Raw genomic sequence first — 113,331 nt, 5'->3', positions numbered from 1 at the left:
CCAGTTCACAAAACTCTCGGTCACAAAATGGTTTATCGCTGTGGGAACGCTGGCTTCTAAACACCACTGACAAGTAATTGAGTATTTCTAGTTGGGGGATAATCTCCTCTAGCTCCACAGATGTTTACGCCTCCCCCAATATGCTGATTAGCTCTCTGTAAACTAGTTAAAAGGTCTGCCAAGGGAGAAGGGATTCAGAATTGACATGGCAACCCACCTGAGCAGTCAGAACTTTCTGCTGCTGTGACTTGTGATAAGAATTCTCCGGCCGATGCTTGTAATAAACTGCCAGTGTTTGACATCAGAACTCCTGCTCATCCCGTGTCTCTCTGAGTCCTGACTCTCCATTGCTACAGAAGTTTCCCTTACAAAATCTACTGAGATTATCTATAACTAACTTCAGTAAAATAAGAAATATTAGGAGAGTGCAAATAAAGAAACTGAGAGACCATATCAAATTAAAATAACTGACAGTTTGGACTGATAGTGGACTAATTATATCTCCTCAGTGAAACACCGTTTTCCCATCCATCTGAATACAATTCAAAATATCCTCAGAAAAGGGACTCATCTCCATATTTTTTCCCAATGACAATACAAGATGTAAGAATTCAGCTTTCCATGGTCAGAACTGTATTATGCACTTCACTCTGCAAGAGAGATGGAAAGAATAACGCAATTGTCATGCCGTATTAATTTAAAGCAAATATAATCGCAATAAGTGTCTCACAAAAAGGCTGATAAGGATCTTCCTCTGAAGTGTGCGCATTATTACATTTGGTCATTGCCCTAAAATATATATAATTGCTTTAAAATATTTGCAAATGAAGACTGTACTGTACTGTAGCTAGCAGCAGCAAGTTCGGCAGCATTAAAAGTAATAGCTTGCATTTATAATGTACAGCAAACCAAAGCACAAGAGCGGCGCTCAAAAGAGAAAGGACAAGAGAGAGTGTATGTCCGTGCGTGTGTAAGTGCATCAGCGTGCGCTTATGTTTTGGGGCGATGGGGGGGCCCGAAAACAAAATTTGCACCGGGGCCAATCACAACCTTGTTACGCCACTGGTTGTACAAGATTAATATTATGATCAACGGGTAAGAAAGAAATGCTTTAAAATAAGAAGTAAGGTAACAGCCTCAAGACCCCAGAGATAGAACAGCAAAGGACGTATGAAATAACCCCTAGACTATAAAAAAAAAGGGTGAGGAGTTGAGGGAGAATATCTTCCTCTTGAACTTTCTTTCAGTCAGACAAGTGCAGCTTGGGCCATTGCCTGCGGTAGAGAGGGTTAACAATGGAGACAAAAACTGGTCAATGAAGCATAAAAACTGTAGAGAAAAGGCCTGCAGCTCTGAAGCCTGATGCATCTTAACTACCGCATACATAAAAACTATAGCCAACTGCAACAAACTATAAACATAGTAAATACTTGACAACAGTGGAATCTGGAAAATGCAAAAGCTTCAGTTGTTCTTATTCACTTCAGTAGGTGGCAGTGAAATACTGACAATTTGTACACGTTTCACTTCTCATCAGTTTTTCCTTCAGAGGCTTACAGCAGACGCTGGGTGGTCCTCTGACACCAACAAGTGGTTTGAGGTTCAGACATAATGCTTGGTATTGCACTAAAAGGAGAGAAAAAACATGTTAACTTACATGGATGAAAGTTGAGTTGAGAAACTAAAAACAAGCATCTGGTTTTCTTAGCATCTTATTGCTGAATTTTCTTGGTCAACTATTATAGTAAGTTCCTCATTTATAACATGTTGCATTTCATTTGCACCTGTCCCAATAGTCCTAACTGAGATAAACACTACGTGGCTTCGTTACAGGACTTCTTCAGAAAATCAGGCCAGAAGTAGACTCAAGGAATTTAGGATGTCTCAGCTCCTGTTTTCCTCATGCCAAAGATTCACAGTATGCTCAGCATCAGTATACACCTCTTAAAGTCTTGGCATACATAGTGAGGTAAACTGACAGCAGATCCAGGACCTGAGCAGCCGATGTTGTTATAGCTTAAAATGCACCACATGCCATTCTGTAATTCAGCCAACTTAGACACGAGTTGTTTGTCGTCTTGCTCTCGAATGCATAGTTAAAATGGTTGAGGAAGTTATGCAATTTCCTACAGTTGTCATCATACCTTATTCAATCTTGTTTAAAAAAAAACAAGAGTCATTCTTCCCCACCATTGTACACACAATGGGATGTGGAGCGTGATATTTTAATTTCAAGGCCGACATCATGTTAGTCTTTTTTTGTTCTGCCTGCTGAGTCTGGCCTTCATTTCAGGAAATGTGATCAAGAATCTCCCTTCTTTAAGGCATCATAGAAAGAGGACTCCTACTTGTGTACTCACATGAACTAACTTTTTATTTGTCTGTCCTTATTCTGTTGCTTAAGGGAGAAAATGAAAAAAAGGACTGCAGATTTAGATGTGTAGTTTCAAACTTAAAACGATATTTTCCTACAGGGCATTTAGTAAAACACAAAGGGGCCATTTTCTGTCTTAGAACAAGCCGTTTCCACAGTGCTGCCAAAAGGCAAATGTGGACAAAGGTATCAGTGATTCAAGAGTATACTAATGTATAAGATGAGGCTTAGTTTAAATGTCACATGTACACTTATCCAGGCAAACATTCAACAAGATATGCACAGAATTTTCATACCATTGTAATTCAGTTAGTAGTACGCCTTTTAATTTGCCATTATTACATTTCAATAAGAAGTTTTCGAGCTAGGTGTTTAGAAAGTAAACAAAATAGGAAAACTTTAAATGCAAAACAACAGTTTTATTTGCGATACACAGGATTTCTTCTTCTGCTGTGCTCATTGCCTGCCAGGCACATCAACACTTGGGGGCAGGCTGGCACCAGAATACCATGAATGTGCATCATGAGGTGGGTAAGAGGAGATTATAACTGAGCCCACCTGGACTGAGGTAGGCCGCGCGATTGTCCAGAGTTCACTTGTGTTCAGCCGTTTTAATTTAAAACATAAACAGAAGCCTACCCCAAGCTGAAAAAGGCATGTTCTCACAGCAAGCAATGAGGACCAAGCAGAAAAGTACCAGCACAACACATCCGCATACAATCAAAATGGAATTTTCTTTACGGAAGCAGAAACATTTGGGAGTGAACAATAGCATTCATCTTGGTTTTAAGGTCAACTGTTTGGCATCTATCCATGAACAGAATGTGTGCTCTGACAGCAGGTGTTTAATGTTGGACACATCACATATTGAGAACGAAGAGATGAAACAGTTCTGAACTCAAATAAGGCTACGATTATACAAGCATGAGTTGTAGTTCAACACGTATTATTTTGTAAAGCCAAAAAAAGTTTTATGTTGTCATCCAAATATAACAATAATAATAAGGCAACCCATTAGAAGTTGGCACTAGTGGAACTCCCTGAAACACTTTTAATTGGCGTGGTCTGGTCAACCGCTCCTGGTCGAACTCCGACACTTTCAGGATTAAAACAAACCCGATATTTGGGCGAATGTCTGCTTTAAATGTTTACGCAAAGATTTTGGTTACATCAAATAATATTGAATCTACGTCTTTAAAGCTGAACATTGTACGAACTTTCAATGTCTTAACCATTCTTGAGATGCTAAATTGTTTTCCAAATGAAAACCATGCCATGAACACACTACATTTAGAAAACACAGAAAAGAGTAACCGCACTAATGAGATTGAACAGTGTCACTGGGGAGGTGACTAGGTCTTGGCTAGACTGTTGATTGAATGGTTGCAGGTTTTATTCAGGAAGAATATGAAGAATTGGACAAAAAGCTGGAAGGCAGCAAAACAACTGAAAGTGCAACAAGTTGAGGACATGATATCTGGAGAGAGGATTGCTCTGGTTGGATGTACAGGTGAAGTAACCGTGGCGAGAGGGGTGATGGAATGAGAGAGATTAACAGAGGAACAGAAAAGAAGTGTATGGACAGTGAGAGGGAGGAGGGTGTGTTCAGCTCATCAGTAGAATACCACACTAGACTTTCCTCCGGGGGGGTTGAGGACCCGGTTGTGAGAGCGAGGCTTCGGTCCCAGGTGGGGCTCGTGGTTCTTCTCCTTAACAGACTCTTTCGATTCTTTAGCAGGTAAGGAAGGGGAAGGGGAAGAGGAGGAGGAGGAGGAAGAGGAAGTTGGGGCCTGGGGTTCAGGTGGCGGGGGGGCAGAGACAGGAGCAGGCTCTTCCTTCATTGGCACCGGAGCGGGGGGGGGCGCTGCCTCCTTCACTTCAGGTGGGCTGACCTTGGCTTCTGGGACTAGCAGAGGGAAAGAACGTGTCTTAGAGAAATGCCAGAACAGAATAATATCCTGAGTAGAAGCGGCTATTTCCTCCTGGAATACATAACAGGAAGCACATCTTTCCAGAGTCTCGCTGGAATCAGTTGGTATTGATTCTAACGTATAACCTGTGGGTGCTAACTTTAGAATAAACATTACATTAACCAAAGAATAAGACATGGCTATGTGACGTAGTTTCTCTGATATGCATAAGAAGATCATTTCAGCAAGGGTGCCTTCAAACCTACAATGAGTAGGATGACTCCATGTAAGACAACAATAATAAAAACATGGACACATTTTCTTTATGTAACTCACCTGGAGATGATTCAGGTTCAGGTACCACACTTAGATTGTCCTGAAAAATCAAATATTTTTTTTCAATTAAATAAATTAGTAAAGCTAAAGCTGGGCATCAAATTCTATATAGCTGTGCTACTTCCATGAGTCCTCCCTAAGCCTCCTTTACAAGATAACCCATGTACAATAAGGTGGACTCTTTTCCAGGGCATGATAAAACACCTCGGCATGTGTTTCCAGATATTAGCGCCAACAGCTGTATGGAAACAGCATCAACAGGAAACAGGTCAATTAGATGACACCTAGAAGAAGCTGCTTGGAATTTATTTGTGTCAATGCTGAGATTGTCGCAGTCGACTCTGCAGTCTAAGCTCACAAAACACTGGCTGCACAGACACTATGGGCCAGTGGAGAAGACTTGTACACTTATGTGTGTGACACCAACAAAGAATACATTTTTAGTTGGGGTGAAATATCTGGTAAACTAGTCTGCAACTTAAAAGGAATACAGTAGAAAAAACAAGTAATAGTGGCATTTCAAATGAGGAGCATGGCCTACCTTTGGTTTGTTAGGGTGGCCTCGGTTCTGGCCAGATGGACTCTCTGCCGCACCGAATATGTTGCTGCTCTGTCCACCAGGAGGATGCTTCTGTTGCCGAGCCGGAGGGTCGGGGTCACCAAATATTCCGCTGCTCTTCCCACCTACATTAAATATGACCAAGATAAGTGTCAAGTTCTGCAGCAGTGACAGCATGACACTCCACCCTGCATTTGGTGTAGTGCGTGGCAGAATGTACTCTATGATAAACAGCACAGGACGTATACATATTTTTGCCATCTGAATTTAGCTTTTTCAAAACCAGTCACCTTCAGTATCAATCAATGTATGCATGAGAACAAATTATAGTGTCTTACACTTACGGAGGCAGTAATTCACTGACCATTTAAGGGATGCTTAGGCCAGCCACACTTAAAATAAGCAGATAAGGCAGTCACTGTGACTCAGCAGTCCCTGTCTGGAAACCATTTCTAACAAGAGACTGGACTGAAAACATACTTTCGTTTACCAGATACTCCAGAAAATCTGGAGGTGGATTACTTCCAGGCACAGAGAACAGTGAGAGTGTTTATACTGGAATTATCACATCATAGTAACAGCTTTCACACCCCGGACACATTGATGGATGTTATGACTGGACCTCCTCTGCAGATATATTAGCCCCGACAGGCTGGTCTTACCTGGAGGATAGGAGCGTCTAGATACACTCTGGGACTCCTCTGGGGGAGCAAACACTTTAGAGGCCGTCTTATTAGGTCTCCTCGGAGATGGGGTGTCTTCTTCATAGCCACCGAAGAGGTTACTGGAGCCGCCACCAGGAGGCTGCAACACCCTGCAGGATATTACAGATTATACTGTCACTTATAACGATCCTATCCCTTATTTGTACATCACAGATTCATTTATATCAATTACCCTGCAAAAGCATGACCTGGCCAAAGACAAATAGAAGAGATGGAATAGTTGTGACTCAGTAAATTAATCTTACTAAATAATAACATATTTGTCAGATGATGTTGCACATTCCAACATTTCATAGCGGTTCATGTTTACCGATTACTGTTGAAAACATTTGGGCATTTTTGCAATCTGACACACAAAGAGGACCAGTAGAAAACAGTAAGTAACTCGGCTATAATATGTTACAGTACATAGGACAGCTTGGGCCCACGCAGTCAAATGACAGGGAGTGGCGCCATACGTCTGAAACTCTAGTGTGTAGGAATTGATGCTCTACTTTCCCCGTTATTAAAAGCCAAAACATTAGTGAACTGGACTGTTAAGCTGAGGCGAAACAAGAACTGACGCATTCAAGTAAGTAAGAGGAAACGGAGTCTCCTCTGGAACAATGTGGCCACACAACGCCGTTGTTGGCGAGTACAAAGAAGATCAGTCTGAAGAGGCTTTACACTTCCGCAGGCGCAGCAGGCAGGCAACGCCTGGCCGGTTAGCTTAGAAGCTAACGCTTGACTGTGTGCTAACGCAAGCTAACAAAAACCAAGCTAACTCTTAATGAGCACCAACACACATGTTTGTCTTACATAAATATCACATGCCTGACGTCAAGAACAATTGAATAAGCCAAAAATGTGATTTTCCCAGACCCACACCGTTAACCTACATTCGGATGTTAGCTGACCTAGCCTAAGCTCCAAATAAAACATTGTCGGCCAGTTACACGACTATTATATTCACCTTGAACTGTTTTTTGCAGACAACCCTTGAAACATGTTGGTCGAAGTCATAGTTGTTTTGTTTTGAGCCTTCTAGTTTCCAAATACTTCTTCGTCAGTTTGCCAACTGGACGACTTCTCCCTGTCTGCGAGTCCCCAACCAAATTCCGGAGTGAAGCATTTCAGTCGGCCCAGCTGTGACGTAGAGGAATATGATTGGTCAGCTGCCAATCTGCTGAGTGCTGTGGTGCGCTCGTTTCATGTCCCCTGGTACCCCGACAGCAAAGGTGGGCTTTTGAGTAGTGTTTTGAAACTAAAATGTTCTTGGCAACCACATTACTGAAGCGGTTGAATTATGATGAGTGATATTTCATTCATAGTAAAAGATTAACGGCAAATTCCGACCTGCTTGTCGGTCACAGAGCGATTAAACAGGCACAACCGTGTAAACACTCCATATAGCACGCTTGTTTTGTGACATTAGGGCGCCTGATCTGAACAATGGCAGCGTGAAATGATTCTGACTAATTTGACAAAATGACAGTGCATATATCATTGAATTAATGTGATTTGTGTGACGTAAGATGGTGCTTTGTATTTATAACCATGTTAAGATGGCTTTACCGGGTGACTTTCGGTGTACGCCAGGGTGAATTGCAAGTGCATCATCTGAGTTTCGCCTATGGCTTTGATCCTCAAAATGTCAATCACTTTCTGGGTGGAACATCTTTTCACTGTGCTGAATATTTACTCTGCGGGGATCTAATGTCGTTTAAATTACGCTTTGCTTTTGAAAAGGGATTCAATCATTAAATTGTCAAAATGCCTTTAGATTTAAAAACACATTCTTGAGACATGACAGGAAGAGAGTGGCGATTGGTCCATTGCGGAGTTTCTCTCAGTCACAATTGGCTGAGCAGTCTGTCAATCAAATGCTAACCGTCGTCCTCGTGTATCTCTGACCAATCACAGCATTTGTTTTTGAGTTGTAGTGGGCGTGTCTAAACGCGTGTGCAAGTAGAACCGCAGGAACTGTCATCGGCAACAAGCTGGACCAGCTGGACGGCTGCCGTTAGCTAGCAATGCTAGCCTTTTTCTTGACTAATAACACCATCGACAGGCTTCAACTTCAGGTAATTCCATAACCTTTATAAGTATTATATTTTTAACAAACTGTTCGAGCTCCTACGCATAGTAAGCATTATGTTACAAGCATGTTTTGCAGCGTTAGGGCTTGTTGGGCTGCCACAGCGTTAGCGTTAGCTATCCAACAACAGCAGCCATGCTAGGTACCACGTTATGAATGGAGGAAACTTTTGTATGCATGTTATATAGCTTATAACGCCGATGTAAACGGAAACTGTTTGTATAGAAACGTGTCATTTTTTAACTTTTTTCACCGTGCACTCGTGTAGTTGTCGACCTTTTAGTATAACACCAGAGCAGAGGACTGTAAACACCAGGCTGATGAATCTAACTTTGAAGATGCAATATGTAATGAAACTGTTAAATAAGTACAATGCTGTAAGATTTGGGATCAACCTGAACCTATGTTGAAACCATACTTTGAGATGAAGTATAAACTAAAACCGTTGCATTCAATTGTAGTTGTGAGATTCCAATGAGCTCAAGTAAAAACGAACTTAGTTCAGGACCCTCTCTGCTGTCAGATCTGTTATATCTTGTGGGTGATATAAATTGAGATTTTGCTTTTAGGTGACACAAAACAGGAATTTAAAAAGCTGTGTAGGAATGTAGGAAAGGGGATGCCCCCAGTCATTTTCATACAGAAACTTCTCATATCATCAATTCATATTTCTTTCTGCAGCTTTCTCTTGCTGCAACCCTCTGCCTTCACATACTCCCGACTATTCAGAAATGTATAGATTGATGGTCTCCATTCGAGGAAACCCAATATTACAAATCCTGTCATGTTCACACATTATAACAAAATAAGACAATGCAATACACTAGGTATTGATGGGCAACTGTCACAACAAGCCCGTCCTGCCTCGACATAGGATAAAGTACATGCATAAGGCGTTACTAACCTTAGCAAATATAGGGTTGACACAAAGCCTTACATTTTCAATATGTATATACAATTAAATAGTTTTGCAGACATGATTTCAGGCGATGGTGACGTAGTGTCAAGCAAAGTCCACTTGCGCACAGGTTAATACAGCTATCTATGCGTACCAATCTCTTCTATCACATGCTACAGTACATTCTTCTTCAATGTACGCTTTAAATGCATGTTTTTTGCCAGTGGTTTTCTAATTTGACTTCTTGTTGAAAAGAAAATTGAGAAATGTTGTTACTGATGGAAAACAGTTGAACTGCGCAGAGAGTTCAGTTCAGTCGAAGCAGGAGCAAGGAGAGGGCAGAAAGCGTAGAGATCGCTCTCGGTTTTATTATGCTAAATTTGATCAGCATTTTCCAATCTAACCGGTCGGACTCATGGTGAAGAGAAAGAAGACGTCGCCTACTAGCGAAGACCACGACAATGGGTAAAATTCTGTCTAAAATAAACACTTTATTTAGAGGTCGAATGCACGGAGGGGTTTCGTTGTCGTTTCTGCAGGGCGCTAAACTGAAAAGCGCTCGCATTTGAATTTAGTTGAAATTCAACCTGAAATATTGTCCATTTGAGCCGAGAGACACTCGGTAAAACACCACAGGCAGTTACTAAACTGCTTTAATTGTTGAATATAATTTATAAGAAGACGTTTAATGCATATATTTGGTGTTGTTTTGTCGGGACTGGAGAGGGGATTTGAAACAAACAGCGGCGGCCATGTTGAGAGACAGTAAACGTCGTCTTTAGAAGTTAATTTTGCACACTGCTTTGCTCTTAATGTAACCATTTTTCACTGATTGTGTTCTGGCAGAATGACACTGGGCTCCAGGGAGGGGATCGGTGTCGATGGGAGGAGGAATCCGTCCAGAAAGCCCGAAGGTTGCGACGAGGAGGAGAGCGGAGAGCAGGCGAGCGAGGAGCGCAGTACAAAGGGAGACGACGGAGAGGAGATCCTTAATCCATCAGCCCCGGCTCTCAGCCCCGGTCCAGCTCCGGTGCTGCCCGCCTCTCCACCGAACCGAGCCGGGCTTGGCTGTACCCAGCAGTCCCAGACCTCAGCGGATCCCACCCCTCCTTGTCACGACCAGCATCATTTTCTCCGATCAAGCGTCCGACCTCCGAGCAAACGCATCCGGAAAGATTCAATCGGCTCCACCATCAATGGACACGGCGGGGCAAAATCCAAAGGTACTTAATTTGTCCAGCTCTGGGGGAAAAGTGTTTAAAGGTGGGATTAGCAGCGGGGGTCTGCCCTTTGCTGTCACTGTTTGTTTATTAGTATCAGTGATGGCTAAAGTGATGTTTTTGTTGCTGTGTGTAAACTCCCTCAGCCACAGCCTGGGTTGAACTCTGGGTAGATATTTTTAGGCTGCTTCTACCCGAGTTGCAATTCCATCCTGTGAAACATTGCTGTGAAAATGAGGAACATGAAGGGTCACAACTTAAGTTTTGATTAAGATCTGACTACTCTCAGTTACAATTCTTTTAGAAACCTGACATTATGGCTTTAGAAACCAGGGCTTTTATGACTTCATTATCAAGTGAGTGAAGAACAAACAAGCAAATACTTCAGTCTTTCTGCAGGGGAATTAAAGCAGGGCAGGAGAGAAGCATTATTGTAGAGTATTGTTATATATAGACAGTTGCTCAAACTTTTATTTTATTTTAAGCAAAATGAGAAAAGAGCAGTATCAATGTATTACACATTTTTTTTAACAATGCCTGAGTCATGTCATGTTAGCAAATCTTTGACGCTGAATTAAAAATTGAAAATAACATTACTTGAGGCCCCCAGGCTTAACTGCCTCTTAAACACACCAAAGGATTTGGCTGGTTGATTAGTGATCACAAATCATGAGAAACACTTACGCACAGTTTATCAGTGGGGTGTGGCATGTCCCTTATGTTACAGACTTACAGCTAGATGGATGTTGAAAATCTGACAACTGAAAACCTGTTTTTTTAGTGCAACCACACCAAATAAAAACCAGCTTCTTCGTTACTAGAAGATTTCGTTTTTGTTTCCCAGACTTGAGAGGAATTATTACAGCCTTGTTCCAGTGTGTATTGTTATGTTGCTCTGTATTGACAGCACGCAGTATTTCTTTCTTAAATATGGCAAACAGTAATTGAACTCGTATCAGAGAACATTTGAGTCGGTGTGCCCTGACAGATGGATTTCCTTTTTTGTTGTTGTTGTTGTTGGAAAGAGAAGCACACTGTGATGGTTTCATCAAATGTATATTTAGAGTGATGACCAGTTTACTAAGAAAGCCCTACTTATTTTTGACATGATGCTATATAGGTGCATATCTATTTTAAGAGAGACACTTTTAGGATAGTGTGTATGACCCTGACACCGATTTGTATCACCCCGTTTTGGGATGTATGTCTCAAAATAGTCCAGTGCTGCAAAGCAACTGACTTTGTGTTAGGGCTGCACGATATATCGTGTCATGGCGATAATCGCGTTATGCGCATGCGCGATATTGACATCGCAGGACGTGCGATTTTTTTAAATTAATTTTATTTAAAAAATATATATACATTTTTTTGTTTTGGATGTGCAAGATTAAGTAGGCAAATGAACTGAAACACGTCATGTTACAATTATTTTGCTGCTTGCTACAAAAGGAAAACTCGCGCGGCTCTCATGTCAGGGGTACTTGAGTGAGTGACATGCAGGCTCTGCATGCACAGCAAACCACTAATCACAATCATTCTTGATCAGATCACAGCAGGATAACCGAGCTAGCTCAGCTTGTTGCTCTGATAACTTAAGATCCAGAAGCCCGTGATTAAAATCCTTCATCCGGTTAAATATTGTTTAAAAAAAAACAATTGTATAGCATTAAAGTTCAAGAAAGGATGGTTTGCAGACAATAAAAACTGCCTTTTCTTCAATTCCTGTATTTTTCAGGGGAAGAAAATATCGCAATGTCAGTTTTTTCCAATATCGTGCAGCCCCACTTTGTGTTAATGCCTCTGGCGTTGTGCTGTGAGCTGGGGTTAACTCTGGGGCCGTCAGGAGTTGGTTTTGGACCTGTGTCCTGTGGACCTGGCTGTAGGGACTGATTGTTTTTCCTGCCTCCTTGCCAGAGCTGAACGCCAGAAGGGGGAGCTCTTTGTGTGAATCTGTTTTAACATCTCCCAGACCACAAAATAGTTTGCATTTTTCTTTCCTTGCCATGCAAAACATTTCACGAAATTGACGAAATTCTTACATCTTTTATTGTGATATAGAAGTTGTGGTTTTTTTTCTCTGAATGCTTCACGACTGATTTATGTGTTGGCTCCCGTCTCTGCGTAACACAGGGGCGGAGAACGGCTCTTCCTCCCAGGGGGCAGTGGGACAGTCGGGGCCTGTGGCCGGCTCCACAGGGGGAGTGTCGAAAGCCTCCAAGGGCCAAGGGTCTGCTGAGAAGGAGGAGCAGGCTGGCAATCAGAAGAGGGCCAGGCGGCAGTGGGAGTCCTGGAGCACAGAGGACAAAAACAGCTTTTTTGAGGGACTCTATGAGGTAAAGGGCTGAACCAAAACATTGTCACAGAACAAAAATGGGTACTAACTTAAAGTGCAGAGAGATTACTGACCTCTTAACTACTCTTCTCTCCAGCATGGGAAGGATTTTGAGGCTATCCAGAACAACATCGCAATGAAATACAAGAAAAGAGGCAAGCCAGCCAACATGGTGAAGAACAAGGAGCAGGTTCGACACTTTTACTACCGGACCTGGCACAAGATCTCCAAACACATCGACTTTGCAACTGGTGAGCAGCTCTTTATCTGTTTCACTCAAAAGAAAAGTGGGACCTGTGAAAGTTGAAGGGTAGAACATCTTCTTTAGAGTTGTCGCTCCACCTATAACCTTTTTTAATGATATTAAGATAAGATGGACCTTTATTAATCCCCGTGGGGAAATTCAGTAGTTTAACAGCAACAGGGTAAGATGGAAAAACAGGACAGCACAGATTCACACAGATGAATACAATTAAGGATTAAATCAAAGATACAAATTCAAAATTGTAAATAACACACAATTTATATCAACTTGTCTTTATTAATATGATATTTCAGTTAGAAAAGTTAACATGGTAATGTGTGTGTCCATGGGCTTTAGATTATATTAGTTACTCCGTGTGTAATGACGGGAAGACTTATTTTTAGTCATATATTTAAAGTGGACCTATCATGCTATGTTTGAAAAATATATTGTAGGGCCATACCTATACAAAACATGTCTGTGAAGTTTTTTTTTCAAAATACCAAACAGATCACCCATTGTAGCCATGCCTCATGCTGCTCAAACCACTCTTTTGAAGCCCTGTTAGAGAAACGCAGATTTTGGGTCCTTAGCTTGAAAAAAAGAAATAAGAGGAGGCGGAGCTAATGCCTGATCAGAATTCTACCGGAGAAAAGTTAAATTCGGTTGTGATAAAACGCCATCCTGTTTAAACCACGTTAAGGATTATTTCTGAAATAGTATGGAGCTCAAATGCTTTTTCTCTTGCGGGTTTATCACAAGGTGAGTTCTTTTTTTATTTCCTGCTTTTTAAACATGTGCTCTTCAGTACAGGTTAGCTCTGAGTGTTAGCGAGGCTTGCTAATGTAAACAAAGACGTCCAAAACACGTCAAGCATTGTTTCTGATAGCAACTCTCTGTGGGTCCGCCGCCGAATTGACGTCAGTTCGGATGGAATCTGTATCCGCTTGTTGTACCCCCGTTTTTAAAAGATTTGGGTACGGAAGAAAAGAAAGAGGGTATTATTTTCTGACGCTGCGTGAGTTCCCCGACGCACCGGGGACACATGTATGTATAAAAGACATCACAAAGTGCATTTTGCATGATAGGTCCCCTTTTAATATATTCCAGGTAAAAAAAAAAGCTTTTTATTCAGTTGTTTCATAATTCCCACATTGATATTTTGTTGTCCAAAAAGATACTTGAAAAAAACATTCTCAGATAAACTGGAGCCCCTGTTGTGTTAACTTCCTTCTTTCCTTCTCAGCGTACTCCAGAGTGCTGAAGAAATCCTCCCAAGAACTGTACGGCCTCATCTGCTACGCCGAGCTCCGCAAAAAAGTTGGAGGGTGTAAGTGAATGCTTTACTAACATGAATCCAAAGTTGTTTTGTGCGCCTGTGTTTGTCAGCTGCTACAGTAGATTGGTACATCAGGGATGTGATTAAGCGCCGCACCCTCCCGGTCACGGGGGACAGCTGCTCCTGTGAGGCCGTGTCGTAAACAGCTCTGTGTTTTGTCTTTGACAGTGATGGACGATAAGAACGTGGCAAAGCTGAACGAATTAATCCAGCAAGGGTAAGTGGGTAGTCAAATTAGAAAAACATGCATTTCCACACACTCATTTTTTAATGTTAAAAAACAAGGCTGTGTTTTCATGCACATATCCGGGACTGTCACGTATGTAGTTTTTCATTCAAAGTACTATATCACATCTGCAAAGACAAGTTCTCACCCTCAGTCACAGTGTCATGTGTCAAATACAAGTCATTTGCATTAACAGCAGGAACACTTGTAATATCAGACTACTATTATTGCTGACTCATACATAAAAGACCATTTTTTTTGTTTACACATTGTTTGATTTTGTATATTGTACCTGCTGTGCTGTACTAATGTTATTAATGGTCAGTTAGCTTATTCTGTAGTGCATGTGATCCATAAAAGCTATCCTCACTCACTGCTGTCCTCTCTCTTCCATCAGGGCCACCACGGTGCGCTCCAAAGGGAGGAACTTACGAATCAAAGCGCCGATGTGCCGAGCCCTGAAGAAACTCTGTGACCCAGACGGTGAGCATGTGACACCCACCACACTCTATACATACTAAGTAAACAAACATCAGTGCGGAATAAAATAAAAACCATGGTGATGGTGAGACGTAGGGTTTGTGGGGGCGTTTTTTTTTTAGCAATAACAAATGCAAAGCGTGGGTTACTGGCGTTTCCATGGTAACTCTGTGGCAGCAAAGTGAAGAGGAGAGGCAGGATGGAGATGATGGAGCTCACTGGTCCAACTGACTGGCATGCGCCCCTCACCTAACGTACAGAAAACATATGCTTTAACCAAGGAGGAGATATTAAAACCCCAACACTTGCATCTGCCATGTTTCCCATTTGTATTCATGTTTACCTTCGGTGCTGGATCACTGTTTTGCATACAATCTTGGCCATGAGGTCTCGTCCTGTTGTGTTCTGTTTCCTCTTCTGTTCCACTGAGTTTGGCTACTGTATTGTAGTTGCATGCTAGCATGAAAGTTTACAAGATAATTCAACCCTTTTTATCAAATTATATAAACTGCACTCTCATCTCTGTATTGTACTGTTCAAGTCGTGCTTTAGGCTCGGTATTTCTTGAATAACGTTAAGTTCCTTATACGATCTCTCTACCTAGGCATCAGCCCTTGTCTGCAGTAAATACCATAATGGCTTTGCTTCCTTGTGAGTGTTCCTCATTGACACTGTGTCTTTGTGTCCCTGCAGGAGTTAGCGATGAGGAGGACCAGAAGCCGGTGCGTCTCCCCCTGAAGGTGGCAGTGGAGCTCCAGCCGCGCAGTAACCACTCCTGGGCTCGCGTTCAGACCCTCGCCCACAACCCCCGCCTCAGGTCAGCCATGTTGTTAACTAATGTCTGAGAGGAGTTATTATCTACAAACACAATCACAATTTCCTTACTAATTATTAGGGATGCTCCGATCGCCAATTTTGGGGCCGATCCGATCGAGCCAGACTGGTGAAGCCATTTTGGCGAGCTTGTTTTGCCGCGCACTGAGAAAAGTGTCATGTATTTTACGTCATTACGGCATTTTTATAGAGCACCGATCGATCGGCAGAGAGTGAGTATCGGCCGGTATCGATCGGCGGCCTGATCGGAGCATCCCTAATAATGATCTTACAAGCAGAACGTTAAATGTAATTATTTTGTACAGCAAGAAAATCCTTTCAGGAACGTTTAGTCAACTTTTCTTTGTTATTGTCAAGGTATAACAATGTGTCAAGCAGAAACAGTTTTCGAAAGTCTCTCCTCGACACTGAGTGTCTTCAGAGTGCTCTGACACTTGAGTAAAATCGATTTTAATGTAAGAAAATACATTTTCACAATCATTTGCCATTGTTCAGTTAACGCCTTTAAGGCAGATGAATGCCAGTTTTTAGATGTTGGCATTGCATGGATCAAGCAACGAGCAGCACATGACTACACGAGATTGACCAAAACAACAATTTAAAACTTTATATAAGTATAAGTATGCTTTGGAAAATGGTCCAAATAATTCCTAATAATAAATGTATAGTGTCTTTCTTTTATTGTCCAGATTAAAGGTCATATGAATGATATCTATGAGAATAAATGTGGTCTGGGACATAAAAGGTCTTAATATATTATGAGCATTACAACTCCATTACTCGGCAGTGATATCCAGCACCACAGCAGCTTGTAAACTAACAATTATCTATTTTGTATTTTCTCAAACGCAGGATGGTGGTGGAGCTCCACAGGAAAGTCTCCAGCCTCATAGAGTATCTGAAACAGAAGTGGACGTATCACGACCAGCGGATCGTATCCTTTCAAAACATCAGTTTGTTTGCACCCTCGTACAGAAGTATCGATTGCATATGTGTTTTTTTTTTAAAAGATAGTTTTGTCCATCAGTGATGTCTGAGTCCTTGACCCCGACGCTTCAGCTCAAGAGTCTGATGGAGAGGGAGGCTCTGGAGGGCGGCCAGTCCGGCGCAGCCTCTCCCGGTAAATCCCAGCCGGAAGAGCTCTTCCTCTACCCGGCTGAGAGCAGCACTCTGACCACGCTGCCCGGTGTGGCTCGCGTGGTCCACTCCAAGGCCTCCTGCACAGTACACTGGCTGGAAAGTGGCAAGACCCGGCCGAACGCCAAGGAGCTGCCGGCTGCTCAGATTCTGGGTATTCACACGGCCCAACCACTTCGGACTGGTGCTAAATCTGGGCGGGGAAGCGGTGTCGCTGCTGGATCGGGTGATGGTCGACGAACTGAGCCTCTTAACCCAGAGCCTTCACAAGACTGTTCTCCAAAAGTAGAGGAGAAGACTATGACTGCCTCCTCGCAGCAGACTGTGGCTCAAAGGGAAGAGGGGGTGTGGGAAGGGGGACACTCTACTGGTGTGGAGGCTGGTAGTGGTTTAGCAGGGACTAAAAGCATGTGACAAGTTGTGTAGCGGTACAGAAGGTTCATTGGGTCAGTGCGAAGAAGAGCCGATGACCTGCACGTCTTCCCCAGAAGCTAACCAGACGCCCCCGGGAAAGAATCCGTGCTCGGAAGAGGGAATGTTGCAGGGATCCAAAGAGCGAGCTGTGGAGCAGATCAGAGGCGAGGGCTGGAGCGCCCGCGACGCAGAGAACGTGACTCTGGCCGAGCTCTACCTGATGTTCGGGAAGCCTGGCAAGCTGCAGCTGGAGTACGAGTGGCAGCCCATCGGCGCTCCTTTCAGCAACCAGGAAAACGGACAAGCTTCGGGTCAGCTGAAGCCCAACAGGACGCAGCGGGTCCTGCGCTGCCTGCTCAAACTGGTCGCAACTGAGGTCAATCCTAAACCATTGGTAGGGATTCAGTGTTACTTCTTACAGTACCTATGGTGGTTGCTCACACTTCTGAGTGTCTTAATTATCTTTGCAGACTTTTTAAATGAGGAGTTTTACAGTCAAACATGGACTTTGATTTAATGCATCACAGTGGCATGAAAGACAAATGCAACTTTAAATAATAATTGTTTTATATTGGTTTTTGAATTATTATTTTTGTATACACAAACTTGCATTGCCAATTAAATTAATCCACAAAAAGTCCTTTCAAGATAGATAAAGGGTAAACTCAATTAAATGTAAGACGTGACATATTCTGTAACGTTGTATTTGCACAGTGTGAATTTTGTCATTGTAAACTTGTAAACTATGCTCTGTGCCGCCCTTAAACTTTACTGAACAAATAACATAACATTTGAAATGTCAATAATGTCATTTCTCCTCCAGGCTCCAGAGCTCTGCCCCACATCTCCTCTGAAGAACCATCAGGAGGAGCAGAACCAGGCCCAAACACCCCCAGGGAAGGGTCCCCTAGCAGGGGTACGCAGCCCCAGCTTCGGCCGCCAGCCGCCCTCTCTCCGAGGGGCCCGGCTGCACCTGCCAAACGCTGGAGTCTCAGGTACTCTTCACATAACTAAAGCTACGGCTCCAGGCTCTCACTGTGCATTCAGTGTAGCCGATTACCCATAAAGACACAACACAGCAGCTCCATATAGACTACAGTGAAAGATGTATCATATCGGCTTTGTTTCTTCAACACTGTAAGTGCTGATACAACTGATGAGGTGACTTAACTGAAAATGTGTGTTTGTGCTGTTGTTGAAGTAATTATTATGGAGTTGCTCTAATGTTTCTTTTATAATATTACTCACTGGATGTTGTTCAGTGGCTTAATACATTACTATTCAACCCAGTCTCACGGCATTTCGTGTTATAGTCACGAAATTAATCTATTGATTCGTGTTCACCAACACGATTTCCAAAACACTTTCTTGTCACACAGAACGATTTTAAAAGCAATTTTTAAATAATAACAAATTAGAAGGAAAAAGATATTAAAAAAAATACAGATTTCAGTATTCTGACACAGAACGATTTTTAGAAGCATTGTATTTATATTGGTAGTATGTTTCAGGCCTGCACCAAATAACAAATTAGAAGGAACAAAAGATTTAAAGAAATACAGATTTCAGTATTCTGAGGCTCTGAGCCCCATTTCTTTTCATTTCATTTCATTTCAAACCTTTATTTATACAGATAAAATCCCATTGAGATCATTGATCTCTTTTCCAAGGGAGACCTGTTCAAGTAGTTCCACATGAAACATAAAAACATGAACAGAACAACAAAAGGACATCATACAGCATCATTTACATAATTATCCACATAAACAGGTACCAATGGCTTCCGATTGAGTAGCATCCAACCGAGCTTTAAAAACATTTAGTGGCACCAGATTGTTCAGTTTCCATTTAATTTGCAGACTATTCCAAGACAGAGGAGCTGCACATCTAAAAGCTGTCTTCCCTAAGACAGTCCTAGCAGTTGGCACATTTAATAAAACCACAGCATTCGATCTCAGGCAGTAGCCACTTACAATTCTCCGAGAGATCAGAGATCAGATGTAGGATGGAAGTTTCCCTAACATGGCTTTGTATATAAAAATGTACCAGTGACTGAGCCTCCGTACAGTTAGTGAAGGCAAACCAGCCCTTGCATACAGGGTACAGTGATGGGTTAATGCTTTACAGTTTGTCACAAATCTTAGTGCGCTGTGATACGCAGCATCTAACTTGACCAGGCAATGGGCAGGTGCATTCATATAGACCAGATCCCCATAGTCCAGCACAGGTTTAGTGACAATGACGTTTGAATGAGAGAGAATTAGACGAAGTGTAAACAAAACCAGCCTTTTCCTGGCCTCAAGCGAGAAACAGGACTTGTTGCTGTAGAAGAAACCTAGCTTAACCCTCAGTTTTTTTAGCAGGTTATTGACATGAAGTTTTTCATTTTTCCATGTGGACGGCAAAAAAACTCCGACATTATACAATTTAAAATAAAAGGGTTAGGCTTAGGGTAAGATATTGAGTAAGAACATGTTTTTATGAACCACACAGCTTCCAGTCTTCCAAGACCCGACGTGGTGCAGGCACGAAACATACTACCAATAGAAATACATTGCGTTCTGTGTGACACGAAAAAAATGCGGAAATCGTGTTGGTGAACACGAATCAATAGATTAAATTAATTTTCGTGACTATAACATGAAATGCCGTGAGACTGGGTTGTATTATTTTATATTTAACCTCCTCAAATGACACATTTTACCTTCTCCTCTTCTCAAGGTGGACGCAACCTCCCCCGCTCTCTGCTGGGGTCGACAGCAGGCAGCGAGGCAGAAAGCGGCGTGTTTGCAGTTCCCACCACGCTGCCCCCCAACAGCTCACGGCACAACAGAATGTTCTCCCCCAACAAGGAGGCCGAGCTCGCCCTCAAACAGCAGCTCGACTCTATCAGTGTAAGGAGAAAGTCAGCATTAAAAGACTACATCGTCCATGTCTCATGCACGGATGTTAAAATTCTTCGTGTTTTTGTTACAGATGCAGTCAGATATTTTCCTTTCAAGACAAAGAAAACCTCGAAACAGGCAACTTCGGAAACCACTTGTAGTTCAGGTAAGAGGGAAACGGGTGAATTTATAACGTTTAAAAAAACAATGAAACTGGGTCAACTCGTTTTTTATCACAGTGGTTATAGCATATGCCTAAAAACCACAACATCCCAGGTTGATTCCAGCCTTGTACTTATGTTCGAAGTTATATCACTCACTTTTTTTATATATATATATATTTTCATCTATCAGATAAAGTTGAAAAAGACATAAAGTTTGATAAAATCGCAGTACACACAGCAAACCTTATGCCTTTTAAAACAAAAATGCATCAGTGTGAATCTAGCCAACGTTTTGCAGGCTTTTTAAATCAACCCTAAGAGATCATGGCAAAACGTTTTAAATGTTTGTGCGAGAAATAACCTCAAAATATCCATGAACAGCAGGCGATGGTGGGGTTTGGATTGGGAATCTGCTCATGTATGGAATAAGGAAATGTTTGTACCAGTAAAATGTCCTATAATGCTTCTCTGTGCTGCGTTAAACTGTGCATGTAGTTCAGTTGCTTCTCTCTCTTCCACAGCGAACACTCCTACCCCGAACTACTGGAGACACTCCTCAGCACGTCTGCTCCTTCTCCATCCTCTCCAACTCCTCTGCCACAGGTACTCTTCACACATCACGACACTACAGTACAATTTCCTGTCAGCAAAAGTAAACAGTTCATTCAAAGTAGGACCTAAAACAGGCTTAATTATGTATACATGTTAATAATACACTTGGCTAGTGTTCTCTTTGTACTAACTAAATGTCATTTGTCTTTTTCAACAACAACCCTGCTAATCTCTTGTTCTCTCACTTCCTGTTTCTTCCCTCAGGAACTGGATCTTTCCGGCCAATCCACACTCGCCTGGCTCCTTCCTCCCGCCCCCTCCAGTCCAAAGCCTCCCCGTCAGCGTCCAGCTCAGCAGGCGCCAGCCAGCTCTCCAGTACGTCCTGCTCTCATTTTACATATCTGTTTCTCTCTTGTTAGTGTTAAACTAAATGCGTGATGTAGTTAGAGTTATGTTATATTGTTGACATTTGAGCATTAGTTTACCTCCTCTTGTTATCCTTCATCCTCCAGTAAGAAAACTGTATTAGTCATAGAAATGTTTTGTCTTATTACTCCTTTTAATTGTCTTTTTTATTTGACAAAATGGCTCATTTACTTCTCAGGAAGCCTACACAAACAAAAGATAACAAAAATAAAACCTCTTAAAGTGACTTTAAAATGTCTGACCTTAAAAAATAAAAGTAACCGCCTAGATTACAAGACAGTCAGGATTTTAAAGTTTGGATAAACAAAGCGCTATCTCATAATCAAAGTTACGTTTGTTGTACACCACCAAAAATGATCTTTTGAAATGATTTTCTTTCTTTGTCAAATCAAGCTTTTGTAAAACTATTTACAGTTATTTAAATGTAAGACACTGATCCCTGAATTCTCTGGATTTGTATACAAAATAGAGATTCAGTTTCAAAGCATATAAACAATTCTTAACTCCCTCATGATCCCACAGAGCCAATATGGTTTTGAACAAATACTCTTTGAAAGATGTTCACTTTTCCTGCTTTCCATTTTTATACTGTGCTGTTGCTAAGGTTGAATTTTTTGCAACCGTCATTACATGATCAGCTACTGTTAATACTCATCATGGATCTACTGATGTGGCAGATCCCTGGTATAACTCTTAATTCTCTTTCAGGTGCCATTGACCTGGCAGCCAAGTCGGCAGGTATCATCCCCGGCAGTCCCTGCAGAGAGCCGGATTCTCTCACTGCTCATACCGCGCTGCTCAACTCCACATCCTCTGTTGATGCCGAACCTGGACCTCAACTCCTCCAGCACAATGTCCCAGAGGTCAGCAACACACGCTAACACACACACACTGATACAGCCTGGGAGCGTTCCTTCACTGTGTGTCTTCACATACCTTCCTCTTTGGTCTTATGTCTCCTCCTCACCTTCATATCTATGCTTTGTTGCACATATCTCAGTAGTTATTAGGGATGGATATTTTAAAGTGCACCTATCATGCTATTTTTAGGTAATAGCATAGGTCTCAGATATATTAAAAACATGTCTATGAAGTGTTTTGCTCAAAATACCAAACGGATGACCCATTCTAGCCATGCCTCATATCCCTCTATTTCACTTCCTGTTTCAAAAGTGCTGATTTTGGGTATAAAGCTTAAAAAAAAAAAAAATAGATTAAAAGAAAAAAGGAGGGGGCTGAGCTCATGCGGGGCCCGGCAGCTTCTGTCTAAACTAAATACTGCCGTGATGAAACGCCATATCATAGATGATCAAGGATTATTTCTGAAACAGTCTGGAGCTCAAAGGCTTTCTCTCTTGCCGGTTATACCACAAGGTGAGTTCCTTTTTAGTTCCTGCTACTTCACACACATGCTCTCCAGTACAGGTTAGCTCTGAGTGTTAGCGATGCTAATGTAAACACCGACCATATCACGTCCAAAACAGTCGGGCATTGTTTCTGATAGCAACGTTTCTGATAGGGCCGTGGGTGTAAATCCAGCCTACCTTTCCGATATTACGTCATATCGGACGCAAATCTGGATGAGCTCCGTTGTAGCCCAGTTTTTCGAGATTTGGGTACGGAGGAAAAGAGAGAGGGTTTTATTTTCTGACGCTGCGTGAGTTCCCAGACATAAACAGAAATAAGTATAAATTAAAGAGACAACAGGGAAGAGTCATGTTATTGCATCCAAGCCTGGCCAGCTGGGTAGAAAACACAAGCACATGAAAACAGGCAGCTGAAAAACGAATCTTTTCAAGAAATAAAACCTTAGAAAATCGAATAAACTGTCTTTTCTTTTCACAGAATGGTCATCTCTCACCTTCCCCCAGAGCGAGCGGGGGTGCGGACTCTCTCCTCGCTCCCCCCAGCGTGGCCTCGCTGCTGGACATCTCTCTCCCCGGCCCCCCTGAAGAGACTCCTGGAGAATCTCACACACACATCAGCGACTCCCTCATCGAGCTCGCCATCAACTCGGCCCACTACGGTGCAGGTGTGTTTCCACATTACATTTGATTTGGCTCACACGGTTATCCAAAGTGACTTTAATAAGTGCATTTAACCATCCAAACTCAAAACAAGCAATACTCCTGCAAGTCCATACGTTTGTAATGAGCCAAACCATTTTAAGTGCTACTGCATTGGCTCCAAACCATTCAAAGTGATTCGTACAGAAGTGAGAATTGTTTTTTCCGAGACGCTTGGCTTGTTTGACATTGTGTGCGTAATCTAATGGCTGTTTGCCTGTTCTGCTGCAGGCGAGGAGGCCGGCCTCTCTCCCGCTAAGCTGAGCAACAACGACGGCTCCAAACTGTTGTCGTCGTCCCCCTCCGTCAGCCCGTCCAGAGGCTGGATCCCATCGCCCAGCCACGACCCCCAGTGGTACCCCAGCGACTCGTCTGACTCCACGCTGGGATGCCTCCTCTGTGAGTCTCTCTCTCTCTCAAATGAAGACAAACCTTAGCCTATGCTTTACAGATCTTCTTTGTTTCCTGTCCAAAGCGATGATACTACAGATTAAACTTTAAGCCTTGGACCGAAAAGCTGAACATTAAGAACCCTACAGAGTGCAACTGCCTTTGTGTTAATATAAATTCGACTAAACCGCTCTATAATAAGCGTATTAACCTCTTAAAGTATATGAATTTTGGGGGCAAAAGCTTTGTAGTCTTGCCGTTTTAATGTGGTATGAAACTCAATCCTTTTTATAAATTCTTGAGTAGCAAAGGAACACAACGTATGAGATATAATAGAGCATGGAAATTGCCATTATTATAATCTTGAGTGTACCAGCATGTAGATGATAAACACCACTTCTATGTGGCCTATTATCTCCCCCTGAACATCGCCTGTTTACTAACCCGTAGAGAAAAAGGGGTTGGAATTGTAAGAGGTTTATTTGGGATACATTTTGTCTGGTATAAAAAAAGTCCACGACTGAAAACACATGTTCTAACTGTGTGGCTGTTAAACAATAGATGCTAGCTTTAATATCAGACACATCACTAAAAAACAAGTTACGCAGTACCCTTCACAAAGAACACTTTGTGCCTTCCCACTTTCATTCTCTTATTAATGCACAATCACAGCGCCCTAGTGATAGACTTCCTCTTGCAGCGACATCCCATAAAGCTGACTTTGTTTCCTGTGTCCCGGTCCTTCACTCTGTCTCTCCTCCTCGCAGCCAGCATGGTCTCTCCTGATAAGGGCAAGCGGACCACCCTCACCCCCTCCGGCCCCTCCAGCGGCACGGCTCTGCTCGGACCCAGCCTCCTGGACTGCAACTCCCACGATTCCTTTCAGTCCCGTGGCCTTCCAGATGTGGCAGAAGTGAGTTGAGCCCATTCTCATTAAAAGGAACAAAAAGGTCTAAACGCCAGTGGTGTCAGTGTTCTGACCGCGTGCAAGTAACATCTACTCCATAGTGATAGGATGAAGTTTAGCATTTGTCTGCTTTCAATCACATGCACAAAGCATCATCATTTTGAGAAAAAGGCCTTCAAAGTTTCCTCTTCTCTGGAATCCATCTGATTGATTATTAGCAAATTATCAATATACTACGGAGGGAAGATATTTTCGTTTGGATTACTGGTCTGAGGGAAGCTCGCGTGCGTGCGTGTGTGTGTGATTTTGCGTTTGTGTGTATTGTGTTTGTTTCCCGGGGAAAATACTCACGAGAAACACCGGCTGTTGTTATGCCTGCTGTGACGTCAAGTTACTCCGTTCTCCGCTTGTAATTATGCCGAAGCTTCAAAGCTGTATTTATCATCTGAATTTGCAGAAACAAGTTTAATATTCTGAAAGCCAAGACTTTGTTTATTTCAAATCAAACAAAACACCCGAACCCCGAAAAACTATTTTTTTACGCAAATCCACGTTTATTTTGAAATGAGCCGTTGCGACTTCCGACTGATTTCGATAGAGCGGGTCACACATATCATAGGTCTCAGATATATACAAAACATGTCTCTGAAGTGTTTGGCTGAAATACCAAACGGATCATTGGAGCATCCCGAAAACCCCTCTGTTTCAAAGGTGCTGATTCTGTGTCTGTAGCTTCAAATGCTAATGAGCGGCTGTTCAGACTGCAGTACATTGAACTCTCTGGTTCCCCACAGATGGACTCTCAGCTGGCCTGTATGATGAGTGAGAGCAGCGTGGACTACATCGCCCGCTTCAACGACCTGGCTCAGGAGCTGGCTGTGACGGAGCCCCCCCACCCTGAGGAGACCAGGCTCCAACGACCCTCGGCCGTCTGGAGGACATGAGTCCGCGCCGTTAAGACTGAGAAAAGATGGCTGTGGAGAAAGAAAGACGCCCCCCCTCTCCCAAAGCTTCCTCCCTGCCCTGTTTGTAAAAGTGCAATAATAACAGTGAGCCTTGAGCGTTGTTCGACAGCGAGTTTGAAACTTGTTGGCTCCACTGAACTGTTCTTTAAGTTGAGATGCCCTTTAATAAGAAACACTTTAGTAAAAAAACAAACAAATGCGTTTACAAAACACAACCTCATGTACAGGAAAATACTATGCCATATCTGAACAAAATCTTTTCACTGATCTTTTATGTGACGTCTCTTCTTGCTCTCTGTGTGACTTCTACGCTCGCAAATGAGCCCCCCCAAAAATACAGGTCAGACCCCAGCTGCTGGAGGGCGACTTTTACGTTAATGGCATTGAGAGAAAAGTAGAAAAAGGTAAATACTTTTTATTTGGTCATCGGGTTGCAAAGGTAGAGCATAACACAGCAGGTGCAGGAAAGTCAAATCATTTGATACGGCCCTGTTTCACATGCTCGGGTTGTATTGTTTGCATTGAAGGAACACATCCTGCCATGCGTGTTTGGAATCAGGTTTCTTACGATCAAATGTCCCGTGTAAAAAAAAAACCGGCAGCTTTTCTTTTGGAGGATCCTCTCCAGCAGCCATTCCATTTCATATTTCTTGAGATGATAAAATTGACTGCTAAGGGCTTCAGGTTGGTTTGTTGTCGCTTAAAACGTGGAAGAAGCGAGTCGAGATGTTTCACCCATAATGTGACTTACCACGCTTTCATTTTCAACTCTTCCAGTCAGAAGTAACTTGTAGAAATCAAACACTAAAGCCATAGTTGACACAACGTTGTGTTGTCATTCTTTAATCAAAAGTAAAGTCTTCTGATTGGTTGTGCTGAGACGATAACTCCCCATTAAGTGCTAATACTGATGCTAACAAAACACACTATGGCTAACGTCTCACCATTACATACACACACAGTTTCAGACTTCTTGCATCCAGATTTGTTGCATCCACATTTCGATTAACCAGCATCCTCTTTATGCAGTATTGGACATTTTGTCTCATCAACACGAGGGTAAATTGTAGGAGAGCTCTTGTTGTCATTCCACATCTTAAATGTTTGTCTCCTCCATGCACCTTCAGGGCTTTGACTCTACGATGAAAAAACCCTTGTGCTGTTTATTCGTTTGTGAAAAAAGGCTTCATCTTCTCACACTAGATACAACGAAGATGATTCTTAATAAGGAATAAACAGCAGGTTTGTTTTTTGTGATCGAAGGATTTATTTGTACAAATGTCGATTCCAGTATTCACTGCGCTTCTGTAACATAACGTAAATTATCATTTGGATTATTTATTATAAACATTTCAGAATTCTCTTTGTTTAACTTAATATTAAGAAGACATCTAAAAAGGAAAAACCTGTTTTAAAGTTTTCAGTTTGTAAAAAAGTGTTTTTATTCTGCTTATAAAGAGTTATAAAAACCTGCTTTCTTTTGGTTTTCATTGTGTGTACGTTGCATTGAAACTTATTTTCCTACACACTTTTTAAAGAATTGTAAGCCTACGTCACAGTACAGGCAAACAAATACAGTTATGAAACCTGAAAATGAGAATAATTTAGCTTCTTTCATTATTTTAACACAAATACCATCCATCCATCTTCTCCCGCTTATCCGTGGTCGGGTCGCGGGGGTAGCAGTTCCAGCAGAGAGCCCCAAACTTTCTTTTCCCTGGCCACATCAACCAGCTCTGACTGGGGGATCCCAAGGTGCTCCCAGGCCAGCGAAGAGATATAATCCCTCCACCTGGTCCTAGGTCTACCCCTTGGTCTCTTCCCAGCTGGACGTGCCTGGGACACCTCCCTAGGGAGGCGCCCAGGTGGCATCCTAACTAGGTGCCCGAACCACCTCAACTGGCTCCTTTCGACGCGAAGGAGGAGCGGCTAAACTCCGAGTCCCTCCCGGATGACCGAACTTCTCATCTTATCCCGAAGGGAGACACCAGCCACCCTGCGGAGAAAACCCATCTCGGCCGCAAATACACTGCACAGAAACAGAGAGGATGTGCTGCTACTCACGTGACTCAAAGTATTACATCATAGCTGAAAAAACACGTTGACCATAACAGCAAATCAAACCGACCATAAAAAAAGCTATTTCTTTCCTCCGGTCAGCGATAAGCAGTATTTCCTTCCCCTGTAGGTATTAAAACAACTTTGTTTAGATAATCATTTACAGTGGTGGTAAAGCTTACCCAGAAACAAGGTGTGCTTCCTTTGTGATATCTATGCAGCTGCTGTGAGTAGATCATCTGCCAAAACAGCTCAAACACTTTGATCAAATCCAGTATTTTAGTAGATTAGGTTCTCTCCTAAACTGGTTTCTGCTGATGAGATGGAAAGCAGTTAAAAGAAATGTTACAACATAATTCTCATCTGTTCTCTTTATTTAGTTTACAGGTGGCTTGTAATGCTGATGTTGAGTTGGACACAGAAACAATTGAAAAAGTAGTCATTCTCGGACACTGACAGTATTTTCCCCCATACCAGACAGAATTACACATTAAACCGTTTTGGTCCTCAAATAGATCAGTTAAAGCATTATGGAAAAACAGCATGGCAACCCGACTACGTCTTTCCTGCAAAGCTCTGAGTCGTGACAGGACGAGTGTTACTTTGAAACTGAGTTGGTGTCTTCATGTCTGAAACAGCTGAATAACAAACCCTGCTTACTTGATCAATCACAAATGTAGGGACCAGATAGTGACTTAGCAGTTTTTATTATCATTAATTATTGACAGAGCACTTATTTGTAATTGGTTATCACTTCCTGAAATTGTCAACTGGGTGTGGTTTAATGGTATTTAGTTCACCCGCTGTATGCTGGGGTTTTCTGTTGCTATCGTTTGTTAAACTTTCTTTAATAAAACATTAACTCAGCACGCACTGTCACAGCAACAACCTCTTAGTGACTTCATTAAGTGGGAGTTTAGTTGTTACAATATATGGAAGTCCAAACAACACAAAAACACTGATTCAACATACAAGCTTCTTCTGTTTTGTTTGTGTCACAGAGAGCTGCCTGTATTCACACCTTCATGTAAAGCAGTCATTCATGTTTTTGTCCATGTGCCTCCAACATGTCCCGTGTGGTGAGCGCTCCACTTCCTCTCCTCCATCACTCCCTTTAGGTCCACTCTCCTCCATCACTCCCTTTAGGTGGTGAGCGCTCCACTTCCTCTCCTCCATCACTCCCTTTAGGTCCACTTCCTCTCCTCCATCACTCCCTTTAGGTCCACTCTCCTCCATCACTCCCTTTAGGTGGTGAGCGCTCCACTTCCTCTCCTCCATCACTCCCTTTAGGTCCACTTCCTCTCCTCCATCACTCCCTTTAGGTGGTGAGCGCTCCACTTCCTCTCCTCCATCTCTCCCTTTAGGTGGTGAGCGCTCCACTTCCTCTCCTCCATCACTCCCTTTAGGTCCACTTCCTCTCCTCCATCACTCCCTTTAGGTCCACTTCCTCTCCTCCATCACTCCCTTTAGGTGGTGAGCGCTCCACTTCTTCTCCTCCATCTCTCCCTTTTGGTGGTGAGCGCTCCACTTCCTCTCCTCCATCACTCCCTTTAGGTGGTGAGCGCTCCACTTCCTCTCCTCCATCACTCCCTTTAGGTGGTGAGCGCTCCACTTCCTCTCCTCCATCACTCCCTTTAGGTCCACTTCCTCTCCTCCATTACTCCCTTTAGGTGGTGAGCGCTCCACTTCCTCTCCTCCATCACTCCCTTTAGGTGGTGAGCGCTCCACTTCCTCTCCTCCATCACTCCCTTTAGGTGGTGAGCGCTCCACTTCCTCTCCTCCTTCACTCGTCTTTAGGTTTCTGTTCCTTGCGAGCGCGAGAGGACATGAGTTTGAAGAAGAGTGCGGGCCACAGAGTGCGGAGGTAGAGGGCCAGACTAGGCAGAGGACCGGCCAGAACAACGTCTTTGCTCCTCTGACGGACCGCTCTCAGAACCGCCCGGGCCACATCCAGGGGGTCCCGACCAGATGCTGTGGTTTTATCCAAAACTGTGTTGCACAAACAAGAAGCATGTCAATGACAGGAGTCATTAGGACGCCTAGTAAAGAAAATAGTTCATTTAATTTGGTGGGACTTATCATTTTATATTCCATTTTAAATAGTTTTGTATTTATTAATGTCTTATTATGGAGTTTGTTGTAGTGGAGTTATAGGATTCGGTCACTGCGGTCAGCTTCTCACGGATAGGATTCCTACATCTTTATCGTAAAAAGGTAGCCATGTTTTGAAGTAGTGGCATCCTCCTTCCAAAAACAACTTGGACAGGGTGACTAAAACCAGTAAAAATACTAAATAAAGCCATTTAAAAAAACTGTTTGACTGCTGCGAACATCTGCTCAGCTTTTCTCTCAGATCACTTAAGATCCAGAAATCTGAAAATCCTTTATATGGTTAAAAAATATATAGTTAAAAACATGCAAGTTCTATAAAAAGTATCAGAAAAATGTGGCTTAAAACTGGATAAAAGGCGATTTATGATAGTTTAGATAAAATAACAACAACACAAATTGTGCACAGCGAGAGCGACGCCATTACAGGCCACCAAACGAAACAGGACGTTTTCTTGAATAAAAATCACTGATATCTCTGGGTCTGAAAATTGTTGTACGTAGAATTTTCAATTTGGAAATGTTACATATTATACCATTGTGTCTACACATTTCTCCCACTGATTGATCATTTCTTTAGCGCTTCACTGCCTCACCTCCATACTTGGATCCGTCTCCTGTGACGGCGTTGAGGGACAGGCTGGTCCGGATGTACCCGGGACTGATCACCGTCACTGGGATCCCGTAGCGCTCGATCTCGGCCCGTAGGCAGTCGAAGTAAGCCTGGGTGGCGTGCTTAGAGGCCGCGTCTGACCACAAACAGGAGTCCTGCGTCATTTACAGTCAACCAGATGGAAACATCATTCGGGTTTTCGTTTGATTTACATAAAACGAGTAAAGAAAACTTACATGCAGATCTGTAAGGAATGGCCATCTTGCCCTGGAGGCTGCTAATGACGACGATGTGGCCGCTGCGCCTCTGAACCATGGAGGGCAGGAGCGCTGTGGAGGGAGGAAAGAAGAAGGCGAGGAGCTGAGAAAATTAGGATAAGAGCGCTTCCTCCCCTCAGAAATCTGCTTTAGCTTGGATATGTGTAAGCCATTTCTCTCCTTATTCTGGTTTAAGGTCCTTTAAATAACCTCTCAATGGTTTGGCTCCATTATGTTTTCTCTAACCCCATAAACAACATCAAACTCTTACTGGCTTCCAAAAGTGCTCCTCACTCACCTTGAGTTAGAGCGATGGGCCCAAAGTAGTTTGTTTCCATCACATCCCGCTGAACAGAGAGATTAGTATCCAGTATGTTGCCGCGGTAACTGATTCCAGCATTATTGATGAGGACGTCCACGTGTCCGTAACATTTCAGGATCTCCTCTGCAGCTCTGTCCACTGTGTCCGTGTCAGCCAGGTCAAAGGTCACACTGCAGGGGGTGTAGGTCTGGTGGTGGAACAAACAGAACAGTTAGCTTTATCTGCACCAGGATTCAAAACATGTTAAGACTTACGTTATGTATATTGTTGAGTTGTGAACTTACATTATACCAAATCTAATCCAACTAAGATAAATTAGAGCCCCCAATATGCTTTTTCTCCTTTCCGGGGAAGAGTGTTACATAGGTTTTTGTGCATGTAAATGCTTTATTTTAAAGGCAAAATACAAATACGAACCTGAAAATGTGCATAATAGGGGCATTTAACATTTCTGAGAGACAATGGTAAAAAACATTATAAAGTTATTGTGTGATATATTGGTATTGGAGACATCGGGCAGGGAACTCTGGTGAGATAAATAGACCATCAGTGGCTTTGATGGCCTGAGAACCCGATGCCATTAGATCTGTGGTTATGTCTGACTACGTGTCTGTGTTTGTGTGCCGACCTGACGCTGTGATCTTGTTGAACTGTCGGTGAGCTCCTGGATCACCTGCTGCAGGCGGCCTGCATCTCGTCCGCACAGCACCAGACGGGCACCTGCTGCGTGAAACACCCGGGCACACTCTATAACACAAAACACACTTGTTTATTATAGCGAAAATCAAATCAGGGAATTGAAGCACATGCACCACATCACTGAAACACATCACTTAACAGTCATCAACTGCTGCACATCAAATACTAGCAATGCACGTGTGACCTAAAGTGAAGAAAGAAAATGAGCAGGAGGCCGACCTTTCCCCAGTCCAGAGCTGCCCCCGGTGATGACCACCACAGCGTCCTGCAGAGCAGTGCCGGGTCTGAGGCGCACGAGGATCCGATAGAGCAGCAAGAGTCCGGCACTAGCTAAAAGCATCTGAAACACACCTCCTCCCATGATGCGCTCCATGACCGAAACTCAGCCTGTCGACACAAGATTAATAAATACAGTTAGGAAGAGTTTGAATATTGTTAATTGCAATATTAAACCATTTAAATCCAATGCTCTTCTACAACGATGTCACCCAACCAAAGTCTGTTTAAAACAAACATGTTCAGACGATATATCTGTGCGCCATCAATAATAATAAATAACAGTACAGTACTGTAAGCTCTGAAGACCCTTTGCCAAAATAATTGTGAATGTTTGATCATCTGAGGCATTCAATGAAATCCTTACCACCTGTCCTGTCTCCATAGCACAACTCAAACAACCAGCATGGCAACAGTGACAAGTACAATGTAATGATTACTCACACGCACGCACGCACACACACAAGCGCCAACATGTTTTGAGTATCAGGAGGATTATTTATTTTAAAACCAGGAGAGTGAAAAAGTTAAAATATAATGGATTTGTATTTAGTCCCCTTTACCATAGGCTACAATAATAATGGCAAGATAAGCATATTATTCTGTAATTTCCTACAAAGGATACTCATAAGCCACATAAGAAAAGTAAGCAATTGAAATCCCTGCACATCCTCAAATCATGTTTGTTTATAAACAAGTCATTTAACGAGCAAGTAAAGTAAAATGGGACACAGTGAAAAACAGTATGCATACTGTGAATATCTTTCCTGTGTCTGCTTTACAGTGTCTTCTGTTCTGTGTATGCCCTTGCATCTTTACATATTCCTGATAAAGCATCCGACATAACTTGAACTTCATACAGGCTCAGGAGAAATAGGAGTTGTTTGAAATGTCAAGTTTACTGCACAATTAAGCACATTTAGGAGTGCCTACCTGGTTTAACAAAAGTGGTGATAAGGTCTTATTCCACCTTTCACAGGAGAACACAATATAAGAGAGTTAAGATGTTAAAACCCTAGCTAAAATATAACAAAACACAATGAGCACAGCATAAATTGCATAGCCAGGCTTCTCATGTGTAACTCAGAAGTAACTGCGGTCGCAAATGCTAACGCTAGCTAGCTTCCATATCTTTGATACGTCCTTAAATCAAACACTAGTTTTCGTGTTTGGTCTAAACTCACTTGCTGCTTGTCTGCACGAACACCACAGGAGTCGGAAATAAAAGCAGTTCCGGGCAGGAACACGATAATGGACGGACCAGGGGACCGGAGGGAGATTATTGAAGGACTACCGGCCGCGCTAGGAGTTGTGGGAGTTGAAGTTCAATAACCAAGTAGGCTGAAGGAGCAAACACACATGGGCTTAAGTTGCCATTTCTGTGTCAAAAAACAATTATTCGTCCAGGCTTGACTTTATGCAGAATATCAGCTGCTAAATTAATATCAAGAGCTTTATTTTTGTATTTATCTAACAATATACTTTCATTATAACATTTGGTTTTACATAATGGCTGTGCTGTTTCGACAGCAGAACGTTAAAGTGGTTTTATTTTTCATTTTTGTGTGAGATACTAGCCTCCATCACTGCAAACAATCTGCATGTGTCAATAGATTTCTCTAGTATTGCATTTACAGGAACTCAGATTTTTTTCTTGGGAGAATAAGTAAAAAGTGGCTATTTGTATTTTCTGATGACTGGAGCATTCTTATTCCAGCAGACCAAGCATCGCTACCTTAAAATGGTTGACAAACAGCCTCACGTAGCAGCCGGTCAGCTGACAGATAATTAGACTGCTCTGGCTGCAAATCAGTAAGATAATGAGTCTGTCAGGCCGTCCTCTGAGCACTCCTCTGCCTCAGATCTGCCCGTCCCATACAGGTATATGTATGGTGGGAGGAAATTACATTAGTGTGTGCGTAAATGTTGTTTTTTTTCAATTGCACAATTTACCTTTACTATCTTCTCCAAGTTAAAACCAATAGTCTTTGTTCTACACTTTACAAATGTAGGAAGAAACTATCACTTTTTGCAACAGTTGTACGCCCCCTTTACTGGTTTAAAAAAGAAAAAGCAGATGAGCATCATGAAGTAAACTCTTTAATACCTTTTCACTATCCTTTTAAACCAGTGTGATAGATGTAATAGATTCACTGTTGACGTCTGAAATTGTCCACAGACTGATGTTAGACTGATAGAAATCACAGCTGTCTGTTTGCATCACAATACTTACTGAAACACCACCCATTTTCAAACCTTGAAGCAGGGTTTACAATTTATTTAATACATTTCTTGACGGACCTTTAACGTATTTACACAAAATTTAGGAAATTCTTTATGAACAAGTTGTATTTTGCTCAAGTCCTGCTGGCAAAGTCAACAACCCTCATCCTGCTGTCCGTTCAATCAGTGACCCCGACAACAATACTGTCACTCTTGGTATTCCAATTATTCACATTTAAATTTCACTTTATTGTTCAATTGTTGCACGTCTCTTCTTTTATCGGACCTCATGATGCACTTAGTCCATATTTGTATCTCTTCATGGGACCCCAAATTAAAACGTCTAATCTAAACAGCAACTCATAACAAGCATTGGCTAACATGTACAAGAAAGTATGAATTTATAATTGGCTGTCTTTAGTGTCAAATATATTTAATTTCAATTATGAAGGTTTGGCCTAATGTCAATGTAATATACATTAATAAAAGTATGTGGGAAGTGTGGTAAGTATTTATGTAGTGATTCTAAAGAGGACATTGAGCCACATAAGATCTTTCTTACACTCTTTTAAACAAGAAAATCTACATGAACAAGACACAATCTCAAATAAGTTGCAGTTATTTGCTCTTCTCTGGACAATGTTGAGAATCCATTTAATGAAAATAAAAAAGTAAAATAAAATACAGAACAGTTAGTTTGAAATAACCTAATGTTTAATGAAAGAGTGGTGTACTGATCAGCAGGAAAGGGGTACAGTTAAACTACAAGGGAAAGAGCTTGGTACTCAAAACATGTCGGTCCTTTTCAACTGCAAAACAATTCAATCCGGAGGAACTGCTGCCGTACCCTTGTGCACTTGCTTGTGAGTCAAGGATAGCAGGTCGAGGGCGCAGGGAAGGATGCACAAGGGTACTAAGGAGATAAGTGTGCTGCTGTTGTCACATAGAAGAAAATAAAACGCAAGGAGAAAACTATTCCTTCTAGTTTTAACTATATCCCTCTGATCAAAGTTCAAAATGGAAGCACCCACCATGTGTGATCGGGACTTCCACTTTCCTTACATCTGGGGTTGGATAGGTTTTTTTTTTTGTTTTTTTTCCTGTTGCTTCTTAAACCCTGTTCAGAGTGCGCTCATACCGCATAGAGTTCATAGATCTTCTTGGCGCAGTACGCCAGGGCGGCCAGTGCTATCGTGTTATGGAGTCTCTTTCTGTGGACGTCATCCCTGCGTACCAAAACCACGGGCGTCGAGGAGGTGAGCGTATGCAGGGGCAGCCGCGAGAGTTTTTGGCTGTCGTATTCCACCTGGTACTTGCAGCAGGGGTCAAATTGCCATGAGATGCCGTAGAGGGCAGAACAGGCCACACTGAGGGCGCCGGCGGGCAACGCCACGTAGCGCGTGTATTCAATGGGCAGGGAAAGTGGCGTCATGAGGCAAGCAGTGCCTGACAACACGGCCGTCTTGTGCAGGCAGTTACCCACGGTAATCCAACGGGCCGTTTCATCTCCGATGCGCGTGGGCTCAATGACAATGTATTTATACTGGGCCTCCAGTGCCTGCTCCAGCTCGTACTCAAACTGGTCCTGCGCATTCTCCCCGTTGTAGATCTCGTGCACAATGTAGCATTCTGTCGCTGCCATCACTCCCCTGTTCAGAAATAGAAAACAGGCAAAGAACAATGAGAGAAATGTTAAAAGGCTTGCAGTGTCAAGGTCGGTTGACACTGACGGACTATATATTTACACCAATCTGGCGACATTTCATGGACCTGTGAATGTTTTTGTCTTGAATTGCTACAACCAACATCCCCAGCTGGTTATTGTACCCAAATTGTTTTTCGATTGAAACCCCTATCATGTGTGTATATTAGGGCTGCACGGTATTGAAAAAAACTGACATCGCGATTTCCCCCCCCCCCCCGCCGTATATATTGCGTTTTTTTTAACCTGTTAAACCCCAAAGTCCCGGCGGGTACTTTACTTTTTTTTTTCACGAGAGTGTCTCAGGGGATCATAATATTTAAGAACCTATTAATGTGTTGTACCAGATTAACGGAAATAATCTCAGCTAACTGACGATACAAACCATTTTTACCAAAACAAAACACAAGTCTCATAAGAAGCATCTAAATGACGCTAACGGACTTTGGCACAGAACTCAAGATAAAAGTACCCTTATTATTACTTATCGTAGCTGCATTTACAAGATATCTGATTAAAGCTGAGGTTCCACAGATTATTTAGGTATATAGTATCATCACAGTGATCTGAACTCGGACAGGGGAAGCAAACACAGACATCACAACACGTACCTTTACGTAGCTTCTAGGGGAGATGTCTCACCGTAGCTGTCAATCTGATCAAAAGACGTGTTCAATGGCATTAAAACGAGAAAGAAAAAACGCGGCTGAATCGGTTAATCCATAGGTTTTTAACGTCTCTGTATAAAAAAATGATTTAATTTATAATCCATTTTTATGTAAATATCGCAGAGCAAAAGTTAGCTGCTAATGGTAGCCACCAGAGTGGCTGCTGCTTCCGGTCTTGGCTATGCGGCAGTCCAGCGCAGTCTAACACACACACATTACCAAATAAGGAGTGGGAGTGACGTGTAGCCAAAACCGGAAGCTGCTGGCTACCATTAGCAGCTAACTGTTGTGCTCCGATTTTTACATAAAAATGGAATTATGGATTATAAACAATTGCTTCAAAGCCACAGATACATTATCAACCTATGGATCAACAGATTCAGCCGAATTTTTTCTTTCTCGTTTTAATGCCATTGAACACGTCTTTTGATCAGATTGAAAGCTACGGTGAGACGATCTCCCGTAAAAGGTATGTGTTGTGATGTCTGGGTTTGCTTCCCCTGTTGCGAGATTTGATCCCTTAGATACTATACTTAAATAATCTGTGGAGTCTCAGCTTTAAATCGGATATATTGTATGTGCAGTTTCGATAAGTAATAAGGGTATCTTTATTTTGAATTCTGTGCTAAAGTGCGGCAGCATTTTTTTTTTATGAATAAAACCGCACGTCCCTGCGGTGTGAATACCGCACATGCGCATACCGCGGTTATCGCCATGACACGGTATATCGTTCAGCCCTAGTGTGTATATATATATATATATAAATATAAATATATATAAATAAGACATACCAATAAATATAACATTTGTTTTTGTAAACTATATAGTTTCAACATGGCACTCGTGCTGTCTTTTTGAACATCTGTGTTTGATTGATTGTTAATGTGTTGCTATCAATCATTACTCCCTGGTACACACTGTACCAACCACGCAACTATTACGTTACAAACTATTTCCATGACTGATAAATGAATAGCTTCTAGTTAAAATGGTACCAGCTTAAGTAAAAGACGACCTTTCAATTATAATAAAGTGTGAGAGTGTAAGATTGGGAATACAACATTAGAAAGCATATTTAAAATTGTATTCTTGAATGTATCCTACATTGGTTGTAATTCCACATTTTATTTGGATATCTATTATTTCAACTTGGGATAAATTAGTAATTCTTCCATATTGTTTAACATTCATTCATAAACATTTAAAAATGGTGAAATGGTCATCACAAGTGTTCATAGCTGAAGTCATGTAATGTAATGTCATGTCAATGACACACAAAACACAGCCGTTGTAACAAACAACTTTTTAGATCTTTATCTAAACTAATTTCCATCTGCTTTATTTGTCGACTGATTGTGTTTACAGTGTAGTGTTTCCAGGTGTTTCTAAATTATGTGATGTGTGGATCAGTGTTAACAATGCAAGGCCTTTCAGTGCATGATGAGAGCAAACAAACCTAAAAGACTTAAAAGAGACACCAGGCTTAGCGGACATTAGCTAACGAATAATTAATTTAACATCGACAGTGCAAGGGACATTATGTACCTGTCTATCAATTGGATAACATAAGCTAACTTGCATGCATGGTGAAAAGTTGGAAGCAGCTAAGATGAGGTGCGTTTCACTTTTTAAAACATGTCGACAAACACAGTGGACCAAACTCTGAACCCAATCACAAATGTTTAGCATTTAGCCAGCCGAGGCACACAACACCACCTCAAACACCCGCAGACGGTTAAACGCAACTTTTCCCACGATGAATCGGCTGCTGTGAAATAACCAAAACATCACATGATCTGCTAGTTTGTTTCCTCGCTAACATTAAGCTAGCTGTACACGTTAGCCTGCTAGCGTTAGCTAACCCTGGAACAAAATTCTGACTTGTCGTGTTGGCGTTTCACTTTAAGCGCCAAACCATATGCATGGTCGGGGTCTGTTGAATGGCAACATCGACAAAACTATGTATTATATTAAAACAATTTCGTTTAATAGCTAAGATGTGGAGTAACTGACCTCTCCCTGCTTATTGGGACACCGCGCCTCCTTCCCAGCGACGCCATGTTGGAGATACAGCCGTGATTGCAGTTGACGTATGAGTGCGCGAAGCCTTCTGGGTAATGAAGTGTATGAATGCAGCCGACGCATCACTTTGAACCTATTGCGGACTACAACTCCCATGTAGAGATACCTGCCTTGACGTATTTTATAATAGCACAGAAGTTTGAAAGGTCAGACCTTATTCCAAATAATTCTAACACAAAGATAGCTGATGTATGTTGGTATAAGACATAATAATTAATTAGGTATTACAAATAAATCTAAATAACAAATGGGAGTTCAATATTTTAATTAATAATTGTGTAAGAGTGCATGCTTTGGTTACATCCTACTTTATACATTCACATCTAATTTTGTGAATGGTTTTTGATGACTTCTCCTCACCTATCCATGCTTTACCGCTCTGTCTGTGTCTGTCCTGCTGCTGTAATCTGAAGCGCTTTGCATTTAACAACTATAATGGCAACGTTGTGGAATGTGAGATCAGCTGAACCCAAATGCTGCTCCTGTGAAAACTATGTCACAGGTGTAAGATACACACGATTGTATAACAAATCAATACAAATCCAACCAATATAGATGATATATATTTAATATCTGCACCACCAACATTTCTCACAACAGATGGAGGCTACAGGGAGACACTTGCACGTCTATGTTGGTATGTAAATGATCTATCAATTAACATGTTCATTATTCATCCTTGCATCTGTATACATCCTATTAAACAATCAAAACAATTCAAATAATTAATGTTGCTATAGCATGGAAACTTGGTTACATTACATGTTTTTAGACGCTACAAAGCGACTTACATACTCAATACTGTGGGAAATCCCCACAGTTTTAGTGTGCTGACTGTAGTGGGGTTTGAACGTGCTCCCGAACACCAACGCACTATTCCATGTGCCACAGCCTCCCAGTTAGACTTAAAGGTTTGTTGAAAGATCAGATATAGTTCCTGATTAGAATTTTTTTCTTTTTGTAAAGGTAATAATCAGGCAAAGCTTATTATTTTACACTGGTGCACTTAGCATTTTATAAGAAAAAAATGGGCCAAGACGTTTAATCCTCAAAGTTAGATATTGATGCCTACCTAGACCTAGGATTTTTGTTAGTCACAAACTATTCAAATGTACATATTCAGTTCAGACACACTGGAATCAGCTTGTTTGATAACACGGTTTTGGATTATAAAATATTATGTCCCCCTGAGGTCTTAAACCACCATCAATGACATGACCTCCGTGTTTCCAATAGATATGATTGCACACTTCCATCACATTCACTCTCACTGATAACAATTGTCAATTCAACAGGATTTTGGACATCAAGAGTTTTTACATGTTTGTCTTGTGAGTTTTTGATGGGTTAACATTACAGAGCCACCACATTTAACTGAGAGCATTTCTTTCGGGTCTTTTGAGTAAACAGGAGATTTTTTGTATTGATGAGAGTGTGTATACCAGCCAGGTTTGTAGTTTAACTGCTGTGATTTCAAACAGGGGATTAGGCAGCAGATTTATTTCCATCTCACCCATTTGTAAAGTGCTTGCCCTTGCATTGTTAAAAGCACACTATGGCCCTTTCTCACTTCTCTTATTTTTCATTTCCTCGCTCCTCGGTCTCTGTCTCACCGGAGAGGCTTCTCAATACTCAAATTTCCCCTCCTCGACTCCTCGGTCCTCCGGTAGTGACCCGGAAATGAATTTCAGCGCGCCATTTTGAAGGACGTCTCATTTCTCTAAATGCACACGAGGACCGAGGATCGAGCATCGAGGAGGCTCTCTGGAGGAGCTATAACTGAGGATACACTGGCCCTTTCTCATTTCTCGAACTCCCCTCCTCGACTCCCCTCCTCGACTCCTATCCTCGATACTTAGTCCCGCCCACAGGAGATGCGAGCGGAGGAGCCGAGGAGGGGAACCGAGGAGAGAGGAGGGGAAGCAGCAGGCGGTTAGAGAAATGAGAACTCCTCTCCTCTGAGCGGTCATTTTAAAGAGACGTCCATTAATGATGACAGAAGGCACAGCAGCCCTCTGTCTGATGGACAGATGTGTTCATGATGACTTATATATTTACTTTGATTCATTAACAGTGCGGTATAATGAGACAATAACAGGCTACAGATGCGGACACGCACACACACATATATATGTATATATTTATATAAATATATACAATTTCAGAATCAAACAGAGCACTCATAATAACGTAACACTATCAGAGACTGGATATATCCCCCCCCCCCTCTCCCCTCTGGTCGCTACAATGAGGGAAATAAATTACGGGCCAAAAGTTGTATTTACAAGTATTACAAGTAAGCAGAGGACACCAAACCAACTGAGACCTGTCTGTCCGCTGCATCTATGCACACACTGTACCACGCACACCTACACCACACACACACACGCACATACAGCTCCTAAAACAGGCAGCCGTTGTGTATTTTATTGTGAAGCACTAAATGGTTTTAGAAAAATATCGACTCTTTGTGTGTAGATATCTACTAAACTACAGCAAATACAGAGAGTAATGTAGGCCTGTTCTACTGAGTGATATACATTCTACACACTGCTCTGCTTTCTGCACGGACCTCACAGCTGTTCTCACTGTAAACATCGCGTCGCGATGAAAGCAGTTAATAAAATAATATCCAGGGGAAGCATGCAGAGCTGTCATTGGCTGAGATAAGTCCGGCCGTGCGTCACGACTCTTTGAAACATCTCTGTTGCCGGAAATGCATCCACGAAGCAGCCGTGGAGGACCGTGGAGGACCCATAAGTGTATCCTCGGTTATAGCTCCTCCAGAGAGCCTCCTCGACGCTCGGTCCTCGGTCCTCGAAGTGCATTTAGAGAAATGAGATGTCCTTCAACATGGCGCGCTAAAATTCATTTCCGGGTCACTACCGGAGGACCGAGGAGTCGAGGAGGGGGATTTGATGAAATGAGAAAGGGCCACTGATGGTTCCTCCACGGCTCCTCCGCGGATGCATTTCCGGAAACGGTGGAGGCGTGACGCACGGCCGGACTTATCTCAGCCAATGACAGCTCTGCATGCATCCCCTGGATATTATTTTAGAAACTGCTTTCATCGCGTCTTAATATTTCCAGAGAGAACAGCTGTAAGGTCCGTGCAGAAAGCAGAGCAGTGTGTGGAATATATATCACTCAGTATAACAGGCCTATATCTCTTTATTTGCTTTAGTTTAGTAGATATCTACAAACAAAGACTCGATATTTTTCTAAAACCATTTAGTGCTTCACATAATAAAATCAGGGTTGCCAACTCTCACGCATCTGGCGTACGTGTGACACACGCTTTCACTCTCAATCTCACGCTCTCACTCTGCCCAAACTATTCTCACGCCAAAACAAGCAATCACAGACAGCAGTTAGTAAGATTGATTTCAGTAGTCACTTGTTTGGAAATACCGAAGACTAGAAACGGTTTTGAAAACTTTTGTCAGGTAGTGATCGTCTTCTCAATAGAACATCTTTGATAATGTCTTCTGGCCAATCAGAATCAAGATAACGGCGTGGTGTTGTTGCAGGAAGTCCCGACGGAGAATACTTTTGCTGTAGTACATCTCTATACATCGATACAACATTACGTGTTGATAGAAATCAACACGTAATGAAATAAGACCCCACGGTGTGATGATTGATAGGTGTGTGGGCTGTCTTTCATTTTGACACACAGAACAATGGGGGCTATCCACATCCACCCTTATCCACAATGTAACTTAATTCACAGCCTCTTCCCTCTTCTCTCTGTGAGGAGCAGCAGGTTCAGCTTTCAGAACAAAGTAACACAAAACTAAAATGGCATTCATTTTTTTTAAATGTGTAGTAATAGATTTATTTATTTTTCTTCTCAAGAGAGTACCAGAATGTGTATTTTATGTTAGTATTTCAAAAAACTCTTTCACTTGTGGGGAGATTGCAGGATTGGCTCCAGGTCGCCCTTTTTATTTACTTCAAGACAAATGTGCCTTTTTATTTCATACAGTTCAATTGGATTGAGACGGAAATAATCTAAACCTCACGCGTGGCGTTTCACTGTCAAGGGGGGCGATATAGCGTGTATGTAATTACATTGCAAATACTGATTTGAGCCCCACCACTGTATGGGTTAGCCCTACCGTAGATTACCCAACACAAATACTCTGGAGCCGCAACTGCCGACCCGTATTGCGCATGCGCAGATCTAAAATCCAGTAGAAATTATAAAAAAGTAAAAGTCTGCTGCTTATTGTTCTACTAGGCCAAAATAGAGTCAAAGAGTATATGAGAGTGAGTGTGTTAATTAATATATTTGGCAGTTTGGAGTAAGTCTGTAGATTTGTTTGTGTCTGTGTTTCACGTAGGCCTCTCACGATAATTAATTTTGTTGGATACATTTTCCTGGAAATTATTGCGATAAACGATAATATTGTCGGCACCGTTGTATGACCATTTTAGACCACTGACATAAAGATAATATATAATAATAATTCAAGTACATCCTTTCAAACTGCTAGTCACATCCTCATGTAAATGGCAATTTATCGAGTTCATTTTTATTTATCAAACCATAAGTCAATTAATTGCTTATCGCCACAGGCAGACAATAAAACAGTGGAAACAAACATGTGTTTGACTTTCATTAGTGAATGAAACGTTATACTAAATCTAAAAGAGTTGAGGAAGGCAAAATTGGAAAAGAAATAACATAAAACAGATCCAAAGAATATCAAAAAGATGTTGAAATTTAAAAGTCATCATGTTTGAGCCTCAATGAAGCCATCATTGCTTCTGTCCAAACTATCATGGAGAAAGACACTTGGGTCGGCCATCTTTTAGCGCTGCTCACATCCAGTGCGTCCAAAGGAGGACAGGAAATCTCCAACATAGGATTTAAATCTGCTCTCAGGACAGGCCCTAATCTTGCTTTCAGTCAGTGATGCATCCTGAATGATGTTCGAGCTCACAGGCTTCAGCTTTGGATAGTTTATTTGCGTATGTCTTTATTGACCTGCTGATTCACTTCCTGTTTTATGGCCAGTGTGTCACCGACCCATTAACTCAACGTTCATCTTTCAGACATCTTTTCCTTGAGATCCATCATGTTTAACAATACCTGGAAGGTCTGTGGTTGTATGTTAGCTTGTAACGCGGAAAGCATGATGCCACAGAGTATTCATTTATCCCCTCACAGTCTCTTTTTCCGTGTGTTCCCCCGTCGGAGCCATCTAGGGTCATTGATAGATATGTTCAAAGTACTGAGGCTGCGGATTCTCTTTGACGTATTTCTGAATGTACCAGCAGGTCAGGTGGGCTTTCAGATCCTCCTCCACCACAAAGTCCATGGCTGCCTGTCATCACAGAAACATCAAATCACATCTTCACACGCATTTAATAAGAGAGCATTTCACATGGACACTTCCATCATTAATTAAAAAACACAAGTCATTATTGATTCAATAAAACGTTTTGAGGTGTGCTATCCAGATTTAAGGTACACGGTTGATCACTAGTTAAGTCAATAAAATAAGATACTTTTCTGCATTTTATAATAAAAAGTGTTATCCCAGAGCTCATCACTAGTGTAATCTGGGTTCAACGACATTCAATTTAATCCAAGCTATAGATCATTGTTGAATTGACATCAAGTAAGCATAGCAGGATGTTCAGAGCTGCGGCCATTTTTATACATTACGTTGGCAGTGCAAAGAACTGTTATTAATGAAGCGGGCTAACTTTTTCTGTTTCTACGGACAATGCACGATGCTGAGTGCCATTGCAACAAAAAAGGTTGCAGAGACAATACATTTCAAAACACATTATTTGTATTTTAAATGATGATCAAATTGATATGGTGTAAAGATTCCCAATTTGGCTCCGTCTTCTCTTTAAGATGAAGATAAATAAAAAAAACTGTCTTAATGAGTTTTACCTTAGCCAGATGCTTGGCTATGCCTCTCCCTCTGTAAGCGTCTGGAACTTCAGTGTGCTGCAGGTCCACCGTCTTCTTCCCAACGTATTCATACAGAAGGACCGCACGATCATGAGATCCTGAGGGCAGACAGAGGCCATAGCAACAAGGTTTGTTTAGTTTTTTTCTCCACCCAACCATCTACAGCTTATTAACAGCAGCAACATCCCCACCTTTCTTCAAGGGAATACTGATAAAACATACAAGTTCAATAGGTTACTTGAAATGCAAAATCCAGTTTTTGTGTCCCCTCTGTGTCAAGAGATTCGGAAAGTTTCAGGAAAAAATATTCTCTCTCTCTTTTTGTCCTTTATAGAATAGAATCGGAGGGATGAAACCCTCTTTAATGGTCACACATGCAGAGCACGTGTACAGCACACACAGTGAAATGTGTTCTCTGCTTTTAACCCATCCTAGTACCAGGAGTCTAGTACTAGGAGCAGTGGGCAGCTATTGTACAGCGCCATGGGAGCAATGGGAGTGGAGGGGGGAGGGGGTTGTCCGGTGCCTTGCTCAAGGGCACCACAGCAGGGCAGGAGGAGAACTGGGACAGTCCAAGTAGCAGTCCACACTCTATACTTTAGGTCTGGTACGGGACTTGAACCGGCGACCCTACAGCTCCCAGTCCAAGCTAGGGCTGCACGATATTGAAAAAAACTGACATTGCGATATTTTTTTGCCCTGCGATATATATTGCGTTTTTTTTAACTATATTTAACCGGATGAAGGATTTTAGTCGCGGACGTCTGGATCTTAACTGGTTGACTCATCATACCTTAAGTCATGATCTAACATGTCATGATAATGCATGTTGCTTACCCTCAAATAAGGGGGTTCATCTGTGAATGAAGAAGAGAAGAACCTTTTTGTATCCAAAATAGTTCCAGATGGCAGATGTTGCTTTTCTTTTTGGAAGTAAATCTTCATTCTCGCTGGTATTGTCCTCCTGTGCCTCGCAATTTTTTTTACTGGTGTTTTGATGGCCTGCAAACTAGCGGGGCGGGGCCTGCTGTGATCTGATCAAGAATTATTGTGATTGGTGGTTTGCTGTGCATGCAGAACCTGCATGTCACTCACTGAAGTACCCCTGACATGAGAGCCGCACAAGTTTTCCTTTTGTAACAAGCAGCAAAATAATTGTAACATGACGTGTTTGAGTTAATTTACCTACTTAATATCGCACGTCCCTGCGATGTGAATATCGCGGTTATCGCCATGACACGATATATCGTTCAGCCCTAGTCCAAGCCTCTACTGACTGAACCACTGACAGACGTACAAAAACATGTCTGAAAAGGGTCTCATCAGATTTGGCCACTTTGTGATGTCACAATGTTTTTTTGGATTACGTGCAACCATAGCCAATAACCAACCGAGATCTTTGATATATTGTTGAAAAATAGTATAATAGGGGACCTTTAAGGGCAAACTTAATTACAGCCTCAATGATATGTCAGTCTGCAGAAAAGATAATTGCCGATCTCACATTTCATCCAAAAATGGCCATCTCACACAGGAGATGTGTGAGATTTTATTTATTTATATTAAACTCAATATATTTGTGTTATGGTCTTAAAAAGGAAGACATGAATAGCCTTCACTTTGTATCATAGAAACCTGGATGGACATCGTTTTACTACTTACTGAAATGTTATAGACCAAACAATTAATTCACAAGTCTATAACATATTCATAACATATTGATTTAAAAAAGTATTGCCAGTTGTAGCCCAAAAACACAATACAAAGATATTGCCCAAAGGCTAAGTTATTGATCAAGTTGCAGTAGCAGTGTTTAATTTACATATAATACTGCAACATGGCTGCTCAATAATACAAGGCATGAGTAATTTCCCTCAGTGGTCACTCAATCAAAACAAGAGGGTCCCTTGTTTAATCCCATGTAATGTGGAGCCCGTCATTTAAAAATGGGAGAAGAAAGAGATGTGATAAAGACCTCTATTGAGGGAACAATAGCTTTTGCCTTTTGCTGTAAACACATCTTAATTAATAAATGATCAAAAACGATTTTAATTAAACAATAATTGAAACTGACCTTGGAATATACACATTGATACGGTTATAAACACCTGTTTTCAGCTTGTAAAATTGGAAGTTGGTTTTGTTAAGGTCGAGGAGAGGAACTAGGTTGTTATACTTGAATTTCCTTTTTAGTAATGCTTTAATTGTCTGTTTATATGACAGGATTGTCTATACAACTGTCTTCAGTGGGTGTGGATGCTTGTTGCATATTTGCTTTCAGGATGGAACAAACAAAAATATTTCCGAAAAACAAGCAGGTGAAGTTACAAGTGAAGGAAGTCAGCAGCTTTGACTAAGAAGAAGCACAGTAGTCTGTTCAGTCCTTACAATACATGATATCTGTGACATCGCAACTATGTGAAAATAACAACGGCTCTGTGTCTGAAGTGACAGCTTGAGACGTCAATAAGAAAACGACGACGATGTTGGCAGCAAGAAAAGAACAACAGCAGCGCTAGCATTAGCCTGTTAGCATGCTACTGTTTACATGTTGAACATAGCCTACTCACCGTTTAGTCGGATAACAAACTGCCGGCGCTTCTTATCGTGCTCCACCTGGATCTGAGAGCTGTTTGCGTCGAAGACATTTCCCTGTGCTGCATGTGCTGCCTGTGCCATGGTTTACCTCTACAGTTCACTGCTGTGCTACTCTGCAGCGATGCTAAACAGAAATGGCTTCATGAAATGATGAACGGTCAAAGCAAAACACCTCATCCAACGAAATCAGCTGTGAGGCCACGTGATGACCGTCAGCCTATCAGCGCCCGTGTTTTCAGACGGGGAAAGAACAGCGCACACAAATAAAAGGTATCCTATTTGAATTAGGACCAACAAATGTATTGGATTGCAAATAACCACTGTAGATACTTAAAAAACAAAACACATTGTTCAATGGCAGGACTTATTAACTAGTTGGATTTTGAACATGCAGAATATTCCATTGATGAAAGTATTTGAATAACTTTGATATAATGGTGAAAAAATGTGTTTCTTGCAGTTTAATGTTAAATGACAGAAATTTGCTCTTTTTCACAGAGTGGGGTCAGTGCACATAGAAGCCTATAGATGGCAGCACATCGCTATCTTTAACTTCAAAGGTCACCTTTGGTCACCTGGAGGTCAGTCTACATGCTTTGTTTGCTTACTATCATCACTTGTTGTGGGTTTACTGGGTCATAAAATGCGGAATTCTAAGCAATGTTTTTCCCAGTCTGGTCCTATTCGTTAAATATAAGGTATTTTATGCCAAACAACCCGCTTCTTATATATTGTGGATTTACACAAATAGATCTGCAGACACACATGAGCTATATTAGGGTTTATGTCAGGGGGGTTTAGTCATGTGAAGTAGTTATAGTCTGAGGTAATGCATCTCAATTTACATGATGTTACCAAGTTTTACTCATGGCTACATTTTAAAACACTACAGCAGCAGTCATAAGGCCCTGTTGTCACACAGGAACCATCCACCTCTTGTTTGCCCTGGATGTCTGGATACTAGGGGTGTAACGGTTCACAAACATTTCGGTTCGGTACGTTTTCGGTACAGCAGAAAAAATCATCACAAAACATAACATATTTTTTTTAAATTATTATTAAACTGTGAATAATGTATTCACTCAAATAAATACAAAATATAATAAAATAAACATTAAGGTGCAGCATTTCGATGAACTGAAATAATCTGTATTTGAACTTTACTGTACTAGCACTCACAAAACATAAACTATTAGTTTTTGGGTTTTTAATTATTATTAAACTATGAATATTCACTCAAATAAATATAAAATAAAATAAACATTAAGGTGCAGCTTTTCGATGAACTGAAATAATCTGTATTTGAACTGTACTGTACTAGTACCTAAGCAGCCAGTTAGACATAATGACTTGCTTGTCATTGTATTTTCATGTTTTTTTTAAAGAAAAATGTACTTGTCCACATTGCTTGCCGAAAGGGCAGATCTGCTGGCACTAGCAATGTCTCCTGCTGTGGAGAACACACCCTCTCGCTAGGGACAGAGCTAGTAGCAGATACAGCCAGGTAGCGCTTTGCTAACATGGCAACATAAGGATATTTGCCGTTTGTAATAGCTTTGGCTCGGTCTGAAGTTTTTGCGAGTGGTGGAAGCTTAAATGCTAGTGCGAGTTGGGTTTGCACTTCAGTCTTTTGGTACCGGTGATATTCACGTTCGGGTGATGCCTTTTCAAATTACTCTGAATGCTGCGACGCAGCACCTGAGATTACTTCCAAGAAGTTGTTCACGTTCTCAATTTTTTTTACGTTTAACGTTATATTCGTTCGGTACACGTGTACCGAACCGAAGGGCCCGTACCGAATAATTTCGGTACGGGTATGTGTACCGTTACACCCCTACTGGATACGGTTCAGTAAAGTTTGGTTGCACTTAAAAAAGCAGAAGAATAACAAATAAATACATCCTCTTCAGTCATGTGTTTTTGTTTATGTATAATAAGGACAAGTCCTACTGTACCACTAAAAATGGAAAAGATTGATACAGGATATTGTCTGTAGTATCAGTAAAAGTATTATTTAATGTTCATCGCTGTGTCCCATTATGACCAAAAATTGACAATTTTGACACTTGTTTTAACATTTGAAAGCTATTTTTGCCATAATTACTGTTTACATTGTAACATCAATAAAAGTGCAAAATTGCATTATACAGGTTATCTATGTTGCTAGCAAGTGACGATATAGTTGCCACAGCTAGCTTAAATTATTCAGTATTTTCTCCCTAGCTCTATAATTGTTTTCCTTTGTCAGTGAAGATGATACAAAATGAACCAAGGCATATTTTAAATGAATTGTACATTTCAAACACTACTGCTAATTGCAACATATAAATCAGTTCTAACCCTACACACATTCCACCACTGTACACAGTTATACATTTATGCATTTAATTGTATTATGCTGACACATTTACAACAGGAACATGGAGAAAGTTCACTCCGTCTGGATATGTTGTTGTCAAAAAATCTCAGGAGGGGATGTTGAATTACTTCTCCACACATGCCGCTCGGTGATGCAGGAATATGCAATGGCCATTGAAGGAAACTGTGAATGGAGCTTCATCAATTCATTGTTCATGACTGATGAAAGGTTCATTACAGGCATCGTTCCCAGGCTGTTGCCGCCGGCGTGGATGAGGTAAACCATTGATCCTGTGCCAAACCATTGAACTTTGACGTCAAGTCCAAAATTCTCATCGAAGTTCTCATAGGCTGCAACTTCTCCTCTTTGAACGTAACCAGATCCAATGATCCATATCAGACATGTTTGTTTCGCAGTTAGGTGTGAGATTTCTGAAGGATCTTCATCACGACACTGCGGATGCTGGTCACAAATATTCCATTCCCCTTCTTGCTGAAGTTCACTCCGTCTGGGAGATATATGTTCTTGTCAGAAAATCTCAGGAGGGGATGTTGAATTACTTCACCACCATGGTTGCCAACAGCCTTTTGCATAAATGTGTTGACACACTTCCTGTCATAGTTGACCTTCCCTGGAGGTCCATTTCTCCACACTTGCCGCTCGGTGATGCAGGAATATGCAATGGCCATTGAAGGAAACTGTGAATGGAGCTTCATCAATTCATTGTTCATGACTGATGCAAGGTTCATTGCAGGCATTGTTCCCAGGCTGTTGCCGCCGGCGTGGATGACCAAAATGTCAGGGGGTCTCTGAGACTTTGACAACTCTGCCTGAAAGCGGGGTAGGACTCCCTTCCAGAGCATGCCTCCTGTGCCAAACCATTGAACTTTGACGTCAAGTCCAAAATTCTCACCGAAGTTCTCATAGGCTGCAACTTCTCCTCTTTGAACGTAACCAGATCCAATGATCCATATAAGAGTTTTTCCGTTCCTGTCGACCCCCTGGTTCAGAGATGTCTGCTCGGTCACAGTAGAAGCACCGTCTTTAGAGGTGCTTGGTAGCATGGTAGTGTCTTTCTCCTGTGTAATTACGATACTCTTCGACCCCTTTATTTCTGGGGGAGAGATCTGTGGGCTGTGTTTGCTGCCCCATGCCATTTGACCAGAAGTACCTTTGGCCACAGGTGTGGCTTCCCAGATCATCTTTTCTGGAGATGGGAGCTTTGGGATTGTTGTGCTGCCCCATGCCATTTGACCAGAAGTACCTTTGGCCACAGGTGTGGCTTCCCAGATCATCTTTTCTGGAGATGGGAGCTTTGGGATTGTTGTGCTGCCCCATGCCATTTGACCAGAAGTACCTTTAGCCACAGGTGTGGCTTCCCAGATCATCTTTTCTGGAGATGGGAGCTTTGGGATTGTTGTGCTGCCCCATGCCATTTGACCAGAAGTACCTTTGGCCACAGGTGTGGCTCCCCAGATCATCTTTTCTGGAGATGGGAGCTTTGGGATTGTCATGCTGCCCCATGCCATTTGACCAGAAGTACCTTTGGCCACAGGTGTGGCTCCCCATATCATCTTTTCTGGAGATGGGAGCTTTGGGATTGTTGTGCTGCCCCATGCCATTTGACCAGAAGTACCTTTGGCCACAGGTGTGGCTTCCCAGATCATCTTTTCTGGAGATGGGAGCTTTGGGATTGTTGTGCTGCCCCATGCCATTTGACCAGAAGTACCTTTGGCCACAGGTGTGGCTCCCCAGATCATCTTTTCTGGAGATGGGAGCTTTGGGATTGTTGTGCTGCCCCATGCCATTTGACCAGAAGTACCTTTGGCCACAGGTGTGGCTCCCCAGATCATCTTTTCTGGAGATGGGAGCTTTGGGATTGTTGTGCTGCCCCATGCCATTTGACCAGAAGTACCTTTGGCCACAGGTGTGGCTTCCCAGATCATCTTTTCTGGAGATGGGAGCTTTGGGATTGTTGTGCTGCCCCATGCCATTTGACCAGAAGTACCTTTGGCCACAGGTGTGGCTTCCCAGATCATCTTTTCTGGAGATGGGAGCTTTGGGATTGTTGTGCTGCCCCATGCCATTTGACCAGAAGTACCTTTAGCCACAGGTGTGGCTTCCCAGATCATCTTTTCTGGAGATGGGAGCTTTGGGATTGTTGTGCTGCCCCATGCCATTTGACCAGAAGTACCTTTGGCCACAGGTGTGGCTCCCCAGATCATCTTTTCTGGAGATGGGAGCTTTGGGATTGTCATGCTGCCCCATGCCATTTGACCAGAAGTACCTTTGGCCACAGGTGTGGCTTCCCAGATCATCTTTTCTGGAGATGGGAGCTTTGGGATTGTTGTGCTGCCCCATGCCATTTGACCAGAAGTACCTTTGGCCACAGGTGTGGCTCCCCAGATCATCTTTTCTGGAGATGGGAGCTTTGGGATTGTTGTGCTGCCCCATGCCATTTGACCAGAAGTACCTTTGGCCACAGGTGTGGCTCCCCAGATCATCTTTTCTGGAGATGGGAGCTTTGGGATTGTTGTGCTGCCCCATGCCATTTGACCAGAAGTACCTTTGGCCACAGGTGTGGCTTCCCAGATCATCTTTTCTGGAGATGGGAGCTTTGGGATTGTTGTGCTGCCCCATGCCATTTGACCAGAAGTACCTTTGGCCACAGGTGTGGCTTCCCAGATCATCTTTTCTGGAGATGGGAGCTTTGGGATTGTTGTGCTGCCCCATGCTATTTGACCAGAAGTACCTTTGGCCACAGGTGTGGCTCCCCAGATCATCTTTTCTGGAGATGGGAGCTTTGGGATTGTTGTGCTGCCCCATGCCATTTGACCAGAAGTACCTTTGGCCACAGGTGTGGCTCCCCAGATCATCTTTTCTGGAGATGGGAGCTTTGGGATTGTTGTGCTGCCCCATGCCATTTGACCAGAAGTACCTTTGGCCACAGGTGTGGCTCCCCAGATCATCTTTTCTGGAGATGAGATCTTTGACACTGTCGTGCTGCCACCGGAAATTTGGCTGCCATTTGATATGCTACCAATGGGCTTATTTACCAACAGAGGTGCATCTTCACAGATCCTTCTCATATTCTTCCCTGATGAGGATGTCTTTGGGTTTCTTTTCCGAGCCTTTGAATATCGCCTTTTTGGCATTGGTTTATCTTCCCAGATCCTCCTCTTTTTTCTCTCTGGGGAAGTGAAATCTCCAAATCCTCTAGTGCCTTCTGGAATTTCACAAAAACGCCTTTTCACTGAAGGTCCACCTCCACAAGTTCTCCTCTTCTTCCTTACAGGGGAAGGGCATTCTCCGCATCTGTTTCTACCATAGACCCTCTTTCTTTTCATCTGAGGTCGGATTAGAGTGATGCTTGAAGTATTCTCAACCAGTTTCAATGGTTTTTGTGGACTTTTAGCCCCAGGAGAATATCTGGTTTTTGAGGATGGCTGCTGTGTGGATCTCAGACTTTGTGGAGGACAGAAGTCCATCTGATGGCTCGTTGTAACGAAAAGATGCTGCAACACCTGGCTGGGTGTTATTCTCTGAATAGGATCCAGTTGCAGCATCTGCTTGACCAGCACCACAAAGTTCTCCAGATCAGCCTTATCTCTCATGGCATGTGCTTTTGAGGCATGACTGTCTTGTTTCGGCTGGACTTTCTTCAGATCATCCAGGGAGCTGAACTTGCCGTCAATCATTGACATGCCTCCATACTCATGTGGTGTCATGAGTGTCCACTTATTTGGACGAGTGTTCAGGTAAAACTGTCTTGTTTTGAGTCCAGCATTGAGGAGGTGCCCTGGCATCTCACCCTGAGTCTGTGTTATCTTGGAGATCATGTCATATTCACAGCTCCCGGGGTACAGCGGAGAGCCCAGGAAGAGCTCAACAGCAATGCAGCCCAGAGACCACATGTCTATGGGCTCGTCACAGAGGAGTCCCAGAATGGCCTCTGGAGCCATGTACCACTTGTGCTGCATTGATGGGACCTGCTCTGCTTTTGTGGCATCGCAGGCGGAGCCGAAGTCGATAAGTTTGACCTTTAATGGCTGCCGTACGTGATCCACTAGCATAATATTCTCTGGTCTGACATCTGTGTGAGTGATCCCTAAGCCTTTCAGGACTTTCAGAGCTGTTGCCACCTGATGTACAATAGGCCGGATGTCTTTCAGGTGTAGAGACAAGGTCTTTCTCGTATCCACAAACTCCTTCAGATTCATATCCAGAAGCTCAAACTCTTGACAGAGATGGTCTTTGTAGAGGAATGAGGTGTCCCACCTTACAAAGTTCCCCACATCAGAGTCAAAGCTCCTGAGCTTCTGCAGGATGCCATGCTCTTTTTCTGTCTGTGTCTTTGTTATCCTCACAGCCACCGTTTCATTGGTGGCGTACTTGACACACTTGGTGACTTTTGCAAAGGCTCCTTGTCCAATTAAGTCCAGAACAAGGTAGTCTGAAAACTTGGAGGACAGCTTTGCTCCTCTGATGACCTGGAGGTCGCTGTCAAAAGAGGCAGCCATGTTGTAACAGAAAACCTGTTGCCTGTAGATCAGGTCAGTAATGTTTTTTTTCAAAAAAATTGAAATAAGACAGTGACAAATTAAAACAGCCAGTCTTGACAAGAAACTGAGTTCAACTGACTGACTGATATATGAAGATTGGCCTATTCTTAGGTGTTCTAGAGTCCTAGAATGTCTCTGTTTGACATTCCATGGAACTCTGGGTGGAATGAGTGGAATGCAGTATTACAATAATAAGAAATGTCATACACGTATATTCTTTTTTAATTTTTTATAAAAAACTAATAAATATATATATATGGTGTATTTATATAACCTTAATGGGCTTTTGCAGTTTTTCTTGTTTGTCAAGATCACTAAAAATTAAGCGAGGTAATCCTGTTAAACTGTTGGCCTAATCCTGCCAAACTCTAATAGAGTTTGTCAACTGTGTATGGGATTATGTGCGTGTTTCTTCAGGACACTATTGTATAGACCTCCTTGTGATTTGATTTCTCTGGACTTTGCCTTAGTGAGAGGAAGCACATCTCACTGCAGATGGATATTTGCACCAGCCAGAAGTTTATACGTTTATCTTTAAAAAGTCTATACAAGGGTTTTTTCACCTTACTGCTTAAAAATGATGTCCAGGGCGCCAAGGTGAGTCAGCATTGTTCCTGTTTATATATGAATGTTAAGGCATCATTGCTAAACATGTTCATTTTGACACTGAAGGCCATATCATTATAATAAAAAACATGCTTGCATTGTCCCATGTGGCAGCAGAAATAATAATGAGCAACATCATGACAGAAGAAAGAGTGGGCATGTTCATTCTGGTCTATATGTGATCATTTTATTTAGCTTATTCTCTACTTCTTCATACAAAAATACATGTTAAAATGTTGTTTAACTTTTGCCATGTTCATGTTTCCTGTTACCATTCTGACAAATGATGGTGAAAAGAGTTGATTTATTGCCACAGTAAAATTACCACCATTACTAATTGACATTTCATTTTTAAATAGTGCAGTATGTATTGCATTCGGTGCAACAAACACGCACATAATCAATCATATACTTCACTTTATCTTAATTATTGGTTCATAATTTATAACACTATATTTGTCGAAACTGTACTTAAATACCTGTGACAGATTCTACCTTTTAACAATCTTCAGTGACAGATGTTTGCCAACTGAAACCTATTTTCATTAACTTGGGCCATACAAAACTATCGTAACCCAATGCTTTCTTTTAATGTATACCTCTTTACTGTCAAATTAAATATATGAATAACATTGTGACGCCCACTTAATAATTGCTTAATAGAAGTGACAGTGCTTTTAAATTAGATAAACAGATAAACTCTGTGGTTAAATCCAGTTTTTATCACTTGAGGCTCCTGTCCAAAATCAAACCAGTTTTATCCTTTTTAAACTTTGAGCGTGTAATTCATGCCTTTGTTTCAACTCGTTTAGATTATTGTAATGCACTTTATGCCGGCCTAAATAAGACTTCGCTAGCCCGCCTGCAGCTGGTACAAAACGCTGCGGCGCGGCTGCTCACAGGAACCCGCAAGTTTGACCATATCACACCAGTTCTGGCTTCGCTCCACTGGCTTCCTGTCCATTTTAGAGTCCATTTTAAGATTTTATTGTTTGTTTTTAAATCTCTTAATGGGCTGGCCCCAGAGTACATCTCCGACCTCTTACAGGTGTACACCCCCTCAAGGGCTTTGAGGTCGGCTGATCAGCTGCGGCTGATAGTCCCAAAAACAAAGAAAAAGACCAGGGGAGACCGAGCGTTCTCATCGGTAGCCCCCAGGCTCTGGAACGACCTGCCCCCTCATGTTAAATTGTCGCCCACTCTTGAAGCTTTTAAGTCCCGCCTAAAAACCCACCTATTTTCCCTCGCTTACCAGTCAGTCTGAGCTGAGCTATGTCATACCTATTTGTATGCTTTCACTGTCTGTCCATGGCCTTTATGTGCCTTGTTTTTATTCTTATGTGTGCTTTTTTTATCTATTCGTGTAATATTATATTTTATTATAATGTTATGTTCATTGTGAAGCACTTTGGCAAACCCTCTGTTTTTAAACTGTGCTATACAAATAAAGTGGATTGGATTGGATTGAAGTGCAGGGTGACAGGACAATTTATGCTTTACTGTCTTAATCTTATCTTTAACAGGTGGCATGACTCCCTGGTTAACTCTAAGCCCAAAAAACCTGCTCCGAAGCCAGGGGGGAAGGTAAGGATGACCTTTACCAAGAGTTTTATTGTCTTGCACATTTCAGACTCATCACCTTTTCTGATGGATATGAAGCATCATGAGGATAAGGCAACATGTGACCTTTCAAATATTTCTTACTTTACCGTTTCATTCTTTTGTATTCTTCAATTAAAAAAGGGACGAGTTGTATCATGGTTAAATTATCCTATCTTTCCCAGTTCTTAACTTGCAACAAAGGGGTGTTTATTATGAAATACTAAATTGGGTCAATATTTACTGGATCATGTGAGGTCTTTTAAATATGATCCCAAAGAAACCTGTAAGCATTTAAAACTAGAACCATACTCATAAGTGAACACACTGCCACACAAATAGACCAAATGTTTGGCAGCGTTTGTTTCATTTTGTGAAAATGTTGCCTGCTTAAAGGTGGGGTAGGTAAGTTTGAGAAACCGGCTCGAGATCGCTAGAATTTGAAAATACACAACCGGAGAAAATCTGCCACTTCCTTACAGAGCCCCTCCTCCAACACACACGAACGCGCACATGACCAATGAGGGCACGCGATAAGTTTGTGCCCCGATGGAAGGCTGACAGGCAGATAGGCCATGGTTGTACTTTTTACAGTATTACGTCTTCGACAGATGACATTTTTTTATGGATTTTTTGTCAAAGCACTTAAGATATTCATTGCTATCGGGATGTTAAGAGCATTCCATGGAATATAACAAAAAGTGTATCTCGAGCTGGTTTCTGAAACTTACCTACCCCACCTTTAATTTGACACATATGCTTAACCTATGTTATCCTGGTTTTGCAACATTGAAGACATAAAAAGATGCACACAGGCAAATATCTCATCTCACTCACCTATCATCTTACTGTATGTGTACAACTCCCCACTACTCCAGCACTAAAGCTAATGCCAACTGTATGCAATATGCTTGAAGATGTTTGGATTACATCACCATCTCTGTTTTGTTCACTAAACACAGAAGACACTATTTCCTCAGAGTATCCATGTTTTTGCTAGACGTGCATTTCATTTCATTAATGCAGCCATTAATGTCCGAAGGTCAAGTCAGTGCGTTTACGACCTGCACAAGTCGCTAAGTCAGGACTCTTGGAGCCTCCTCTAATTGATTTCACTGTCTAGTGATCCTGCCGCAGATTGATTGCCTCTGCATTTGGTGAGGCTGCATCGCTAGAGACCGGAATAAACCGCCTGTCTCTAATAGCTTTCCAACGCTCAAGTGTGATTAAGTTCAAGTGTGTGTTTGTCCATGATCACAGTGTCGGTCAGATGGTACTTAAGCAAATTAAGAGCTCTTTTGGGGATTAAAAGGTTGTCTCACATGGTGATTGGATTGTTTGTGTCAAAGAGGCCAAGTTTAGAATCGGGATTAACAGGAGGTGCAGTGATATTTAAATATGAGCATCCTCAAAAAACATACAGAACTTTACACCTACAATCCTGTCTTATTTATGAGGTATCTCAGACCATGAACAACTTAAGTCACAGGTTGCACTGTTGGGGGAGCCTGGGACTTCAGTTTTTCATTGCCATATCTACACTGTAGCTAATGTGCATATGACAATAAAGCCTTGACACTTGAAATGAGGTTCAGCCTATGTTGTCTCTCCCAAAGGAACCTGCAGCTGTTCCTGCGTCCAGTGGAGGTAAACAGGCTGCCAGCAAAACCAGCGTTACTTATGGAAGGAGCAACAGCCTGGGCACCAGAGGTAGTGAGACGACGGCCAGTGATAATAAGGCTGGTGCTAATAAAGCTGGTGTTAGTTTGAAGAGAGGCAGCGTCGTCCACCAGGGGCCCCGAGCGGCGTCTCGCCCCGGCAGACAGGCTCTGCGCCTCTGCAGCAGCCGGAGCTTTTCGTCCCTCCAGAGCTCCTCTCTTTCTGCCGCGCCCTTCATGAGAAGCAGCCGCTCTCTCAATAGGCTCGACCAAACACCCACGGGAGACGGTATGTTTGACAGAATATGCATCCAAATTAAGTTATTTTAAAGTCCATCTATGTTTGTATAGAAATCTAAATGTGGTTGCTATTTTTTTCATCATTCTTTCAATATTTTCTCTTAAGCGCCACAGCAAAGTAGTTTAATTGGTTTTAGAAATAATAATGGATGCATATAACTAAAGGAGCTTCTGAAAAAGTATGACTTACAGCTTTTGTCTCTGAAATAGATCCAGAGCATGCAGTCAAACAAGGACCAACTGCAGCAAAGAAACCGCTGTCTTATTCGGAGGAGCAGCTCAGGTTTGTGTTTTAAAGAATTCAGATAACGCCAGGTTTTCTTTTTTGTTGTTGCTTTATGAAATGCTGCTGTTGTGCTATATTTTGAATTATGTAAAATTGTTGGGCTTGTTTATGTTTCCATCCTTAAAGGGATGACGAGGATCAGTTCGATGGGGATGAGGAGGAGCAAATGAAAACAAGCAGCTCCTCTGAGCTTCAGGAGTCTCCCTCCTCTGCATGTCATCATACCTGCAACAAAGTAAAGAAACAGGTAATGTGTCTTTATGAATACCTATTAAGTAACTGTTCTTACAAAACCTCATACAAGACTGCCAATATTTCTGCTTTCTTAGTTGTTATATTGTATTGTTTTCTTATTGGATGTACCAGTAGGGAACAAACCCTCTACACATTATTACAGTATATGTTATCTAAGTCTTCTAAAAATCTAAATTGAAAAAAAGATATTTAATTAAGAAAACTCACATTGGATGCTCGAGTAAAGGGGCTAAAATATTGAGGGTACATCAATTAAATCCATAATTTGAAATAAACTGTGATAAGTTAAAGGTGTAGGTAATTCACTTCAGAAACACTTTTTGTCATCTGTGGAAGCCGTAGTACTGTAAAAAGCACGACCAATCATCTGAGCCGGCCCGGCTAAAGTAACTGGATGGCCTACCTGCCTGTCAGATTTCCATCTGTGCACAAATGTATCTCGTGCCCTCATTCATTAAAAATTAACGCCACTAATTATTTTAACGCGATTAACGCATGTGTATTTTTTTTTCCTCGGCCGCCCCGTAGTTTCAGAGCGCATCGAGTTTAAAATACCATCTACAAGCTGATGCTGACAGCCCCGCTCCTGCTGTCCGCTTGTGGCAGACCACACTTCCACGCTCACCGGCAGGCACCGACAGGCCATCGGGAGGACCGGGAGGGTGTGTATGTGTGGCGCGAGTGAGCAAGAGAGAGACCTTACGTGCATTGTTGTTGTTAGCATCGGGTGCTAGCTAGCTGCGCTAACGGATATAAGGAGCTGTTTAAATGAAAACAGAGGAGCGCTCTATCCACACAACTGCGCCGAGCACTTGACTTTATGCAGGAAGCAGACAGCGGGACATTGTACGAAAAGTCAGCACACTCATGATTGCAGCGTCCAGGCAGCTCCCGTTCGAGCATATGCCTTGAGTTGCACATAGCTCCAACGATCCAACACACACACACACACACACACACACACACACACACACACACACACACACACACACACACACACACACACACACACACACACACACACACACGCACGCACGCACACGCGCGCGCGCACACACACACACACACACACACACACACACACACACACACACACACACACACACACACACACACACACACGCACACACACACACACCATTTGTATTGTATGAGAGGTTCCAGGTTGAATTGAGGCGAATATTTGTAATGTTCAGAGGTTGTTGTGTTTAATATTCATGAGAATATTTGTCATTGTTCAAATGATAATAAACATTAGCATAAAGCATATTTGTCCACTCATATGTTGATAAGAGTATTGAAAACTTGAAAAATATTCCTCTCAGGTACATTTAGAACAGATCAAAAATGTGCGATTAATTTGCGATTAATCGCGATTAACTATGGACAATCATGCGATTAATCGGGATTAAATATTTTAATCGACTGACAGTCCTAGATATATATAAACACTAGATGGCTCATGGGAGATTTTCCAGCGTAGCTGACCGGCCGCCATCTTGCTACAGTCAACAGTTACTCTGATTCGCGTTATGGTAGCTGTTGTAAGGTGAGTGATCTGCACAAACATACTCTTAACTCGCTGAAATCTTGACTGATTTACAAACGGTTTGGTTTATTATAAACATGATTAGCATGGCTATGATACAGGATGCTTGGACATGTTGAAATTGCAGCTTTTCTTTGTGTATGTGGTTGTATTTATTAGCTGGCTAATAACAAGCGACTGTGAGTGAGACTCTAGTATTACAAAGTTCACCCAGCAACTTTACACCAGTGGGAGAGGCAGAACTGCTCTTTCTTTTCAACATAACTTAAGTTACACATGATTTCTTCCAAGTGGTTTGGCTTGTTAAAAACATCTTGCATTATGATACAGGAATTTGCTGGCTTTCTGTTTACAGAAGTACCTGATTATGCCGGACTTTTGTGCAGCCTATGGATGCTCCAATCACCGCTGTCTGCAAACAAGAACCCGTGGGATCACCACATATGTTTATGTTTGCTCCAGGCCCGGTTCTACGGGGGTGCATAAGGGTGCATTGCACCCTCAGTTGAGTCGTTATGCACCCTCATTTGAAAAATTAAAAGTGAAAAAAATTAAAAGTGAAAAATATAAAATGTTGCCTACTATTACTAACAATAGTAGTAATAATAATACAAATAATAATAATAATAATAATAAGAAGAAGAAGAATATAGTTGAAATAAAATAAATTGTAATTGTGGTTGAATAGCATTGTCTGCTCCATTTATTTGATCAATTTAAACGGTAAGTAATGTTATTATGTCAGGTGTGCGTGACCTGTGCCGCTGCACATTCATCATCTGCAAGGTGCTTACACAGCAGTCAATGATGGATCAGAAAATGGTTAAAACAACCAGCCCTTATCGCCAGCAGCAACACTGCATCTACTGCAGGTAATAACAGTTCAGATCATGGGGACATTACGTTACTGTCGTGGACACTAACGTCCTCCTGCCCGACTCGCCGGCTTTTCCCGCCTCGCCCACAGAGGCGGAGCAGCCACAGCCGTCTTCGTTACCCCAAACACCGCCACCCCTCGGCGGCCCGCAAGTGCCAGAGGACCTCGGCAAAACAGAGCCTGCCCAGGTATATTTAAAAAAGTACTCAACTCGCCTGTACAGCGGGGTAAGGCGCTCATTTTGCAGCTCATGGTTTCAAAACAGAGATTGGCTGGAATATTCATGTAAAAAAGATGCCATCTTCTGCTATGCATGTAGACATTTCGGTTCAAGTAAGTCAGATGCCTTCACCACAACTGGCTACAACTGGTGCCATGCTCTTATAGGCTACGTGATAAGGGACTGGGAAGGCATGAATCAAGCAAAGAGCACATAGATCCATAGATCTCTTAATGTTGCTCTCAAAGTGCACCAGATTGATGGTTTTAACTTCAATATTTAAAAAACAATCTTCACGGGAGCATGCCCCCGGACCCCCCCAGAGGAAGTGAGGATCCCCATAGAGGGTGTTAGGTCCACTCCCCACTTATAAAAATAGCACTTTACCACTGCACCCTCTCTAATCTCAGATGCACCCTTAGTCATTTTGTTCTGGAACCGGGCCTGGTTTGCTCAGTCTAATAAACCCATAACATAGTTGTGAAAGAATACCAAAGCTGAGGCTGGACGATGATTGATTGTTGGTGTGCCATGTGTCACCGTGTGTCTTATTGGTTTTGTGTTATACTGTATTTTATTGTGTGCAGCTGGTCCTTATCTCCAAGACACATTTAAAACAAATAACCTTGAACCTTGAAGCCCCATCTCTCCCCACCTGCTCCTGATTCCTACATCCCCTCCACACCACACCAAGTTGTTCTTCTTAATAATTATAATACATTTATGTTGGGGGGCCGCCTTTCATAACACCCAAGGACACCTTACAGGGGCATAGGGGCAATATAGGGAACAATTTAAACAGTGGATTTTGTGATATATCAGCCGGGGTGAGACAAGACAAACCACAAATGGACTACAGAAGGACACAAAAGGAGACATGGTACAGTTTATATTATTCTTGGTCTTTTTTCAATAACATATTTCAAAGGTTCTGGATTTGTTTACAAATATAGAAACTAAATACAAAACTAGGATGATATGAAGATCTCATGTCAAAAATAATTGTGATAAATTAGACAGAACTGGCCTGTCTGTGAGAACATTTTATGTTGGTTTGGTTCTTCTGATAAAGGTGTGAATATCTAAATAATATACCAACATATGCTATTGTCATTAGTTGTGTCCCTGTTCTTCAAGCTAAGGCATTGCTAAATTAACAACTCTTGGCTTACAGAGTGGTAACATGAGACCGATTTTTATATATAAAATATAAATGTATTTTAATTTTATAATTTATTTATAATTTATTTTAAATATTAACAATATAATAAAATAAATGGAAATATATACACTGACAAATATTTAATATAAATACCTTGTGCGTGTGTGTGTATAGCTATTGCTTTATCTGATTAATGTTATTTTCATATGAAAGTCCATGATTATAAGTATGCAGTATCATAACGACATCTTTGATGTTTATAAAAAACCAAACCGTTTGAAAATTGAGCAAGCTATGGTTATTTAAATAGTAACCCATAATGTTATGAATGAGAGCACTGCCTGTAGCAAGATGGCGGCCAAGTGGCAACGTCGGTCTCCATTGGCCAGCAACGCGGGTGAGTCATCTAGTGTTTATATATATCTATGCCCTCATTGGTCATGTGCGCGTTCGTGTGTATTGGAGGAGGGGCTCTGTAAGGAAGTGGCAGATTTTTTACAGCTGTGTATTTTCAAATTCTAGTGCACTCGAGCTGGTTTCTCAATTCTTACCTACCCCACCTTTAATAAAGCATAACACAAACATTCAACTGGAAAGCTAACATATCCACTTCCTCAACTTTAAGGTGTGTAATAATAAATGATATTTCTCTTCCCACAGACCATAGATGGGGTGCACACGCTCTGTGCCATGACCTCTCTGCGACACAACTGGGTCCAAGCAATGTTGAAAAATGTGAGGCACGGTCCTACCTCTGACGTCACAAGGTCAATAAAGTTGTTAAAGGGTCTCTACTTTTACTAATGTCAAGATATTTTATAGACGTTGGTGCATATGACATACATAGTCAAAACATATTTCTTTGTTATTCCTCGCAGCTCCTTTTCAGAGCAGAAAACTCCCCTAAAATCACAGCTTCCAGACTCAGCCGAGGGCCCGGAGAGAGCTGAACACCCCGAGCCCAGCAGCAGGGACTGTGCAACAGAGGAAACACAGGAGCAGCAGAAACACCAGGAGCCCAGCCTGCAGCCGGAGGCAGAGCGGCGTTCTGCTGATGGAAGCTCTGCATCGCCTGCCATCTCCTCCTCTCATCTGGCCTCCCCCATCTCACCCTCCGCCTCCTCCGTTCCGTCTCCCATCAGTCCTCCTGGGCAGGTGGTGGAAGGTAAATGTGCTTCCCCTCTACGTTTATATTCATATTTGTTCTAGTCAAGTTCTTACGAAAAGCTTGTCGTGCTGTTGCTGTTAAGTCAATGACAGCAATTTGGACAATATTGGCTACTATTTCATCATCGTTATAACACATAATAATGTATGGTTATAGGTGTTTCCAGTCTTCATTATTATAATACAAATATATATTTTCTAGTAAAGTAGATACAATTAAACTTTTATTGTAAATAATGAATCCATTTTTCTCTACTTGAGTGTTGGATTATAATCTATTGGAGTCAATGATGGCAATTTACCCGATAGGCTACTCTTTCTGCTACAATTTGTAATAATAAATATATATATCTTAAAGTACATAATAATAATAACACATATTAAATATAACTGTGGCCGATGATTGAATTTCCCCCAATATATTATACAAAACGACTTCATATTGTTTCATTTTATATCAAAAGTACTACATTTTCTGTGCCTCAGGTGTCACCGGTGCGTCTTCGTGTGTTGAGGGAAGAGCCGGCTCTACTTCCACAACAATGCAGTCAAATACTGAGAGCACAAAGGAGAAGGAGAAGCAGCAAACTGCGCCACTTGTCATAGAGGTGATATTCTAAATAATAAAAACCTATGATAAAAACTACAATAGTTACTCTTTATATATGAATAATGAGTATGTGTGTAAAAAAACAATAGCTTGAAGCATGTTCACCTGAATAAATCAAAGCATGCTAGTTAGTGTGACAGCTTTCTTAATATGTTCTCTACAGCTGGAGCAAACACAGAGGGAACTCTCTCGACTGCGGCAGTTAAACAGGAATCTGCGGGATGAGGTGCAACAAGAGAGAGCGAGGCATGCAAGTGAAATGGTATAACATTCATACATTTTCACTTTAAGTAGCGATAAGTTTGAAGGGGATGCACTCATGTAATTTGCCATATTGCGAAAAACACACATTGCTCTGTAAAAAAGGCAAGCTAGGATGCCAGATAATTTGAAAGTTAAACCCTAGAAGTTAAAGTGGACCTATCATGCTATATTTGAATAATATATTGTAGGGCCATACCTATATAAAACATGTTTTTTTTTTCAAAATACCAAACAGATCATGCATTTTAGCCATGCCTCATTTCGCTCTATTTGCTCTATTCCAGCCCTGTCTTCACAAGGGCTGATTCTGTGGCAAATGAGCTGCAGCTGACCACGCCCCCCTGCAAAGGAGGGGGGCGTGGCACGAGCGTCATGTTACCATGCTGTTACCATGCTGTTACCATGCCACGCAACCTCTCATTCCCCTGATAGGTGGAGAGTTGCCCATATAGGCGGAGCTCCTTGTTTCTGACGTCAGAGATATTTCAAATCTGTATCAGTCTGTATCAGATCCGTTGCAGCCCCGTTTTTAGAGATTTGGGTATGGAGGAAAAGAGAGAGGGTTGTGTTTTCTGACACTTGGTGAGTTCCCTGACACACCGGGGACACATATTCATGTATAAAAGACGTACAAAAGTGCATTTTGCATGATAGGTCCCCTTTAAGTTACTTGTCCATAAGCATGAAAGCACAGTTGACACTAACACTGCTCACTTTGTTCCGCAGAACGACCTCCTCTCAAACTCCAACTCGTCTTCAGAACAAGCTTTGGTTTTACAGCGTCTTCATAAGATAAACCACGACCTGCGCCTTGAGCTGGAGGATCAGAAGAGCAGCTTTGAAGAAACAAGAGAAGTAGAACTACGGCGAAGGGTGGACCTCTTAGCTCAACAAGCTCAGATACTGGTCACGGGCGATGCCACTGCCCTCGCTCAGGCCCGCCTGGAGCAGGACCGGCAGAAGTTCATGGAGCAGCGGCAGGAGTGGGAGCGCTGCAGGGCCTCGCTGAAGTCCCAGCTGAGTGCCAGTGAGGGACAGAGGAAGGAGGCCGTGTCGCGCTCCACACAGCTGCAGCAGGAGTTGCAGAGTTACCACAGTCTGGAGCAGGAGGCTCAGCGCCTACACAAACATCTCCAAGATGTGACCACTCAACTTCAGGCCAATGAGGAGGCGCAGGCTCAGAAAGAGGCTCGCCTGCAGGAGCACCTCATGCTCCTTCAAGCCAGTCAGGACCGAGAGCGCAGGAGCTTAGCCTCAAGCCTGGCGCAGGCAGAGCAACTCACGCAGGAACTCCAGCGGAGACTGGACATGTCTGAGCTGGAGGTGGACAGCCTGAATAAGACTCAGACGTGGACCAGGGACATCGAGGAGGCCCAACAGCAGCTTCAGGAGGAGCTGGCGTGCACGGTGTCTGTGGTGCAGAAACTCCAAGATGAGAGGGGGCATCTGGACCGGCGCTGTCAGGAGCTGCAGAGCCAGCTGGGCGAGGCGGACGGAGAGGTGAGCCGGCTGCAGAGCCGCTTGAAGACAGACGAGACGCACTACTACAATCTGGAGCACTCGTTCGAGAGAGTTAGCGAGGAACTGCAGCTGGCTTTAGGGAAGGAGCGGCAAAGGGAGTCTGAACTCCAGGAGATACGAGAAGGCTACGAGAGACTCCTGGACAGGAAGGAGCAGGAGCTGACTGAAGTGTTGCTGAAGATGGAAGTCTTAGGGAACAGCCTGGAGGAGACCGAAGTGAGGCTGAATGAGAAGTTGAAGGCATGTAGCTGCGGCTCTCCTCAGAATGACCGCAGGCCCGACGTTGATCACGCAGGAGATGACCCGGAAAGCTTCATGTCTGTGATCCAGGTCCTGGAAACCAAGCTTTATTTGACAGAGGAGAAGCTAAGGGAGATCATGCAAAGACTGGAGGAGCACCAGAGTCACATCGGCTGCCAGGACCCCCACCTCTGCTCTCAGCTGACTCAGAGCCGAGCCACCGCTCAGCACCTCAGTCTGCAGCTGCACAGCCAGGCCAAGCAGAGCCGGCGCTTCGCCCAGGAGGCGGAGGGGCGCTGCAGGGTGTTGTCCGGCAGGTTTCAGATCGCACTGAACATCGTACAGGCCTGCAGAGGGAGGCTCCACGCCGCTCCGGTTAACATCACAGACTTCGACAAGCAACTCGCCGCAGCTGCTTCCTGCATTCGGCAAGGAGAGAAGGATGCTGATCAACTGCAGCAGGAATCACTTAGCGCCAGCAAAGGAGGGGACAAGATCCTCAGTGATGAGACTTTCGCTGGAGCTGAGAACAACAGTGCTGCGTTTACCTCAGAGGAGGACATAGAAACAGTTGGAAAGTGTCTAACGAGGGAAGTGCTTTTAGTAGATCAAATGTTGTCTGTCCTGCAGAGTCAACCTACCGTTATATCTCCAGCACCAAGAGAGGAGGAGGGGGATTTGGCACACAGGTACAAAATAATGATATCGCAAAGAATAGCCTTAAAAAGGACTTATTCTGGGAGAGCAGGATGTGACAACAAGGACCCTATAAAAAGGGCAATAGGTAGAGTGTGTGCTGAAGCAGAGATAATTTATGCTGCCCTGAAATTTCAACTGCAACATGAGAGCGGTACTCAAGAGAAGAATCCAAAAGTTGAGCATCAAAAGAAGAGTCTGGCAAATGTGAATCCCCCGGAGTTGGCTCCTTATGAGGAGCAGCAGGTTCAGGGAAAAGGTTCAGAAGGAGCCACACGGCCACCTGGAAGAAAGGAAGAGAAGGAACCAGAGTGGCTAGAGAGACTTATATCTCGGCTGCAAAGGAGAGCTACGTTCTTACGCAAACTCTGCCAGGAAGTTTCCGATGGCAGCGGAGCAGAGCGAGGCGTGGATGATGAGTGGGAAAATGCTTCTGCAGCCGACCTCAGGTGGATGCAGGAGCAGGCGAAGTTGATTTATCTGTCAGACAGACTGCACTCGGATTTAGAGCGGCAGCGCGGCGAGGTGTTACAGGGCAAACGAGCTCTGTGCCACGAGCAGGGCAGCACAGTGAGGGATGAGCAGGAGGCTTTTCCTCACACCTTATGTCAGCTTCAGGAGGACAACGGCGCTTTACGAGAAACACTGCAGCGTGCTGAGCAGAAGATCTTATGTATTGAGACTGGGAACCGGAGGCTGCTGCAAGACATCGAGAAAATCGAGGAATATCACGAGGAAAGGATGAAGAATCTGGAAAGTGGGTTTCAGGAGAAGATCGGGGAGCTGCAACACATCCACGAACAGGAGATGCAGAACTTGCATGGCTACTACGTCAAGTCCTCCAAAGAGAAACAGAGCAACATCTGCACAGAGTCAGAAGAGGCGTACCTGAAAGAAACACACGAGGTAACACACACGTCTGCCGTACTTCAGGAAACACACACAAGGTGCTGAGGTGCACATTTAAAAAAAATAAAAAACCGTACTAAGTTGCCGATTAGTTCTTTATAGTATATTAAATATTCAATCAATCCCTGATGAAATAAAGGTTTAGAGTACACAATCCCAACACACACAACCTCTCTACACGATTATAATCTCACAAATGTTCTACTAAACAATCAATACAGAACTTCTAAATACAAAACAAGCATTATTTATCAATACAGGTAATTTACCGGGTCTATTAGTTCTTTATTGTATATTTATTGAAATCAAAATGAACAAATCACAGCTGAAAAAATAGTTTACAGTAAGAGTATGAAACACACACACACACACACACACACACACACACACACACACACACACACACACACACACACACACACACACACACACACACACGCACACACATACCATGTATACATCACTTCAGGGGACATTACATTGACTTACATGCATTTCCTGGAGATTTATCCTAACCTTAACCATAACCAATGCATGCCTAACCCTAACCCTAACCCTAACCCTAACCCTTACCCTAATCCTAATCCTAACCCTAAACCTAACCAAGTCTTCACCCTAAAATTAATGATCCCCCTTATGGGGACCTCCAATTTGTCCCCATAAGGGCGGCGAGTCCCCACACGTGACTGTGTAAACAGATTTAGGTCCCCACAGGTATAGTAATGCTAGACCACACACACACACACACACACACACACACACACACACACACACACACACACACACACACACACACACACACACACACACACACACACACACACACACACACACACACACAGATGTATGAGAATCCCTTTTTTTCCCTTCTGTATAGCAAGTTATATTTTAACACACACACAGGACTAGTGCACGTACATTACCTAAGTACTACCGTATCAATACTGAACCTTTTCTCAATGCAAATACAGGCGACCTGTGATCAGGGCTTCGCTGCCATGGAGGAGATGCACCGGCAGCTGATCTCAGACCTGCAGAAGCAGCATCAGACGGAGATGGCAGCGCTGCTGAAGCAGAAAGACAAGCTGCTGCAGGAAGAGACCGCCGCCACCATGGCAGGTGAGGGTCCTCAGCAGGAAGTCAAACAACAGGAAAAGCATTGAGGCCTGTTGAGTCAATGCAAACTCTTTACGGTTCTTTCTTTTCAATATCGGAAGCTTTTGCAGAAGTTGTAACAGTGTTTAGTTGACCATTGGGAAGTAACTCATTTACTCAAGTACTGTACAATGTTGAGATACTTGTACTTTAGTTGAGTATTTCCATGTTATGTTACTTCCTACTTCTACTCCATACAATTCAGAGGTAAATACTGTACTTTTACTCCACTACATTTATTGTGTACCTTTAGTTACTTTGCATATTTGGATTAATTATGTGAAATGTAAAGAACTCTTCGATAAGACTTAAGTTGCACCTTAAGTAACATTCACAAGCTGCAGTATACACAGTCATTCAAACTAGCTGCACCTTCACCAGCTTTGAGAACACTTTAATGCATCAACAATTATAATAATATAACATATTATATATAGTATTCTGAAATGGACACATTTGCATAATAAGTACTTTTACTTTTGGCACTTAAAGTATATTCCGATGCTAATAGTTGTGTAATTGAACTTGAGTAACATTTTGAATGCAGGACTTTGACTTGTAACAGAGTATTCCTACTCTCTGGTACTTGTACTCATGAAGTACAAGATGTGAGTGCTTCTCCCCCCTCTTGTTGATGCACATTTCACCTCGTTCTACAGCTATTGTAGCGATGAGAAGAGCCCATAAAGTGGAGCTGGAGAAAAGCCGGCAGTCTCAGCACATCAAGGAGAGCGCTGACATCACTCAACTGCAAAATGAATATGAGTAAGTGACTGCTTTTCCTTTTACTGCATTTTTGTTATTTCTCTTTCTCTTAATCTCCTAAGAAACAGCAGCATACATCTCACTCTGTCACTGCAGCTTGTATTGCTGCAGGGCTACTGGTTCGTGGTGTATTTCAGGGGTGTCAAACTCAATTTCATCACGGGCCACATTAGCATTATGGTTGCACTCAAAGGGCCGGTTGTAACGATATAAATATACATATATAATATATAGAAAATAATGTATTATATTATATTATTGCCTCTTGGATAGTTATCAGATAGGGTAATAACTAACTAACTACGTTTGAAAGCAGATGTCCAGGGCAAATAATTGCAAGTCTCTTCAGTGCGCATGTCACAAAACGAGATGCATTGTGGGACATGTAGTTTATGGGCAACATACTTACATGTAGTAAAGTGGCATGTAACCGTATAATAAATGTATTATATTCTTTGAAAGCTCTTGCGGGCCACATTAAATGAAGTCACGGGCCGGATTTGGCCCCCGGGCCTTGAGTTTGACACCCCTGTGATGAACGAGCCTGCGTCACTGACTGCTGTCCGTGGTGCTGATACCTGCACAGTGACACACACAAGAGCCATTTCAGAATGTAACACAAGGCCATCTCGACCAAATCGACCTGCTACTTCTTTAAAAGATTATTTTCTGAGTCTATAGTCACTTTCCTGTTCAACATCATGCCTCTGCAGAAAGGAGTTTCAGTTGATGCATAAGGACCTCGAGGTGCTGTCGGTGCAGCACACTCAGAAATGTCTGGAACACTCTCAGCTGAGCCAGGAGCTGCAGGAGGAGAGGCAGTCCTCCATTCAGTACCAGAAGCAAAACAAGGAGCTGAAAAAGAAACAGGTATCAACATGTTCTTAGCTCCAAGGGACGCTCCTTATTCTTCCTTTTTATTCAATTAAGATCCTCATTGAAACAGTGAGAGAATGTGTTGTATTCACCGTCTCCCGTCTCCTGACATGTCTTACAGAGGGAGACAGATGAAATGTCTCAGCTGCATTTCTCACTGAATGGGAAACAGTCCCAGGTCGGCCCTCAAGTCAACGACTTCTATGAAATGGAGGTGAGTGTCTGGAAAACAGAGAGTACAGCCTTTATTTCACCCAATTCACAATCATAAAAAAGAAGAAGTAAGCAGTGATTCTGTTTTTAAAGGTCCCATGTCATGGCCATTTCTACCGATCTTAATTCCATTGTTGAGGTCTACTAGAATACATTTATATTGTGCAATTTTCCAAACTCACATTGGTTTCTCATCAGCATCTCTGCATAGTATGTGTATTCACTCTCTGTCCTAAACGGCTTGTTGGAGCTCCTGCCCCCCCCCCCCTCCCTATGAGCCCAGTGGCCGTCTGCGAGACACAGCGCAACCCAGCCCGAACACACACACACACACACACACACACACACACACCCTCACAGCCTCGCTGCGTCCCGCCGTCAGGGAGGAGAAATCGGCGGAGCTGCAGCTGAGAAAAGATTGTGTATTTGAGGAAGTCCGCGGATTGGTCAATTTGGACCAATCCACGGACTTAACGTAACAGCTCCGCGGACGTAACGTAACGGCTACACGGATTGGTCCATTTGGGTACGGGCACGTCACTGTACCCAGGAAGAAAAAGAGAAATCCCCAACGAGGCGTTCTGGGGCAGCACAGACACGTCTTTTCTGTGTTAGAGTTGTACTCGCTACAGGGTGTCCTTTGAGGGGTGTGACTCTGCAGACCGTTTACATGCAGAAAAACCTTCATAACACACAAGGGGACGGGTAGTAACCGGAAAAGCATGACATGGGACCTTTAATGATTAACATGACTTTTATTTGTGTGTAATGGTACAAGAGCTTTGTATATAGCCTCACTGATCCATAACTTGAGTTGTTGTTTTGTTTTATTGATATCTGTCATTTATCCAACCTGTACGAAATGTAAACGTATGTTAATTTCCCATACCATTACACTGTACACAACATATCAATTATAGCATGTTCTGTATGTTTCAGGTGATCCTGAGGGCGAGGGAGGCAGAAATGCAGTTTCTCAGACAGGAAGCTCGTTCTCTTAAGGAAGAGTTGAAGCTCGCTCGAATGGTAACGATATCTCTTTCAACTTTATATCCTATAATCTCGCTAGATCATAAAACCATTTTGCATTAAAACAGCATGATGAATTCAACTTCCTAAAGGGTGCTGCATACAATTCCATAGGCTAACACTCAAACACATTGTAGTGGTAAGTTAATGGGCGGGACTAACCTAAGCGGTTGACCAATTACAACAGAGCCGGCCAACCAATCAGGCAGTATGAGACAAATAAATACCGTTTTGAACATTAAAGCATGGAGACATGTCACAGCAGAGGCACAACATACAAATACGAACAATAAGCATGATAGGACCCCTTTAACATGAAAATAGCAACTGTTCAGAAATTAAAAAGAAATCTGAATTCTGATTTATTTAAGCTCGTTTGTGTGTGTGTGTGTGTGTGTGTGTGTGTGTGTGTGTGTGTGTGTGTGTGTGTGTGTGTGTGTGTGTGTGTGTGAGTGTGTGTGTGTGTGTGTGTGTGTGTGTGTGTGTGTGTGTGTGTGTGTGTGTGTGTGTGTGTGTGTGTGTGTGTGTGTGTGTGTGTGTGTGTGTGTGTGTGTGTGTGTGTGTGTGTGTGTGCAACAGGACAAAATATACGCCCAGAACAAGCTCAAGGCCCTCCATACGACCAGCCTGGATGAACCACACCCAGATGTCACTTGGTCAAAGCGAGACGCCTCAGGACAGAGCCTCAGTGAGACTCACTTTATTTGTGTACATTGTTCAATTTACAGACAACTTGTGAGATGTCTACTTACACATTAAACATTGCTTCTGTTAGTTATTAAACAGGGCTAGCCAGGATGATAAACATTGTACCCTCTTGTTTTCTCAGAAGACAATGGGACAAACACAAGTAATGCTGCTTTTCTGAAGAAGAAAGATAAATCCTCCCTCACACGTCAGATCAGAGGAGTCCGATCAAAGGTACAATGTGACTTTTGATAAATGCAACATTTATTTTTCATATCAACAACTTTGAACCTCTCACCTCACAATGACGTCCTTAAACTGTACTAACAAGTGATGTCAAACTTTGACTCTTTCTTTTCTTTTCTTTGGCTTGCAGAGTTTAAAAGAAGGTCTTTCTATCCAAGAAAGAATGAAGTTGTTTGACCACACTGGCTTTTCTAGATGACCATTTTTAAGATTGATATAAAATATTAAAGGAATCACAAAAATATATATTTTATGTTGGTCCTATTCCAGTGCACAGTGTAACGTATAGACACAATATCTGTGTTTTTATTGATATTATTCAGTGTATTGCATCGATTTTGTAAAAACTGTCGTTACCATGTTGTACCACTAGATGGAGCAAAACACAACGAGCAGAGGACACTTCTGAAACGGAAACTGTTTATGACCATTTTTAGAGCAGTAAATTAATTAATGAGACCTATTTATTAGCATATTTATTAAACATTAGTCACGGTGAATTCCAATGTTGTATCCTGGTATCATTTTATTATGTAAAGACAATAAAGTATTTCTCTGTTTATTAAAAGACTGGTTATGTTTCCCTATTTCCCTGAGTCTAAAAATAACTCTTCAATTTAATTTCAATGTATCTTTCCTCTGTGCCACGGTGATATGTCTTTCATCTCTATAATAAAATTAGTATCGCTAATTTTGAATCCAAAAGCAGATTAAATATCACCTTTTAATGTTCCAACATAATAATAATACTCTCATTATAATGATTAATATGAATAAATAAGCAACTAAGTATTGTATTGTTATTGTTATTTATTTATTTTATTTTTCCAACATGTTTTTCCTATTTATTTCATTTTAAAATGTGTTTTAATAATACCAATAATTACAATTATTATTATTACAAAATGTACTCTTACAATCAAAATAATAAAGTAATAAATCAAATACATTTTTCACCTGTTTCAACATTTGATTAGAAACTATTTTAATGTTATATCTGTTCTGTTTTAAACACAAGATAAATACTAAGACAACAATTTAACAAAATGTTTTTATAAAAACAAACATGATGATGATGATGATGATAATAATAATAATAATAATAATATGAAATAGGCCATTGTGTTATATATATATTGGAGGACAGTGTGAAGCCTGGATGTCTGGGAATGTAACACTACTGCAGCTTTGCTTAGCATGCAGTGTGTGTGTGTGTGTGTGTGTGTGTGTGTGTGTGTGTGTGTGTGTGTGTGTGTGTGTGTGTGTGTGTGTGTGTGTGTGTGTGTGTGTGTGTGTGTGTGTGTGTGTGTGTGACATTACTAACCTGCAGCTCTGAGGACTGGAGCCCAGCAGCAGTGCATGAGGAGGAAGCAGGAAAACACTGGGGACTGAACACACACATCTGTAAAGAGGCTTCTCAATACTCAAATTTCCCCTCCTCGACTCCCCTCCTCGATACTTAGTCCCGCCCACAGGAGATGCGAGCGGAGGACCGAGGAGGGGAACCGAGGAAAGAGGAGGGGAAGCAGCAGACGTCTAAAGAAATGAGAACTCCTCTCCTCTGCGCGGTCATTTTAAAGCGACGTCCGTTCATTATTACGTGGCAACAGCTGCATCAGCTGTCGAGTGTTTGGTCATATTTTATAATCTCTGTTAGATCAGCTGAACATTGTTCCCCCACATATGTACTTTTAATTCATTGAGAGTGCGGTATAATGAGACAATAACAGGCTACAGATGCGGACACACAAACACAAATATATTTATATAAATATATGCAATTTAAAGTATGAGAGCATTCTCATAATAACACAATCAGAGACTGGATATATCCCCCCCCCCTCTCTCTGGTCGCTGAAATGGGGAATTGAAATTACGGGCCAAAAGTTGTATTTGCAAGTATTAAAAGTAAGCAGAGGACACCAAACCAACTGAGACCTGTCTGTCCGCCGCATCTGCGCACACACTGTACCACACACACCTACACACTGTACAACACACACCTACACACTGTATCACACACACACCTACACACTGTACTACACACACCTACAGCTCCTAAAGCATAATCAGGCTACAGTTGTTGTGTATTTTATTATGTGAAGCACTAAATGGTTTTAGAAAAATATCGACTCTTTGTTTGTAGATATCTACTAAACTAAAGCAAATTATGAGAATAATGTAGGCCTGTTATACTGAGTGATACATTTTACACACTGCTCTGCTTTCTGCAGGACCTCACAGCTGTTCTCACTGTAAACATCGCGTTGCGATGAGAGCAGTTTCTAAAATAATATCCAGGGGATGCATGCAGAGCTGTCATTGGCTGAGATAAGTCCGGCCGTGCGTCACGCCTCCACTGTTCCCGGAAATGCATCCGCGGAGGATCCGTGGAGGAACCATCAGTGTATCCTCGGTTATAGCTCCTCCAGAGAGCCTCCTCGACGCTCGATCCTCGGTCCTCGGTGTGCATTTAGAGAAATGAGACGTTCTTCAAAATGGCGCGCTGAAATTCATTTCCGGGTCACTACCGGAGGACCGAGGAGTCGAGGAGTCGAGGAGGGGAAATTTGAGTATTGAGAAGCCTCTTAAGTGTAGCGTCAGGTCTGCTCAGAACCTGAGGGTGATATCACACTTCAGTCTCCAACATCAGATCGGACGTCACACTGGAGGAGGAGAGTCAGGGTGAGGACTCAAACCATTGTGTGTGTTATTAACCACCATCACTGAACATGCTGTTGACATTAGAGGCTTCTCAATACTCAAATTTCCCCTCCTCGACTCCTCGACTCCTCGGTCCTCCGGTAGTGACCCGGAAATGAATTTCAGCGCGCCATTTTGAAGGACGTCTCATTTCTCTAAATGCACACCGAGGATCAAGCGTCGAGGAGGCTCTCTGGAGGAGCTATAACCGAGGATACACTGATGGTTCCTCCACGGCTCCTCCGCGGATGCATTTCCGGGAACGGTGGAGGCGTGACGCACGGCCGGACTTATCTCAGCCAATGACAGCTCTGCATGCATCCCCTGGATATTATTTTAGAAACTGCTCTCATCGCAACGCGATGTTTACAGTGAGAACAGCTGTGAGGTCCTGCAGAAAGCAGAGCAGTGTGTAAAATATATATCACTCAGTATAACAGGCCTACTCTCTTTATTTGCTTTAGTTTAGTAGATATCTACAAACAAAGAGTCGATATTTTTCTAAAACCATTTAGTGCTTCACATAATAAAATACACAACGGCTGTAGCCTGATTATGCTTTAGGAGCTGTAGGTGCAGGGCCGGCCCTCGGCATAGGCAGTATAGGCGAATGCTAAGGGCGCATCAACCCATAGGGGGCGCCGAAAATTGAAAAAAAAAAGTTAGAAATTAAAAATATATTTTTTTTATTTCATAACAACACAATTTCCCGATTTTGGATCAACAAAGTACATCTTATTATCTTATACTAACAGAACTACGCCTATATTGCGTACAGCGCCCATAAACTATGGCACACCCCCCCTCAAAATAAAGTTGAATTGCCCCAGTCCAAGGTTTATGTGAAATTGTTCTTTTTTTGAAATAATGGTTTTAGTGTGCAATTATAGGTTTTAATTTTGTATTTGTATTCATTTAAAATAAATCAAACTCCCAAAAAACGTACACAGTTTCTGTGTGCTTTTATTAACATTGGAATTTACTGTGTAAGCGGCCGCGGGGGGGAGAGCTTTAGAGAGCTCTCTCCTGAAAGACTGAGAGGCTCTGATAACCTCAGCTCATTGAGGTAAAGGCACACCTTTATATGATCATTATAGTTATAAAAAATAAGAGAATAGGTGAAAAACAGGTATAAAATACTGACAGTACAAAAAAGTTGTTATTAATAAACAAGAATACAGTTTGAAAGGGGAGTGATTTGTAAAATATCCATAAAGGAAAAGAAAATCTGCTTACAGTTCTGTTTCATATGGGTGTTGAGAGATGTATCCATAGATCTCCTAATGTTGCTCTCAAAGTGCACCAGATTGATGCTTTTAACTTCAATATTAAAAAAAAAGGTCTTCCCGGGGGTGCATGCCCCCGGACCCCCCTAGAGGAGGTGAGGTCCCCCCCCCACTTAAATCATGTTCAAATGGATAGGAAACTAAATACAGTTGCACACATCTTGTGTCAATATCTTTGTTGTTGTGGTCATGCCACAACCATGCACGTGCGAATCATAGTGAGTGTCTGCATTTTGGGGGGGGGGCGCCAGCTAAAATCTTGCCTAGGGCGGCAAATTGGTCAGGGCCGGCCCTGTGTAGGTGTGTGTGGTACAGTGTGTAGGTGTGTGTGTGGTAGGTTACAGTGTGTAGGTGCGTGTTGTACAGTGTGTCGGTGTGTGTTGTACAGTGCGCAGATGCGGCGGACAGACAGGTCTCAGTTGGTTTGGTGTCCTCTGCTTACTTTTAATACTTGCAAATACAACTTTTGGCCTGTAATTTCAATTCCCCATTTCAGCGACCAGAGAGAGGGGGGGGGGGATATATCCAGTCTCTGATTGTGTTACGTTATTATGAGAGTGCTCTCATACTTTAAATTGCATATATTTATATAAATATATGTGTGTGTGTGTGTGTGTGTGTGTGTGTGTGTGTCCGCATCTGTTGCCTGGTATTGCCTCATTATACCGCACTCTCAATGAATTCAAAGTAAATATGTGGGGGAACAATGTTCAGCTGATCTAACAGAGATTATAAAATATGACAAAACACTCCAGCTGATGCAGCTGTTGCCACGTAATAATGAACGGACGTCGCTTTAATATGACCGCTCAGAGGAGAGGAGTTCTCATTCTTTAAACGTCTGCTGCTTCCCCTCCTCTCTCCTCGGTTCCCCTCCTCGGTCCTCCGCTCGCATCTCCTGTGGGCGGGTCTAAGTATCGAGGAGGGGAGTCGAGGAGGGGAAATTTGAGTATTGAGAAGCCTCTATTAAGTGCCTCCAGTTACTCTGAGATGCACAGGTTGCCTCAGGTGACCCCTAATACATGTGAAAGTAGATTCATCCAGTTAGAGATTTTATAAGTGTGATTTCTTACTCTATTTTACCCTGTCCATCTGTATTCTATGTGATGACAGATCCATAACATTACATGTCTGTATATCCAGAGAACTGATTTCTATGTAAATTCAGAATCACATCTCTTAGTGTCCTTGCAGAAGAGCTAATATGCTCCTTAGAGTCGTATTGCTTTAGAGCAGGGGTGGGGAACCTCCGGCCTCCGGGCCGTATACGGCCCGCGAGACCATTTGGTACGGCCCTCGAGGTAATTTATAAACACACGCAAAAAAGAAAAGAAATCTAGACCGCAGAATAATTAAACAAGCGAGTGCCTGTTTTTCCTGGCCAAGGGCAGGGTCCTTGAACACAACACGAGCCTAACGTGTCATCACGTGGTATGTGTCTCGTCTGACAGGAGTGTAGTTCTAACGGAGAGCACCAGAACGCGGCTCCGAGCCGGGACTTCACAAATTGCAGTAACCATAAGGAGCCGTACACATGCCGCAGTTTTTGCGTGGCTGTGTCTTTAGTTGAGAGCTCAGTGGCGATCTGCTCATCTGTCATGCCTCATCTGTCAAACAATCAATAACTTTGTTGTTATTAGCATCTGGTTAGCTATGCTAACGAATACAAGAAGCTTTTTCTACTACCAGTGAGGTAAAGGCACATCTTTATATGATCATTATAGTTATCAAAAAACAAGAGAATAAAGTAAACAGGTATAAAATACTATATGACAGTAAAAAAAAGTTATTATTAAACAAGAATACAGTTTAAAAGTTGTAAAATATCCATAAGAAAAAAATCTGCTTACAGTTCTGTTTCATGTGGGTGTTGAGAGATGTATCCATAGATCTATTAATTTTACTCTCAAAGTGCACCAGATTGATGCTTTTAACTTCAACATTTAAAACAAATCTTCCTGGTGGAGCATGCCCCCAAACCCCGCTAGGTGAGGTTAGGTCCCCCCCCCCCCACACTTAAATCATGTCCGCATGGATATGAAACTAAATACATTTGCACACATCTTGTGTCCATATATTTCTGTTTTGGTGGTCATGCCACGGTGCATGCATGCGCGGGTCATGGTCAAATATCTGGATTAAGAGGTTGCTTTTTCTTTGCACAGCATGAAAGAAAGGCGAAATGAATGGGCTGTGATTTTAGTTTTTTAAGCAGACGTTGAGTTCAATAATTTGTACGGCCCTCGAAGGATGTTGTAAAAATTGAAATGGCCCTTGAGAGGAAAAAGGTTCCCCACCCCTGCTTTAGAGGAACATCGCACCTCATTAAAACACAACACTCATCATCTCTTCCCTGCCACTCCCGAGTGTGAACCTGCAGTCATGAGCTGACGCTTTGAGAGAGCTGTTTCTTAATCATGGATATATTTCTGCACCTGTGAGATTTTCTTTGGATGCTGTGCCATTCAAAATGACGTAAACGCAATTTCTGCACTTGTTTCCTGAAATAAACATGTTTTTCACATCAGGCAGGTAAGATCTTTTCATCCTACGACACCTTGAGAATGTAAAACTAAAACCTGCAAGTGGAGTTCATTTGTTCAAGTTGTAAATGATAACAATAAATACATAATAATGTGAATTCATGTTCATTCTTGATAATTATAATAAGAACGAGGTGAAATGTGCATATAATAATTGGCCTTTTTTAAATGATTAGTTACAGACATATCCATTAGTCAATCGGAAACATCTGATAATAAATTGACAATTTATGTATTTATTGCAGTGGACCTGAGATGACATTATTTTTGTGATCTGTATAATTTTGCAAAATAGATTTGAACTTGTTCGCGTTTAAATTATTACATTTAGGAACTTCTTTTGGAAAGAAATCCACTTTATAATTTTCTTATAAATGTATATTTTCTGTCAGACTTAAGCTTCCTCATGGTTAACTGAATTTAATAGAGAACACATTGAACTTAAATCTGTGACACAAAATATAACTTGCTATACAGGAAAAAAAGGGATTATCATAAATCTGTGTGTGTGTGTGTGTGTGTGTGGTGTGTGTGTGTGTGCGTGTGTGCGTGTGTGTGGGGGGGGGGGTGTACCTGCAGATCGAGCTGCCCCACAAACGGTCAGCGGCTGATGTAGAAACACCATTACACAGGTGCACCTGCTCACGCTGTAAAAATAAGTGGGCCATTTCGACATGCAAAGATCAATTACTGCAACACACGGAGGCACAGCCTGCTTCCCCGATGATGCCTTTATTCCCTCTCCTCTCTTTCCTCTAACATGTGACATGTCTGTGTTTTAAAATACTGTGTAGAGAAAAAGGCTGCATGGGCTCACCAATTTGTTTCGGATCATAGTTTAACAAGGCGTTTTTAACCAATTTTTAAAAAAAAATGTAACCTACAATTTACCAGGGTTTCCATGACAATAGATAGATCCTTAGGATGTGAAGGATGTGAAAGGATGAGAAGCATATTCCTATCAGATATAGATGCCTTAAAAATCCTAAACAATAATACAAATTGTGACTTTTCCACAACGTTAAACTTCTAGTAAACTTTACAAATAACTTTTACGTTGTGTAAGGAAAAACAAACTTCACTTCTCAAATGTATGCAATATACAGCTTTTGAGTGAATCAGGTTGCCTCACAGTGAGAGAGACCTGGAATTCAACCTGCAGTTTTTCGTGTGGAGCTAGCATGGCCTCCCTGTGTTTTATCAAAAGGTGAGAGCACTTTGTTATGATGAGGCAGGATGTTGAATAGGCTGGTCTGGCACACACTCCCTAACTGGAGCAGGGAGGTTAGTGAACATCTCCCTAAAAAGGTACTGTATCTTATGTATGCGCAGCATTTCTATCTGATGGGTGGGAGCACAACGCCTCTCTTCCCCACTCAGGTTACTTTTGTCGATGTTGGCTGCCAACAGCTATATGAATATCACTCAGGCGATACAGTATCTTCATATTTCAAGTGTGATCTCTCCTTCCTTGTGATCACTGCTGTGTTACACAGGAGGATTTGGCAATAGAAGTACATACACTAAATGTGATTTAACTCCTAACAGTCAGAGATAAGGTAAAAACAGTAAGACTGTTAAACACCTGAACTTTTGAAACAACATCCATAACATTCATCTGGCTGCAACTTAGAGATTATTTATCTAATATATCATATTCCAATCACTTGTATATAGACTCTTATTGGTCTTATTGCACTATTTCACACACTGTTTTTCTGTTTTATTGTGTTGCACTGTGGGAGGAGCCTGTCACATAAGATTTTCATCGTCATAACTACACTCAGTGGCGTTTTTATATGTACAAAAGTGGTGGGGCACAAAAAACGTAGATGTCTATATATAAGCTTCTGCAGTGAGGTTCATGGCTGGTGAGGCACTGGCACTGACTCTTCAGGTTTACAAATATTATATTTTGACCTAAATCAAAATATAATATTATTTTCAAAAGCTTTTTTTGTCTGATGCTTCAATTAATTTTAAACAGACAGTTCAACAGAAGGATACCCAAAAAATGTAATTTTATCATTTACATATCGAATTGTTCTCTCTTAGTAAGATCCCATTTTCAATAAAATTGCAGTTTTAAATTGACTTGAAGATTAATTCCATTTGCCTATCCTTCTGGACAAAAATCTCTATTACTTTTTTGTAAAAGTCCTCCTTATGTTCTTGTAGTTTCAAAAGTCTATCATAAATCTAATCTAATCAATAGATTTATGATTCTAAAATTATAAAAGTAGGGTAGACATGTGGATATTATCCAGCTGAACAAAACATGCATTTATCTAACAGCTACGTTTCCCACAGATCTTATTTGGAGCTATTTTCTAAAATCCTATGGAGAAATCTCATTGATTTTTTGTCGAGGGAAGCCATGCGCAGCTTACTTCCGGGTTTTAGGACGCCTCACTGCAGCTCTCTCTCCTCCTCTTCACACACCACACTTTTCGCGGCACACGTATTTACAGCCAATCAGCTCTGAATGATGTGAGATGACGTATGGTGGGGATGGCAGCACCCTATGGTCATTATTTTTTTGCCACACACATTAAGGCCCATTCCCAAACCGCCCCCTAAACCCTACACCCTACACCCTACCCCTGCGTTTGCGCGTTCACGCGGAGGGTCCGCCATATTGAGGGCTGTTCCAAAGCAACGAGTGTGGCTATCAAGCCCTCAAACAGCGAGTCTGCAGCGGTGCTGACTTAAGACCGGTTGTCACTACCCGATCCGTCCCCCTGCCCGATCGGTACTGCGCATGTGCGAGATGGTCCGGAAGTCCGGACGGCAACCCGAGATGGCCCCTTGACACAGTGGCTTTTAGCAAAGCTCAAAAAGAAAAACCGAGAGAGATTAGTTATTGTTCTTACAACGCGACTTCACTATTATTTAACAACTCTTTTTATTGGGTTCTTTTATTTGGGGTTAAGTACATTGTCAGAATAAGTGAGAAATGGATTTAACTTCTGTTAGACAGCTATCATACTGAATAAATATTTACTTTGAATGTATGCAAAAATGTATGGCATAGGGTCGAGGGAGTGGTTTGGGATTGGGCCTTTTAGGAAAATATTCTGAGCATGCGCAGTGTAGTTTTTACAGTCACCGTTGATTTAGACAGTAAGAGGGAGGGGCAGGATCGGGTTTTGTCCCACATGGCTAAACAGCTCAATAGGCACACACTGTATACACTAATTAGAAGAACACAGACTAAAACAGCAATGTACAGACGAATCAGATGATTATAAACATGATCTTAAAATATATTTAATATATTTTTTAATTTATTTTTTGCATTTTTTTGTAATCATTATTTGTAATACTTTCTACTGACACTATTCATAGTACTATATGTATATGAATATAGCTACAGTGTAGTCTACACTGTAGCTATATTCATATACATATGAATATATTAGTACTATCACTAATAAAAGCTTTGAACCTTTAAATATCCATTATAACAAAACTGTCGGCAGGATTTGCAATAAATGAGATCACTTGACAAAACAGACGGTTACACAGTTTTTTAATTGGAGTGCCTGCCATGCTCCTAATCCTGAGTGTGCTGCCAGTTATGCTGTACTTTGAGTAAACATCATGTGTCTTATGTGTACCGCACAGGGATAAGGGCAACAGGAAATACACTCGATATGAAAGAGGAGAGTTTGTGCTGAAAGGTCCTGAGCCTGGCCCACTTTATGCTGCCGCAATCAGGTGGCCTTTAAATAACTCGCTGGTATCGGCCGGGCTCTCTCTGTCCCTAAAGCACACTACACATCCGCATCTGGTATGCCGTCTCATGACTGAACCCATAACCCATATACAGGCCTGTAGTAGTAACAGTACAGTAACATTAACACAGTGTGGAAGTACAGTAGAGCTACAACTCACACACAGGAGCACAAGTCTATGATTTTACTCAATGAAAGTCTGCTTTGTCTGCTCAAAAGATTTCGTTTATTCTGTTATGTAAAAAAAAAGAAAATTCCTTACAAGAGTGTAAAACATTTGTAATGTGTGGCTTTAGGTAAATGTGTACTCCTGAAAAGATATGAAAAGGCAAGGCAAGTTTATTATAGCACATTTCAACACAAGGCAATTCAAAGTGCTTTGAAAAAAGTAAAAAGAAAAAGCTTTGGGCGTACTGAAAATATTTACTGCTCCAGTGAACATGATCCAACAGGGCTGACAAAGGTCAAACATTATTTCCGATTAGATTAAGAAAACTGATACACACACACTGGGATAGCTTCTTTGGAGGCCGTCATGTTGCTGTCACACACACCTTCCACTCATCTCTGCCCTGCGCTGGCCTCTAGTGAATCTGCGTCAGATCTACTGATCCGGTTTCTGTCCTGTAAAATAATCATAAACTCCCGGGCAGAGCAGTGTGGCGGTGGGTTGTTAAAAACCAGCATGAGATGTGGTTGCTTGCACAGAGCATATACATTTTAATCTGATATGTGTGGAAAATAATTGTGTTTTTAACACTTTAATGCAGACATAAATATCTCAACAACTGTCGGATGGATTGCGATTACATTTTTATTGTGGTCCCTGGAGTCCTTTGACTTTTTTCAGAGGAAATGCCACTATGAGGTTCAAATTCATGGCCTACATAAGACGAACCCTTATAGAGTGGTGCAGGGACAACGTATTTTTGTAAACCAACCCAGATGTCAGCATCGCAAGGGCTCCCTTTACAAAAAGCAATCCATTGGACGTTGGTATATTGCATAGAAGTGAGCTCTCTTGCAAACACACACATATAATACTTAGGATATTCTAAACACATGAACACCACTTTATGATTTTATTAATAAACCCAGAGCCTGTTTTTCAGATTTCAGGCTCGAAAATGACATTCCCAGAACAAATGACCATATCTTAAATTAATAATCTTTTTTCTCAAAGTAATGATAAACCTGTGAGTTGGATGTAGAAAAGTCAGATTCAATATAGATGTTTTTTATTTGAAAGAAAATTCAGATTGAACATGGTAAAAAACTGTAAATTATAGTGTCCGTCCAAAAAATATGTTGTACTTATAGTGAAAACTAACCTTGGATGATGGGTTAGTAGACTAAAAGCTTTAGGAATCCAAAGTACAACATATGCTAAGTACCCTGTATCAAGATTGATGCAAAACAAGTGATATTTGACCTTTTAAAACAGATTTAGCAAAAAAAAAAACTCTTCTGGGGCCATTTAGGTGGATTTTCCATATCTCTGGCCCCCCTTGCTGGATTTTGACATGTGACATCTCTTTCTGACCGTTAGAGCCAATGGAATCGAGGGGAACTCACACATAGTCCTTATTTTGTAATGTGTGTGTGTGAGACTGCCACATAGCGGCTAGCCTAGACCGGAAGCAGCCACTCTGGTGGCTACCCTTAGCAGCTAACTTTTGCTCTCCGATTTTTACATACAAATTGAATTACGGATTATAAATTAAATGATTTTTTTATACAGAGACGTTAAAAACCTATGGATTAACTGATTCAGCCGCGTTTTTTCTCGTTTTAATGCCATTGAACACGTCTTTTGATCAGATTGACAGCTACGGTGAGACGATCTCCCTAGAAGCTCCGTAAAGGTACGTGTTGTGATGTCTGTATACCATATAACTAAATAATCTGTGGAACCTCAGCTTTAATCGGATATCTTGTATGTGCAGCTACGATAAGTAATAAGGGTACTTTTATCTTGAGTTCTGTGCCAATGTCCGTTAGCATTTTTCGCTAAGGGGTCATTTAGATGCTTCTTATGAGAATTGTGTTTTGTTTTGGTAAAAATTGTTTGTATCGTCAGTTAGCTGAGATTATTCCCGTTAATCTGGATTAATAGGTTCTTAAATATTAAGATCCCCTGAGACACAGTGTCGTGAAAAAAAAACAGGGTCCCCGCCGACGGGGACCTTGGGGTTTAACAGGTTAAGCGTTCAATCAGCAGAAGTAAAAGCTATGCTAAAGGCTATAAACAAACTGCATCATGGCAGCATGACTTCACTTCACCACCGCTAAGCTAAAGGCGGACTGATGTCATCGTAAGGACGTTTAGTAGTTTAAGTAGTCACTTGTTCGCAACAACAATTTTTAAGACATAGAAGTTTCTGATATTCACAAGTGGGGTATTTACTGGCTGGTGTAGAACAAAATACGAAAATCTCTTCTGCTTGTATGAATCTCAGACCTTATTTCCGATCTATGTAACTACAGACACGTAAAAAGAAACGATGACTTTGAGTCAAGGAAACAGGAAATGGTCAAATGTTAAATCATTTCTAAATCATCTATTTGGCAGATTAACCCAAAATGTTGTACAGACCTTCATGGTCCCAAGACTTGGGACCATGAAGGTCTGTACAACATTTTGGGTCAATCTGCCAAATAGATGACTGTCGGCCTCATTTATTCAAAAGATCAGTTTGTGTTGTTGCCACCAACCTCAGCTGCTCTTTAAGTTTAGTACATATATGCAGTTAACATGGCTCATGGAAATTAACATTACACCTGCTCAACACCAGCGTGCATTTAGCTGAAAGCCCGCTGAGCCTAAGTACAGTCTCACACAGCTGCTAGCATACGTTCTGTTTTACAACTATAATCAAGTCAAACTGCTTATTTGCCCTGTGTTACACAAGTTATTTTTGACTAATTTTGTTCTTTATCCACACACACACACACACACACACACACACACACACACACACACACACACACACACACACACACACACACACACACACACACACACACACACACACACACACACACACACACACACACACACACACACACACACACACACACACACACACACACACACACACACACACACACACACACACACACACACACACACACACACACACACACACCCCCCATCATCATTATTTCCATCTACAGACCGCCGAAGCCCTCTGCTGTTTTTCTCACTGAATTTTCATCATTACTAACATCTGTATGTGCAATGTCCCCTACTGTTATCCTCTTAGGTGACTTTAACATCCACATTGACGACCCATCCAATGTTTTTGCAAATGATTTCATCTCACTCCTGGACTGCCTCGATATCACACAACATGTCAACCTCCCAACACATAACAAAGGTCACATACTGGACTTACTCTGCTGCACTGGCATCACTCCCATTAACCTTGCTGTCATTGAATTCCCAATTTCTGACCATAAAGCTGTAATTTTTGATATCCATGCCCCCCTTTCCAAAACCAAAGAACAACGGTCCATCACCTTCAGAAACATTAAACACATTAACCCCACAGATCTCACCACTCTGATTAATTCCTACCCCAATCCTCCAACATCCACCCACCCTGCTGACCTGGTGAATCACTATAATAACTGTCTCTCCTCTTCCCTCACTGCCCTGGCTCCCCTGAAAACTCGCAAAGTTTCATTCACCCACTCCGCCCCCTGGTTCACCTCTGAGCTACGTCAGCTCAAAACAACTGGCCGCCGACTGGAGCGGCTGTGCAAGAGCACCGGACTCTCAGTTCACACGCAAATGTACTCGGATCACCTTCACCTCTACAAGAACGCGCTTTCCAATGCCAAGTCCTCATATTACTCCAACCTCATCAGCACTGGTAACAACAGAGTTCTTTTCTCCACAGTCAGTCACCTACTTCAGCCTCCTCAAACCCTCCCTCCAGATATCTCCATTGACCAATGTACTGACTTTCTGCAATTTTTTCACTCCAAAATTAACACCATTCACCTAGAGCTGGCCTCAGCATGCACCTCCTCAAGTGATCCACCCTGGATGTCTACCACTGGTCCATCACTCATCAGCTCCCTCTCCATCTTCACCCCAGCATCGGAATACACCATCTCAGAGCTCATCCGTAAAGCTAAAACCACCACCTGTCAGCTTGATCCTCTTCCCACCACCCTGGTCAAGGCTTGCCTACCAGCCATATCACCCATGATCACTGACATAATTAACTCCTCCCTCACCTCTGGAATTGTACCCACCTCCCTCAAACTGGCTGCAATCACTCCCATCCTCAAAAAACCCGGTACTGACCCAGCCGATCTAAACCACTACAGGCCCATCTCCAACCTACCCTTCATTTCCAAGACCCTTGAGAGGGTGGTTGCCGCACAGCTTCAGTCCCATCTTGACACAAACAACCTCCATGAACCCTTCCAATCTGGTTTCCGCCAAAAACACAGTACTGAAACAGCCCTGGTTAAAATCACCAACGACCTCCTCCGTGCAGCTGACTCCGGACTTCTCACCATCCTCATCCTCCTTGACCTCAGCGCTGCATTCGATACCATCTCTCACCCACTACTCCTGGACCGCCTGGCTGGCATTGGGATCACTGGTGTTGCACTATCCTGGTTCTCATCATACCTCACTGACAGACAACAGTTTGTACAACTCGGTAATCATAAGTCACAAGAAAGTGCTATTTCACTGGGTGTCCCCCAGGGGTCAGTACTGGGTCCACTCCTATTCATCATATATCTCCTCCCCCTGGGCAAAATCCTCCGTCACCATGAGGTTAATTTTCACTGCTACGCCGATGACACACAGGTCTACATTTCCTCCAAACCCACCACTGCCCTCCCCCCAACCTCCCTCACCACATGCCTTGAAGACATCAGGAGCTGGATGAACAGGAAGCTTAACGGTAGCAAAACTGAGGCCCTGCTCATCGGCTCCAAATCCACCCTCACCAATTCACATATCACCCCAGCATCAAACATCATCATCGACGGCTTCCCCATACCATTCTCTGCCCAAGTGAAAAGCCTCGGTGTCATTCTGGACGGCTCCCTCTCATTCGCACCACACATAAAAAACATCACCCGCACCGCTTTCTTTCATCTTCGGAACATCTCCAGACTCCGCTCATCTCTGTCCCAACCCAGCACTGAAATCCTGGTCCACTCATTCGTCACATCCCGGATTGATTACTGCAATGCACTTCTGACTGGCCTTCCCATCAAGCTCCTCAATAGACTGCAAATAATCCAGAACTCTGCTGCCCGGATCATCACCCGCACCAACTCATCCGACCACATCACCCCCATTCTCACTCAGCTACACTGGCTTCCTGTACGCTACCGTATTGACTACAAAAACATTCTACTCATATACAAAGCTGTCCATAACCTTGCCCCCATCTACATCTCTGACCTCCTTCAGGAGTACACCCCCTCCCGCACCCTCCGCTCTTCGTCCGTAGGACTTCTCACCGTCCCAAGCTATCGCCTCAAAACCATGGGTGCTCGAGCTTTCAGCTGCTCGGCTCCCAGACTCTGGAACACCCTGCCACGACACATCCGACAGTCTGATTCCATAACAACATTCAAAACCCACCTGTTCAAACTGGCATTTTCTCTATAATCTGTACCCTGTGTCCTTTTGTGTCCTTTTGTAGTCAATTTCCTGTTGTTTGTCTTGTCTTACCCCGGCTGATACTTCACTAAATCCACTGTTTTAATTTGTAAGGTAAAATTGTAAATGTAAATTGTAAATCTGTAACCCTGTAAGGTGTCCTTGGGTGTTTTGAAAGGCGCCCCCCAAAATAAATGTATTATTATTATTATTATTATTATTATTATTATTATTATAAGCAAGGAACTGCCTGAATGGTCTATTAAAATTGTTGAAGCGTGTTGAACATGAGCTGCTTTGCTTTCAGAATAATAAATGAAGACCACACCACCCACTCAGTGGTCTGTTGGGTTTTGTTAAAATCAAGACAAAAATGCAGACGATTAAATGTGGGAATTACTTCTCTATTTATAAAGATGCCAACAACACTAATCCAGATGTGCATCTTTTATTCTGGCTTTCCCGTAAGAAAGAGAGGTTTTAAAGGTATATTACTCCACACAACATCGGTGTCTTTACAACAATACTTTCACAAAATAATATATATTAAATAAAATATATAACCTAGGAAGCATTACTATGATTATTATATTATTACACAACACAACCCAGAGAAATCAATTTCAAGTGTGTTTGTCCTGGTTATTTCTAGTCCTTTCTAGTTCACATCAGTCCTAAATAAAGAAGTTGTTTCTTTTAACTCAGAGTGTTGCTGACCAGCACGGGTGCAACACTTGGGAGAGGAAGAGCATGTAGTCTCCAAATGCCAAGTATCTACAGTGACACCGTGAGAGGGAGGGGGAGGACGAGAGCTGAGCCGTGAGCAATAGTTCACTGGATGTGGGATTCAGAGTGGGATCTGCAGCAGAAGAAGATCAGATAGCAGATATCCCAAGAAAGTGTCAGACTCTTGACTGCCCATGACTCTAAAATAAGCTTTGAGGGATTCATTTTTTATTTGGACTGGCCCCACACAGGCCATGTGAGCTCTACAGACATTGAATTGGGGATAGCCGTGATCATGTTGTCAGGCTCTTTTGAGGTCAGAATTATGATTTCATTGCTTCACTAAAGTAATGTTCTAATTTCTTGACTGTTTCTGATCTAGATATCAATCGGGCACTTCCTCTGGAGGACTTGACAGCAGGAGTGATTGTAATGCTCTCCTTATTGAGTGGAGAAAGAGACTTGTTAAAAGGCAAAGACAAGATGCTACTCTGTGACCGTTTACTTTTCTGCCTCGGGAGAATAAAGTGGTTCTACCCGTAAAAGAAGAGAACATTTGAAGGACGCCTGAGGAGAAGCATGCAGTAGCTTGGCAGAAAAACAGGGATTAAAAGTTGGAAATCAACATTCATTGGAAAAGCTTGCACACAAGGTAAGCTGCTTGTGATTAAAAACATGAATGTTATACTTTAGCCATAACCCTTCAAATGAGTGATCCGTGCACCGCCTCTCACCATTCAATTCAAATTAATTATCAGTCTCTATTGTGAAAAACGTCGGCATAGAAATAGACTCATCTGTGACGATCACAGCCCAGCAGGCAGTGTGGGGCTCCTGTGAGAGCTGAGTATTAGTTATTAATATCTTTTGCTTCTTAGCAACTAGAGCATTGAGAATCAGAGACTACCACGTAAAACACACACACATACCCCCACTCAAACATGCAGAATGGCTCATTTGTTTTTATCCCCCTCAAGAAAACTCTTTCAAGGGTTTAAAACATACCTTGACTTTGTACTGAACATGTCTATTTTTATATAAATACATGTCTATAAAGAGGGTATTATTCTCTATTCATGGGTATAAAGTATTCCTGGTGAACACCTGCAGAGCAGACTTTGTGACCCCATTTTGAAGTTTTATTAAAGATGAAATCCCAGTTGCTTCATCACTGCACAATCGTAAAGCAGTAAGGTGCATTATTTGATATTCAAGTGCATCTATTCTCTCGAATAAATAGCACAAATAACAATAATATAACAACGTTCTACCATTTTGTTTGAGTCGATCATACCCAACAAGTCTTGCTCACAGATATCAGAAAAGACCTGATCGAAATCGACCAGTGTAGTATAGAAAAGGCAACAACACACATGTCACAGCCGTTTCCCAGTGTCACCTTGTGCTGACCCACAGTTTAGGAGACTGCAGTGTGATGGTGTTACAGTATCCTATTTTATGACTTTAAATGAGTGAAGTTCCAGCAGTGAGTTCAAAACTTTAATAATAAAATGATCATAACAAAATCAGAACAGCTGGATGTCAATCAAGCAAGGGACACAAATGTCACTCACTCAGAGCTAACTGCATATCTCTGCAACTAATGGTTGCAACAACGTTTTGCACAGACAGAACTGAGTCCAATAAACCAAAATATTAAAATTGGCGCCGCACTGTGACTTGCTAGCTGCGAGTTGAAATCATCTTGCTGTGTCTTAGTAAACAACAAACAATGAGAGAATGAGGATGCAAGTCTTTCACTGAATGTACTTAACTGTACATTTGGCTCCATTATTCAGTGGAAAAAATTAAACCTGTAGAAGACTTTTGGTCGATACACCTAGCACCAGCTGTACTATTAGCATTGTGCTAATTAGCAAGTGTTACGGTTGATGAAAAAGGTTCCTCATTCACTTTACTATTGGGGTTGTTTCCGTGGTGCCGACACGTAATTTAGCAGATTCCGTGTCTCCACCACGTAATGCGGTGTTAAGGACTCGTGTTCATTTCACGTATTTTGGTGAGACCAGGTTGTACATTTCCCCTAGCTGGATCATCCTATGTTCCCAGGGCATTATCTCTTAATATAAACTCGTAAAAAAACGTGTGATTAGAAGATGTGTGTTAAGGCAAGGAAACTGGCTTGTCCAAACATTTGAGGGCATTATAAGAAGTATAACATTAGTAAGCTATGTATAGCCCTACTTGAGCATATCAACCTTTGGAAACAGAAATGTAGCCAGTAACTGCTGGGAACACAAAACCATTTGAAAGCCCCCCTTAATGTGTTAAATTAGGATGATATTAAGCTAGGGAACATAGGACCCTGGGAAAAGAGATGTGCTATCAATGCCAACATCCTACACGGAAGTGTTGAACATGGTGATACTAAACAGTGTGAACATCTGAGCATATTGCCGTTAGCATTTAGGTCAATGCCAAGTACAGCCTCACAAAGCCACGAGCATGGCTGTAGACCTTTGTTAATCCCAAAGTTATCTAGACTGGAACATCGATAGACAGTTTGACTAAAGCAACATCTGTATCTGTTCCTGATAATAGTTATTTAATGTGTAATGGCTATTTTGTTATCATTACAGGCTTGAAAAAAACTTAGTGGGACAGAGTTTATGGAAAGTCATGGGGAATATACCAAATTGGATTTCTATGACTCCTTCATGTTAACTCAACATAAACTGGGTGTGCTAACGGCTATGTAAATATTATTTGTCCATTAATGTGTGCCATTGATTCCATCTATTTCATCGTATCATGAAACTGATTGTATCTGAGGCTGTCTCTTTTATGATACCCAATCTTTTTCAGCTCCATTTTATTTTCCAGTTCAGCCTCACAGGGGAATTGCATAGCCTCACCACGGTACTCCAGTGACTCTAATAGTTGTGCCAGCTGGAGGAAACAGAAGATACGTCATATAAAATGGCAGGGCATTGGATTAGCTGGCTATTTCTGTACCTTGTTGATCAGAGAAACATGAATTGTATACACCAGAGTATTTCCTCACAGAACAGAGGGGAAAGAAAGGTCTCAAAGGTTATATAACAATGATCGACATCTAAAAGGCTTCAATACATAGATTATTGTAAAGTATACTCATAAATGAAATGTTGACTATATTGAGAGGAAAAAATACATGAATAGTGGTTGCCCAATCACCAGTTAAAAGGATTGGCTTGTAAAGCTTTCTTATTCAACATCTTTTGTTAGAAGCCAGCTCCTAAAACCTAAAAGTGAGACCTTTTTTTATTTGATTTATTTAACCTTTATTCAACAGCGAAAGTCTCATTGAGATTAAAAATCTATTTTGCAAGAGAGTACTGGCCACGATAGGCAGCAGCACAGTTAGAGAACACACATAAAAAAAACAGAACAGCGAACAATCAGGAGCATCATCATATACAGAATCTACAGTTATCTGCTTCCCGGTCACTAAGAGGCACTTTAAAACTGTAAGCGCGACCAGTAGAGAAGTCTAGATATTTTTAAGAACTTTGTAAGTAGCAAAAGTATGTCAAGTAAAACAATGTATTGGTAGTAAATGAAGTGCTGGAATAAAGAAGAAGAGTCTAAGAAAAATGGTTTTATCCCACATTGAAGCTACTTTAAGTGGAAATGTACCTCATGTTGAGTGTATTCAATGTGCAATGTTTTTGCTGAAGCCAAAAGCAGCAACATTTTGTTATTGTACTATAGAAACACTTGTGAATGTAATTTTCCTTTTCTGCTTAATCTAATGCATTTATATTCCACTTTTCAGGTGATAGTTATTCCCTTTACAAAATGGGAATTGTATGAATTATAGAAAAGGTTGTTTACTAATATATTACCCATCCTTCCTTGACAGGAAACTACTATTGCCTCACCTCTCAATCCAGTGTGTGTTGGACGGAGCTCTGCACTTACTGTAAGCCTGATCAGTTTTGTATGAGCTGGGCTGATAGTGAGAACCTGGCTGAGACCCACTGAGGCATGAGTGTGGGAAGGGCCAAGCATCACAGCTTTGTGTCCTGTGAAGAAGAGGGCTTGAGACTGACTGCAATGCCTGCAGTGGGCAGCTTCGGCAATGGCAAGATTCAAACGAGACGAAAGTACCACAGCCGCTTTGTCAGCAAAGCTGGCCAATGCAACATCCATTTCTCAAACATGGATGAGAAGTCACAGCGGTACATATCGGATATTTTCACAACATGTGTGGATGTCCGCTGGCGATACATGTTCCTGCTCTTCAGCCTGGTGTTTGTGGTGTCCTGGCTAACATTTGGCCTGGCATACTGGGTCATTGCACTTCTACACGGTGACATGGACCATCTTGATGAAGACGACAGCTTTGTTCCTTGTGTCACGATGGTTAAAACCTTCGTGGCTGCGTTCCTGTTTTCCATTGAGACGCAGACGACCATTGGGTATGGAGCTCGCTGTGTGACAGAGGAATGCCCGGCTGCTGTCTTCATGGTGGTCTTTCAGTCCATCATGGGCTGCATCATAGATGCTTTTATGATTGGTGCCATCATGGCTAAGATGGCAAGGCCCAAAAAGCGTGCAGAGACACTACTGTTCAGCCACAACGCAGTCATTGCCATGCATGATGGGAAACTGTGCTTCATGTTTCGGGTAGCTAATCTGAGGAAGAGCCACATTGTGGAAGCTCATGTGCGAGCGCAGCTTGTCAAGCCCCGATACACAGAGGAAGGAGAATACATTCCCCTGGATCAACTTGACATGAATGTCGGCTATGACGATGGCACAGACCGCCTGTTTCTGGTGGCACCGCTCACTGTCATACATGAGATCGATGAAGGAAGTCCACTGTTTGGCATCAGTAAGCAGGATCTTGAAACACTAGACTTTGAGGTTGTAATTATACTTGAAGGCTTGGTGGAGGCCACAGCCATGACAACACAGGCACGGAGCTCTTACCTGCCCTCGGAGATCCTGTGGGGTCACCGCTATGAGCCCGTCATCTTTGAGGAGAAGAGCCAGTACAGGATAGACTACGCGTACTTTCACAAAACATACGAAGTACCATCCACCCCCAGATGCAGTGCCAAAGACCTGGAGGAGAGAAAATTCCCAACATCTGGTGCCAACTCTTTTTGCTATGAGAATGAGCTGGCCTTCATCAGCAAGGATGAGGAGGAGGACGATGAGGAGGAGGAAGAAGGAGATGTGGAGGTAGAGGAAGAAAGGAAGAGTTCATCGGAGCGAGTGAACGAGCAGGCCAATCCTGGACGTGATCAAATGGCGTCACCTAAAGAGTCAGAGATTTAATCTTTGGTTGACTTTTTTCTTTGTTTATTTGGATGCAGAACAATGCAAGTGTCGTGTACAAATCCCTATGACTGTCGCTCTACTGACGTGAGGAAACAACAGAACTGATCTGACAGACTGAAACTTTAGATTTATCTTATGATTAACATTTTGTTCTTCCCCGAGATGGTTATGAAGCTTTATTAAAGGCAAACAAGACTATGACAAAGTGCATGACAATAGTATAGTTTTGTATGAATATATTTAAATGTTTCATACAGTAGGTTCGGCGGGACAATCTGTACAGTAGGTGCTGTTCACAGTCCTCAAGTATACAATTTGCAACTGAGTGTGGAGTTAGATTAACACTTTGCAGAAAACTAAACATTTGAGAATATTTCTCCAGATTAAGTTCTAAAAAATAGAGGTGTTGATCAAGTTTTTTCTTAATGTAAAAACCATGTGAACAATATGACTCTATGTTCATTAGATAATGTCAATGGATGACTTGGTTAGTTGGCTTACATACAACTGCTATATCATGGACTGCATTTAACTAAAGACGACACATCACAAGGTAGAGTTTTAAACATTTCCGTATTTCCAATAAAAAGAGAGAACAGCCTGATGGTGCATCACAAGTCAATAATGAAGGCAAATCTCTGTCTTCACATTTCAGCCAGGGGGAAACATTAAAACATGAGTAGATGTTTAACAGGTCAATTATATCTCAACAGTTTAGCAGAAACATTTTGACTTGACTGAATGAGTGTTTGCTGAGCTCCCTTTGTTACGTGTTTTTACGCCAAATGTTCTGCTCTCACAACATACAAAGCAGTTTACAATAATAATTCAGGTAGATTTTCAATTCAACCTTGAATTTATTCAGCTGTAGACAAATGCAGGCTTTTCATTTTTAGCGGACAATCCTGACTGGCTATTGCTAATGTTAGCTTCATGAGTTAGCTGCAAATGTTGTCTCAAACTCAGTTTTTCAATGTTTGTAAAATACTTTTTTTTTAAAGGGCGTTTGCTAAGCCGCCTCCTTCTGTTAATTGTTATTATGCCAAATGTTCTGTTCTCACATGGCAACATGAAATGCAGTTTACAATGATAATTAAGGTAGATCTTTACCTTGAATTTAGGCAGCTGTAATTCAGGCTTATCATTTCTACCAGACAACCCTAACAGGCTAAAGCTAACGTTAGCTTCCGGAGTTAGTTGCAAAGGTTGTCTCCAGCTAATTTGTAACGTATGAACCAGACTTTTTTAATGAGAAAACAGTCTTATATGTGCACCAGTTGCTGCTATATATCCCACTGAAAAGCTAACAGGTCCCAGGCTAAACGTTAGCATCCTCATCAGTTGATGATGCATGTGGAAATCTTGGGAAATAAAGAAACAACGCTGTGCTTTTGTTGGATTTTAGAGAAAGTAAGTCCAGGTTTTACAACTATAATGAGAAAGTATATTCTGTATGATCAGACTGTTATTCCATACTAACCCTGTCTAGCTTAACTTGTTTTGCTTACACTACAGAAAAATGTCATTTCTCAAAAACCTTTTTTAACGTTTTGGATGAAAGTGTTAACTAGGTAATTTGTATCTGTGTTTAACTTTTTAACAGTCATTAAATGTTTTACAAGAAAAAAGAAAAATGCAGGAAACTATGCTTTATTATTTTTATTTCAAAACAGCACTCCATGGTTCACTTTAAGACCATGGGCACTATCACTATCTCAAGGGTAGTTTCCCGGGGTAACTAAAGAGTACATCATCCCATCATCCATTCAATACTACATCATTTGCAAGTTGTAAAAAAAATGGACATGAGGAATCAGGGTAGCCTATACTGTCAGCAATGCTTCAGCTCGGGCTACTTAAGAGCAGGCCATCTGTCTCATAGTGAAAGAGAGGCACGGTCAAATAAAAAGGTGTGAACAGAACAAACTCCTCACATATTGGTAAAGAAAGACTTGACACATTATTTTTGAGGGCCATGCATTACTTTGGTGGCGTTATAACCTAATGTATGACATCTGTGCTCATTGTGTCGGGTCAAATCCAAATAACACAGATTGAAAGAAAAACAATTATACACAAAACAACAATAAATGGCTGATAATACCCCTTCAAGTGCTTAAATATAGATATAAAAACATCAGATTACTGCCTTTGACATTATTCAGATGTTTATAGGACAACATTTTGCAGAAATTCTAAAAACACTTATGGAAAAAAAGTAACATTTTAATCAAATCTAACTCTGCCTGTAAAACATTATGTCTTAACAGATGTCTACCTAGAGATCAGTGCAAACAAATCCAACCAAAGCCTGAGATAGCCCCAGGTATATTATTAAAGTATATCGATGTGAGAAACAGCAGGGGATAGATGTGTTTAATCATAATCCTGCCTTTCAGCGTCCCATTTTCACACCAACCTACTCACGCAGTGGCAGATCACACACATGGCTAAAAATACATGAATTTGCTGCTTGTCATATAACCAACCTCCCATTATATTTGTATTTCTTTCATTATAGCATACATAATAAAGACATTACGTCAGACACTACTCCACTTGGTGAAATAAATGAGTATTTCCTCCACATTTCTCAAGCTTAAAGCTCCATGTGGGTTAATGTATACACCTGACAGCCGATTCAGAACATTTTAACACATTCACATTTATATCTTGTTGCCTTGGGCTTGAAATATCCAAATGGGCTTGCTCCAGAAAACAAATGTTGTTTCCATTGCCATTTGAACCAAGAGCGGGACTGTACAGTTAAAGGGAAGAACTGAAATGTGTACATTTGTCTTGCTGTTATTGTAAATAAATTATTATTGTTTTTGGTTTGATGTTTCTGGTTGAATAGACATAAGTAACAACACATTGTTTAAAAAGCTCTCTCTCTCTCTTCTGGAAATACTTGCTTGATGGACTCAATTAAAAAAACTCTTCCTGTCTTCCACTTAATACATTTAAAGCCATTTTGACTCTGGGTTGCACCTTGTTTTCTCCTTACAGGGTTGTAGTTTGTTGTGTGAGACAACAATATATAAATGTAGGGACAACAACATTATTATCCTGTTGATTATCACAATAAAAATAGATCTCACAAAGCTTTTACTTATTTTCTTCATGGTACGCAGTAACTAAGTGTAGGGATGATTTTACAACAAGCTGTGTTTGGTGTCCAGTTATAAAAAATACATTTGGCATCTGGTAAGGGAAAGTGTGTGCTGTTTGATAAACATGGGGGAATGGACTGTAATTTATGGCTGTGATTCGGTGTGAAGGTGTCTGGTTGGGGTCAAAGGTTTCTTCTTTCACTCTTATGCAACCAATAAGGCATGTCTTTGCATATGTACTGACAAGACCTGGCACTGCCCTGTAACCTTGAACACTGGAAAAGAGATTGACACACACACACACACACACACACACACACACACACACACACACACACACACACACACACACACACACACACACACACACACACACACACACACACACACACACACACACACACACACACACACACACACACACACACACACACACACACACTGTATACATCACTTCAGGGGACATTACATTGACTTACATGCATTTCCTGGAGACTTATCCTAACCTTAACCATAACCAACGCATGCCTAACCCTAACCCTAAACCTAACCAAGTCTTCAACCTAAAATTAATGATTCCCCTCATGGGGACCTCCATTTTGGCCCCATAAGGGAGGTGAGTCCCCACACGTGACTGTGTAGACAGGTTTAGGTCCCCACAAGTATAGTAATGCGAGGCCACACACACACACACACACACACACACACACACACGAAACTTTAATGAGAACAGAGAATAGCCATCCATCTTCTCCCGCTTATCCGTGGTCGGGTCGTGGGGGTAGCAGTTCCAGCAGAGAGCCCCAAACTTCCTTTTCCCTGGCGACATCAACCAGCTCTGACTGGGGGATCCCAAGGCGCTCCCAGGCCAGCGAAGAGATATAATCCCTCCACCTGGTCCTAGGTCTACCCCTTGGTCTCTTCCCAGCTGGACGTGCCTGGAACACCTCCCTAGGGAGGCGCCCAGGTGGCATCCTAACTAGGTGCCCGAACCACCTCAACTGGCTTCTTTCGACGCGAAGGAGGAGCGGCTCAACTCCGAGTCCCTCCCGGATGACCGAACTTCTCACCTTATCTCTAAGGGAGACACCAGCCACCCGGCGGAGGAAACCCATCTCGGCCGCTTGTATCCGCAATCTCGTTCTTTCAGTCATGACCCATCCTTCATGACCATAGGTGAGGGTAGGAACGAAAATGGCCCGGTAGACAGAGAGCTTTGCCTTCTGGCTCAGCTCCCTTTTCGTCACAACGGTGCGGTAAAGCGACTGCAGTACCGCTCCCGCTGCTCCGATTCTCCGGCCCATCTCACGCTCCATTGTTCCCTCACTCGAGAACAAGACCCCGAGATACTTGAACTCCTTCACTTGGGGTAAGGACTCATTCCCTACTTGGAGTGGACAGTCCATCGGTTTCCTGCTGAGAACCATGGCCTCAGATTTGGAGGTGCTGATCCTCATCCCAGCCGCTTCACACTCGGTTGCGAACCGATCCAGTGAGTGCTGAAGGTCGCAGACCGATGAAGCCATCAGAACCACATCATCTGCAAAAAGCAGTGGTGCAATCCTTAGTCCACCGAACTGCAGACCCCCCCCCCCACGACTACGCCTCGAAATCCGATCCATTTATATTACAAACAGGATTGGTGACAAAGCGCAGCCCTGGCGGAGGCCAACCCTCACCGGAAATGGGTCCGACTTACTGCCGAGGACCCGGACACAGCTCTCGCTTTGGGAGTACAGAGATTGGATGGCCCTGAGTAGAGACCCCCTCACCCCATACTCCCGCAGCACCTCCCACAGTAACTCCCTGGGAACCCAGTCATACGCCTTCTCCAAGTCTACAAAACACATGTAGACTGGATAAGCGTACTCCCAGGCCCCCTCCAGGATCCTTGCGAGAGTAAAAAGCTGATCCGTCGTTCCACGACCAGGACGGAATCCGCATTGTTCCTCCTCAATCTGAGGTTCGACAATCGGCCTGACCCTCCTTTCGAGTACCTTGGAGTAAACTTTCCCGGGGAGGCTGAGTAGTGTGATGCCTCTGTAATTGGCACACACCCTCTGATCCCCCTTTTTGAAAAGGGGAACCACCACCCCGGTCTGCCACTCCTTCGGTACTGTTTCCGACTTCCACGCAACGTTGATGAGACGTGTCAACCATGACAGTCCCTCAACACCCAGAGCCTTCAGCATTTCTGGGCGGATCTCATCCACCCCCGGGGCTTTGCCACTGTGGAGTTGTACGACCTCAGTGACCTCCCCCCGGGAGATTGGTGTTGATCCCCCGTCATACTCCAGCTCTGCCTCTAACATAGAGGGCGGAGTTGTCGGGTTCAGGAGTTCCTCAAAGTGTTCCTTCCAACGTCCCAACACTCCATCAGTTGAGGTCAACAACGTCCCATCCTTACTGTACACAGCTTGGATGGTCCCCTGCTTCCCCCTCCTGAGGTGTCGGACAGTTTTCCAGAACAACTTTGGTGCCGCCCGAAAGTCCTTCTCCATGTCTTCTCCGAACTTCTCCCACACCCGCTACTTTGCCTCGGCCACGGATGAGGCTGCTGCCCTTCGGGCCTGTCGGTACCTTGCAACTGCCTCAGGAGTCCCCTGGGATAACAAATCCCTGAAGGCCTCCTTCTTCAGTCGGACGGCTTCCCTGACCACCGGTGTCCACCAGGAGGTTCGAGGGTTACCGCCCCTTGAGGCACCTAGGACCTTGAGACCACAGCTCCCCGCCGCGGCTTCGGCAATAGAGGCTTTGAACACCGACCACTCTGGTTCAATGTCCCCAACCTCCACAGGAATGCCTGAAAAGCTCCGCCGGAGGTGTGAGTTGAAGGCCTCCTGAACTTGGGCCTCCTCCAGACGTTCCCAGTTCACCCGAACTACACGTTTGGGCTTACCAGGTCTATCCAGAGGCTTCCCCCGCCACTCGACCCAACTCACCACCAGATGGTGATCAGTTGACAACTCCGCCCCTCTCTTTACCCGAGTGTCCAAAACATACGGCCTCAGGTCCGATGATACGATAACGAAATCGATCATGGACCTTCTGCCTAGGGTGCTCTGGTACCACGTACACTTATGAGCATCCTTATGCTCGAACATGGTGTTTGTTATGGCCAATCCATGACTAGCACAGAAGTCCAGTAACAAACCACCACTCCGGTTCAGATCAGGGGGGCCGTTCCTCCCAATCACGCCCCTCCAAGTGTCTCCATCATTGCCCACATGTGCGTTGAAGACTCCCAGCAAGATTAAAGAGTCCCCTTCAGGAGCCCCATACAGGACTCTTTCCAGGGTCTCCAAGAAGGCCGAATACTCCGAGCTGCTGTTGGGTGCATAAGCACACACAACAGTCAGAGTTTCCCCCCCCATAACCCGCAGGCGTAGGGAGGCGACCCTCTCGTCCACTGGGGTAAAATACAGAGAATAGCGTTGGTTAAATTGCCAAAAATATGTGTGGGCTGTAGAGTGGGTGTTTTATTACAGTATATCCTTACATTAAATCCTATCACAGTGACTTGTATTGAACTGTTCTACCCTTTCAATCCATATAACCCTTTTTGGAAAGTTAGTTAATTAATGTCTTTGGGCACAAATACACTTTTCATGCAGTTTTTCTAAATATAACCTTTATTTACAACGAAAACTCTTTATCCCCTGCAACACATTGCCCATATAGGGACCACATTTTCTTATTATTAATTATTTCATTATCAAACCCATGTTACGCCCGAATTACATCTATATTATATTGTTATTACACCTATATTAGATTAGGCTCAATGTCGAGTCAAGGCAACATAATAAAGGAGACGGTAGCCGAAGTAGTCAAAAGAAGAATTTAATTAATAATTACCACCATGGTTGGACAAAGGAAATATAAAGTAATATAAAGAACACGTACTGCACAGACAGGATCAGCCCCAGACAAAGGGGAAAGCAGAATCCTTATACATGAGGTAATGACGAGACAAGACACACCTGGGTTAATTACAAATGGGTACACCTGGAGGAGAAACGATAAGGACTACAAAACCATAACAGGAAACTACAGCTAGACATGACACATCACACTAGGAGCGCCTGATCAGGGCACAAACACATAACACCCCCACACCCAACTTTATGTCCATAACCCCAAGGCGAAATGGGGGAATGAACATAAACAGAAGAAGGAAACAAGAAACAATAATACTGTCAGCACAATAACAAATACAAATTGTACTAACAGCACCGGTATGGGCGGCCATAACCCCCACACCCTGTCTACAGCCGTGATAGCGCGTCAGCCAACACATTGTCCTTGCCCTTGACGTGAACCACGTCAACATCAAAGGCCTGCAGGAAAAGGCTCCAGCGCATTAGCCGCTGGTTCGAATTCCGCATCCTGCCTATAAAGACCAACGGGTTGTGGTCGGTGTATATTTTAATCGGTACCTGGGATGAACCGACATACACCTCGAAATGGGAGAGAGCCAAAATCAAGGCCAATGCCTCCTTTTCAATTGTGGAATAGCGCCGCTGGTGTATATTAAACTTTTTAGAAAAATACGACACCGGATGTTCTATACCCCCGTCATCGTCCTGCAGAAGTACCGCGCCTGCGCCCAGCTCACTAGCATCCACAGCCAACTTGAAAGGCTTTGTGAACACAGGCGCTGCGAGGACAGGAGCACTGACCAGGATGGACTTTAATTGCTGAAACGCAAAAGTGCACCTAGGCGTCCACTGAAATGGGATCTTCGGGCTCAAGAGATCTGTGAGGGGAGAAGCTACCGCTGAGAAGTTCCTGCAAAAACCCCTATAATACCCCGTCATCCCCAGAAAACACCGGAGGTCCCGACGTGTAGCAGGCTCTGGAAAGCCAAGTATCGCCTCCACCTTGGAGTGGACAGGGCGGACCTCCCCCCGCCCCACTACCTTGCCAAGATAGGTGACGGTCGCCCTGCCAAACTCGCACTTGGCCAGGTTCAGGGTCAAGTTTGCCTGACCAAGCCGGTCAAAAACTTCCCGCAAACTAACCATGTGCCCCTCCCAATCGTCAGAATAGATGACGAGGTCATCGAGATAGGCCTCACAATTAGCTACGCCTGACAGAACACGATTCACCAGCCTCTGGAAAGTCGCAGGCGCGTTGCGCATACCAAACGGCATTACCGTATATTGCAGGAAACTGTCAGGTGTCACAAACGCAGAAATTAGTTTAGCGCGATCCGTAAGTGGCACCTGCCAGTATCCTTTCAGCAAATCCAGCTTGGTTACATAAGACGCACTCCCCACCCTGTCGACACAGTCCTCCATTCTGGGCAATGGAAAACTATCAGGCCTAGTCACGTCATTTACTCGGCGAAAATCCGTACAAAACCTATCTGTCTTGTCTGACTTATCAACCAACAAGCACGGCGAGCTCCATGGGCTGAAACTGGGCTCAGCGATATTGTTAGTGAGCATGTATTCCACCTCTTTCTGTAACCGTGCCCGCTTATATGGATTCACGCGATACGCGTGCTGTTTAATGGGTAATGCCTCCGCCACATCGATATCATGTTGTAATACGTTAGTGCGCGAAGGAATATCGGAGAACAGCTCACAATGAGACCCAACCAAACCCCTGATATCATCTCGCTGCGTTGTTGATAAATGGCCAAGATGACAGTCAAGAGTGATCAATGACTCAGTGTTTGTCAACCGTCCCTCCACGACCGCCTTGGACGGAATAATGACGTCATCTTCCAGTTCTCCAACCCCCTCTGAAAAACAAAGACTGTCATTACTCTCATCAACGCTAGATGGCGCCAACATACAAACTGACACCGGCACAGTGGACACACTCGCAGAGGGCACAACAATACTGTCAATAGGATTCACCAGAGGCTCCCTCACATAATATGGCTTAATCATATTAACATGACACAAGCGAGTCTTCCGCCCACGATCCGGTGTCTCGATCAGGTAGTCCAAATCCCCTACTTTCTCTCTAACCAGGTACGGCCCACTAAACCGTGCTTGTAAGCTGGAGCCTGGGACAGGCAACAACACTAAAACCCTCTCCCCTGGCACAAACGTTCTATCCCGAGCCTTCCTGTCATACCAGCCCTTCATCCTCCCCTGTGTGTCACTCAGATTGTCCTCGCTAGTTCACATGCCCTCTTCAGCTTCTCCCTAAAGCCACAGACATAGTCTAACAGGTTCTTCGGCTCGCTCTCCCCCAACCACTTCTCCCTCAGCAGCTTAAGCGGCCCCCTAACCGAATGCGCAAATACCAGCTCTGCAGGACTGAATCCCAAAGATTCCTGCACCACCTCCCTTGCGGCAAACAACATTAAATGAACCCCTTCATCCCAGTCGTCCTTCGTGTCACGACAGAACGCCCGAAGCATTGTTTTTAGCGTGGAGTGGAACCTTTCCAAAGCCCCCTGGGATTGTGGGTGATATGGGCTAGAGAAACTATGCGATATATCCAGCTGCTTTAAAACCTGCGAGAAGATGCGGGATAAAAAATTCGTACCTTGGTCGGACTGTACCACGCGAGGCAAACCAAAAACGGAGAAAAACCTCACCAAGGCCTGTGACACTGTTTTGGCCGTTATCCGTTTCAGCGGAATTGCTTCCGGAAACCGTGTGTTGGCACACATAATGGTCAAAAGAAAGCTATTACCTGCCTTGGTTCTAGGGAGTGGACCTACACAATCAATGATAACCCTCTCAAAAGGTTCCCCCACTGCCGGGATAGGGTAGAGTGGCGCCGGTGGAATGACCCCGTTAGGTTTACCCACCACCTGACACGTTGAACACCCCCTGCAGTGCTGCACCACATCCCGTTTCAACCCTGGCCAAAAAAATTGACGCAGCACTCTATCATACGTCTTATTGACCCCCAGATGTCCTGCGAGCCTGTGATCGTGAGCCAAACACAGAATATCGTGACGGTATTTAAACGGAACCACAACCTGCGTCACCACATTCCAATCATTCTCCGCTGACGCGTCGAGGCTAGGAGACCATTTACGCAGCAATACCCCATCCCTCAGGATATAGCAACTTTTAGAAACCTCACTCTCTCCCACTCCTGCTGTGTTCGCAAAAAGGCCTGACAGGCTTGGATCTCTACCCTGTTCCGCGATAAGCTCCTCACGAGCAAAAGAAAACCCAGCCGCGCTACTGGCAGACTCACACGAGGAAGTAGAGGGCAGTAAAGGGCTGAGACCGGCTGGAATAGATGGAAGAACAGCATCACCTTCAAGAGGGGCAATTTCAGGAACAANCTCTGCTGGCACACAAGTCACATCTGCCTTCACGAGGACCCTACCCCCTGCCAGATCATTCCCGAGAATTAATGATACGCCCTCGACAGGAAAACAATTTTCCACCCCAATTACCACTGGCCCCGACACCAACTCAGATGTAAGATGGATAGTGTGAAGCGGAACTTCCATGACATGCATCCCAAAAGACCTGACAGCTATCCCAGCATCCACCTCTGAACCACTGTCAAAAGGCAGCACATCTCTCCGAATAAATGACTGGGACGCAGCCGTATCCCTTAATATGGTCACAGGAACCTTCACCCCTTCGCCGGACAAGGATACAAACCCCTCACTGATGAACGGTAAGTACGCTTTCATATCCTCACCCCTTTGGGCATCCCTACTCAGAGATGTGTGTGTGGGTGTCATTATCAACGATATTTGTTTACTGGGACGGGTAAGGGCAAAACAGTTCTCCTTTATGTGGCCTTTTTTACCACAGTGGTAACACTCACGCATTTCTCCCCTCATTCCCCGCTCAGCAACCTCGCCCACACTGCCACCGCCAGAGGCCACAGGCCTGTCACCCAAGTCCCACCTCGGTCTACTCTCCACCCTGCGCACGGGATAATTAGGTCTGTCAAAGAGCACTTTGTGCGTCAACACGAACTCATCCGCCAGGCTCGCAGCCACCGAGCACTCAGTCACCTTATGTTCATTAATGTACATCGCCACATTATCGGGCAAACAATATGACTTAAACTCCTCAAGAAGCACGAGTTCCCGCATCTTAACCAAAGTGTCCACCTTCTCCGACGCGCACCAACGATCAAACAACAGCTCCTTCTCGTAAGCAAACTCCACGTAGGTTTGCACATTGTTCTTTCTAAGAGCGCGAAACCTCTGCCTATACGCCTCCGGCACAAGCTCGTAAGCCCTAAGGATAGCAGCCTTCACCACGGCGTAATCCTGGGTGTTTGGGCAAAGTGACGCGTAAACGTGTTGTGCTTTCCCGGTGAGTGCGCTCTGGAGAAGTAATGTCCACTGGTCATTAGGCCATTTCAGAGTTGTGGCTATATTTTCGAACATAGAAAAATATTTGTCAACATCCTTCTCGGAAAATTGCGGGACCAGACGTAGGTGCCTAGTAGCATCGAACCTAGTTTCATGATGCACTGCCCGCGCCTCTACCCCAAGCCTTCCAAGCTCAAGCTCATGCACACGCCCACGTTCTGCCTCCTCCGCTTCCCGAGCGCATAACCGCTCTGCATGTCTCAGCTGCTCGAATTTAAACTCTAGTTCCATCTTCCTCAGCAAAACCTGGTTCTCCGAAACCGGGTCACATGTGACTACCTCCTGCTCCTCAGGTTTGCCCACAGACTCCATAACCTCCATGGCGGTCAAAGCCTCCACCAGCGCTAACCGCTGCTGCTGCTTTTTCATGCTCGGGGCAAGCCTGACACCGTAATGCTCTGCTATCCCCGATAATTCCTCCTTAGTGCACAAGCTCAACACGTTGACCGTTGGCCTAGCCACAAAATCACATACCTTCACAGGCATACCTGCCCTAGTACCGTCACACCGGGGGAGGAAGAAACTAAAGAACCAATCCCGCTTCCACCAGCATATACGACCAACCAATTAACATATACACAAAAAACAAACAAAACCGGCTTCACCCTACACGTCTGTACAGTCTGTTCTTAATAACTCTGGCCACCGCTCCCCTACCGCTATCCACTAAATAGAGAAGAGCACCGGTATGACCTTCTGAAGCATCCACCCTCAAAATTATTCGCAAGAGATTAACAACTGTCGTGTGTTCAAAACAGGAAAAAAAAACTAAGGCCCATCCCTTAAACGTTTCCATCCCTCACTATCAGACCCCCTATATAACTAACTAGCTGACATACGCCGGCCTAGGAGGAGCCTGACAGGGTCTTCCTACTACCCCGACCAGCATAGACGGTATGTCTTCCAGGCGAAGGAAGGAACCATAGAAAATGGTCCAGCTGCCCTAGCTGGATGAAAACGCTCCTTATTGGAGAATTATTTACCAAGAGGGTATAAAACATGGGCCACACACACGACACTCCATCCATCCATCCATCTTCTCCCGCTTATCCGTGGTCGGGTCGCGGGGGTAGCAGTTCCAGCAGAGAGCCCCAAACTTTCTTTTCCCTGGCGACATCAACCAGCTCTGACTGGGGGATCCCAAGGCGCTCCCAGGCCAGCGAAGAGATATAATCCCTCCACCTGGTCCTAGGTCTACCCCTTGGTCTCTTCCCAGCTGGACGTGCCTGGAACACCTCCCTAGGGAGGCGCCCAGGTGGCATCCTAACTAGGTGCCCGAACCACCTCAACTGGCTTCTTTCGACGCGAAGGAGGAGCGGCTCAACTCCGAGTCCCTCCCTGATGACCGAACTTCTCACCTTATCTCTAAGGGAGACACCAGCCACCCGGCGGAGGAAACCCATCTCGGCCGCTTGTATCCGCGATCTCGTTCTTTCAGTCATGACCCATCCTTCATGACCATAGGTGAGGGTAGGAACGAAAATGGCCGGTAGACAGAGAGCTTTGCCTTCCGGCTCAGCTCCCTTTTCGTCACAACGGTGCGGTAAAGCGACTGCAATACCGCTCCCGCTGCTCCGATTCTCCGGCCCATCTCACGCTCCATTGATCCCTCACTCGAGAACAAGACCCCGAGATACTTGAACTCCTTCACTTGGGGTAAGGACTCATTCCCTACTTGGAGTGGACAGTCCATCGGTTTCCTGCTGAGAACCATGGCCTCAGATTTGGAGGTGCTGATCCTCATCCCAGCCGCTTCACACTCGGTTGCGAACCGATCCAGTGAGTGCTGAAGGTCGCAGACCGATGAAGCCATCAGAACCACATCATCTGCAAAAAGCAGTGGTGCAATCCTTAGTCCACCGAACTGCAGACCCCCCCCCCCCACGACTACGCCTCGAAATCCGATCCATGTATATTACAAACAGGATTGGTGACAAAGCGCAGCCCTGGCGGAGGCCAACCCTCACCGGAAATGGGTCCGACTTACTGCCGAGGACCCGGACACAGCTCTCACTTTGGGAGTACAGAGATTGGATGGCCCTGAGTAGAGACCCCCTCACCCCATACTCCCGCAGCACCTCCCACAGTAACTCCCTGGGAACCCGGTCATATGCCTTCTCCAAGTCTACAAAACACATGTAGACCGGATAAGCGTACTCCCAGGCCCCCTCCAGGATCCTTGCGAGAGTAAAAAGCTGATCCGTCGTTCCACGACCAGGACGGAATCCGCATTGTTCCTCCTCAATCTGAGGTTCGACAATCGGCCTGACCCTCCTTTCGAGTACCTTGGAGTAAACTTTCCCGGGGAGGCTGAGTAGTGTGATGCCTCTGTAATTGGCACACACCCTCTGATCCCCCTTTTTGAAAAGGGGGACCACCACCCCGGTCTGCCACTCCTTCGGTACCGTTTCCGACTTCCACGCAACGTTGATGAGACGTGTCAACCATGACAGTCCCTCAACACCCAGAGCCTTCAGCATTTCCGGGCGGATCTCATCCACCCCCGGGGCTTTGCCACTGTGGAGTTGTTTGACGACCTCAGTGACCTCCCCCCGGGAGATTGGCGTTGATCCCCCGTCATACTCCAGCTCTGCCTCTAACATAGAGGGCGGAGTTGTCGGGTTCAGGAGTTCCTCAAAGTGTTCCTTCCAACGTCCCAACACTCCATCAGTTGAGGTCAACAACGTCCCATCCTTACTGTACACAGCTTGGATGGTTCCCTGCTTCCCCCTCCTGAGGTGTCGGACAGTTTTCCAGAACAACTTTGGTGCCGCCCGAAAGTCCTTCTCCATGTCTTCTCCGAACTTCTCCCACACCCGCTGCTTTGCCTCGGCCACGGATGAGGCTGCTGCCCTTCGGGCCTGTCGGTACCTTGCAACTGCTTCGGGGGTCCCCCGGGATAACAAATCCCTGAAGGCCTCCTTCTTCAGTCGGACGGCTTCCCTGACCACCGGTGTCCACCAGGAGGTTCGAGGGTTACCGCCCCTTGAGGCACCTAAGACCTTGAGACCACAGCTCCCCACCGCGGCTTCGGCAATAGAGGCTTTGAACACCGACCACTCTGGTTCAATGTCCCCAACCTCCACAGGAATGCCCGAAAAGCTCCGCCGGAGGTGTGAGTTGAAGGCCTCCTGAACTTGGGCCTCCTCCAGACGTTCCCAGTTCACCCGAACTACACGTTTGGGCTTACCAGGTCTATCCAGAGGCTTCCCCCGCCACTCGACCCAACTCACCACCAGATGGTGATCAGTTGACAACTCCGCCCCTCTCTTTACCCGAGTGTCCAAAACATACGGCCTCAGGTCCGATGATACGATAACGAAATCGATCATGGACCTTCTGCCTAGGGTGCTCTGGTACCACGTACACTTATGAGCATCCTTATGTTCGAACATGGTGTTTGTTATGGCCAATCCATGACTAGCACAGAAGTCCAGTAACAAACCACCACTCCGGTTCAGATCAGGGGGGCCGTTCCTCCCAATCACGCCCCTCCAAGTGTCTCCATCATTGCCCACATGTGCGTTGAAGTCTCCCAGCAAGACTAAGGAGTCCCCTTCAGGAGCCCCATACAGGACTCTTTCCAGGGTCTCCAAGAAGGCCGAATACTCTGAACTGCTGTTGGGTGCATAAGCACACACAACAGTCAGAGTTTTCCCCCCCATAACCCGTAGGCGTAGGGAGGCGACCCTCTCGTCCACTGGGGTAAACTCCAACAACGAAGCACCTAACTGGGGACTTGTGAGTATCCCCACACCCGCCCGGCGCCTCACACCTTGAGCAACTCCGGAGAAGAATAGAGTCCAACCCCTATCCAGAAGTAAGGTTCCAGAGCCGACGCTGTGCGTAGAGGTGAGCCCAACCAGATCCAACTGGTACCGCTCCACCTCCCGCACAAGCTCCGGCTCCTTCCCCCCCAGAGAGGTGACGTTCCACGTCCCCAAAGCCAGCTTCTGCCGCCCGGGTCTGGTCCGTCGAGACCCTCCGCTTTCACTGCCACCCGTCTGGCAGCGCACCCGACCCCATCGATGTTTCCCGTAGGTGGTGGGCCCGCGGGACAGAGAAGCGGAGGTGTTGCCCACGTTGCCTTTTCGGGCTGGGCCCGGCCGGGCTCCGTGGCAAGCCCGGCCACCAGACGCTCGCCGACGAGTCCTCCTTCTGGGCCTGGCTCCAGAAGGGGACCCCGGGCTTCCTCCGGGCCGGGTATCCTCACTTCTTGTTTTTCCTTTCATGAGGTCTTTTGAACCAATCTTAGTCTGGCCCCTTGCCTGAGACCAATTTGCCATGGGAGACCCTACCAGGAACACAAGGTTCCAGACAACACAGCCCCCAGGTTCATCAGGGCACACAAACCTCTCTACCACGGTAAGGTGCTGGTTCTTCAGAGAGAACACACACGACACTGTCAACCATAATTCAAAGTGTGGACTAAGCTCAGCGGCCACCTCCAAATTCCTGCTCAAATCAGTTTGGCACGAGCCCCCATATTACGTTACCATTGACTGTTAGCAGGCTCAATGTCGAGCCAAGGCAACATAATAAAGGAGACGGTAGCCGAAGTAGTCAAAAGAAGAATTTAATTAATAATTACCACCCTGGTTGGACAAAGGAAATATAAAGTAATGACAGACAAGAACACATACTGCACAGACAGGATCAGCCCCAGACAAAGGGGAAAGCAGAATACTTATACATGAGGTAATGACGAGACAAGACACACCTGGGTTAATTACAAATGGGTACACCTGGAGGAGAAACGATAAGGACTACAAAACCATAACAGGAAACTACAGCTAGACATGACACATCACACTAGGAGCGCCTGATCAGGGCACAAACACATAACACTCTCCTTTAACTCCTCCGGTGACTTTCTTTTATTTGAAGATTGTTTTTTGCCCGGCGCTTGGCCGGTTACCGCTGGTATTAAACACATTTGGCGAATGGTTAGGTGGCGCGATAGTCTGTAGTGAAGGGGCGCTGCGCTCCGCAGCAAACAGCTTTTCACCCAACAACAACGACAACCGACTCACGGAACACTATGTTGTAGCGTTGATAAACGAAACTATTTAACTAAATTACTAGTCAAAATACCAATACCACAGGACCATTTTTTTAAAGCAATATTTGTAGTGGCCCGAGCGGGCAAGTGGAAAGTAAGTTATGCTGGCCCGGGGTGTCTAAATAGTGCTTCCGGGCCAGCGGGCCATTTAATGTCGAGCCCTGCCGGTTACCGGCCGGCCCACATCGTCCGACCGGCCCACTTCAGTACCGGCTCATCGGGATTCGTCCCGAACGTCCCGATGGCCAGTCTGCCCCTGCACACACACACACACACACACACACACACACACACACACACACACACACACACACACACACACACACACACACACACACACACACACACACACACACACACACACACACACACACACACACACACACACACACACACACACACACACCTGGAGCCTGGCTGGGAGTTTGTGTGTGTGCCCAGGCTGAGTTCCGCGGTGTCTCGCTGTCTCGCCGACCCCACACCAGTGAGCCAGCTCACAGTGTCCTGCTCCTCGCCGCAGCGAGCCTCGCAACGTCCCGCCGAGTGTGTGTGTGAGGAAGTCCGCGGAATGGTCCAAATGTAACGGCTCCGCGGATTGGTAAATTCGGACCGATCTGTGGAGCCGTTACGTTACGTTACGTCACTATACCCGAAATACGTCACTATACCCAAGAAGTAAACAATGGAAAAAGAGAAATCTCCAACGAGGCCTTCTGGGGCAGCATAGACGGTCTTTTCTGTGTTAGAGTTATACTCGCTACAGGGTGTAGTTTGAGGGTTCATGACTTTGCAGACCGTTTACATAGCTACATAATACACAAGGGACGGGTAATAACCAGAAAAGCATGACATGGGACCTTTAAGATTTGCTGGAAGTAAGCCTCAAATGTTGTTGTACTGGAGGCAAGGGTGTGACATCTCTTCAGGACAGAACAAGTGAAGGAAACTGAACTTCTTGGTGTTATATTTCAGTTTCCCTTTCCACTGAAAGCCGATTCAGAGAGTTAGGGCAGTGCAGTATTATTCTTCTGAGAGGTGTGGACAGCTCAAAGGTCAGCGAAGGGAACTTGTGAATGGAAGATGAAGAACTCGCCCTGACTTAGAAAATGTGATAGAGGAAAAATGGTTTCAGAAATCAGGGTGGACAAGAGTGGAATTTAAACGGCTGTCTAACTGTCCGAAGTTACACAATGCTATGGAGACATGTGTGAGGATCTTTTGCTTCCATAAACATGATAAATGATAAACAATGATAAAATGTTGTCTGCGCACATTATGGAATCAGCATTAAATACCCTGTTAAACTAAAATGTATAGGAATTATAAAACAGATATTATAATATAATAAAAATAACACAATAAAACACATGCATTGGTAACACACTTAGTCAAAAGCAGATACAGTGTAGTTATAAGTGTTTAAACAGTATACAATTATGTTTCATTATGTATAATTACACACATTAACTCGTCCTTATTATATAACAGATGTATTATCCCCTAAAAATATTATTTGGAGGGCAAGTTTAAAGTTGTTAATAAACTATGATCTAATGGATATTTTGATATTTCATGAATAAATATGATTATTAAAATAAATAATTATGTTAATAATATTTTAATTAATTAAAATTATGCTATATTATAAGGACTAATGAACGGCTTTTACACTATTGTATTTATGAAAAAGCAACTTATTCCACCGCTGATTTCATTCATAATCATATGGCTGTTGACTTTTTCATAAATACAAATACAATAGTGTAAAAGCCGTTCATTGTTCTATTTATGTTTTTATGTTTCATGTGGAACTTGAGCAGGTCTCCCTTGAAAAAGAGATCAATGATCTCAATGGGATTTGTCTGTATAAATAAAGATTTGAAATGAAAATGAAAATGTATCCTAATGTGACCATCATGTGTCATGACAAATATCAGTCTGATGTTGAGCACTGGTTTGAATCACCTTTAGTGTATCAGCTCTCCAGTTGAAGCCAGTTTCCATGTGTAGTGGTACACTACGGTCTGATCCTCTATTGCTTCAAGTTATTTCACTCAAGGAGACATTCACTCTCCAGCTGAGCACATCACTC

General features: G+C 43.1%; 8 protein-coding genes and 1 long non-coding RNA gene across 11 annotated transcripts; 3 read left to right on the top strand and 6 right to left on the bottom strand.

The window, feature by feature from the left end:
- Positions 1-2,678: 2,678 nt before the first annotated feature.
- Positions 2,679-7,047, bottom strand: jpt2 (Jupiter microtubule associated homolog 2). The gene is made up of 5 exons (XM_034088333.2): positions 6,857-7,047; positions 5,842-5,993; positions 5,162-5,304; positions 4,621-4,660; positions 2,679-4,280 (listed from the first exon to the last, which is right to left on the bottom strand). The coding sequence occupies exons 1-5, from the start codon at positions 6,904-6,906 to the stop codon at positions 3,988-3,990; spliced, it is 678 nt and encodes a 225-aa protein (XP_033944224.1). The 5' UTR covers positions 6,907-7,047; the 3' UTR covers positions 2,679-3,987.
- Positions 7,048-8,017: 970 nt separating this feature from the next.
- Positions 8,018-26,717, top strand: cramp1 (cramped chromatin regulator homolog 1). Its single transcript, XM_034088331.1, is given in 21 exon segments — positions 8,018-9,344; positions 9,726-10,102; positions 12,230-12,432; positions 12,529-12,682; positions 13,922-14,005; positions 14,183-14,231; positions 14,638-14,723; positions 15,414-15,537; positions 16,407-16,488; positions 16,614-17,102; positions 17,104-17,499; positions 17,929-18,100; positions 19,827-19,999; positions 20,082-20,156; positions 20,676-20,757; positions 20,971-21,081; positions 21,841-21,995; positions 22,978-23,164; positions 23,430-23,597; positions 24,356-24,501; positions 25,290-26,717. Coding segments are annotated over 21 exon segments (3,513 nt in total). The 5' UTR covers positions 8,018-9,294; the 3' UTR covers positions 25,440-26,717.
- Positions 26,718-27,874: 1,157 nt separating this feature from the next.
- dhrs7b (dehydrogenase/reductase (SDR family) member 7B) lies at positions 27,875-33,058 on the bottom strand. 2 transcript variants are annotated; one of them, XM_034089836.2, is made up of 7 exons: positions 32,979-33,058; positions 31,738-31,905; positions 31,448-31,566; positions 30,796-31,006; positions 30,477-30,569; positions 30,224-30,376; positions 27,875-29,507 (listed from the first exon to the last, which is right to left on the bottom strand). In XM_034089836.2, exons 2-7 carry the CDS (start codon positions 31,889-31,891, stop codon positions 29,302-29,304), a joined length of 936 nt encoding a protein of 311 aa, XP_033945727.1. In that variant the 5' UTR covers positions 31,892-31,905; positions 32,979-33,058; the 3' UTR covers positions 27,875-29,301. The 2 variants fall into 2 exon arrangements, with proteins under 2 accessions (XP_033945727.1, XP_033945728.1); XM_034089837.2 differs by lacking the exon at positions 32,979-33,058 and adding an exon at positions 32,728-32,972.
- An 823-nt stretch (positions 33,059-33,881) lies between these two features.
- tmem11 (transmembrane protein 11) lies at positions 33,882-38,509 on the bottom strand. The gene is made up of 2 exons (XM_034089848.2): positions 38,401-38,509; positions 33,882-35,666 (listed from the first exon to the last, which is right to left on the bottom strand). Exons 1-2 carry the CDS (start codon positions 38,445-38,447, stop codon positions 35,150-35,152), a joined length of 564 nt encoding a protein of 187 aa, XP_033945739.1. The 5' UTR covers positions 38,448-38,509; the 3' UTR covers positions 33,882-35,149.
- A 4,607-nt stretch (positions 38,510-43,116) lies between these two features.
- Positions 43,117-47,199, bottom strand: natd1 (protein NATD1). Its single transcript, XM_034089457.2, has 3 exons — positions 46,975-47,199; positions 44,384-44,502; positions 43,117-43,802 (listed from the first exon to the last, which is right to left on the bottom strand). The coding sequence occupies exons 1-3, from the start codon at positions 47,081-47,083 to the stop codon at positions 43,686-43,688; spliced, it is 345 nt and encodes a 114-aa protein (XP_033945348.1). The 5' UTR covers positions 47,084-47,199; the 3' UTR covers positions 43,117-43,685.
- A 2,171-nt stretch (positions 47,200-49,370) lies between these two features.
- LOC117450747 (uncharacterized) lies at positions 49,371-53,990 on the bottom strand. Its single transcript, XM_034088682.2, has one exon. It carries the CDS (start codon positions 53,879-53,881, stop codon positions 49,778-49,780), a length of 4,104 nt encoding a protein of 1,367 aa, XP_033944573.1. The 5' UTR covers positions 53,882-53,990; the 3' UTR covers positions 49,371-49,777.
- A 15,404-nt stretch (positions 53,991-69,394) lies between these two features.
- On the top strand, positions 69,395-73,039 carry LOC117451544 (myosin phosphatase Rho-interacting protein). Its single transcript, XM_034089903.2, has 7 exons — positions 69,395-69,762; positions 70,476-70,632; positions 70,760-70,852; positions 71,791-71,877; positions 72,460-72,568; positions 72,710-72,801; positions 72,944-73,039. The coding sequence occupies exons 1-7, from the start codon at positions 69,632-69,634 to the stop codon at positions 73,010-73,012; spliced, it is 738 nt and encodes a 245-aa protein (XP_033945794.1). The 5' UTR covers positions 69,395-69,631; the 3' UTR covers positions 73,013-73,039.
- Positions 70,529-74,367, bottom strand: LOC117451545 (uncharacterized). Its single transcript, XR_004552678.2, has 3 exons — positions 74,138-74,367; positions 70,731-70,860; positions 70,529-70,617 (listed from the first exon to the last, which is right to left on the bottom strand). It is a non-coding gene; the product is annotated as an uncharacterized lncRNA (long non-coding RNA).
- Positions 74,368-89,486: 15,119 nt separating this feature from the next.
- On the top strand, positions 89,487-97,572 carry kcnj12b (potassium inwardly rectifying channel subfamily J member 12b). 2 transcript variants are annotated; one of them, XM_034089641.1, is made up of 3 exons: positions 89,487-89,705; positions 89,832-90,101; positions 93,315-97,572. In XM_034089641.1, the coding sequence occupies exon 3, from the start codon at positions 93,440-93,442 to the stop codon at positions 94,736-94,738; it is 1,299 nt and encodes a 432-aa protein (XP_033945532.1). In that variant the 5' UTR covers positions 89,487-89,705; positions 89,832-90,101; positions 93,315-93,439; the 3' UTR covers positions 94,739-97,572. The 2 variants fall into 2 exon arrangements, with proteins under 2 accessions (XP_033945532.1, XP_033945531.1); XM_034089640.1 differs by having other exon boundaries at positions 89,487-90,101.
- The last annotated feature ends 15,759 nt before the right edge of the window (positions 97,573-113,331 follow it).

The sequence above is a fragment of the Pseudochaenichthys georgianus genome, chromosome 8, assembly GCF_902827115.2.
Source record: "Pseudochaenichthys georgianus chromosome 8, fPseGeo1.2, whole genome shotgun sequence".
Classification (NCBI taxonomy): domain Eukaryota; kingdom Metazoa; phylum Chordata; class Actinopteri; order Perciformes; family Channichthyidae; genus Pseudochaenichthys; species Pseudochaenichthys georgianus.
Note: the sequence above shows the minus strand (reverse complement) of the source record. Positions and strands in the feature narration are given on the sequence as shown.

Bases quoted from the DNA above. Each gene is read 5' to 3' on its own strand.
- jpt2 (XM_034088333.2), bottom strand. From the start codon at position 6,906: ATGACTTCGACCAACATGTTTCAAGGGTTGTCTGCAAAAAACAGTTCA. The intron at 5,305-5,841 runs GTAAGACCAGCC...TATTTAATGTAG, and splicing joins TAGACGCTCCTATCCTCCAG to GTGGGAAGAGCAGCGGAATA. The intron at 4,281-4,620 runs GTGAGTTACATA...TCCCTCTGCTAG, and splicing joins TGAACCTGAATCATCTCCAG to TCCCAGAAGCCAAGGTCAGC.
- dhrs7b (XM_034089836.2), bottom strand. From the start codon at position 31,891: ATGGAGCGCATCATGGGAGGAGGTGTGTTTCAGATGCTTTTAGCTAGT. The intron at 31,567-31,737 runs GTCGGCCTCCTG...TTTGTGTTATAG, and splicing joins CAGCTCTGGACTGGGGAAAG to AGTGTGCCCGGGTGTTTCAC. The intron at 31,007-31,447 runs GTCGGCACACAA...TTCCACCACCAG, and splicing joins CAACAAGATCACAGCGTCAG to ACCTACACCCCCTGCAGTGT.
- tmem11 (XM_034089848.2), bottom strand. From the start codon at position 38,447: ATGGCGTCGCTGGGAAGGAGGCGCGGTGTCCCAATAAGCAGGGAGAG. The intron at 35,667-38,400 runs GTCAGTTACTCC...ATTTCTGAACAG, and splicing joins GTCCCAATAAGCAGGGAGAG to GGGAGTGATGGCAGCGACAG.
- natd1 (XM_034089457.2), bottom strand. From the start codon at position 47,083: ATGGCACAGGCAGCACATGCAGCACAGGGAAATGTCTTCGACGCAAAC. The intron at 44,503-46,974 runs GTGAGTAGGCTA...GTCTGCCCTCAG, and splicing joins GTTTGTTATCCGACTAAACG to GATCTCATGATCGTGCGGTC. The intron at 43,803-44,383 runs GTAAAACTCATT...CTGTGATGACAG, and splicing joins TAGCCAAGCATCTGGCTAAG to GCAGCCATGGACTTTGTGGT.
- LOC117450747 (XM_034088682.2), bottom strand. From the start codon at position 53,881: ATGGCTGCCTCTTTTGACAGCGACCTCCAGGTCATCAGAGGAGCAAAG.
- LOC117451544 (XM_034089903.2), top strand. From the start codon at position 69,632: ATGCACATTTCACCTCGTTCTACAGCTATTGTAGCGATGAGAAGAGCC. The intron at 69,763-70,475 runs GTAAGTGACTGC...ATGCCTCTGCAG, and splicing joins CAACTGCAAAATGAATATGA to AAAGGAGTTTCAGTTGATGC. The intron at 70,633-70,759 runs GTATCAACATGT...CATGTCTTACAG, and splicing joins AGGAGCTGAAAAAGAAACAG to AGGGAGACAGATGAAATGTC.
- kcnj12b (XM_034089641.1), top strand. From the start codon at position 93,440: ATGAGTGTGGGAAGGGCCAAGCATCACAGCTTTGTGTCCTGTGAAGAA.